Source organism: Engystomops pustulosus, chromosome 1, assembly GCF_040894005.1.
Source record: "Engystomops pustulosus chromosome 1, aEngPut4.maternal, whole genome shotgun sequence".
Taxonomy (NCBI): domain Eukaryota; kingdom Metazoa; phylum Chordata; class Amphibia; order Anura; family Leptodactylidae; genus Engystomops; species Engystomops pustulosus.
In genome coordinates this window covers 94,990,290-95,133,811 of record NC_092411.1, presented here as the reverse complement: position 1 = coordinate 95,133,811, position 143,522 = coordinate 94,990,290, and the positions used below count along the sequence as shown (strand labels likewise).

Here is a 143,522-nt window from a genome sequence, read left to right as displayed (position 1 = left end):
ATCTGGAGATGGGGGAGACACTTCAGAGGGCTGTATCTCTGGTTCTGTGACTCATAGAACCTCACTTCTTTTTTCCTATGAAAGAAGAGAGTCTCCTCTTTTATATGAATCTAAATTTGTTTTTCTGAAATGTAGGAAAACCGAGATATTTATATATAAATATGGCACCTGATATTCTCACTTTAAACCTGAATATCTCTGGATCCATAGCACCTAGAAACAAAATTCAAGATTCATTTGAAAGAAGAGATTCTCCCCTTTCTCCCTGGGGGCCCTGGGCAATTGCCACCTTTGCCTACCCATAGCGCCGGCCCTGCTGCAATAATATTATAGTATATGGTAGGAATGCTCAGCCTAGGGTTAAAGCACCATACAGGGTCTAAAAAATTGTAAAGAAATAAAATCACCCTCCTTTCCCTAGAATAGATATAAAAATAAACAGTAAAAATCAAACAGGTTTGATCAAATAGGTTTTGCCGTGTCCCAAAATGTCCAATCTATCAAAATATAAAAATGTTTATTCCCAGCGGTGAACCCCATAATAATGGAAACGCCACTTTTATGCCATTTTATCACATAAAAAATGTAGTAAAAAGTGATCAATAGCTTGCATAGAACTCAAAATGGTAGCAATAAAAATGTCCGCTCATCTCGCAAAAAATAGCTTTTTACACAGCTCTATACACCGAAGTATAAAAAAAATTCTTAGCGTCAACAGATAGCAAAAGTAATTTTTTCATTGTACACGTTTTCATTTTTTAAAATGTATTTAAACACACTTAAACCTGTATAAATTTGGTATCACAGTGATTGTACCGAACCAGAATGAAGAAGATGTAGCATTTGGAGAGCACAGTGAAGGTCGTAAATACTGAGCCCACAAGCAAATGTATTTTTTCTTCAATTTCACTACATTTGGATTTATTTCCAGCTTCACAGTACACGCCATGAAATAATGAATAACGTCACTGAGTACAATTTGGTTTGCATAAAATAACTACTCACACAGCTCTGTGAGTGGAAAAATACAAATATATAGATTTTCAAAGGAGGTGGTTGTGGGTTGGGGGGGGGTGGAGGGAGTGAAAAATGAACAAAATAAGGCTACAACACAAAGGGGGTTAAATAAAAAAATGTAGCTTTTTGTTCTTACATATGGGGATCGATAAATGTTCCATAGATTGTTGTACATGGAAAAAGTGTCTGAAGACATTCTTGATGAAATTTAGAGTTTGGCTGGTTATGTTGATGTTTGTGATGACGTGATTACAGCATATTAATAAATGTTGATTTTTTTTGTTGTCCAACAACAACCGTGAATTACTGTTCATTGAAAAATTAGACCCAGTGCTTCTTTAGGAGCAAAAATTAATATAAGACACTTATTTTTGGAAAAACATGGTATTACTAATGTTAAAAGACAAAACCCTTGTTAAATACTGGTAACTTATACATATGTGTTTAATACGCATTGCATTGTGTTAGTTTCAAAACACAATGCATATATATTAATATTTAGGTGTTCCTGTATGTAAGCATTGTTATCTATGTGACATACTGTAAGTGACTGGTATTTTTAGGGGTGTAGTGTGGAGATGTGCTGCTGGGAGCTTAAGACATCTGATGGTGAATTCAACAGGAAGCACATTCAACCATTGCCAGGAAAAGTGGTAATGAAGCAGTCTTCCTGGTGGAGCAGATCATCACCTGTAAAGTACTAGATGTCACTAATGTATGTGTCATTGACTGATACTAGTATGTGACACAGCATAAGTCATTATAGTACTGTTGTCAGCATTTTCGGAACAGGTTCAGAATAATTGTGAATTCAGTGAGATGAATATAGCAGGGAATTAGGGGTAGGATGCTGGAGAAGGGGCTGCGGCATCATCATCTAGGTTTTTGCCTAGCTCAAAGTCTAGAATTGGCCATGTTCTGACCACTGTAAGGAGACAAAAAAAAGCCACCTCTGATTGCTAAGGGCAACAGAAGCGTTTTTTCTTTCAATTCAAAACCAAACCCTTAAAATGCACAAATTATGAACAATAACCGGTACTCTTTGGTCATGTTCTCCTGTTGTCTGCCCGACATGGAGTATCCATGATTTTCAGTGCACGGCTAATCTATTAATCACAGGACGTAGCAATATGAGCTACTACACACAAGACAAATATATTGTGTCCCCCCCTCCCCTCTAATATTTGGTGTCATGATAGATTATCCACGTGTGGAAGCCACATGCAATCATCTGGTGTCCAGACAGTCTATAGCAGGGCGTTACTGGAAGGAAGTTTTCTAAGTGCAGGCTTCTGCTGTCACAAAGGATCTTTTCCATTCACACAGCCGATGAGAGGCTGCTTACCAGCTACTGTTATGGATACCAGACACTTGACCCAAAAACAATCGAGACTTTTCAAAACAGAAACATGGGAGTGACATATTTCATATGGATATGATAGAACTTAAACCAGCCGACAAGTCTGCATTTTCATGGTTTCTATAACACTTATCTAAACCTTCCCATTCTAAGGGATATTGAAAACCCTTAAGATGATTTTAACAAAAACCACAGGATACAGTCATATGAAAAAGTTTGGGCACCCCTATTAATCTTAATCATTTTAGTTGGTAAAGTTTGGGTTTTTTCAGTTTGACATATCTAATAACTGATGGACACAGTAATATTTCAGGATTGAAATGAGGTTTATTGTACTTGCATAAAATATGCAATATGCATTTAAACAAAATTTGACAGGTGCAAAAGTCTGGGTACCCTTATCATTTGCTTGATTTGAATAATCCTAACTACTTTTTACTGACTTACTGAAGCACTAAATTGGTTTGGTAACCTCATTGAGCTTTGAACTTCATAGCCAGGTGTATCCAATCATGAGAAAAGGTATTTAACCCCTTAAGGACGCAGCCATTTTACAGCTTAAGGCTCAGTCCCATTTTTTGGATTCTGACCAGCGTCTTTTTATATGGTTATAACTTTTGAACACTGTTACTTATCAAAGCGATTCTGAGATTGTTTTTTCCCCACATGTTGTACTTCATTTTAGTGGTAAATTTTGGCTGATAAGTTTTGCGTTTATTTACAAAAAAAAGAAAAAAAAATGAAGAATTTTTAGAAAAATTTGCCATTTTCGAAATTCAAAATCACCACGTTTTCAGGCAGATCGAATAACATTTCCCATTTGTCTACTTTACATTTTCATAATTTTTGAAATATTTGGATAATTTATTTTGACGTCAAGCGGCTTACAAATCGAATAGCGATTTTCCGTATTTTCAGAATTGACTATTTTGGGGATAAATACTGTTTGAAATTAAATTTTACATATTTAACATAAAAAAAACCCCTATATAATCTACCCATTTTCAAACCTGCACCCCTCAAACTATCAGAAACAGCATTTACAAAGATTGTTAACCCCTTGAGATCTTCATAGTAATTGAATCAAAATGGCGGTGAAATTTAGAATGGTCACATTTTGTCGGTTATACGTTCATTTAGCCCTAAAACACATTTCCAAAAGATAAAAAGTGAAAACCCACCATAAAATTTGTTCTACAATTTCTCCTGAGTGCAGCGACCCCCACATGTGGACATTACTTGTGTTATGGGGGCACAGCGAGGCGCAGAAGGGAAGGAGCACCCTGCAGCTGCCAGGATTTTAGTTTTTTCATTGCCCCCTTTTGAAGGCTATAAAATTTTCGTTTTTCCGTTATTGGGGCCATGTGATGGCATTTTTTTTGCGCAATGAGATGCTTTTTCCAGTGTTACCATTTTGGGGTTGGTATCCCCTATTGTTGAAAATTTTTTTTGAGGTCATGAGTAGAAAAGCATCAATTCTGTACTGGATTTTGTACTAATAATCCTGTTATCTTTATTCTATGGGTCGATACGATTACGGCGATACCAGACATGAATATTTTTTCTTATGTTTTACTAAATTTGCCAAATAAAACCCTAATGTGGGGGAAAATCTATCATTTTTGCATCGCTGTCTTCCAAGTGGCATAACATTGTTACGTTTTTGGCTACAGAGCTGGTTGATGGCTTGCTTTTTTGCGGGACATGTTGTTCTTTGCAACAATATCATTCTGGAGTACATATGTTTTGTTGATTACTTTTTACTGCATTTTTAGTGGGATATAATAGGTAAAAATCATAATTTTTGGCGGGTTTTTAACGTTTTTTTTTTACAGCGTTCATCATATGGGTTCAATAGTTATTTAGTTTTATTCTATGGATTGTTACGGACGCGGTGATACTATATATGTGGGGCTTTGTTTATGATTTAGACTTTTTTCAGCATTATATGTCTCTTTATATGTTTTGGGGCTTATGGGAATTTTTAGTGATTTATAAACTTCAGGAAATTCGGAGCGGTCGTCGTCATGGACACCAGCGCCTATCTGTCCGAAATTCGCAGACAGCTTTCTGACACCACGGTATATTCAAAAGTGTCCACAGACCCTAAATTCATGCTGTCTAGGAAAATCAAACATATTCTGGATAAAGCCAAATCTGATAACATCATTGACACTGATTTACATAAATTTTTGACAGTACAGCATCCTACCACCCCGGTACTGTATATACTGCCAAAAATACACAAGAACCTCACTGCTCCCCCTGGGAGACCGATAGTCTCCGGTAGTGGTTCCATTTTTTCTAACATTGCAACTTTTTTGGACAAAATACTACGAGAATTTTCCATCTCCGGTCCGTCATACATACAGGACACCACCGACTTTATCAATAAAATCACGGAGGTGAACCCATTAATCAAGGAGAACATAATTTTGGCGTCTTTTGACGTCGTCTCCTTGTATACATCTACTGACCATCAGAGGGGTATTGATGCAGTCAGACGCAAATTGGCGACTAGTGAGTACACACTATCTACTCAAACGTTTATTATCGATTTACTAGAGCTAATCTTGAGAAACAATTATTTTCTCTTCATTGATGATTTCTTTCTTCAATTAATGGGGGTAGCCATGGGTGCCAATATGGCACCCACATATGCAAATATTGTCATGGAGGTCCTGGAGGAGGACGCCGTCTATGCCTCCACTTACTTCAGGCACTGCCTGCGGTGGTGGAGGTACATAGACAACGTCTTCCTCCTATGGACTGGCACCGAACATGAGCTTCTTGAGTTCCACAAATATCTGAACACAATAGATGACACCATAAAGTTCACCCACGTACACTCCAAACAGGAAATACAATTTCTTGATGTCTTGGTCACAATCAAGAATTCCATCTTAGAAACGGACATTTACGTGAAACCCACAGGTAGAAACACTTTGCTCAAGTACCAAAGCCACCACCCACGGGCTATGGTGAAATCATTACCTTATAGCCAACTTTTGAGGGTAAAACGAATCACCAGTGACCCCAATAAGGTAAACAGAAATCTAATGAGAATGACTAACAAATTTCTACAACGTGGATATCCCCACCATATCATAGACAAAAATTTGAACAAAGTACATCATATAGACAGAGCCACAACTCTGACCCCGGCCAACAAAAAACCAAATTTTGCCCGCCTACCTTTTGTATCTACTTATAGCGAATATAGTACTCTATCTGCAACACGATACGCAGACACTGGTCCAAATTAGCAGGCAGCCCAATCCCTGTACCGGAATTCAAAAATCCCCCTCTCTTCTCTTACAGAAGAGCTCAATCCATCAAAGATCGTGTAGTAAAGGCTGACGTGGGTACTATGCGGCCTCACAGACAAACCGGCATATTTGGACATCTCAACAAAGGCTCATTCCCATGTCGGAATTGCATTAACTGTAAATTCATGAACAAGGGCGGAACATTCTTCCACAACAACACACAGTACCACATTAAACATTACCTGAATTGTGACAGCTGTTTTGTCATATACATGCTCATATGCCCTTGCGGATTGCTATACATTGGAGAGACCACTCTCGAATTCAAAACAAGACTAAACCAACATCGTTACACAATACGCAACAATAGATGCGACCTACCTGTATCCAAACATTTTTTCGAGATGGGCCATTCCGAGAGGGATCGTAGATTTCAGTTAATCGATCACGTACCCCCATTACGCAGAGGGGGCGATAGAGAAAAGATCCTAAAGACCAGGGAATTACGTTGGATCCACACATTAAACACCCTACGCCCCAATGGATTGAATGTCGATTTTAAATTAAGTGTTGTTTAATGCCAGCGTTGTTGTCCAGCCTTGCTTTGCCCTTTTATTGTTTTTCATGTGATATAAGTCTGTAATAACAAGAACCACCCAACGTTGATATACACAAATGTAACATTAAATCTAAAAAAACTTTTTTCTGTCTTTACAGATTACATGAGTACTTAGAAAGCCATAATGGGGTTTCCCTCACTGCCGTTTTCCACAATTTTTTGCTGTCACAAGACTGATCCACGATGTCTTCTTTCTTTTTGACCACTTGACTTGACCTTTGCAACCATCTTTTCTTTTGCACATTTTATTGTCCATTATGTACAGTGTGTTACAACTTCGGCCAGCAACAATTCACACTTTTGGGCTGGGAGCATAGCAACTACCTCATCAGATATCCCCTATGGGTCTCAAAGAGACTTGGGGGAATAAATACTCATTCCTTTTCCCCCAAATTTGGGGTTTTCTATATATTCACTTCTCCCCTAGTACAGCCCTCGATTTAAGCCTTATAGATATACCTACCGCTGTGCCAGTAACTCTATGTCTCGGACGAGGTGTCATCAGGGCAGATCTGACAGCGGGCTTGCAACGCGAACAGTCTCCCTGGCAACATGATCCTCCCAGACATGCGCATTAGAGCGCAATACCGCTTGCGTTCCACGGATGCGGGTCAAGCCGGCACACATTCTGGCGCGCCAAGCACAGCTTACCGGCTGAGGATCAACAGTCTTGTTTCAGCTAGTGGATGTGACGGTGAGTCACCCCAACCTGTTTTTAAGCTTTATCACATTCATTATTAGGCACAATCTGCATCCAGCACTTTACCAAACACATTGGTGTTGAATAATAGTCATCTAATTCGATGTTAATGCACTAGCACTTTAAGAATGTCTATTTTAATGAAATCAATGTCATTTTGTATCATTATTCACTGATTTTACTATTTTCATGACGCAATATGCTAATGACGGGGGTGGGAACTAACATGTCACGTGATCACTTGTGTTTGATATATATGTACGATGTTCACTCTTGTTATTCGGCTTGAGAAAGACTCCTAGTGAGTCGAAACGTTGCTGTATCTTTAAAAAGCATGGAATAAAGAAAACCACTTTTTTGCACGTTACAACCGGAGTGCTGCCTAATTTCTTGGAATATAGTGATTTATAAAGTTATTTTTTATTGAAAAACATTTTTTTTTTTACATTTTTTACTTGATCCACCATGGGATATGAACAAGCAATCATCTGATTGCTTGTTCATGATAATACTCTGCAATACTGACCGCGGCATTTAACGGGTTAAACGCCTGCGATCGGAGCCCACTCCGACCGTGGGTGTTAGCCGGGGATGTCAGCGGTAGATTACCGTTGAAATCCCGCGGCTAACGATGCCGGTTCGGCTGCTGTGCAGCGCTGAACCGGCATTGTCTCTACGCAGTAGCTGTACTGCACTGAATCTCCTCTGAGGAGGCATCATGAGCTCCTCAAAACAACTCTCAAACGATCTGAAAACAAAGATTGTTCAACATAGTTGTTCAGGGGAAGGATACAAAAAGTTGTCTCAGAGATTTAACCTGTTAGTTTCCACTGTGAGGGACATAATAACGAAATGGAAGACCACCAGGACAGTTCTTGTTAAGCCCAGAATTGGCAGGCCAAGAAAAAATTATTCTGTTACTAGCCATTTTTAAATAGGGTTCTCTAATAGAGAGGTCCTGTATTTCTCCTAATCTTCTGGCTGAAGTGATGGCCATCAAAAAAGTTACTTTTAAAGTAAGATCTTTAATGTTAGCCGATTCGAGTGGTGCAAAGGGGGCCCTGCTAGATAATTTAAAACTAAGGAGAGATCCCAGGTTGGAATTTTTAGTTTGAAATTAGGCATTAACCTGGAAGTATCTTTTACGAACCTCTTTATCCATCTGTGCTCTGCAAGAGGCATTTCAAAGAATGCTCCTGAAGCTGAGATCTGTTCCTTGAGAGTACTAGTTTTTAGGCCTTTTTCGAACCTAGCCTGTAGGAAATCAAGGATCTGAGAAATATTTCGAAATAATTGATTAGGGGTCTCTTCCACAAAAAGATACAAATCTTTTCCATATTTTTGAATATATCGCAAAGGTTACTGGTTTACGACTTGTGTAGAAATCACACTGACAACCCTCTTGATCTCAATAGTCCCCATTCAGTATCCAGGCCACAAGGTTTAGGGCTTGAGGTTCTGGATGATATATCGGCCCTTGATGAAGAATGTCCTTCCGGGGTGGAAGAAGTATTGATTCTGCTACCGCTAGATCTTTTAGAGCCGAAAACCAATTCTTTTTTGGCCAATTACAATCACCCTTGCTGATAAGACCTTTTTATCATCTTTAGAATTACCGGAATTGGGGGAAAAGCATACATTAATGGAGCAAGCCACTAGTGACTGAATGCATCCCTTTGGAAGACTGAATCTGCTATGTGGTACAGTCATGGCCAAAAGTTTTGAGAATGATACATCAGGTTTTATAATGGCAATTTGCATATACTCCAGAATGTTATAAAGAGTAATCAGCTTAACAGCAATTAATTGCAGAGTCAATATTTGCCTAGCACTTAACATTGTTTCAGTGATTGCTCCATTAACACAGGTGTGGGTGTTGATGAGGACAGGGCTGGAGATCAATCTGTCATGATTAAGTAAGAATCACACCACTGGATACTTTAAAAGGAGGCTGGTGCTTGCCATCATTGTTTCTCTTCTGTTAACCATGGTTATCTCTAAAGAAACACCTGCAGTCATCATTTCACTGCACAAAACTGGCCTAACAGGGAAGAGTATTGCAGCTAGAAAGATTGCACCTCAGTCAACAATCTATCGCATCATCAAGGAATTCAAGGGGAGAGGTTCCATTGTTGCCATAAAGGCTCCAGGGCGCCCAAGAAGGACCAGCAAGGACCGTCTCTTAAAAGTGTTTCAGCTTCAGGATCGGGCTACCAGCAGTGCAGAACTTGCTCAGGAATGGCAGCAGGCTGGTGTGAGTGCATCTGCATGCACTGTGAGGCAGAGACTCTTGGAGCAAGGCCTGGTGTCAAGGAGGGCAGCAAAGAAGCCACTTCTCTCCAGAAAAAACATCAGGGACAGACTGATACTCTACAAATGGTACAGGGAGTGGACTGCTGAGTACTGGGGTAAAGTCTTTTTCTCTGATGAACCCCCTTTACGATTGTTTGGAACATCTGGAAAACAGCTTGTTCGGAGAAAACAAGGTGAGCGATACCACCAGTCTTGTCTCATGCCAACTGTAAAGCATCCTGCAACCATTCATGTGTGGGGTTGCTTCTCAGCCAAGGGAATCGGCTCTCTCACAGTCTTGCCTAAAAACACATCCATGAATTAAGAATTGTACCAGGATGTCCTACAAGAGCAACTTCTCCCAACCGTCCAAGAGCAGTTTGGTGATCAACAATGCCTTTTCCAGCATGATGGAGCACCTTGCCATAAAGCAAAGGTGATAACTAAATGGCTTGGGGAACAAAACAGAGATTTTGGGTTCATGGCCTGGAAACTCCCCAGATTTTAATCCCATTGAGAACTTGTGGTCAATCATCAAGAGACGGGTGAACAAACAAAAACCAACAAATTGTGACAAAATGCAAGCATTGTTGCAAGAATGGGCTGCTATCAGTCAGGATTTAGTCCAGAAGTTGATTGAGAGCATGCCAGGGAGAATTGCAGAGGTCCTGAAGAAGAAGGGTCAACACTGCAAATATTGACTTGCTGCATTAACTCATTCTAACAGTCAATAAAAGCTTTTGTTACTCATAATATGATTGCACTTGTATTTCTGTATGTGATAAAAACATCTGACAAACACACATAAAAACAAGAGGGCAACAGATCATGTGAAAATATAATATGTGTCATTCTCAAAACTTTTGGCCATGACTGTAGTGAGAAGAAACGGTCTGTCTTGGCATTTTGTTTGGTAGCGAATAGATCTAACGTTGGGTTCCCCCATCTCCGTGTGATTTCAATATACACCTCGTGGTTCAGAAACCATTTGGCTTGGTCTAGAATGTCTGCCACTACATTCTGTTCTCCTTTCAGATGTATCGCTGTTAGTATGTTGTTCTCTGACCAGGAGAAGATCCTTTTGACAGATGTAACAGATCCTGACTGCAGGTGCCTTTTTGGTGACGGAGATAGGATACCGTAGTCACATTGTCCAAATAGATTTTTACATGAGAATTCTTTAGACATTGGGAGCTCCCTTTCAAGACTTCCAAAACAGCTCTCAATTCGATAATTTGAGGGACATTTTGAATTGTTAAGGGCCATAGGCCCTGAAGGCACTTCCCTTCCAGGTGTGCTCCCCATCTGGATAGACTTGCGTCCGTCTGTATGATTTTCACAGACCAAGGGAGACAGTGAGTCCCCTTTTTTAGATGCCCTTTCTCTGTCCACCATACTGGGGATGACTTGGATGGTGGGAGATGGATCGTTCAATCCAAAATGTAGAGGATACTTGTCCCAGGATGACAAAATCCAGCTCTGAAAGATTCTTGTGCTACTTTGAACCGAACTTCTACAAGCAGTCAGATGACCCAGAACCTTAATTGCTTTGCACAACGTACAACAGTGAGATCACAGAAAGGATATCATTTTTTTTGTATCAAGATATCCTTTTCTCTGCAGGAAGAAGACATCTCGAGACTTGAATTTAATAGAGTCCTCAGAAATACAGTGTCCCTGCTAGGAGTAAGTTTGTATTTCTCCCAGTTGATAGTCCATCCAAATTGTTATAGTGTTGTGATGGTCAAGTTTCTGTGTATTATCAACTCTTCTTCCGTCGTTCCAATAATTAACTAGTCGTCCAGATATGGGAAGATTTTAATTTTCTTCATTCTTAAATGGGCCACCACTTCTATTATTATTTTTGAGAAAGTCCTTGGGGCTGAAGAGACTCCAAATGGTAAGGCCCTGTACTGGAAACAGGTCATCACTCCTTCTGGAGCCCTCTCCGCCTGAGATATTTTCGGGACAATGGGTAAATTCGGCACAAGATATGCATCCTTTAGGTCTATTGTGCATAAGAATGCATGTTGAGGAATTAGGTTGGTGACCGAACTGATTTTCCCCATCTTGAACTTCCTGTATAGGATAAATTTGTTTAGAGTCTTCAGATTGAAAATTAGACGAAAGGAACCATTGTTTTTTTTTTGTTTTTTTTATTAGGAATAGAGGACAATGTTCCTCCAAAACTGAATTTTGCAGTACTGGTATTATCACACCCATGTCAGATTTTCATGACTTCTTGCCTAATTGTAGAGAGGTTAGGTCACTAAACTTTTGGGGAGGAAGAGCTGTTAGTTCCAAATTGTAGCAATTCTCCAGGATATTCAAGACCCAGGCTGTGTCGTTATTTGGGACCACTATTGGTAGAATCCCAGGAGTCTCCCCTTAAATTACTAAGGGATAGACCCCATAACCTTACACCCCACTGGGTCAGAAGTGGATACTAGGATCGGATCTGAACAACTGATGGCAATCTCAGAAGACCTCAGAGCCGCATACACAATCAGCGCTGGCATCCAGCTGTTGAAAAATCCTGGGAGACCTCAGATCAGTGTGCCATTTTCTAATATTGCACCGAGCACCAGTTTTCAAAAGCCGCTGTCGTCATTTCTGGCGGGCCACCGGAAGTTGTCATTCAGCTCCCAACTGTGGTCAGGAGCAGCAAGATAGCAATGCTGGGTGGCTTTGGCTTCCCGGAGCAGCAAACAGAGCTGGCTGGAGACTTGGAGGGACCCAGGAAGAGGATGCCCAACACAGATTGCTGCCCGGAGTCTCTGGGGATAAGGCATGCAACCCGCTCCACTACCTGCCATGTGTAGGAAGCCACTGGTATGTGGATGCAGGAGAGGGGGGCAATTTAATAAAAGAAAATTTAGTCAAGGTTCATCCTCCAAGTAGGGTCGTCAAGGGGGACGCTAGAGGAAAATGGGAATTATTCTCTCCATTAATTCGGTTTCCATTAGTCCACCATGACGGCCCCACTTGGAGGATGACCCCTTGACCTCTGTAGGGACAGGAAGCAGAGAAGTTAAATACCCCACCCCCTGCATCTACACTCCAGTGACTACAAAATAACTACACCGGCAGCGGATGCAACTCATTTATTGTATGTTAAGTCACACACAATTTTTCCGTAAAGTACAGTACATATGGGTGGGAATATACATGGGCCGTCACTTGGAGACATAACAGATTAATTTTTCAGGGAGGGACAACAGCTTGTAGAACTTTTCTGCCAAAAGCTAGTTCTTTTGTGTTCTGTAGGTCTATCCTATAGTGTTTTACAAACGTCATTTGACTAGACCATGTTGCTGTTAACTTGAGTGTCAATTCTTTAATATTATTTGAGTCTAATGGCTCAAATGGAGGACCGGTAAGATAATTTAAGACAATAGATACGTCCCATTTTGGGACAGCTATTCTTATGGTAGGTTTTAGTCTGGAAGTAGCTTTTATAAACCTCCTTACCCATTGGTGATCTGCCAGAGGACTATCGAAGAAGGCGCTTAACGCAGATATCTGGACTTTCAAAGAGCTGGTCTTCAGGCCTTTGTCGAACCCTGCTTGGAGGAAATCCAATACCTGGGAGATATTAGGAGAGTTCTGGTTAGGAATCTCAGGTCCACAGAATGACACAAACTTATTCCATATGCGGGAGTAAATAGCCTGAGTAACAGGTTTTCGACTCGCCTTTAAGGTAGATATGACCTTGTGGGACAAGCCTTTGAATTTTAGCAATTCCCCTTCAGGATCCATGCTGATAATTGAAGAGCCTGGGGATTTGGATGTAGAAGTGGTCCCTGGAATAGTAGGTCCGCACGAGGAGGGAGGTGAATAGGTTCTTCCAGAGATAGCCTCCTGAGTGATGGAAACCATATCTTCTTGGGCCAGAAGGGCACCACTAGAATTACTCATGCCTTCTCTCTTTGGATCTTCTGTACCACTTTTGGAATTAACGGTATTGGCGGAAAGGCATACATCAGTGTCGCATTCCAGGGATGTCTGAACGCATCTAGTTGGCTCATAGGTGTTGATCCGTCTAGCGAGAAGAAAAGTTTTGTCTTTGCATTTGTGCGGGTTGCAAATAGGTCTATTTCTGGAACACCCCATTTTTGGGTTAGCTGTTTGAAGACCTCGTTGTTCAGACACCATTCGTTCAGGTTGATGGTTTTCCTGCTTAGGTAGTCTGCTACTGTATTTTCTTCTCCTTTCAGGTGGACTGCGGATAGGGATAATACGTTCTGCTCTGCCCAACTGAAGATTTTTTCTGATAACAGAAGATCCATATTCTTTGTGCCCCCTTGGTGGCGTAGATACGCCACCGTGGTAACATTGAGTATATTCTTATATGGTGAGATTTCAATAAATCTCCGCTGACTTTCATGGCTTCCCACAACGCTCTCAACTCCCGGTAATTGGAAGAATGGTTTTGTATGGATAGAGGCCATTTTCCTTGAGCAAGGGATCCTTCAAAATATGCCCCCCATCCGGTCCGACTTGCATCCGTCTGGAGTGACCACAGGGGCCATGGGTGCCAAGCTATCCCTTTCTTCAGGTTCTCTTGATGCGTCCACCAAGCTAAGGCTCCCTTGATCTATGCAGGGATCTCTATCTTCCAATCTAGATGAGTCGGATTATTGTCCCACACTGATAGTAGCCAGTTCTGTAATCTGCGGGTATGAGATTGACTCCACTGTACTGCTTGGATACATGCTGTTAGCTGGCCTAATAACTTCATCACATCTCTTATGGAACAATTGGTCCTCTTCTGAAATGATTTCACTTCTTGACAAACTTTTGATACTTTTTCCTGAGGAAGGAAGGACATCTGGAGCGATGAATTCTGAGAAATTCCCAGGAACGTAATAACCCTGCTGGGATTCAGATCTGATTTTCCCCAATTTATGATCCAACCCAACTGTTTGAGGGTGGCAATTGTGAAATCTCTGTGATGTGTTAGCTCCTGTTCGGATCTTGCTACAATTAGTAGATCGTCCAGATACGGAATTATAATTATCCTTTTTGTTCTTAGGAATGCCACTATTTCGATGATAATCTTCGAAAACGTCCTTGGAGCCGAGGATATTCCGAAGGGAATCGCCTTGTACTGGAAATGACATGATCCCTTCTGGGTTGAGGACCGCAACCCTGAGAAATTTCTGGGATGCTAGATAATAGGCATCCTGTTAGTCGATTGTACACAAAGGCTTCTGGAGGAATTTGGGTGATAGCCGAGCTCACTGTCTCCATTCTGAATTTCCTGTATAGGATGTATTGATTCAGATCTTTCAGGTTGCATATCATTCTGAATGCACCGTTGTTTTTTTTTATTAGGAATAATGGGGAATAGGGAGCTTCCCATATTTGTGATTCTGGAACCGGAATGATGACATCCAGATTTAATAACTTTTGAATTTCCAACCACAACTGAAGAGCAAGCTCTGGAGATGGTTGCCTGGTGAGAAAGAATCTTTGGGGAGGAAGAGATGTAATTTCCAGCCTGTAACCGTCTTTCAACATTGTTAAAATCCATGGATTCTGCGTAATGTTCGTCAAATGCTGGTGAAATTTCAGGAGTCTTGCCCCCACTCTGGCGTCATTTTCTAAATGATGGGGTGGTGTTGCTGGAGCTAAGGAGGAAACCCCTTCCTCTACCCCCTTTGGGGTAGCTCCATTTCCCCTGCTTTCCTTTCCCTCTATAGGGGAATTTCTTCTCTTTTTGGTCCCGAAAGGGCTGCTTCTTCTGAGCCGCTTTTGCCTCAGGGAAGCCCTTCTACCTATCAGCTGCCTTTTCAAGAATGGTATCCAACTCATGCCCAAAGAGGTATTCCCCTTGGAATGGAAGGCCACAGTTTCGATTTTGACCTGAAGTCTCCTATCCACCCTCTTAACCATAGTGTTCTCCTTGCCGAATTGGAAAGTTGCGCTAAACCTTACACCCTCTGCTGAGGCGTCCGCGACAAAGGCTGCTGCTGATTTAAGTGCAGGTATTGTTTCTAAGAGAACCTCTCGGTGTACCATCCTTGATATGATTTTCTAGCTCGGATAGCCAGAAAAAAAAAGGGTACGAGACTGATGTAGTAGCAATATTTGATTTAAGATTCCACACAGCCGATTCCCATTTTATTTTCAGCAGGCTATCTGCTTTACGGTCCATGGGATCCTTGAGTTGAATAGAATCTTCAAAGGGAAGATCGGTCTTTTTCGCAATTTTCGTGACCTGGACATCTACCTTAGGAAAGGAATTCCAGATCTTTGATTCTTCTTCCTCGAAGGATAGACGGTTCTTAAATTCTCTTGATATAGATATTCTATTTTCTGGTTCTCTCCATTCCTCAAGGATTAGATCCTTCAGGGTCTTATTGATCGGAAAGATGCGTCTTTTTTGTCTTAAGAATCCCAAAGAGCTCATCCTGAATAGATGTTGGTTCTTCAACCTCTTCAATTTTTTGCGTGTCTCTCATAGCTTTCAATAAGGGATCTAAATCCTCAGACATAAACAGGTATTTAGATTCCATTTTAACTGCTGCTGTAGATGGGAATGAATCTAAATCTAAGGAGTCCTTGACCGAACCCTCTACTGACTCTATATAGGACTCCGATTGGTATTCTACTGTTTCTTTTGTACAGGTTCCTGAGGTAAGCTAGAGATGAAGCTAACACTGAACCTCCCCTTTTATAAAAAGTCCTTATTTCGTCCATAAAGGATGATTTTTCCTCCTTCAAGAGGTTATCAATGCACTCCTTGCAAACTACTTTCTTATAGTCGTTAGATAACTTGTAAAAGCACATGTTGCATCGGCGGGAGGCAACTTTTCTTTTCCCCGCATCTTTGGGAGGTAGATCCTTAGATTCTCTATGTTTCTTCTCTTTCGGTTCCTACCAAATAGAGAAGGAGAATAGTGTTTCTATCTAAGAATAGTAATACTAAATTTTTTAAATTTAAGCATAAAATAATTTGTGTATGTTAGGATATGACCCACAGTAACACTTAGATACCCCGAAACCACTCACAGGAGCTATAGGCGGGGATCTATAGACAGCATCCATGGCGCAAGATTCCACGTTGCCAATGGACGCACACACATATATTGGATAGCTGTTCATACTTGCCTTGAACACACAAGACCGTGAGGCAAGGCAATTTTTGCCCGATATGGTAATGCATGAAAAATATACAGCCCATATATAATACTGAGTCAATGTATATTATTGTTGTCAGGCCGCATTTACATTGAATAGATACCTTAGCTAGGCCGCAGAGGATTATGGCACACCGATACACTGGAGCATTAGACCTCAGATCATTGTGCGTCCCCGCCAACTTTTAATCTTACCTCTCCACATGCCTGCTTCCGGACTCCGCGACTGAAAACTTCACTTCCGGCGCGCCGCCGGAAGTAGTCACCAGCGGCTGCATCGGGTGTACTGCCGCCATTTTGTTGAAGTCCGGGTGTCGTAAACCTCACGGGGTCGCGGACAGAGCCAGCACTACCAGCCCCAGATGCCGGACAAGGAAGGGTCGTCTGCACCGATCGCTGTCCTGGACCGGAGGGGTAAGAGGAGGATCCTCGCGCCACACCTGCTCCCCTCTCACTGTCCCTCTTGGATGGAAAGAACGGAGGAGAGATTTCTTTACTCCCTGCCCTGTGTAGGAATAGGAAGACAGTGGAGTGTAGATGCAGGGGGTGGGGTATTTAACTTCTCTGCTTCCTGTCCCTACAGAGGTCAAGGGGTCATCCTCCAAGTGGGGCCGTCGTGGGGGATGCTAGAGGAAAACTTATTTTTCCATGTAAAGAGCTGCATAAGGGCTTGTTTTCTGCATAACAAATTGCACTTCATAGGTGACTAATATTCCATGCTATTTATTGAGAAGTGGGGAAAAAAAAACCCCAAAAAACATTTGCACCATTTTCTTTGGTTTTTATGGTTTTCAATGTGCACCCCAAATGACATGTCTACTTTATTCTTTGGGTCGGTGTGATCAAGGGATAGCAAATTTATATACGTTTAATATGTTCAATTACAAAAATTTGTATGCAATCTTCTGTTATGGGGTTAAACGCTGGGAATAACCATTATATTTTGATAGAGCGAACATTTTGGGAGCGGCGATACTTTATATAAACAGTAAAAAAAAATAATTCAAATCACTTCCCTAGGACTGATATTTATTATTTTAATTTTTCAGCCCCCCCAGGGTAATATATGGATCATACTACTGTATGGCAGTATATGGGGATTTTCCTTGTTCAATACAATGTGCAAATCTTAAGACCCGAGGCGCTCATGGAAAACGATCACCCCAACCCCCCCTCCAATTACCTCCCAAGGGTGGTGATCAAATCCAAGATGGGGGCACGAACACGTCGCCGGGATAGATTTACCTTTACATGGTTAACACCCACGATTGGTACCAGCACCGATTGCGGGTATTACCGGTGTGGGTGTTTGCTGTGAAACCCTTCTATACAACTGCACCAGACACGTGACAATAGTATGTCACATGTCAGTAAGGGGTTAATGATAGTGCGAATAACATGACCAAGTCTTTGCGGAAAGAACCTTTGCTTTCCCATCATTCCTACGATTGTCTAAATGGATGTCCGATAGGAAATACAAAGCATCATTTAGAGTGCATGAATGCTTATGCCATCGCCAAAAAGTTTCTCAACTTGGAGGTGCTTGTTTTGAGAAATACATAAAATGTCAACTAAGGCTCAGTAACCAGACAGTGTTAATTGTATCAAAATATTCCTTCTTAATTTAGTCTTTTAATCCATTCGTGTGTTGAATGAGCATTCCTGGAATCCTCTAGGATTAAAAGGATTAAGCTACTTTAGTTAATCACAGGTGATCATTAGAACAAAATGACTGGGGTTATTTCTAGCCATTCTTTACTACTACAAAGCGGTAAAGGACACTGCATTTAAGAGCAAACGTACCACTGTTCTGGATTATTTAACCACTATCGCTTTCAATGTTTGATGGTTTGTGCAACCAATTCCAGAAACCATAGAATAGACACTGGTTTACAGAGTTTTATTACTGTAATATGGGAGTCAACAACCAGTACAAGCCAAAGTATAAAATTCACAACATTCCCCATCCCATTAATTTCTGCAAAGAAAAAAAGCCAAAAGAGCAAACATTTATCAATCATACTTAAACCCTGATCTTTTCAAAGGCTTGAATAGGGAAATGAACCTGCAAATGGCCCACAAAAATGGGCCAAGTACACTAAAGTGGAGAAATCATATGGATATTATAGTCACAAGAAATTATATTATAACCATACACTCGCCAACCTTATTTCATCACAGTTGTACATGCCAACATATCCACTTCTGTAAAATATATATTTTACAGAAAAAACTGGAATTATGGAGTTTCAGGAAAAATATAAAATAAAAACAAAAACATTGGAACTACCATTAAACTTCCATTTTAATATCTCCACAAAGTGTGAATACTACAGACAAAGTATAGTCATAATGTAACAATGGAAGGACTCCATGCTAGCATTATAAATATGGAATTATAAATTTAAAACATTTCTGGCTTAAAAAATAAATCTGGTAGTAAAGGAGGCTTTAAACAGCTAGTATGGTCTGTCCCTGCGCTCCTGGCGATGATCACTCCTAGAAGAGAGAAGAGAAATAATATACCACTGTGTGATACAAATAGTGTATTTTTTAAATTTTTTTTTTTTTTAAATTAAAACTTACTTGTCTAGTTTGCCTGGACCACCACGTCTACCACCGCCTCCCCTTCCTCCCATAGGTTCCATAAGAGGTCCTGGAGGTCCTCCTCGTCTTCCTCCTCCAAAACCTCTGTCCATTCCACGACCTCTAAAACCTCCTCTGTCTCCTCCTCTACCACCTCTGAACATTCCTGGGCCACCACGGTCCATAAGTCCTCTGCCTCCCCTCATCCCTGGACCACCTCTGCCTCGCTCACCACCTTTAGATGTAAGGGCACAGGGGGAGAAGTGAAGAAATAATTACTAAAGCGTAGTTTGAAGTATTAAACACAGCAAAATTGTCCTATTCGGAACAAAGTAATTTTCCTGGAGAGGTTCTTCCCAATTCATTCTTAAAACTGACAATATAAAGAATACCAAAAGAAAAACAAAAAAAAAACATACACCTGTGCCTTCCACAAGCATGAGATTGATGGCAAGAGACAATATTTTACTTTTTAAAATTCATTGGCCAGGAAAATCAGCAAGAGTAAATGTATAAAACTTAAGCATTAGACCAAAATAAAATGTTAACATATTTGTATGGAAACCAATTGAAGCAGATGTGCAGCATTAACAGCCATTTCATAAACGTCATCAGCAAGTAAGATTCACTTCCAGCAGGAGGAAACCGGAAATGAGCCACGTTTCATGCAGTAACAAAAACAGATTAATTACCTGGTGGTGGGAATGGAGGAGGAATGAAGCCTTCAGGTTTGGGCGCTTTGCACTGGTTACACTCTGTTCGCCAAGCAAAATTCTGGTTTCCACATCCCCTAAATAGAGAATAACTTGTCAGTTAAAGGTCTTACACATGACATCTCACAAATGGTGCAGGTAAATTGTTTAATTTGTAATGTACTGGAGGAAATTTGTCCTATTTTCCCTCCTGTAAAAAGTGTGCACGCTTGTGTTGCGGGTGAGGGCCTCAATACTGGGGTTGCACGATGCATTGAAATCTCGGTACTTAACAATACCTTCAAAGCCAGAACTGTTCAATACCAAGCTGCTGTTACTTGCGGTACTGAATGCCTTCTACAGTCTCCTTGTATCTGTCTGCAGAGAAAACAGGCAGGGAATCCTTTGTGTAGGAGTGTCGGGTTAGCGGCAGAGCAGGGACCATGTTATCAGGGAAATATCAGAACTGTCCATATATGGTGTCTACATCTACAGGGCTTCCCCAGACCAGGGAATCCTTTTGAGAGGTGTTGGGTTAGCGGCAGAGCATGGACCACTTTATCAGGGAGACATCTCTCCATATATGGGTCTCTCCATCTCCCAGGGCTTCCCCAGACACAAGGTCTCTAATTCAATTACTGTTTTTTGGCTCTTCCTGAGATTTGATGTAACCAAAAAACAACCTGATGGTTTCTAATCTACATCTTGCCTTGCACAGTTGGTTGCCTGGCAACATTTGAAGAAATAACACGTGCATGTGCTGTATTTTTTTTGCAGAATCATTGACTTCTATGGATTGGTCGGCATGCGAGGATAGAATGCGGACATCAAAAGCACCCGTGTACATAAGCTCTAAATATACTATTTAGTCTACCATTTTATATTAACATTACCAGGATAGCCATTACAACACATATACTACAGTGTGGGGACACACTGGTGACCGTCACTGATCGCATGAGTTTCAATGGAAATGCGATCACACTGAGCGGAGGTCCCAGACGTTTGCATTGCATTTCTAAATGCAATGTAAACACCCCATGTGACCACACCCTAAACATTCAGATATTATTATATCAGATAGTATATCGGTATCAAGTATTGCAATACTTTTTTGGGTATCGAATCACACAATATTCTGGTACCGGTGAAACCCTACTCAATATTGGTCACGCATAACCTCCTTACCATTGAATTGTAGTAGTCACAAAACAGACTCACATCTGCATTACCTTGATAAATCTGGCATTAGTAGGAAGTGTAAAGTAGGCAAGAAAGTCACAGAAAAAGCAATGAAACCAACACCAAAACCGGTGCAAATACAAAGTTATTATCACCAGCACTATGAATTTCCAAAATTGTAAAGGTATTTAAACATTTAGTCATGCTTTACAGTAAGGACTTACGGATTTGGGCACTGCCAGTCTCCAGCTCTGTGCTGTACATTGGGGCCACCAACTGGACTACCCCTAGGCGCCCGAGGTCCTCTAGGCATGAATCCACCACGCTCACCGCCTCTGCCACCCATTCGTCCCATAGGACCTATAAGTGAAAAGGTTGATTAGACATTCAAACCAGAAGATTCTTTGATTCTAGCAAGTGTTTTTCAAAAAATATGCTATGAATTAAAAACTTACCACCTCTAAGGAGTGGGGGCTGACCTCTACCTTCACGAGGCAACAATCCACCTCTCATGTTACCAAGAAGGGACTTCTTGCGGGCCAACGACACTTTCAATTTGTTCCCTTGAAATTCTTTACCTTAAGTGGGGGAAGGGGGTAAAGAACAATTAGATCACACACAAGTTTTTAAGCAGTGTTTTATTGATCATTACTTTGGTAGATCTATACAAAGAACCAGCTTCAGATGGAGGGAGGCAATTGACTGCTGCATCTAAAAATTGTTTTTACAGCTGCCATCTTTATTTTTACACCCAACAACCAGACGCATGCAGGTTCAGCTCCTGAGCCCTAACTCATAACCAAACAAATTTGCCTCAAAGAAAAACAAGACAAAATAGTGTTTTAGATCAAACCAAAAACACCTTCCCAAAAGGCACCTACAGTTATGCCTTTAGCCTCATGCAGCCATCACTAGAGGCCATCACTAAAGCAGAAGTAGTGGCCTGACCCACGTGGCAGATGGCATGGAAAATGCTTTAACTGCCAAGAAGCTTATTTCACTGCTGGTCAATTGTTCTAGTAGACTGCAGCTGAAGTTTCTGCTGGCTACAAGGCAGAAAGAAACTCGACAAGCACATGTGTATTAAAGAAACAAACACTGTAGTGAAATACATTGTAGAAATTCTCTGTAAGTTGCCTTCATTCAGTAGTATCAGCATTGAGGTTTATGTGAGCATTAACACCTTCCCGCCGATGTCCTTTTTGAGTTTTAATTTTTCACTCTACACCTTCAAAAATCTAACTTTAAAAAAATTTTCCCATGTAAAGAACTGTGATGGCTTGTTTTCTGCGTTACAAATCACATTTTATAGTGATGGTATTTAATATTCCATGCCATGTACAGGAAGGTCCCCTAAATAAGAACACTCAATTTACATACGACCCGTAGTTAAACGGATCTCTGGATATTGGTAATTTATTGTACTTTAGTCCTAGGCTACAATGATCAGCTGTAACAGTTATCACAGGTGTCTAATGAAGCTTTATTAATATTGATTCCTACGACAACCCAACATTTTTAAAATCCAACTGTCACAGACAAAAAAAAAAAAAAAAAAAAAAAAAGGTCTGGCTGGGATTACAATGATAAAATATACAGTTCCGACTTGCATACAAATTCAACCTAAGAACAAACCTACAGAAACCTACACAATATACAATATCCAATGTGTAAGAAGAATATACCTCAGGAGTTTGATTGACAGTGCCTTTGATGTATTATATGTATAAACAGAGGAATACAGTATCATTTTATACATCAAAAATTAGTTGAGCACCAACCATCACAGAGCTCCACAGCAGTTTTCGCTGAAGGTGGATCCTCAAATGAAACCGTTCCATCACCCTTTGGTTTACCAGTCTCCTTATCTGTAAAGATGTTCACTAAAGGCTGTCCTGTTCTTTTGTTTATCTAGGAAAGGGGGAAAAAAAAATAAGAAATAAAGAATGAATGACACATTTTAAAGCTGAAACTATCAAAGATAGGGGACAATATCCAAATCTTAAATGCAGTGCCATAAAAATCCTGTGTAAAAAGTAATATTCCCTCACAAGGTATAGTCATGTTTAAGTGTCCATAAGGCAATTTTCCCCCCAGGAACTGTGTTTCCAATATCTTGTCTGAAGACTTTACAAGATGAAAAGCATTGTCTGAGCCTAGCCCAATAGCACTTGTGACTGAAAGGATTTCGTGGGAACAGCATTATGGAGACTGTACAACAGCGGAATCCTACACCATATGTTTGCATTCAACTAGTAAATGATCAGGTATGAACATGACTACGCACCTTTACATCACCACAGTGTTTGAAAAACTCCACCACCTCTTCAACCGTTACATCATCATTCAGACCCTGCAGATATATTGTGTTCTCTGGTTCCTCTTCAGGTTCCACTGGAGGCACTATTTATAAAAATCAGGGATTTAACCTCAGTAAAGCCACAGTTAGGGTTCTCAGAAAGGAGATTGTATGAGTAAATTTTTTCTTAAATATACTTACCAAAATCAAGCTCAGGGCCATCATCCAGGAGTCCTGGCAGATAAAAGTACAACGAGAAATCACTTAACAAGAATATGCTGTGTGTGTCGCACAAACATTCACATCAAAGCTACGAATACCAATGTAAGAAAGGGGCTTTTAGGGCACACAAATATTGGGGGGACCATAAGAACCAATTCTGGCAGATTGGTACTTTAATACTTTAGTTTTTATAGGGATGAAACCCTACAAACCATAAAAAGCTGAAATTACCACAACCCACTGCTAAAGCAGTATGGCAGCAGTAAGAGCCAGTATTTAAGTGTTAACAAGTGTTAATAATGCTTAAAACCAAGAATCTAAAAAGTTTGTGTGCCCAGGTGTTTGTGTAGCTTTCACACCCAATGATGTGCAGTCATTTTCAATATCCCCAGTGTTCAACACAATTCTGTATTCATTTGTGTGGCTTCCTGTTGTGTATCCACATAAACCATGTATACCCCTCAGTAATGCCGGCCAGAACCTTTTACACAGGAAATTTTACACCATGGTTTTAATGTGACCAAAATAAGCAAATTTAGCTTAGAAAAAAAATCTAAATTAAAAAAAGGGAAGGGACATTGTTCTGTGTTACACTACCCATTTGTAATACTCAAAAACTTACCACCAGGCTTACTGAAGCCAGCTCGCTCTCCACCGCTGCTGGGAGAATAAAGGTGAAGAAATGAAGGCCTTTTCCCTTTAAAGAGCCATAAAGCATTCTGGGCCTCGAATGGGGTTCAAGGGTACAGAGCCGGCAGTGGCTTAACATGTCCATACAAATCATCTTTCTCAGCGAAGCACTAATCTTCTAGGTACGTTTGTACAATTTCTTGTTACCATACTAAACACTGTATTCTTAAAACCTTAATGAATGTATTAAGCGTGCAATGCTCAAGAAACCAAAATTTACCAGCCTTAAACTGAAATATTCTAGAATAAAACAAAAAAAAAAAAAAAGATTACAGAAAGTTACTTGGACCCTCAAGAGAAGCAGTGTCCAAATTCCAGCTCTAGTATTTGGGCACTAGGGACCACTAGGGGAACACTACAGAAGCCTTCCTATAATATCACCTTACTCTGTCAAATGAAGAAAACCTTTACAATAAGCATCAATAATAAGCATTGCACCTTTAATACAATTAGCTTCCAGTTCATTATGTAATTTGACAGATCAATCTTTATTATAAAAGTGGATAAGAAAGTCTGCCCTTAAAAACCTTACAATAGTTTACATATTAACAGATGTGTACATATTTTAACCTTGTACCATACATCTGGTTACTCCACTTACTAAACAAGATTTAGATTCTAATATAATAACATGGTCAACTGGTTAAGCTATTGGACTTTTAAAATTAGACATTTCCTCTCCATTTAGACATCGAGTCCCACATTTCATTATGCTGCCGGCTGAGTGGGTACTTTTTAGAACTGAAGTGTATACAACGCTCTCACTTTGTAACCTGTGGCATATAAATTTGACAAAGCATGTTAAAATAAGGGATTTTCAAGTGCATCCAAGTAAAGCAATACATATCCAGACAAATCAGTAAAATACATAAAGGATTTTTTGGGGGCATAAACATGTTACCTACCTTGTGACGGCTCTGAAAAACCTGCTTAAATGCAAGATACACATCACCAATCTGCCTCTAAGAGTTGATACTACAGAAGTTACTGGACCTTAAAAGTTTAAACAATGTCCTGTAAACAATGTGGCCTACTCCAAAGCTCCAAACATGGAGCGCACCTTACTCAATAAGCAGGCTTTTCAGAGTTCTGATCTAAACATGTACATCATTACAGCCAATATAACAGACCGCAAAGAAAGAGAAGCAGCACTATGAAGCTGAAGAACAAACTTCTCTGCTGACTAAAGCCCATTGTCCACAAGAGTTCTTTCCAAGAAACTTGCTCTGACTTGCAGCATTTCCTGTACCGAACCTCAAATCACTGAAATGAACTCAGCATGTCCATTCAGTTCAGCGATTTGAGGTTTGGACCAGAAAATCACACAAGCGCACAGAGTTTATTGGACTTAACTTGCTCGGGTCAATGGGCTTAAAGCTGCACAAAACAATACAATGTACCCTTGTTTCCATATAATAAACTAGAATAACCAAAAAACAAAACAAAAAAAACAACAACATCCTATTAAGAGTGTAGAGCTTTGTGCAGACTTACATAAAATGAATGTGCATACTTACTCAAACCCTCTTCCTACTATTACTGGAGTATTAGGGGCATGAAAAGACTGAAGTGGGTGGCACCCAAACAAATTATAACCCAATTAGTGTCTGAAAACCCAGCCAGCTTTAATGGTCCTGCTTTGAAAAGGCAAAAATCAGAACCATTAATATTGTAGTAATGATCAAAAATCCATTATGCACTTTCACTCAATAGGTCTCTTCAGAACAGTACACTGGGCCCTAAGTTACTATATGAAAATGAAAAACATTCACTGAAAAAAAGATTCCAGTAGGTAAAAACAGTTGCAAATCTGGGACCAATGTTGGTTCTTACATTTGAATAAATAAAGCCAAAATAAAAAATGATATCAGTGGACTGCAGGTAAAGCCAGCAGATCACTCTTTACTCTCATTTGAAATCTCAAAAGATGGTCAAACTCTGGATGACAACCCAGCAAATGTACCACAAATAATTAAGGATTTTTGAACCCTTAGCTATAACTTCAGTAGCCAAGTTGTGTTTCAAGAGTACACCGTTAAGCAGAACTAAACCTTTGAAACTTTAAAATTTCAGAAATTAATAGTGCAATTGATAATGGTAAACTTTGAAGCTTTGTTTCCATAAAGTATACTGCCCTGTCCCATACATTTTCTCTTCTGCAGTAAGCAGTGCTTCTAAAAAGTCTCAGCAGATAGGTGAAAAAAGGAGGCTAAAGATGAATTCCTTGTATACCTAGAGAATATTTCACATCATACAGCTCTGTAAGGAGATGAGACAACCATCAGCTGTCAAACTACAGGACATTGCTGAAAGTATAGGAACATTTATCTTTCATAAATTACAATACAACGTTTATCATTATTTGCACTATTGATTTAACATTTGGTTAAAAGTTTAGTTATGCTTTAGGTACATTTCATTCCCTGTAGAAGGAAGGATTTTGTTAGCTCTTATCTGTTATCTATCTTCTTACCCCATGCCTCCACGGCCACCCCTACCACCACGGCCCATGCCACCTCGGTCAAACATGCCACGACCTCTGCCACGGGGCTCTGAGCCACCAGAATTGCGCCCTTCAGAGCCAGAAAAACTTTGGTGAGGCTCTTGGCCATATGGTCCTTTGCTGCTTGAGTGATCTTGACGGTAACTGCCTAATAGAAGGAAAAGAAAATGTAAGATAAGTTAAAAGAAGAAACACATAGCAGAGTTCTCTGCTGTCCCCCTGTGTCCCTAAACCTGCTGAGGCAGAATCCATCCAGCATTTTCACCACTAAACATCTCCCTCAAATAGCATAAGAAACATCCTATAAATATTACCCATTTTATGTTACAAATAAGCCTCCATAGTAATTTTCTAGTGAGCAGAGAACACTCATCCCCCAAAACAGGTCAGAGGCTGGAGGGAAGAACAATGGGTCAGACATGCCTCTATAATACTTAAAAACCAAGTTTCTCATACAATTTTGAAATCACACCAGAAAGTAAAGTTCCCACTTCCAGTCTTCCTTATCCCAAGCAAATAGTGATCCTTGAATACTTGTCATGCTAGTCTTAGGCCAACTTGTACTGAATTTTATAATAAGTTACAAATTTTATTCTATTAAAAACTTGTACTTACTCTGTTGGCCATAACCACTGCTCTGTTGGCCATACTGACTTGGTGGCTGGCTGCTATAGGTTGATGATGGAGGTGGGTAGCTTGTAGGGGGAGGTTGCTGCTGCTGCTGTTGTTGCTGCTGTTGATAGCTGCTTTGCTGACCATAGCCGCTCTGCTGTCCATAACTTCCTGGTTGGCTATAGTTACTCTGCTGAGTGTATGATCCCTGCTGTCCATAGCTACTTTGCTGAGTATAGGAACTGGGTTGGGAGTATGAGCTTGGCTCATAACTTGAAGGCTGGGATGCTGAGTAGCTATAAGAAAATTAAGATTAAAAAAAGAACATTCATAATCTTATGCCAAGACAAAAATGAGCAGATTAGCATACTATACATTTTACCAAACCTAAATTTAAGTTTAAATTCTCGATTGTGGAGCTGGTCATGTGACTTACTAGCCCTAATCTGACTGTGTGGTCACATGCTTAGCCAGAGTTTTAGCTTAGGTGTAAAGCAGCTGGGAATGGTGCTGGGAAAAAAAAAGAAAAAGAAAAGGAGGGCCGCAGGAATAACAGCTACTCATTGCACGTGGTTGGAGCAACAGGCAGCTTTGCTCTTGCTGCCTCACATCATGCAGTAGTTAGTGAATGATGTGAGGCAGCAAGCACGAAGCTGCCTTTTGCTCCAACCATGTGCATCCGTTAGTATCATAGAGAGTAATCAGAGCTGTGTGATAACGAGCCGTGCACCTGTGTGACCATGGTCAGATTTCTGTCCACTGGAAGCAAACATAGAATGTTCTATAGAAGTACAGCAAGCAGAGATCTAGAAAACCGTGAGGAATTGATACAGAAAGTATATTGGAAATTTGTATAACTTTTGATTAGTCAAACAATAGCAATTACTTGTTGAAATGGGAATACCCCTTTAAGTCTGTAACAGAATAGTGTCCCCTGCTTCCCAAGGCATGGAATATTAAATACTGTCATTTTGAAGTGCAATTTATAACGCAGAAAACAAGCCCTCATACAGATCTTTACATGGAATAAGAAAAAAGATTTTTGAAGGTGAGAAAAAAAACAACAAAAAAAACACGGAAACAAAAAAATGCCTTGGCTTAAAGGGGTTAATGAAATATGTGAACACAAAAGTCACCTGTGCTTTAAGCTTACATATGAAAAGACTAAATGTGGTGCATGAGTGTTACAGTGAGCAGAAAAGACCCAAGCACCCCCCCCCGCCCCAATCACCACAAATAGGTCAACTTGGACAGCCAAGATGCATAATAGACATTAAAATGTTACCTTGATGGTGGGTAAGATGGAGGAGCATTCACTTGCTGCATTGGGTAGCTTGATGGGACTTGAGGATAACTATAGCTACTCTGACTGTAGCCCAGGTTTGTCTGAGCATAAGAAACTGCACTTTGAGGAGGCTGACTGGTGTCAGCAGGTTTACTTCCATCTTGAGGTCTAGTGGACAAACAAAAAGATGGTATGGATTTCATTTGTAAGACCTTTGAAGTCTGATATATAGTTTATTCGATTAGCAGCAGACATTTCTCAGTTTTTGCACAAAGAGTATAAATACACACTTTAGATCTGCCTAGATATGCTTGCTAAAAAGGTGATACTGAAACTTTGGTTCTAATAAGTACCTGGCTGGAGCAGTAGTAGCAGGTTGTTGCCCATAGGTAGGGTATGTTGGTTGGGAACTGTAAGCAGATGGTGCTGCATACGAAGCTTGGGTAGTTGAAGTAGTAGCAGTGGTACTGTCATAGCCGGTTGTCCCATAGCCTTGTATTGGCTGAGTATAAGCCTGTGGTGCTGCTGGAGCAGTATAACCTAAGGACATAAGATACAAAGCCATGAAAGAAAAAAAATAATAATCCATAGTTTTATTTTTTCCTTTTTGGCTACAGGGGAAAATATAAAAAAAAATAACACCACAACAACAATCTATTCGACATGACCAAGTCGCACTGTGTAAATGAACAAGTTTTATAGCAACGTAGCAGCAGTTTTCTCAGTTATATAAACTGGACATTTCATCACAAAATCCACACTACTTTACCATTTTGATAGGAGCTTTAAACAAACCTTGAGCAAGAATCACAGCAAAAACTTACATTCTACTTAAAAAAAAAAACACAAAAGTCCATTGTACACACAAAATACGAAAGTCAGACATTTTAATCTATCCTGCAAAAGCCTAGATGCAATCATGTACACAAGACAACTGGCCATGAGGGACCAAGCAGTTTCACGTTTTCCTCTCTGCAATTACACAACTTCTATTTTACCATTAAAAAGCCATATTACTGTTTACAGAGGTCTTGTTTTCTTACTTCATCACACCCTGGTTTTATGGCTTTCAGTGTGTGGTCCAAAAAGATCCCTCTTATCCTTTGGATCAATATGATCACTGATAGAAGTAATGCTTGCCTATTAATGGCCTCTTATTGTAAAGGGGGAAGTGGTGGGAACAAAAACAATGGGTGAGATTTATCAGAAGTTACCAGCTCTGACCGATTTCCATGGGCAACTAGAACAGTTATGCTCTCAAACACTTCTGATAATTCTCTCCAAATATTTGCCCCCTCCAGCTTAATTCAATGGATGAAACAGACATCAATCTCTATGGCTTCATGGACACAGTAAAAACCATATTTGCAGTTTAGTTTTTTTTTTTGCAGACTTTAAACCAGTTCATTTTAATGCGTTTTCCAATGCTATTGGACAAAGATGGCTGCGTAGCAACACTAAATCAGGAGTCACAGTTATAAATAAACCTACAGCTCAGAGTACAGGCAGTCCCCAACTTACAGCCAACTCCTAGAGACACACACATCTGGATGCTGGCAGTTTACCATACTCCAGCTCCAGGCTGCAGTGGTCAACTTTATATAAAAAAAAACCCCTTTCGAATATATCTACAATGAAGCTTCATCATTCTTCTGTTTTCATGACAACACAAAAATGCAATTTGTCTGAAGTTTCACTTAAAAAATATGGCCGTTTAATCTGCATACAAGTTCAAATGCATGTACACTTATGGAATAAAAATATATAAAAATGTTTATTACACAATCACAAGTCACTGCTAGATGGAGAATGCTGGCAAGCATCTATCTTCGAAATAATGGCAAAGCAGAGAATGAAAGAGCAGGGGACATGTAAGTGTCAAGACTGAAGTTTTACTTTAGCAGAAAAAGGATGTGCTGCAAAAGTAAGGGCAGTAAAGTGTAGAATGAGCCATACAGGAATAAAAAGCTACATTTCCACTTTGACAGTCATTCACTTGTACAAAGTTTTAAAACAAACCTGTCACCAGGAATATGATTTTAGTTTGTTGACAGGTTCCGAAAGCCTATGCTATGCAGATTTTAGAAATGCCTGTGTCACCATTCTGAAGCGTTTCAGTAGCTTATACAAGTTTCATTCACATTACCCGATTCTATTCCAACAGAGTTAGGCAAGATCCAGGGAAAGGGCTGCTGCAGCCCATCCCCCTCCCTCCCCTGCCTGCTCAATGCACCTGACAGGAAACAGGGAACAGAACTGCATGAGCGTGGATGAGAGGAGACTAAAACCGGCACCACATGCTGCTGGCATGTAATATATGTAATAAAATACACCGAAAAAAAAATAAAAAAATGATATTGAGAATGCTGACAGTCATTTTTAAAATCAATATAGAACAGGCTATTGTAACCTGTCACCAGATAAAAAGGACATTCCTGGTGACAGGTGTATGTAGGAGCTATACACAAAGGCCCTTTTCTGTCATATGGTCACTAGATAAGTTTTCATTTTGTCAATTTTGATCCAATGCACACCAGTCAATTTGCACTGAAATTTGAGTGTAAAAGCCCACATATACTATAAGCCATGTTGCCCCGAATCTCAGCGCCTATCTATGAGAGAACACAATGACTGTTCCCTTGAGAAAGCAAAATATGCATTAAAAAATATAAAGCAGTTGAAATCAAAAAGTCAAGTCTTTAAGGGGAGCCCTAAATGATGCAAAATGTTACAAGCTAGATGATCTTTTTTGTTTTTTTAAATTTATGCATGCAAATTGCAAACCTGTGCTGGGCCCCTCTACTGCAGGCACAAAGCAAAAAAAAAAAAAAAAAAAAAAAAAAAAAAAAAAAAAGCATAAAGGACACATCAGACCAGTTTCAATAATAGCAATAGAACTTTATCAATTTAAAGAGGACCTGTCACTAGATTTTGACCACCCTGACTAACAATGCCTGCTGATAAAGGGTTACAAGTCCTCCCTATATCACCTAAAATTAGCTGCCAGTGGGGCACTGTAGCTTAAATATAGACTTTTTCTGATGTGCAAATTAGCTTTTTTAACTCATGTCTGGTATCTGCAACTCTTCTCTCAGGCTGGCAGTGAACCATGCCCCAATATTCTGACTGACATCTCCGTGTCACTGCTCTGCTTCCTTGTACTTAGGGACTGTCTGCAAATATTCAACTGCAGACAAAGCTCCTATTACAGATGGGAAATGTGTACTTTTTTTTACATTGTGCCTTGTATTACATTCATGACATGTGACCAGAGTGATATCATCGCACGTCCTTCAGCCTTCTAAGAATAGCAAACTGTACACCATATATGTGATCACAGGAAATTACAGAAGCCTCCATGGAGGATGGAAAGTAGTAGAAGTCTATGGAGGCTGCTGTGACTTCATGTGGTCAGATACATACATGGGGTAGTTTGCCATTGTTAAGAGGCTGAAGAACCTGAGGTATCACTGTGGTCACATGACATGACCTCTGACCGGTAAGGAGACATAAGTAGTAGATGGTAGGGGCAGGATGAGCAGGACACGCCACCCTCTGATGTCAGGGAATATAAGATAAAAGGTTATTTATGTGGATGCAAGAAAAACAATTTTTAGCTAAAAGAATGGTGTCAGTTAATAGTTCTATAGGAACCTGTCACTGGCTGCGTAAGTGCAAATGTAGCGACAGGTTCCCTTTAAGGGATTGTGAACAGGCCTGTGGCTGGTGTAGCAAATGTCTTATAGTTAAGCTTTACTTATGCAAGTATATGGAACAAGAGAACCATTTATTATGGTCATTGCCATGTGCTTGCAATAGATTTCTTATAGAGCAACAATACAAGGTGGAGGAAATACATTGGATGTCTGTTCTGGGAAAGGATGCATTCTGGTAGACCAAACTGCATTGTGCCTGATGCTTTTCCAAAAACAGACCAAGAAATTTTTCCTTTAAAGATTGGTATTCCTAAAAAGCTGTTATTTTGAAATATTTGTATTCCAATGTTTCAAGTTGGGAATAAAAAGATTTAAGCCATTGAGGCAGGCTTAAAACCTTTTTGAAGTTTTGTAATTTTTCATATGGCCCTTAAAAGGAACTTTAACAAGCTTTCTTATGGCCCTAGTTATAATGTCATAACATTATGCTGCTATAGAGGTATATGTACTTTAGACAGCAGTTCTGCAAACCCTGACAACAGGAAAAGCACACTTCTGCTGTAAGCTCAGGGAACATGTCACCTCATCTGTTAGATCTGTGCCGCTATCTAATCATAAAGGAAAAAACAGTGCATTGTGCTGTAAGGATACATTGAAAAATTATGGAATAATGAATGCAGTGGACCTTTTTATATGTTTGTAAACCATTTTAGCTTTGTGAAAATAAATTGTTAAACTAACGTGAATGAAAAGAGTCCTTACCAGCAGGAGGTTGCCCATAAGCAGTAGCATACACTGACTGGCCATATGTGGCAGTGGTTTGTGCCTGTGTGTAACTGGCATCACTAGGTTGTCCGTAGGTGGCATAACTCTGTTGGCCATAGCTAGCCTGTGGAAAATACATCAATTTAAGTGTTAATTTTAACCTCATTGAACACACACAAATACATAAATTGATTTTATTTTGTGGAAGAAAATGCATGTTAATATGAGTTTGCCCGCTTTGAAAGTTTTTCTTCAATGTTGGAAATGTAAGCACCTGTGTTAACATTTTCACAGCTTCATACACACTTAATGAAAAACAAAAGCCAGCAAAAACATGGTAACAAAACGAATGCCCAAATTGCTACTTGTGAACACAGAGCCGCCTTAATGTGACCGCTTGGAAAATTGCAGAAAAAAAAAAAAGTCTAAAATCTTGTTAAGTGAGGCAACTTTCAATGAAAGTGCATTAAGTTAATTATTGCCCTCTAACTTAGCACACAGAAACAGCTTAACACCAAAGACTAGTGGAGAAAGTATAGCAGTTCCTCAATGCACTAAGATGTATACTATATTTTCCAAGGAGTTTTTACTTGTTATAGAAAAAGTGTAAAGATAAGGACCAGATGGACTCCCTCAATTGTATTTAAACAACACTTAAAGCACTAAAATAGAAGTCTTTGCTGTTAAGGGAACCAGTCACCACATTTTCACAAAGACCGGTTTCCCATAGAGCCAGATTTCCCTTACATCCCCATAAACCAACTTTAGGGGGTGCGTGCCCTGCTCAGTCATATACTCCTCCGCATGTCCCATGCCTCTTCTCAGCACTTAATGTCATGTGACCAGTGTGATGTTGCAAATGCAACTGGGCAAAGGATGACATCAACCTCATGTATCTATCTGATCACATGAAATCACAGTATGCCTTCATGGAGGGGAGGATTAGAAGGTTGTCATATTACTTGATCCGATACAATCACTGGGTAGATGTTGCAAATGGGCAAAGGACCTTAGATGTCACCCTGGTCCCATCACATGAATAGGCCAATAATGTAACAGAGCCCTTTAAATTTTCCATATAGCAAGGGAAATGCTTTTTAATTGTTTGAGTGGTTTAATTCCAACGACAGGTTCTGTAAGCATTAAAGGAGTTGTCCGAGACAAAGTTGGCCGGGTGGGGGCTACTTAAAAAAAAAAAAAAAAAAAAAACAAAAACACACACATGAACTTGCCTCCCGACACCCTCCAAGTGTCCCGGTGCTATCGCTCCAGTCTGTGCTCCATGTAAACAAACGGCCACAGAAGCAGCAATGCATTCAGCTTCGGGCCAGACCTTACGCCCATCCATCCCACATGCTGTTTTTTTTTTTGGACTATAAGACACTTTTTAGCAAGAAAAAAATCTTGCTAAAAAGTGCCTGCGTCTTCTAGACCGAAGGATCCAGCAATGCCAGGCCCTCCTGACCGCTGTAATGGAGATCGGATGATGTCCTTCATCCGATCTCCCAGAGAGGAGACCTTCCCCACTGCTCTCCCCTCTCCAGGGTGTCCTACAGGACCTGCGGTGATGTCAGCATCATGTGACTGATCACATGCTTCTTACGGTATACAACGCTGTGAATAGGGACGGGTGCCATGTTTGTTTGTGTTTACATGGGGCATGGACCAGAGCGAAAGCAGCATGGGACACCCAGAGGGCGCAGGGAGGCAAGTAAGTGTTTGGTTTTTTTTTTGTTTTTTTTAAGAAGTTCCTGGCCACCTTAGTTTTTGTGAAAAGTCTCGGACAACCCCTTTAAAATGGACACAAAAGGGTTGATCCAGGAAAAGAAGTGGACAAAACTATGGCAGTGGATCAAAGTAGAGAGATTATACCTCAAAACTCTAACAAAGTTAGATGACCTAAAATAGATGACACTTGATGAAAGTGATCTTTTAATACTATGGGAAATAAATATGCAAATACATTGTCTCAAAGATAACAATAAAATTCATAGTAAAGTTTGCCACAAGTTGAATGAATCCCGTAAATTGATACCTGAGCTGTCTGTGTGTATCCTTGAGTTGGCTGGGCAGTATAGGCACCATAGCTGAAGAAAGAAAAAGAATATCAATATTGATAGCACCCCATATGGAAATGTAACCGAAAAAAATACCTTTCAGTAAACAAGCACTTACCTCTGCTGGGCACCAGCTTGGCTATAGGTGCTATAATCTACAAGACAAAAAAGTTGCAGTTTTTCACCAAATTTTAAACAAAAGCATTCTCAAGTAACTGAGTAACTATCTAGCGCTGAGGAAGCTTCCAGTTGCACTTCAATTGTCAAAGTTAAAAACTTAAATGAGCTCTCATTCCCCTTTGTATTGGCTTTTATGAATAACCATAAGACTTTTCAGCCGGAGTGATACCAATAAACACTTAATAGTGCAGTAATTGAAGCAGCCTTCGTTATTTTGGCAACAATTTGATAATATGTCCTTCAGTTGCTCTCCCCAAGCTTTGAATTGAGCTACTTCTGTCTGCAGATGTTTTGGTTGTGTTTCTTTTATACCTAAACAAATTATAACATTAGACCTTGAAATTCCTTTTGCTTTTGATAGGTCAAATAAAGTAACCTTCACAAAGGCCTTGACAAAACCCTTCAACTTGTGCCATGATGCCCCGACCAGACTTGCATCACCACTCCGCTTTGGAGTAGGGTTGCATGACGCATCAAGACCTGTCTATAGATGGCTGTCTATAAGGACGTATATGCGACATGTGTGGCACCGTACACAGGGAAAAGATAGAGCATTCTCTGTCTTTCCTTGTGTGTGCAGCAGTGCGCCGCTTTTCTCTATGGTGGGGTGGAAGGGTCACCTCCTCCTCCTCTCCAGCACAAAGCGGTATGCCACTGTGTAAATGTACCCTTATCCTGTTTTATAGACTCCTGGTAGCTATGTGCAGGGGAAGCCTCAAAGGATCATCAGGCAGGGAATCCTTTGAATAGTGTGTTGGGCCAGCAGCAGAGCAGGAACCACGTCATCAAGGAAACATCTGTCCACATATGGTCTTTCTACATCTCCCAGGGCTTCCCCTGACACAAGGGTTCTAAATTATTTTATGCTATTCAACCTCACAACCTCTACTCTCTACTATGCCAAAGAGATACAGAGCCTCTATACACTAGACCAGTGATGGCAAACCTTTTAGAGCTTCAGTGCCCAAACTTCAACCAAAAGTCACTTATTTATTGCAAAGTGCCAGCGCAACAATTTAAGCAGTAATGTATTTCTCCTTGTTCATTGACAACTTTCAATCCTTCAGCCTCCCAAGGAAACATACCCAGTTGAAAAGAGGAGGGCAAATTCATCCATCATTGTAGGAATATTCTGCAGGCAGATTCTTTGAGTTCTGTCTGGTGAACTTCATTCTGGGGTGATGACCTGGGTGCCCACAGAAAGGGCTCAGAGTGCCGCCTCTGGCACCCGTGCCATAGGTTTGCCACCACTGCACTAGACTATGGGCTTACTTGCTGTCAATGGGAGGATTTTATCTCACTAGAGCTTCCATAAAGTTGCACTGTGACAAGCTCAATGCACTGGTATATAGAGATGGATATTCTAAGACAGTGGTGGCGAACCTATGGCACGGGTGCCAGAGGCGGCACTCGGAGCCCTTTCTGTGGGCACTCAGGCCATCACCCCAGCACACCAGACAAGACTCAAAGAATCTTCCTGCAGTTCCAAGCAACTTAAAAGAAGCTGCTTTCAGTCATATTTTGACACTTACTTGGGACAGTAGAAAGAGGGAGAATTAGACAGAGTCGAATTATTTTAGGACCTCCTGCTGGCCCCACGATCCTGGGTACAGAGGGAAACTGGGAAGAAGCTGAAGCTAAAATGACGAAAATTTTCCATCTTTCAACTGTGTTGCTGTCCTCAGGAGGCCAATATGATTGAAAGTTGTTGAACAGGGAGCAGTTGTTGAACAGTTGTTGAACAGTAGCTGCTTTAATTTTTGGTTGGCACCTCACGATAAATAAGGGGGGTCTTGGGTTACAGTTTGGGCACTCGGCCTCTAAAAGTTTCGCCATGGGTGTTTTAAGAGATCTCTATACATCACTACTTTTTTAACAAATACAATTAAATAAAAATGTACAAGACTAAATTATACATTTTATATTAACATTATCAGGACAAGCTTCACAATACATATAATAAACTAATAGATCCCCGCAGATCGCAGGAACGAGGGGTCTGAACAACCCCTCGCTGCTCCTCAGACTAATGGAGCAGACAGCCGCGCATGACCTTTCTGCTTGATTAATCTATGGAGCTGACAAATTACCGAGCGCTGCGCTCAGCGATCGCTGCCAGCTCCATAGAGATTAATGGAGCAGGATAGTCATGCGCGGCTGTCGCCACACGCACCGCTTTGTCTGTGTTTGAAAACGCAAGCGCAGACAAAGTCGCGCCTACCGAGGCAGCCCACGGCCCGATCGCATCGGCATTTTATGGAAATGCCTGCGATCGGGAACAAGCTGCCGGTGTTTTGAATTAAATTAATGCAAAACACTGGCGGCTCGTTCCCGATCGCATGCGTTTCCATAGAAACGCCAATGCGGTCTGGCCTCGGCCCGCTCCGGAAGCGAAGCTTTGTCTGCGTTTTCAATAAACAAAAGCAATAAAACTGAGTAAAATTGGAAAGTAAAGGGTTAAAATGATTTTTATTGTGTTAACAAAATGTAGGGATTGAAATGCAAGAGTTCTTTTGTGGGAAAACCCCTTTAAGCCAGCATTCGAGCTCTGCGCAAAACCTCAACTATGCAAATACTCACATGGTTTTCGCACAAAACTACGCCAGCTACATCAGGAGGCCTAAGCCTCCAGTTTAGCAGCAGAATATAAAAGCGTGAACTGGGATTACATAAAAAAGTTAAAAAAAAAAAAACCATCTCATCACAATAGAACCATTTATGATGGATACAAACCCTCGGGAATTACATGGCAGCCATTCGTTTGAAGGTGTGGCTAGTACCATCAGGACAAAAGCTCCCCTGGAGGATCCCTTTAATGGTCTTACAGTTAAAAGTTGCTTTGTTGTAGACAGATGGAGTCACAAGCTATAGACAGAACAACCTTCCAATAATTGAAGAGGAATTACAGTGTAGTAAGTGGAGTGTGAAGGTGGTGGTCACTCATGTATACATATTGCTTACATATATAGATATATACACACACGCAAATACATACTGACTGATAACACAGAGCAATAGCCCACACTGCAGATGCACACAAGGGGCCTGTCCCGCAGTTCCTGGCACACACAGCAGACGTAAAAATACGACACGCAGCATCCACTCTTTAATCCCAGCCACAGCCTGCCTACAGGCGGAGATGCAACAGGTCGTGCTCCCAGGAGGGAACCTCGTGCATCTGGGATGGAAGCTACGTCCTATGTGACTGAGGCCTATGAGGTACGGGCAGCCTGAGAGTGCTCCTTTCCCAAAACCTCAGCCGGTCCAGCACTCCAGTAAACAGATACTAAAGGAGCAGGAAGGCGCCGCTATACACGGCCCTAGTCCGCCCGAGACATAATACAGTCACACTGGAAGCGCACAGTCCGTTACTCACCGGTGGAAGCCATTTTGTGTACTCTAACCACCTCAGCGTCCGTGTGGGGGGAGCGCGAGCCACGCATGCGCAGTACTGACCAAACTGGACCGTACCATTTATTGCCGGGGAAAGGGTATATCCGGGAACCAGGCTTTGCGTCATTTTCTAGTAAAATCTGTGTACCGGTTTAATAATACACTGTTCAGAATCTAAAGGCTAAACAGGAAGTTGGATAAGAACAGCACAAGTAGAATGCAGAAGGTAAGCCTCTATTGTTGCTAGCCACCCCTAGTGTTATGTAGTGGTGTGATCCTTTACGCAGCTCCTGTGGGGAGAAGGGAATAGAGACTGATCTAGAAAGTTGTGTCAGGCCCGGGTGGGGGTCAGTCATTGCTTGTGGCCCATTGTATACATTTTTGCTAATCGTGGGAGAAAACACCTTTATTCCCCTCCTGTTAGATTCTGTAAAATGGCGCGGATCTGTGTACAGTCTGTTCTTTGGAGTGTGTGACACCGGAACTGCATATGGCATGCTGAATTATCAATGATTGAAGCATGCACCATGTGTTACACTATAGCCAGCCAAAGTGGTTCACGGACTCTTAAAATAATAAAAAACTGCGCTGGCTTCCTCAGTGCCCTGGCCATGCTATGTAGGTGCCAGTAGAGGGGCATAAAAGATGCGGGGCACGGGCCCAAGTGCTTATGTACCAATTTTTCATAAGTGTCCACCCCTGTACATGACCCCCTCACATGTGCTTACACCACAAACAACTCTACTTATTTTCAGATAAAGAAAACACGGGCTAAATAATGTTCTCAAATGTAAGGGCTCATTCACATGGGCGTAATGGGGACCGATAGTGCGGGCGGAGATCGGACTCCATTGATACCCAGTCACGGTGCAGTGACCGTGCACGGAGAAATATAGGACATGTCCAATAGTTTGCCGTGTTAGGCCGCGGTCACACGTACCGCTAGGCGTCTGTTCATAACACTACGCTAGCACATAGGGGGAGGTCCTCGGCCCAAAGGCACATGCGTTTCCAGGGAAACACATGCGATTGATAAGCCGATTGCATGCGTTTCTCTTGAAACGCATGTGCGTACGGGCCGAGGACCGCCCCCCTGTGCGCTAGTGTCGCGTTATGAACGGACGCCTAGCGGTATGGGTGACTGCGGCCTTAAGGTGCAGGCTGATCACCACTCTATGGAGAGCACTTTGCATTTTGTTAAAGTATTGCATAAACATGTTTTTTAAACACAAAGGTTAACGGCAATGTAATTAGGCGAATCTCCACTCCTCAGGGCACATTCACACGATGCGTTGCATTGTGTGCTGCGTTTTTGATGCATTCCGCTGGCTTCAGCCTTGATCACATGCTAAGGTTACTTTGCGTTTCCACTGGAATCTTCTAAAACGCAATGTAACCTTAGCATGTAATCAAGGCTGAAGCCAGTGGAATGCGTCAAAAAGGCAACGGTCTACGCAACGCATCGTGTAAATGCGGCCTCAGGGCGCATCAAATTTTTTGATGGGTTTTTGACACATTCCGAAGGCTTCAACCTTGATCACATGTTGAAGTAACATTGCGTTTCCATTGCATTTACTAAAACACAATGTTACTTCAACATGTGATCAAGGTTGAAGCCTTGGATTGTGTCAAAAAACGCAACGCATCGTGCAAATGCACCCTCTGCTGTTGTATTGCATTTTAAAACGCAATATATACGCCCCGTGTGATCTAAGCCTTAGGGCGCGTTCCCACATTCCGCTAGCACCGCGTTCATAACGCGACGCTAGCACACAGGGGGCGGAGTTTGGGGCGATCGCATATGCGTTTCCAGAGAAACGCATGCGATCGGGTTATTAATCGCATGCTTTTCTCGGGAAACGCATATGCGATCGTCCCGAGCCCCGCCCACTGTGCACTAGCGTCGCGTTATGAACGCGACGATAGCGGAACGTGTGAACGCGCCCTCAGGTCTTTTGGACCCATTTTTAGGCCATTTTTTAAGCAGTCCGTTTAAAAAACGCATATGTTTTCGAAAAACGCATGTGTTTTTGAAAATGCATGCGTTTTTGACCAGTTTTAATTAAGATAATTGGTATAATGGCTGTGTTTTCAAAAACCGCATGCGTTTTTTAAGACTGCTTGAAAACGGCCCAAAAATGGGTTCAAAGCGCCATGTGTGTATCATAAACAAAGGTCTGGTATCATAAACAAAGGCATGTAACATGGCCATGCTGGGGTCCAATGCAAAATCAGACCTCCTTACTGTAATATGTTATGTAAATCACTAGTATCCTCATAAGGAGAAGATACCCCTTATGGAACCCCTAAAATTCTTGGCCCAAGTACAGAAAGAAAAATCTTCATTTGCATTTACATAAAAGTGAGCTAGTGCACCCTCTTTTACAGGGGGCAGATTACCGTTAAGCAAGGCTAAGGCCAGTGACACGCGTGGCTTTTTGGTTGCGTTTCTGCTGCGATTTTGAAGACATTGAAAACACAAAAACGCATGCGGTTTTTAACGGACTGCTTCAAAAAACGGACCAAAAACGGGTTCAAAACGCCATGTGTGGCATCACCCTGAGGGCGCTGTCCCACGTTGCGTTTGCAGACGCAGACCAAACCACGCCCACTGGGGCGGTCCGCGGTCCGATCGCATCGCCAATTTCCATAGAAACATAGAGAAACGCCGATGCGATTGGACCGCGGACCGCCCCGGTGGGCGCGGTTTGGTCTGCGTCTGCGTTTGCAAACGCAACGTGTGACAGCACCCTAAGGCCGGCGCCACACAGGGCGCTTTGTCTGCGCTTGCAAACGCAGACAAAGTCGCGCCCACCGGGGCGGGCCTCGGCCCGATCGCATCGGTGTTTCTATGGAAACGCCTGCGATCGGGAACGAGCCGCCGGTGTTTCGCGTTAAATTAACGCCGCATAGAAACGCTGATGCGATCGAGCCGAGGCCCGCCCCGCAGACAAAGCGCCCTGTGTGGCGCCGGCCTAAGGCTACATGCACGGCCATCCGTGGTCCATTTTTTGTGGCCAGTGTGTCGACCGAATGTGAAGTTTGCTCACATGCCGAACATAAAATATAGAATACTGTGGCCTGAGCTACAAAAACAGGCATGAGTATGATCTGTGGCTTGGGAAGTCGGCTTTGGAAACTATAGAAATGCACATTCCGGTGTGTGTTGTCTTTAATCAATGGTTAGCACACACAAAAAACGATTGTGTGCATGAGAGCTACTGGGTCATAAAACTAAAGCTAGAATCACAACATAACTGTACTGTCAGCTCTGCTACTTATCAGGGAAACAAGAACTCTGTGCGTCATATAGCAATATAGTGCACAGAGTTCAGTCGCCAGCATAGTGATCAGTCCCTAGTACTTCTCACGTCCATCATAACGGAAAAATGGGAAATCAGGATAGTTCCCATCTGCATTTTGGCTTCTGTTTTGCAGTTTCCTCAATTTTAAAAATGGATTGTAATTTAAACAGATGCCTGTGATGAACAAGTAGCAAAGTATCAGTTTATTTAAAAGGATTGGAGGCAGTATTGCACCTAAGCACACTTACACTCTGGTTTATGTCCCCTGAAACAGGATCTGTTCTTTCTTTATCTTATAATGGCCTCATTTTGGACAAAATTGTCTTTTAAACCCTTAACCACCAGGCCCTTTTTTGTTTTTGCATTTTCATTTTTCACTCCCCACCTTCAAAAATCTATAACTTTTTTATTTTTCCATGTAAAGAGCTGAGTATGGGCTTGTTTTCTGCATAACAAATTGCATTTTATAGTGAAGGTATTTAATATTCCATGCCGTGTACTGGGAAGCAGGAAAAATAATCCAAATGCAGCGAAATTGGAGAAAAAATGCATTTGTGCCATTTTCTTGTGGTCTTGGATTTTATGGCTTTCACTGTGCACCCCAATTTATACAGGTTTTATAATGTTTTCATACATTTACAAAAATTAAAATCTCCTGTACCAATAAAAAAATGTCTTCATTTGGCCGCATTCTGGCGCTAATAACTTTTTCATACTTCAGTGTACAGAGCTGTGGGTGGTGTCATTTTTTTGTGAGTTGAGATTACATTTTGAGGACTTTACAGCTTTTTGATCACTTTTTATTCTAATTTTTATGTGTTGCAAATCAGTGAAAAAGTGGCATTTTCTACTCTGGGCACTATTCCCCATTACAGGGTTACATGCCCAGTAAACCATTATTATATTTTCATAAATCCCTGCTCAGGTCCCACAGAGTTTACCATCTTTTAAGTGGTGCATGTAAGTTTATTAGCTTGCAACACAATATGAAAGTTAAATCCCGCGCTCAGTCCGAATCAGTCGGAACGTCTGATGGTAAGCCCCCAATTTGTGGCGCATTGGAAACCAGCACAGCTGCGCCAAAAAAAGATTGCGTGCGCCAAAATCCCAGCACAGACACCTGTTAAATACCTTTCCAAGCCGTGCAATCCCCGAAAAAAGGTGCAAAATCAGATGAAAGTGAGCAGCGGCAGCCTAAGGGTGATGCCACAAATGGCGTTTTGAACCAGTTTTTTGGTCCGTTTTTAAGAAGTTTGTTAAAAAACGCATGCGTTAAAAAATTATCAATTATCTTGATTGAAAATGTTTTTTAAAAAACTGATGTTTTTTAACGCATGCATTTTTAACGGACTGCTTAAAAACGTACCAAAACTGGTTCTAAACGAGTGGCATCACCCTCAGTAAATGAGCCCCAATAAGTGTGATTTTAAGAAACTCCTTTAATTGCAGATTATTATCAGTATAGGCTACATCTGTTTTAATTGCAAAAATAACTGGTCTGTCTTTCAGATATTCAAGGAGATTCACTACTCGTATAAAAATGCAAAGACTGTTGTTGAGAACAGGACCGACACTAGGATGTCTTTTGCTGATGCTCTCAATGGTGCTTGCAAGAATTATTCTGTCTTGCAGTGACTTGGTGTTGCAACTGGATTCTTTAGAAGATGTTTGGGATGGTGAGACAATTCTATGGCATAAAACAAAAGTATACAATGAAAGCACACATGAAGTTACTGTATTTCACCCTGCCAGTATCTAATAATTTTTAGGAGACTGCATTTGTGACCAATATTGCAGCCCCCATACAGCCCCACGATTTAGGTGCTGAGGTCAGGTCTGCAATCCCATAAGATTAAATGAAGTTGGAAGTATATCACCTGTTTTTGTTGTTTTTTGTCACTGCTGTCTAATGCGATCTATCTCAATATCCATCCTCAATATCTATCTATAATGGCCTGCTGGTCGGGCATTACAAACTTGAAAATGAGGAAAGTATATTTTCGTCTTTCTCTTACCCTTGTCCCCTTTTATGATTTAGCACTCTGAAGTGATTTGACAATATTGAAAATATAAGGACTGTCTGTTAAAGGGGATTTCCCTGGAAGACAAGGTCGGCCCTATCCACGTGATAGGGCCTAACTTGCTAATCAGTGGGATTATCAGTGCTGGGACCCCCACAAATTGCGAAAATGAAGGCCCGACCGTCCCCTCATCGCTCCATGAGAGTAATGATGACCATTCTCTCTGACGGAGAACAGTGAGCGCGGCACTCGGCAATTTCCGTCAGCTCCATAGAGATTAATGGATCAGCACGGTCATGCGCGCCTGTCTGCTCCATCACTCTCATGGAGCGACGAGGGGTCCATCGGACCTATTGTTTTCCTGATCTGCGGGGGTCTCAGCACTGAGCCCCCACTGATCAGCAAGTTAGGCCCTAGCAAGTTAGGCTTACATTTGTATTTATTTATTCTCGTGTTTAACCCCTTCACGCTCCGTGGCGGATATATCCGCCACGGAGCGCAGTGACTTAGCGCTCAGTGGCGGATATATCCGCCACGGCGCTTATGCCGGCTCGGCTCTGGATCAGAGCCGAACCGGCATCGGGAAACACGGGGTGCTGGCTGTAACTAATAGCCGGCACCTCAGTGTAACACCCGCGATCGGAGTTGTCTCCGATCGCGGGTGCTTAACCCGTTAAATGCCGCGGTCAGCGCGACTGCGGCATCTAACAAGCATCTGGGGGGTCTTTCCCCCACGATCGGCCCCCCCGAACCGTTTTCGGGGGGCGCCGATCATTGCCATAGCAACTCTGGGGTCCGATCTGGACCCCAGAGTTACTTGCAAAAATTGCCAGTAAGATGGCGTCTGTGACGTCATCTTACTGGCACAGTGCCAGCCTATGCAAGTGTATAGGCTGACACTGATAATACTCTGCAATACATGAGTATTGCAGAATACTATTATGAACAAGCAATCAGAGGATTGCTTGTTCATATCCCATGGTATAAAAGTGAAAAAGTAAAAAAAAAAAAGTTATTCAATAAAAAAATAAAGTCATAAATCACTAAAAATGCCCCAAACCCCCAAAACATATAAAGAGACATATAACTCAAAAAAAAGTCTAAATCATAACACAAACCCCACATATATAGTATCACCGCGTCCGTAACAACCCGTAGAATAAAAGTAAATCATTATTGAACCCCCACGATAAACGGCGTTAAAAAAAACTGTTATAAACCCTCCAAAAATTATGATTTTTACCTTTTCAATCCCACAAAAAATGCTATAAAATGCGATCAAAAAACCATATGTACTCAGACATGATACTGGTGCAAAGTACAACATGTCCCGCAAAAAACAAGCCATCAACCAGCTCCGTAGCCAAAAAAGTAACAATATTATGCCACTTGGAAGATGGCAATACATAAATGATAGATTTTTCCCCACATTAGGGTTTTGTTTGACAAATTTAGTAAAACGTAAGAAAATATATTCATGTCTGGTATCCCCGGAATCGTATCGACCCATAGAATAAAGATAACATGATTATTAGTCTATACGGTGAACACCAAAAAAAAAAAAGTAAAAAATCCAGTACAGAATTGATGCTTTTCTACTCCTGCCCTCAAAAAAAGTTCCTAAATTTTCAACAATAGGTGATACCAACCCCAAAATGGTAACAATGGAAAAAGCATCTCATCCCGCAAAAAAAATGCCGTCACATGGCCCCAATAACGAAAAAGCGAAAATTTTATAGCCTTCAAAAGGGGCCAATGAGGAAACTAAAATCCTGGCAGCTGCAGGGTGCTCCTTCCCTTCTGCTCCTCGCTGTGCGCCCATAAAACAAGTCACAGCCACATGTGGGGGGTCGCTGCACTCAGGAGAAATTGCAGAACAAATTGTATGGTGGGTTTTCTCTTTTTATATTTTGGAAATGTGTAAATTTTAGTGCTAAATGAACGTATAAGGGAACAATATGACCATTCTAAATTTCACCTCCATTTTGATTCAATTACTATGAAGATCTCAAGGGGTTAACAATCTTCGTAAAAGCTGTTTCTGATAGCTTGAGGGGTGCAGATTTGAAAATGGGTAGATTATATAGGGGGTTTTGATGCTAAATATGTAAAATTTCATTCAAACAGTATTTATCCCCAAAATAGTCAATTCTGAAAATCCGGAAAAGCGATATTCTATTTGTAAGCCGCGTGACATCAAAATAAATTATCCAGACATTTCAGAAATTATGAAAATGTAAAGTAGACAAATGGGAAATGTTATTCAGCAACTTATTTAGGTGGTAAATCTATCTGCCTGAAAACGCAATGATTTAGAATTTCGAAAATGGCAAATTTTTCAAAAAATTTATCATATTTTCTTTTTTTTGTAAATAAACGCAAAACTTATCTGCCAGAATTTACCACTAAAATGAAGTACAACATGTGGGGAAAAAACAATCTCAGAATCGCTTTGATAAGTAACAGTGTTCAAAAGTTATAACCATATAAAGCGACGCAGGTCAGAATCCAAAAAATGGGGCTGAGCCTTAAGCTACAAAATGGCTGCGTCCTTAAGGGGTTAAACTTTAGTGTTTCTCACTTTTTTTACTTTTACAAACTTGAACATGAACCAGTGATGCTCTGATCGCTGGTTCAAGTCCAATACACTGCTCTACAATACTTATGCATTGTAGAGCAGTTTAAACTGTCTGAGCCTGCAGACGCAAGACAGTTTACAGTCGGACCCAGAAGTGGGAAGGGTACTGACTGCGCAGAACATCGGGCAGCCCCGGTAAGCGGCGTGGGGGATCCACTCCATAGGGGGAACACCCATAGAAATTAACGGACTGATTAAAGGGCCAGCAGCATTTTAATTCTTCATTACAGTCTCTATGTCATCAGCATTTTTAAATGCAAAATTTTAAATGACAACTGATTACATATAAGCTTATATTTTAAGGACCCATTTGTAAATGAATTATGCTGATTCCTGGAATACCCCTTCAATAATACAAATAAATTTAAAAAATAGTCTCTAAATTCAGATACTGGATTATTCCATAGGTTAACAATGTAACATAAAAAATGCCAAAATTGTCATTATTTTGTCACCCATAAAAATATTACCCGTACACCACTCCATTTACTGAAGTATAACACATACAGGTGTTAAAATGGTATTATGGTATTACAGTTATTATTCTTTTTTAAAGACATTAAAATATAACAAAAACTCTATCCAGTGAGTTGTAAAAGGATACAATTTTCCCTTATTTTTAAATGATATACCGGTAGTTACAAACAAAATGAAAAACTGGAAAGTGTGGTGTGCATATGTATTCAGCCTTAACCATTTAGTTATTCTTTAAACCTACGGTAATACTGAATATTTATGTGTGTTTTTTTTTCAGGCCATCGGCTGTTCACCCATGTGCTATGTGCCACAGACATTCACCTGCTTCTTTTATCACTGTTTCTCTTTCCACTTTTGTTCTGGAGAATGGAGGAACATCTTGGCACCTTATACTTTCTGCAGTTGTCCTGTCTCTGCACACTGAGCTCTGCCATTCTTTATCTTCTTATTTCCTCTTTTCTGCCTCTGCCACCTGTCCCTGCTTCTGGATATCTTGCCACCCAGTTGGCACTATTGATAGCTAAGCACAAAGCTTTTATATGGAGACTTAGCAAAAAGTGGTCTTTCATGTTGCCATATGGGATTTTAATAATCACTCAGTTCATTTTTCCAGAATCTCCTCTTCTCTTTCATATCTGTGGAGTAATCAGTGGACTGGCCGGTATCCTTTCAAGTAAAACTCATAAAGAATTTGGACATTCTATTCTATGATCGTATATATTTAAAAGGGCAGTTACAGGCTAAACATTTTGGCAGGTACTTAGTTAATTATTCCAAGGGAATTTATTTTCTGTTAATATTTAATAATTTTTAATAATTTTTTTATATTCTGGTAGATGTACTGTACAAGGTTACAGTTTCAGCATCGGTGCAGCTCTAGAAAACTGCACAACCATTAGATCTTTTTTGCCAACTGAACTCTCAAGGATCTACTGCATAGCAATTGTTTTAGAAGGCCCAGCTTTTATCTTAAAAGTGGTACTTAATGGGGTTAGCGGCTTTACTTCATGTTTTTGTAATGCGTGTGTAATTGTGAGCGGAGGATATTAGGTAATTTACCAATATACATCTATTAAAAGTTCTGCATCACTTTCTTCAAATGTAAAGTGAAGCCACTTGATTCAGAAGTGTCATGTAATGTTTTACCTTAGAAGGTACTATTCCTGTACATAAAATAAAAAAGCTGACTAATAACGGAGAGTCATGTGATTTCTAACTGCCCATAAGCAATTTACTTTCCAGAACCTTAAGCGGAACTTGTCACCACATCTTCCCTTAGAGCCCTATTACTAACCAACACCCTTTTTGTTAGCTAAAATTTTTTCCCTTACATCCCCATAAATCAACTTCATCTTATATTACCTGGCATCAGAGGGGGCGTGTCCTGCTCTGCCAAAGGTCCTTTACCCAGTTACTTTTGCAATGTCTGCCCCATGAATGTATCTGATCACATGGCAGCATCATGGCATGATCACAGTTGCCTCTGTGAACTTCTACTCCTCCCTATTCTCCATGGAGGCTGCTGTGATTTCATGTTATCAGATACATACATGGGGTAGACTATGCAAATGTAACAGGACCTTATGCGACATCACCCTTGTCACATGACATAATGTAGCCAATGATGTAACAGAGCTCTCTCTCTCAATGTTGCACATAGCAGCTTCTTCTGTAGCTGTGAGACCTGTCAATCAGTAACAAGGAAGCAGGACAACACAGTAACCACTGAATATGCAGGGCCTCATTGGGACTCTATTGGGCTTACATCGAGTAACTTACAAACTGATTTCTTAACATTGCAGTCATGGGAAGGAACCATTTAGGGATAAGAGTAATGCTTGTTAATAATTGTTTTTAATGAAGTATCAATTTTGGGTGGGTTAATTTGTTCTCTTTAAGCTTGTTATACATGTATACTATAATAAGGTCCTAGAAGGGGGATTGGTTATTGGCCATTAGCCATTTTATTGGCAGGAATGTCTGGCTGATGAGGTAAAAGACATTTCTGAACGAGGGAGATTTACTTCACATTTTAGGATAGCATTACTGAACATTTAATAGATGTACAGGCAGTCCCCGGGTTACATACAAGATAGGGTCTGTAGGTTTGTTCTTAAGTTGAATTTGTATGTAAGTCGGAACTGTATATTTTATCATTGTAATCCCAGCAAGAACTTTTTTGGTCTCTGTGACAATTGGTTTTTAAAAATGTTGGGTTGTCATAAGAATAAATATTAACACTAAAGCTTAATTACAGACACCTGTGATAACTGTTACAGCTGATCATTGTGGCCTAGGACTAAAGTACAATAAATTACCAATATCCAGAGGTCCGTTTGTAACTAGGGGTCGTATGTAATGTGGGGAATTGCTCTGGTAGTTGACAGGTAGCAGTGCAGGAAGCAGTGACACACGCAGGTTTAAAAGTCCAACTTAAGTGTTTATTCACACTCGCAAAACAGAACACAAATTCAGCCTTGGCTTAGGCACATGCAAAAACATTATAAAAGTAATTCCTGCCCGGCTAGGAGCTGTCTAATACATTTTGAGGACCCTAGCTATCCGGGTACCAGGCTGCCTGGCACACGCTCTTGGCCAGCAGCAAGACAGGAGACCCTCAGTTACCTTTGCTGTGAGAATGCAATCTCACTTTCAGCTCTCCAGGTAGGGCCTCTCCTACTGCTTCTGGCCTGCAGACTAAATCAGGCCCTAACGAGGCCTGTGACCTGCACCTGTGGGCTATACAAAAGCCCAGGACCGAAGCCCGGGTGGAGTAGGAGTCCCACTACCAGCCTACCCCTACTCCATAATAAGCAGGCCCAGTACGGACATTACCAATGTGTCTGTGTTAGCTAGGCCAACACAGACAAAACAGACTATTCCTGCTTATCATGTCTGCATTAACCCTTGGGTTACTGCAGACAAACCCAGGGCTTTTACCACCAGCATTTCATCTGCCTGTAAGACAGATAGCGGTTTTCCCACACAACACCTCTCACTTTCTCATAGTAAGTTGAGTGTTCTTAAGTAGGGGACCGCCTGTATTGGTAAATTACCTAATATCCTGCACTCACAATAACTGTCCATGACTAAGAGGAGGCCTTGCACACATTACTAACCACTTTATGTAAGGTGGCCAACCCTGTTAAGTTTAAAGACCAACCAGATATGGAAATCAGCAGGACATGGTATAGAAGACACAGGCCTTTGTCCCCCAAAGTATGTCTCCTTCATGTGCCCCTGGCTGCTGTATTGTGTTCTGTGTGTTTTCTGTATTATAGGTCAGCTCTGGGGGTCTTCTTTATTATAGGTCAGCTCTAGAGGCCTCCGGTATTATACCTCTGCTTTTGGGGTGGTCTTCAGTATTACACATGAGCACTAGGGGATATATTATATTCTACTCCTGGGAACTTCACTATCACAAACATCTGCGCAGGGGGGGTGCTGTGATTGGTTGCCATGGGCAACTAGAAATATTCTGACTTTCAGACAGCTTGATAAATCTGCCCCAATGTCTTAATGGTGTGAAAAAAGAAGGACTCCTTCCCCAACCTTCAATTGCCACCATGGGGTATATTTGGTTGTCATGGCTGCTAGGGGCTCTAGAGAAGCCTCAAGGGTTGTCATGAGCAAATACCTATTAGGATGTGGAAAAAAGTACATGTTTGGTATCGCCACAACCTCAACATCCCTGAAAATAAAATTCAATCACAGTAAAAAAGAAAAAAAAAGAAAAAAAATGTGATTTACCCGGTGAACACATTTAAAACACAATTCTTAAAACACAAAAAAACAAGGGTGGAATTGCAGTTTTTGTGTCCTCCTATATTCTTTCGGTAGTTCCAGGCAGCCCCAGATGTGTTGCTTTTTAATAGCGCAGCATGTCCTGAGCTGTGGACTACAGTTGGAGGTCTTGAGTCCTAACTGATTAACCCTGTGATGAGACGATGGCCTGGATGCCTACAGGGTGCGGCCACACGTACTGTTTGCATTGCGTTTGTAAAGGCATTACCACACAACATGGGGCCACACCCATAAAGAGGACCACCTCTAGGTCATGTGCTGCTGCCCTTACCTAGACAGTACAGTAAGTACAGTTCTTTTATATGTACCTACCTCTTTTTCAAAAGCAATTCACAATTATCTCTACAGCTTTTAAGTTGTCTGAATGGACTATTCCCAATTACCAGTTAAGCAGGTACAGCTGCTCTCACATGTGGCCTTTACATTGCATTTTGAAACACAATGCGAAGGCTGTTTTGAGGTTTGCCTAACAGACACCAGGTAAAATGAATATATGGGAATATGAGGAAAACAATTTTTAGCTAAAAGAAGAGTGTCAGTTAGTTACTAGGGCTCTATGGGAACCTAAAACTAGCTGTATTTGTGAATAATGTGGTGACAGGTTCCCTTTAAGAAAATATTTAATGGGAGCAAATACAGAAGGTAAAAACCATCAGTCTCATTCATAGAAAGACCAGATTAGAAGCCAGTCCAGCTTTGGAACTGAATTTTTGGACATATAAAACCTGTACCAGAATAATGGGATGAAGAAAATATGGAAAAGACTTGGGACAGCTTATGATCCAAAGTAAACCTTATTCTATAAAGCATGTGAGGGACAGTGTGATGGAATGGGCATTGGATGGCACTTCATAGACTGACAATGAGCCAAAAAATATAGTGAAAGCAGCTGATCATGCAGAGCCATGAATTTTGTGTCACTGTCCAAATATTTCTGGACCTTAATTTATATACATATACACATTTTTTGTAGCAGTATTCTTTAAAGGAAACATAACATCAGGTATCTACCTATTAAAGTATATCTGATGGTAAGTTCCTACTAACATTCTAAACCCTAAACTATCTTTCCCTAATCCTATAATCCTTTCTAACCTAATCTACACTTTATATAACTAATATGCTAATTTTCTGCAGAGGCTACTGGGAAGCCTTAGCTCCCATAGCCCAGAGAGGCTACTCCACATCCCAGTAGACTCTGCTGCCAATTTGCATATTAGTTGAAGTTTAGATAAGGTTAGTAAGTATTATTGGGGAAAGATAGTTTAGGGCTTTCAATGTTAGTAGGAACCTACCATTGGATCTACCGTAGTAGGTAGATTCTGAATGGTAGGTTTCCTTTAATGTGAGTGAATCAACTATACTTGTTGAAGATCTTCCTTACAGATATCCTGCAGTTCGAGCTGGATTACTCCATCACTTTGAGCTGTCAGTTTTAAGAAGGCAAGCACTGGATAGTACCCACCTTTGCAGCTGCTTGGGGTCCTTTAACCTGGCACGGTTTATACCAGCTCAAGCGGAAAGTACTTTACTACATGACATCAATTCCACAGCACAAGAGCGGTAGGTAGCATTTTGGATAACTTTATATTAAACTAATCAAAGCTATTTATTTTTAAGCGAAAATACAAAATGAGACAAATAAACTTTTGCCAAAATGTGCCATAGGTTGACACAATTTGTCCCAAAAAATTTATATAAAAAGGGTTGTGGCCATATTTCAAAGAGGTGCTGAAATATGAGGGACTAAGTTGAATCATAAATGCTCCAAATTGTAGAGTAATTCTCTAGTATACACTAAGACAGTGATGGCGAACCTTTTAGAGATCGAGTGCCCAAAATGAGACCCAAAACACACTAGCTTTTCCCAAAGTGCCAACACGGCAATTTAGGCAGCAACAAACGTATTGTTACCAGAATCTTTGAGCCCCAATCCAACCCTGTCCACACCTTCTCACTCTTTGGACAGGACCAAGCAACACAGGATGGGTCACTTTAAAATAGAAGGGTACTACTTAGACTGCCTCAGACTGCAGGAAGGTGCCATGTCAGGCAAACTCTGTGCCTGGGAGACAGCCCGTGTGCCCACAGAGAGGTCTCTGAGTGCCATCTCTGGCACCAGTGCCATAGGTTCGCCACCACTGCACTAAGACAACTAAAAGTGTGTAAAAATAAAGTAGACTGGCTAATCCAATAACAAAGTTATCATTTGTCCCAATGTGATTTCCTGTTTTTGATTTGGTAACATTCCTTTTCTCCCTCAGACTTCCATTCACCTATATCGATGCATATGAGTCCGTTCTCTCAAGTGATTTCCCTATAGGAGGCGCAGCAATGCACAACTCAAATGTTACAAATCTTAGAGAGTCTCCTGTTTGGTTAGGAGATCCAATTTCCTTGGAAGATGAAATGTTGGAAGCAGGTATTCTTGCTTCTCTGAGGGAATATGAAGAACAGGAAAAGCGGAAGCAGGAGACAACCCTAAACAAATCCAGTGTGTCGGCACTTCGGTAAGATGTTGAGGCTGGACAGCCTCTACTGATTCCTAACATGTAAGGATTTTGTATTTCTCCATGTTGACCATGTTAACATTTTTCACTTACATATACTTTCCGCCAATTTGTTCAAGTTGTGAATGTTCGTATGAAAGGTTGTTCACCATAGAGGTCTTTAATATTTGGTTGCAAGTTGCAACACCATGTTCCTGCATCCATCAGCTTCCCAGCTTGGCAAAAAAGTGCAAAAATCCAGAATCGTTAGGTAGAGGCCGTGTGCTGTAACTATAGGGCTGACTCGGAGTGAAGCGGATGGGAGGTGGGTCTGCAGTTATAAAGAGCATAGAGATATCCATTTCTGAATCCGATGCACTGTTATTGCTCAAATAGATTGGTGCTCTTTACAACCCTTCACGGCCTTAATGATCAAATATTGACCAATAAAATTATAGGACAACCCCTTTAAACAGAAAATGTATAACTTGAGAATAGAATAAGTTGAATATAATTCCATTTTAAATGCCTTGCTCTTATGTTTTTTTCTTTTGTCTTCATTTATTAGACTTCAGCAACTGGAGCGCATGGGATTTCCCACGGGACATGCCGTAGTTGCATTAGCTGCCACAGGAAAAGTGGAAAGAGCTGTGTCTCTTCTTGTGGAAGGAGAAATTGGTGAAGAAGTTACTGTGGCTTATGAAAGCACGGCTTCTCGTGGACAGCTAAACTCAGTTGATACAGGGCACATAAATCCACCTAGAAGAACTTAAAATACTTCATAATTCACAATTGTCAGAAAATAGGAGACCTAAAATTTATGTTTTTTTTATTTCAGAAATAATTAGTGCAGATGATAATAGTAAACTTTGTAAAATACTTAATTAGTTAAAAATCTCCTCTATTCATTTTTTTGTGCTCTTTTCTTCTCCTTTGGTAATCACTGTTTCTGAAAGACTTGTCAAGTTCACTCAAATTAGAAGGATAAGGGCTAAAGATTAACTTACCGTATTTTTCTGATGATAAGGCGCACCAGTTTTTTGGTGGCTGCTTGGGTTAGAAGGTGGTCCGTGCCGGCAGCAGATGAGGAAGCCACGTGGTTCGCACTATGGTGCCTGTGGTTCGTGCCCGGCATGGTCTTCAGTTCCCGCTGGGGATTTGCTGTTCAGGGGCTGTCTCTGGGGACCCACGTAAGTAGAGCCCGATGCCCTCCTCTGACTTGCCTCCTCCAGTCACAGCTGAGTCCCCCTCTGGTACTGCCGGCCATGCAGGGTCGCAGCTGCAGCTCCAGTCTCTCCATGCTGATGCCCTGCTCCGACGCACAGAGGGGCAAGAAAATCATAGGATATTTTGTGCGCCTTATAGTCCAATAAAATATGGTATCTTTATTAACTTAAAGATAAGGGCTAAAGAGATAATTCATTAGAAACCTTATTATGAGTTGTCAGTGGGAGGGCAGATTCACAATGCCGTGATCGGGCAGTGAATCATGGACAAAACACACGGTGGGGCAGACTTATCAAAAGTGGCGGATGCTGGATGATAAATCTGGTGTAGTGAAAGACTATCTAGTCTTTGCACCTCCTAGTTAGCTTAGTCTACACCAGAAAACTGCCAGAAAATTATATTGCATTCCCATAATTTTTGGTACAATTGTGGACCATCTGTTGAGTTCTGGAGAGGAAGCTGATTTAGACTCAAAGCTAAAAGCAGGAAGAAAGACAGGGAAATAAAGAACATGGTAACATTTTCTTTAATAAAGTAAAGTACAAAGTTTATTATCTGCTTCATTGATTTTTTTTTTTTTTTAATTTTATGAAATGTAGTTACACTGTTGTCCCTTGAATACAGCCCTTTCCATAATACCTTGGGGACCTCCTTCATAAGTAATAAAGTGCTGTACTATTATGGCACTTGCATGGCGCTGGCCCACCTGTATATGTTAACCCATGACACTGTCAAATATAAGCTAACTGTTGTAATAACCTGAAAAGTGCCAGTATAGTGGAATTTCAATGAACTTTTTCTGTACATATTAAAGAAAATCCACCATTAAAATCCAGTATAGCAAAACAGGGATGCTTACTCATAGATCCTGGAACAATGACTGTGGTCACCTTCTTATATTTGTTATCCATGTGGCCTCCTTCCTTCTAAAATCAATGTTTAAAATTATTCTAATGAATCTGAAGGACTCTGGGGAAGTTGCCAGACTCACAAGGTGTTACAGTAAGCAGAACATCTCTCACCCAACCTTCTGCTCTCTTCTGGTGTCCCTGGTTTATCAGGATGATAGATTTCCTTATTTATCAAGGGATATAATGTGTACTACAAATTGCATAAATATTAGAAAGCTGACTTTAAATAGTGGTATGAACCAGTATCCAAATGGAGGTCACTTATAGGGAACTCCAGTGTTCAGGGACCTTAGGAGCTTTGAAAATTTGGTATAGCACCTGAAAACTATTTCAATAAAATCTAATGTTGCAAAGCTATGTAATGCCTTTTCCCTTCCAAGTCCCAATGTGTGTCCTTTACGAAATTTACAATCACATAAGACGCATTGCTATATTGAGAAGAAATTGTGTAATAAAGTGTGTATGGTGCATATCTTTGCCCCCTCGTGAAAAACAAACATTTATGCTTAATTGACAGTTACTTAGAAAAGAAAATTATTTCTTTTCATTTTGTGTCCCAAAAAGTTTGTGAAACATTGTAGGGTCAAAATTCTCAATAAACCCCTTGAGAATATATATGTTTAACGGGCAACATCTTACCATTTTGTTTTAAGTTCTATAAAAGGGTTAACAGGGTTCCTAAAAGTTTCTCTTTATAACTTGAGGGGTGAAGATTAGATGTGATTTCTGGCCACTTTACAAAAACTCTTCTAAATGCGCTATAAATGATACAAAATTTGATTTCTCTTCTACCATCCTCATAAAATAATAATAGGACATTTCCCTCATGACTACATGCACAATAATAGTACAGTGCAGTGTTGTAGAGGGAGGTATCAAGAGGGTTTAGAGGCAGGTGGTTGGTGTATCATGCAGCAGACATTGTTAACTTCCATAATGGGTGCTGGCAGGCAGTCATCAGGGGTGATCAGTTGATATGACAGCGAAACGCCTCAGAGGCTCCCAGAACTGTCATTCAGCTTGTGTTACAGAGAATCAGTATCTTTGCAATACAGTTGTATTGCAGTGTGTTGTATGAGTGGTCAAACACCTAGTGGGCCAAGAAAATTGTAAAAATAATTTGAAAATATTTAATTGGGGGGGGGGGCATAAAAATTATAATGATGCCCTTTTCCCACACATATAAATCAAAAGAACTATAAACACATTAGGGATCCCTTTACTATATATATATAAATAATCATTGTATATATTGAACTAAGTAACAGAAAAATAATTAAAATTTATGAAGAGGTTGAAAACATCACAGGTAAATATGGAAATATTAAGAAATTTTTCTTTTTTCGAAAGATTATAAAAATATTTTAAAAAGGTATTACAACTTAACAATAACCAAATAAATTTGGTATCTGATTTGGTTTATGATACCACTGGCCCAAAGAATAAAATTAATTTGCCATTTGGGCCGCCCAGTGACTGCCATACGAAGACGGAACAACTGCATTTTTTTGCCTGCCGGGCTGGATGACATATAGCAACTTAGAATCTCAGCATAGTAGATGGGGTTTAAACTAATGCCACCCACACAAACTTTGTAAAAACCATGAGCAAAACAGATAGATAATCCAGTACTTACCATGATCTTCCATTAAAAAGTTTGCATCCAACTTTATTTTAGGTTTCTATTCAGGTATGTTTATCACATTTTATGGATATATTTTGTTGGAAACAAGTTTTAAAGCCCTTTGTGCCCCAGGACGCACTATTACGTCCTGGTGCTGCAGGGAGTTTATGATGAGATCTCATGTGCTGAGTTCTCTACATACACTTCGAGTGTCAGCTGTATATTACTCTATTTGCCGTGGTATATTCTCCAATTGCCGTGGTTGAACTCGATGGCAGGTTATTAGGGATAAAAATGCTTTATATGGTGGCTGAGTGAGCAGCACTTCTGCCTTGCAGCACTGGGGTCCTGGGTTTAAGTCCCACCCAGGTCAACATCTGCAAAGACTTTGTATGTTCTCTCAGTGCTTGCGTGAGTTTCCTCCGGGTCCTCCGGTTTTCCTCCCACACTCCAAAACATACTGGTAGGTTGATTACATTGTGAGCCCCATGGGGACAGGGACCACTTTGGCAAGTTCTGTGTAGCGCAGCATAATCTGTAGGTGCTATATAAATAAAGAATTATTTATGCTGCAATACTGTAGCTTTGCAGTATGAAGTATGCACAATCAGATCCTGCAGGGTTAAAGTTCCCTAAAGGGTCTGAAATAAATTATTTTTTTTTTTAAACACATACATACAAAAATAAACAGTAAAAATCCTAAACACATTAGCTATTGCCTCATCCCAAAATGCCATTCTATCAAAATATAAGAAAGAGAACTCCCAACCATGAACACCGTAATTGAAAATAGCTCTCAAATGTCCAGATTACCATTTTACCCCATCCATGAATATTTGAATAAAAAAAAAAAAAATTATCAAACCATCAGATAAATCCCAAATTGATATACAATTAAAGTCAGTGAATGTTGCAAAAAAATACACCAAAGGTCCATACACCAAAGTGTGTAAAAGTTATTGGCCTCAGAGTTTGGCAAAATGTGCAAAATTTACAAAATTCTTTTAAATCTATTAAAACCTAATAAATGTGGTATCCCTCGTGCTGATCCACGATCGTACTGACCCAAAGAATAAAGTGTAATTGTTATTTGAAGTTAAAAACAGCCCACAAGAATATACAGCAAATGTGGGTTTTTTTGCAATGCACTTGGAATTTTTATTTCAAGTACATTGCATGAATAGTAAATGGTGCCACTAAAAAGTACAGTTTGTCCTGCACGTAAAGAATCCTTATACATCTGTAAATCGAGAAATTAAAAAGCTTTTGGAATGAGGGGAGTAAAAAACAGAAATGCAAAAGCGGAAAAGGTCTTGTAAGGGTTAATGGAAGATTGTGGTGAGCACTGGATTATTTATCTGTTTTCCTAATAATCACACGCATACAGAAAAAGTTGCCAACTGACATTTAATTTTAAAAAATTAACTTTTTTGATACGACTTGTTTTTTTTATTGTGGATTCAAATAGTACACAAAGAATGACATTAAAGGGAACCTGTCACCAGGAGACCCATTTTTAGCACTCCCCCAGTCAGAGCATAGTACATACACTGCCAAAGTGTTTTTGTATAAAAAAAATAGGTTTTACAGAAAAAAAAGATATGTTATATTGTACCTTTCATTAGCATCTGCTGTGTGACTAGGCCAGTGGCGGCGAACCTATGGCACTGGTGCCAGAGGTGGCACTCGGAGCCCTTTCTGTGGGCACTCAGGCCTTCACTCCAACACAGAGTTTGCCAGCTATGACTCAAGGCTTTCTCCTGTGATCCAATACAGCCTAGGACGTGCCATGCTCAGAGCTATTTGGCTGCCAGCACTACATGAGGAGCGAGAAGGTGTGGATAGAGATGGATTGTCATTGGAGCTCCTGCTCTGGGCCCCCTGATTCTTCCTCTTCAGGGGGCCCTGGAGGGAAGCTACAATCCAAATTTCTCCATCATCTTTCTATTGTATTGGTAAACTCAGGACACCAATACGATTAAAACCTGTGATACAGCAGGGATCAATAAGTTACTGCTTAAATTGTCATGTTGGCACTTTGTGACATATACGTGGGTTTTGGTTGTCACTTGGGCACTCTGTTTCCAAAAGGTTCGCCACCACTGGACTAGGCAGTTGCCTATTGGGAGGAGCTGGAAAGGAGCAGTTTCCCCCCCACCCTTGGGAAACACCTGACCTTTTCAAATATATGACTCCGCACACTCGGGATTGGCTGTAGAGGAGCAGGGGGGGTCGCTAAGCCAAGTGTTTTCATATATTGGAAAAGGTCATATGGAGCAGCAATTTCCCATGGGTGGGGGGTGGGGGACTGCTCCTTTCCAGCCCCACCCAATTGGCAACTGCCTAGTCACACAGCAGATGCTAATGAAAGGTACAATATAACATATCTTTTTTTCTGTAAAGCCAATTTTTAATGCAAAAACACTTTGGCAGTGTATGTACTATGCTCTGTGGGGACTGGGGGAGTGCTAAAAATGGGTCTCCTGGTGACAGGTTCCCTTTAAATACCCTATTGTCAACAAGATCACTCCAATCCATTTTAACTTGTTGCATTTTGTTAAAGCCCCTATTGTTACCCTGGTAGAGTGGGTTACTATATCCAACCTGGCTACAGGAATGGTCGCAGCCACCATTATACTCTGTTGTTACAAGCACCACTGGCTCACAACATGGAGTAAATGCGAGTTACCGTATTTTCAGCCGTATAAGACGACCCCAAACTTTTCCAGTTAAAATATAGAGTTTGGGATATACTCGCTGTATAAGACTACCCCTCTTCTAACGAACATATGTTTTTTTATTTTTACCATATTTAAATTTTAAATAATTAAACTGTTCTGCAAACTCAAATTCTTCATTTCGCCATCTTCTGGTGCTAATAACTTTGGTGTTTGGAGCTGTGTGACATGTCATTTTTTGTGACATGAGATGACATTTTCATTGATACCCTTTTGAGGACTGTATGGCCTTTTTGATCACTTTTTATTTTTATTAATTTTTTTATATGTTGCTAAATGGTGAAAAAGTTGTGTTTTGGACATTCAGGCGCTATTTTATGTTAAGGGTTCAACAGCAGAAATAACTTATTATATTTTGATAGATCTGTCAATTTGGGATAAGTAGATACCCTACATGTTAATGACTTTTTACTGTTTATTTTAATATCAATTCTAGGGAAAGGGGGGGCCATTTTAATTTTTAGTTTTTTTTTTTGCTTTATTTATTTTTTGTTATTATTTTCCAGACCCCCAAGGCACTTTAATCCTAGGTTGTCCGATTGATCAGACCATATATTGTCAAACTACATTATGGAAGTATATGGGGAAGTGCAGGGGGCAGCACATGTGTCATGACTGAATCAAGTGCTGCCCATCAACAGATACTGCAACATTGCTTCTTGTCCGTACTTGGGGGGCTCGGTTGCTGGTGGTGTGTGCGGCTGTGCTGTACATTGGTGCCCCTGGGGTGGATGCTAATGGCGCTGCTGGTGGGCACTGGGGAGCACTGGCGTCAAGGTCAGTAGGACGTCTTGTGAGCCCCTGGCCATTACAGGTTCCAGGCACTGAGGCAGCTGGAGGATGATGCAGGCCAGGTTACTAGAGGGTGCACTGCTAGGTTTTTACCTAAAAGGGTTAAGTCTAAAACATACTGGTAGGTTGATTAGATTGTGAGCCCCCATTGGAGACCGGGATCGATTTGGCAAGTTCTGTGTAGCGCTGCGTCCGTGTGCGCTATATAAATAGAGGAATTATTATTAGTGTGGGTGTTTGCTGCAGGGGTGGTGTATTGCCAAGTGTGTAAGACTACCCCCGAATTCTGAAAAAAATTTCCGGGGTTCAAATTTTTCTTATATGACAGAAAATACGGTAGTTATCATTCTGCTTTTTTATGCACCAGGTAACTTCTTCCGTGTAACTTAAAATTAGATCCTGTAAATTAGGATCTTACAAACTTTTCTAGTAGATACCTGCGTAAGTAACAATTTAATTTTAGGCAATAATTTAAGTACCATACCAATGGTTTTTATATTCACATAAAATATATTTTACAATAGCAATGGAACTAGAAACCATTTCATTTTGTTGTAATTTGCAACATGAAAAGAGCATTCTTTCCAGGTTTATACGGTAATTTTCCAAACCAGTATACTGACACAACCCGAAGACATACATGAATACCTCATGTGAATTCGTGCAGTAATACCTCTAACTCTGGACCTTGAACATGTCTCCAGAAAACCAACGCATGGAGTTGCTCTTTTCTCTTTAAAAGTATGAAAACAATGTACAAATATGAGCCACAGTGGATATAAAAACCTAGTAAGGTTGTCAATTGCATAATGAAATAATCAATAGTTCTCATCTTCTTCCTCATCATTTTGTGATTGTAGATTTCTGGAAAACAATGGACCATTACGCCTTCCCCGGTAGAATCCACTGGCGCCAGTCGGCGAGGGTTCTGTCCCAGACCCCGGGTCGTTTTCTAAAATTGCAAAAATAGCAGTGATCAAAGACAAGATGGGATACGCTAAAAAATATATATATATATATTCTTGTACTTTATAGTATATTTCCACATAATATGGAACTCCTGCACTTATCCAACAATGAGTGCCCATCATGTCAGCTTTATGAAAACCCGCTAAGGAATAAAAACACTTTCTATATCAATTTGGCTGAAGACTACAGTGTTTGCTTATTGTAAATTTTTAACTAACCAATGACAGATGAAGGGTAGAAAGTGTAATCTACTTGTCTAGACCCAATTTAAAGAAGTCGAGGAAACATTAGTGAATCAAGTCATATTTTCTTTGACGTCAATAAGGCTCATTTCACATCACCATTGGAGTAATACTAATGCTGAAGAAGACCTTTCACTTAGTATCAGTCACTAGTAACTGACTTCAGTGTACAGAAACTTACTACTCATGTATATCTGTAGCTTTAGACAGAAACAGAGGTCAATTAAATACGGATACAAACAAAAGATCTTCATATATGTGTATATATTTCTGTTGTGCTCATCCTGTAATGAAACAGGGCAGCATATTCTTTGATGGAGATGTAAATATAAATAAAAAGAAAAAAAAAAAACAATTTTGTAGATGATATGGAAAATGTTATATAAAGCGGAGTATGTATTGTATTGCAGTACATGAAATTTATCTAAAGGCAGGCTTTAATAGGTAATAATAGTGAGAAAGCTTGTTAGCTATTGGAAGGTTTTAAACTGAGAATAGGGCAACCTTCAGATAGAGTGAACTGATAATGTCATTGTGATTAAAAAATTAATGGATCAAGATCAGAGTTATCTTCCATTATGGACCGTATCCCCAGGTCTGTTCTATTTAAAACAATGGATCCCTGGCAACTAAAGCACCTGTACAGCTTTAGGGCCATTTTTTAATTACACAGAAGCCCTCTTCTATGGGTTAAAGGAAGCAACGTTAAATAGTTGAAGCCTTCTTCATGTAAATACAGTCATGAGAAAAGTCTACTGTCTTTTAATTAGGACTTATTCAGATGGGGTGTCCGCTGCGCATCCGCTAAAAATGCAGACATTTGATGTCAGTGATCAGTCTACATTATATCCGTTTGTTTTTTTTCACATCTGTATGCCATTCATTTTTAATACATCCGCAAAAAAAAAAAAAGGATGGTTTTCTAATGTATTTTTTGTCCAGTCCAGCTGGTTGCCTAGTAACATTGTGTGTCATCCTTTGAACAATAGGAATCAATGGGTCAGTAAGTCATCCGCAAAAAAATAAAAATAATCTACAGACCTCAAAAAGACCCAACTGAATGAGCCCTTACTGTATATGGATGAACATATATTTATTGTTGAAAACTGGTACTAAGTAGATGTTAAAGGGAACCTACCACCCCGATTCTACCTATAAAGGTAGAAGGGGTGGTAGGTGGATGAATGGGACGTGAGGATAGCCCTTTTTGGGCTAATCCTCACGTCCCGGCTATCTTTTTATAAAGTTTATTGCGGGCATATGCAAATTTATTTATGCGGCTACTGGGGCGTGGAGTAGCCGGACATGAGGCTACTAGTCGCGGCTACTCCACGCCCCAGTAGCCACATTACTCCGCCTACCATTTAATCTTCAGCGCGCAGCTCCTCATAGCTGCGCGCCCTCGTCTGAGTCCCCTGCGTTCTGCGCAGAACCCAGGCCTCTGGCTGCGCAGCTGTGGCTCCGGGGCCGGAGCTACTGCGCATGCGCAGTAGGCCGCAGATGCCGGGGGACTCGGACGAGGGCGCGCAGCTACGAGGAGCTGCGCGCCGAAGATTAAATGGTAGGCGGAGTAATGTGGCTACTGGGGCGTGGAGTAGCCGCGACTAGTAGCCTCATGTCCGGCTACTCCACGCCCCAGTAGCCGCATAAATAAATCCCCTTCTACCTTTATAGGTAGAATCGGGGTGGTAGGTTCCCTTTAAAATTGTGTAAAAACCCAACCTTGAGGTGAACAACACACAACAGATGAATGGTTATGTATTATAAACTATGCCAAAATATATTCATGTGTGTGTTAACATAACAGCCGATCTTAGAGAACCAATTGCTGCGATCTATAACTCTGAAGGATGATAAGGCCATTTCTGAACAATCTTGAGATTGTTCGAACTACTGTGAACATTCAAGTTCCTTTTTCCCACGGTCAGACCATGCAAAGTTCTTACCAAAAAACCCCTGGTCTACAGTTAGAAATTTTCAATGTTTAAGTTCATCACAGCACAGTTAGAAAAAGTCAGAAAAATGACTTCTTTGAAAGGGTTAACAAGTGAAAAAACATATTGCAGCATATCTTAAAGATAATCTACCACTGGGTTATAGCTGCATTCATAGTATCATAGTATATAGGGTCGGAAAAAGACGCAAGTCCATTAAGTGCAACCTTTAAGAATTAAATACATTTTTTATCCCCATAACCCGTGATATTATTTTCTCCAGAAAGGTATCCAGGCCTCTCTTGAACATGTACATAGAGTCCGTAAAGTTAAAGGTGGTAAAGTGGAGATAGAGAAGGGATGGTAGGGCGTAGTGCACCCCAATGGGAAATAAATCGAGAGAGTAAGGTTCTGCAGTGAACAGTTTTCTGCTTTACTGAGGAAATTCAGGTGTAAAGCAATACATGCAAATTCTCCAATCTGACTTCTCCAATCTCCTCCCTGACGGTAGAAGGGTTATATATTTCGCAAAAGCATGGTACACTGGTCACAGGCTAGCAGCCCAGGGTCTATGGTAGACAACGCTTTCTCAGCTTCTTATGTTTGTTGCTCAAGTAGACTGGCAGTCTTCTCAGTGTTTTGCAGTTAGGGAACAGAGCTTGGAGGAGGACTGGGATTGTTTTCTTTATATACTTTCTACCAGGGAAGGAGTGGTTACGTTTTAGCTCAAAAACATAGCCAAGCTTTCTTTCATAGACTTACATTGAGTCCCCATAATATTCTATGGCAGCAGTTCTACAGGGTAAACAACTTTCTAGACATTCTAGAGGTCAAGCCGTCTGCTTGTCTGGTAAACAAGTCTGTTTTTCTTCTCTGAATGTTCATTAACCCTTTCTACTAGTCTATACAGAAACAGTAATAATATACAGAATGTCTATACACTATAGATTAATGCAAGTTAACCTTTGATGTAAAATAAAGTAAGAAGTGCTGAGTTCACATAGGGGAATTATTCAAATGTCCAAAGTTCAATGCTCCTCTGTTACTACATTTTCACTTTAACTACAGAAGTTACAGAGGTCCTTACAGCTGTATTTACCCTAATGGGAGCTACCTACCATTAAGGGCGATTACAGCTATAAACCAGAGGTAGATTTCCTTTGAGCTTGCAATTGAATAAATCAAATAACTTTTGTCTTTAAAATGTCTCATCTGCCACTTATTTCCATTTTTCACTTCAAGTAGTGAACATCAGATTTATTATGTGACTCCAGATATGGTAGCCAATTTTATAAACTGCGACTTTTTAATTGGCAGATTTAGGTGTAAATTCACTCCAGGAGTAGATTTGTTGCCAAAAATAACAACATTTATCAAACTGTCTTAACTGAAAAAAATGTGATCTACAAAGAACAACAAGAGATCCTAAAAGAAAGTCCAAAACTGAAGAAGTTACCTGCCTTATTCTAAATGAGCCTCAATGCACTTTAGACAGACAAGACCACTGTTCGGATGTTTGGCATATAAGGGGTTGGTCAATTTTCAATAAATCTATTTTTATTAGAAATGTCTCTGCATGTATGTGTACATGTGCCTATGCCTCCTTTGAAAGTGTCAGCCTTTTCCTGAGGGAAGTATGAAGAATCGCACACAGCACAAAAGTAAGTAGCAGGAGTGCTGAATCACTTGATGAATATTCAAGGATTATCCACAAGGCAGTAAAGGCGCACGGGCAATTTATCTAAAAGGGGGCCAACCCCTTTAATGTTGCTTTTGAGAAAAATGTCTTAAAATTATACAAATAAGCCTCAGGGGCTTCTGGCCATCTCACAGTAGCCCTCCCTGGCTCCAGCAGGTGCTAATTATTCAAGCCTCCATTCAGCTTTTCTGCCTGCCTTATTCCTCCCCAAATGGAGAGGTGAACAATAAGCAGAAAACGGAGTCAGAAGGGGCTTCAATGATGTAGCCAGGAAACACTGAGGATCATTTGCATAAATGTAAAAGATGTTTTTCTCAAAAAATGAATTTATTAGAATCAAAAGAAGAACAGATCCTGTTGGCACACGCCAGCATGTTAGTGTGATTGGTTTAGAATCAATTTAACAATGTGGTAGATTTTTTTTTTAAACCGAATGGATAGCTAAATCTTGTCCAAAACTGGGTCATGCAACAGGACAGCATCTAATACTGAAGAGCTGAAAACAATCAAAGTGTTGCAATGGCCCAGTCACATTCGAGTCAACCCAACTATAATTTTGTGGTCGGACCAGAGAACTGGACATATAAAAAAAAACCACAAAACATACAAAAACAATTACTTCATGTTTTTTCTGATAAAGTTGGTTGTACAAACGATTGATGCGTTGTGATTAGTTTTTTTATACTCTTCTTATTCATTTTGGCATCAGTTTTGGTAAATAATAAAGTACCATGATGGAATCTTTGTGTGTTGTTCATCTGAAGTTGTTTCACCCAATTTTAAGACATTTTAAGGACCACTTTATGAGGTGTAGGAAAAAGAAAACAAAATTATAATACAGAATGTAAAAACAAATAAAATAAATAAAACGCAGTGTACTTTCCTTTCTTTCTCTTAGGACTGTGTTTTTTTTCCCTAACAAGTTTTACATTAGAGATAATCTGGTAGCAGGTCCTAAAAACATAGCAGAGGGTTCTTATAGAAGAAAGGTATATTGGCCTATTTTGGCTTTAAAATTCAGCAGAGAATTTCAAGTTCTACTTGAAAAGTTCTTTAGCTCTTTCCCATCTATTTCACAGTAGAACAGTTAAATTGAACTTCTAGAAATGTTAGCAAGAGAGTAATTTGAAATTTCAAAGACAAATTACTTTCTAATAAAAGACTGTGCTGTATGAAAAGCCGATCAACCATCGCAAAGGATCTGCTGAAAGTGACCCCTTAAACAAGAAAATGTATTCGACAAAGAATTTTGGGACTTAAGCTCCATTCACACAAAACGTCATAGAGGTCTATTATAAGAGGTCACGTTGCTGTGAGCACAACATCTGAGCTGTATATATCTCTATACATCCCTATATAGGTGGGAAGGGTCAACAGTGCACCACCCTCTTCCACACATCTGAAACCCAGCCGAAACTGAGTACATGTGAATGGAGCCTTAGAGAGTAATATATAAAATATTTCTGCACTATTTCTTTATCTACATTTATTGCTGTCCATTGTAACAAATTAATCTGTGTCAAAACAAGACAAAGGAGCATGCAGTTGTCTTTACTCACATGCCTCGTGCATTATTTCAGCACATGCACCAAGACTATACAGTACACATGCACATTGGGGGGGATCTACCTATATACATCACAAGGGCTGTAATGTCAGCTAGACTATGAAATGTTCGTTTTTCACGTCCTTCCAGAATTTGAGATAAAAAGTCCTAATCTAATAAGTATATAAGTTGCATATATAAGTTTTATAGATGCACCAGTTAGCAGCTAGAAATACTTGGTCCAGCTGCAGTTACAGCCCATGGATACAAGGGATGAACAGGGAATGTTTACAAGCATTCCATCAGCAGGGAGCAGTACATGGCTATTGTTACCTGGCCACATTATGTACTCAAGCAGAGTGACCCTTTTAACCAGCAGCTCCAGCTGTTCTTGAAGCTGGAGAAAGGAGGCTAAGCTGACCACCTGCCAGACCGAAAACAGAATGGGACAATAGACCAAGGTGATGGAGGTTAGAAGAAATATTGAGATGATGTGACTACAACTGTAAGATTCTGTGTAGGAAAATATATTAAGCAAGTGAAGGTTGGTGGATGACATTTTTAAATACATAAAATCATAGAATATTGGAAAAATGCATGGAAATGATATACAGGAAAATAAAAAAAAATCAATAAAAACAAATCAAGTAGAATAATATAGAGAATAAAAGAAAAAAAGTTATTACGAACAACTAAAACTATAATGATGGTTTGTATAATGGATAATATTCTCTGTAAAATCTGGACTCTGTACTGTAAATAGATAAAGAAAGTTCAACAGAGGGCACTATAAGAGAAAATCCCTAAACATCTAAAACTATGGAAGTGCAGTATATGCTTCCTAACAATTCAATATGTTTCTGTATTATAAAAAGTGATTTGCCAAACCAGGATCTGCCAAATGTAAGAATATCTGTTCTGGACAACATATTAGATGAAGCAACATACAAAATGGAAACAGATGCATTAATGTGACTGACAAAAGTGTTGTAGAAAGTTATACTAATGCCTATTCCGAGGATATGAATGATACAAAAACTGATAATGCTATTAATTAATATAACAAATCTCAATTTCATTACTCACAAAATGGAGATTAAATGGCCTCCACTGGAAACTACATCTCCCATGATCCTATAGTTCTCAGTAACAGCTTCTCCCTCTTATGCTCTGCTCCCAGTGATACTGTAACAGACTGTCTTGCTCTGTTACCATAGTAATGATGTGTGTAACTGCCATCACTGCACATAACCCCACAGAGATTATGTCTCCCCACAAAACTGGCCATACTGGATCCACTGCAACCAACCCACTACAGCCAAGCAAGTGGTGATCACATGACCTGCCCAGGCAGGTGCAAGTGTCTACTAACTAATTAATTATTAGCTTATATTTTAAGGAGCCATTTGTATATGAATTCTACTCATTCCTGGAATACCCCTTTAACTTTTTTTGGTTGGTTTCAGTTCAATTAGTGCTCAATTAGAGTGGCCTAAGCAGGGGAGATGAGTGCCAACTTACAATATAGACCCCATTCAGATCATAACAGATAGTTGCATTCCCTGAACACTGCATGAGACCCAGACTGGGATCATGGTCTCATATGATGCATAGAGTCAATGCCATCTCATGTGATTACAGCTCCCTAAAGTTATCATGTGTTGAGAACAGTGCATTGATATGACCATGATGTTGGGAATCAGGTTGTGGGTCAGTGGTCAATGGCACCTAAAGCATTGATCAGCACTCCTTCGAACTGGCCTATTACATAGTCTGATGCAAACTACATGTATATTTTAAGTAAGAAATGTTCACTAAGGCAATTGCTCAAGCCCTCATACGGTTTCATTGTTTGTTGGTAGCACACCTCTTGACAGCATTTCAGGCATATGCAAAACTTGAACGCTCTGTTAGTTGATTCACAATTACTGGAAATGAGTGCTCCTACAAACATTTTTTCACAATAATTATTGTGTAGTAGGGCCTTGCAGCACTGAGGACCTGGGTTCAAGTCCCATCCAGGTCAACATCTGCAAGAAGTTTGTACGTTCTCTCTGTGTTTGCATTGTTTTTCCTCCCACACTCCAAAACATACTGGTAGGTTGATTAGATTGTGAGCCCCATTGGGGACAGGGACTGATTTGGCAAACTCTGTGTAGCGCTGTGTAATCTATGTGCGCTATATAAATAAAGGAATTTTTATTATGATAGACTCTAGCCATTGTTATAAATCTATTAAGTCAGTTGTTGGACTTCAATAAAAGCTTTGGAGGTAGGCTGGGGAGGGCTATTAAAAAAAAATAAACCTAACCTTTTAAAGCGCTCCTGGTCTGGCTCACTACCACGCCCCTGTTTGTTTACAGGGGCATGGCACCTTTGCTCAGACCACTTCCGGTTGCCTGGCACACCCTCCGGTCCCCTGTCCCAGCGCAGTATCAGGCTGAGCCAACAAATTTTTAAATTCTAATTGTAGATTGACTTGGAGCTCGACATTTTTAATTTATTTCATGTGAACAGCCATAGACCAGCACACATGGAATTTTTGGCCCGTTTTTAAGCAGTCCGTCAAAAAATGCATGCGTTTTTGACCAGTTTCAATTAAGATAATTGGTCAAACCTGTCAAAAACGTACACGTTTTTTGACGGACTGCTTAAAAACGGGCCAAAAACGCCACGTGTGCCATCACCCTAAGGTTCTGTGCACGTGAACCATTCTCTGCTTTCTCTGGCCACAAACAATTAATGCTGGATTTTGATTCCTAAAAGGTTATTTGCATTTGAAAGGCACAATTCTTCTAACCTGGCTATGTTGGTGTGGGGACTGCAGATGCAGTTTGCAATCATACATCTGCCTTTGAAACACTCAGCACCACTCTTGTTCTTTGTCGTCCTAAAACAATTACTGTAAATGTTTGAAAACATAGCCTTTTGTATGCATCCTGCCTGTAACAGAACATGCAACTTCTGATCAATGTGGTGTCTGTTCATTGGTCCACAAAAGTAGAGCAAGTCTATGTCTACTGTTTTTATGAAGCAACAGTGCATGCAAAACTATTGGCTTTTAAGTGAATACATACTAAATCAGTAGGATAGTGCGCTGCCTCTACTGTCCAAGGGTAACATGGGCAGTGCACATCTGTATTAAACAGAAGAAATAAGCCCCAACTGTGAAACCCTCCTCTATAAACCTAGAACCTATATTCCGCTGCTGTTACTGTCATTTCCTCCCTCTTTTTCCCCCATGTCGTCACATACTCACCGTGAATTCCAATCATTGTCTCCAATATTAAAACTCTCTCTGCTAAAATCTTCAGAGCTTCTCTGATTTGCAGCATCCTTTCCCCCTGTACAAGCAAGAGACAGACACAGCTGTGAGGGATTAACCCCCTCCCACCCAGATGGATCAATTTCAACTTTTTTACTGGAGGGTGTGTTCACACGTTCAGTTTTTCAGATGCAGTTTTCAAAGCCAAAAGCAGGTGTGGATCATAATGAGTGAGAACATGTCATTAAGAGGTGCTACTCCTCTTCTTTTTTCACTACACTTCTGGTTTGGACATTGGAACTGCATCTGAAAACTGAACGTGTGAATGCACCCTTAGGGCGCTGTCCCACGTTGCGTTTGCAAACGCAGAAGCAGACAAAACCGTGCCCACCGGGGCGGTCCGCTCGCATCGGCGTTTCTATGGAAACGCCTGTGATCGGGAAAGAGCCATTAAAGAGCATTAATTTAACGCAAAACACTGGTGGCTCGTTCCCGATCGCAGGCGTTTCCATAGAAACGCTGATGCGATCGGACCGAGGACCCCGGTGGGCGCGGTTTTGTCTGCGTTTGAAAACGCAATGTGGGACAGCGCCCTTAGAGTGAAGACACACGTGGCGTTTTTAGGCCGTTTTTGGGCCGTTTTTACTAAGCGCGTTTTCAGATCGTAAAAAAAGCATGCGCTAAAAAACGCATCCGTGTTTTAAAACCGCATGCGTTTTTGTCCGTTTTTCCAAATTTGCGCAATTAAAAACGAACAAAAATGCATACTTTTTCAAAAAACGTATGCGTTTTTAAAAACCGGATGCGTTTTTTAGCGCATGCGGTTTTTTACGATCTGAAAATGCACTTAGTAAAAACGGCCCAAAAACGGCCTAAAAACGCTACGTGTGTCTTCACCCTTAGATTTTAAAGTGGCCATTTCTACTTGTCACTTTCTAAGGAAAAGTGTGAAGGTATCTCAGGTAATACATTACTTATTTGGGAGCCATCTATGTGGTGGCAGATATTCTATAATAATCTTTCTTATATTTAAATTATTTTCTGTCAGTATGCAAGTTTTAACGTTTCTGCAGTAGATGTTTGTTACACACAAATAAAAACTGCAATGGATCAGTGAAAAACTCATCCATTTCCTTAAATGGGAACTAGTGCCTGAAGATGGATAAAACTTGGACATGCCAAGATTTGCTCTGCCTGCAATTAGGGTCAGTGAAAATAGGGTCATTGCATGGGCATTCTAAGGTGAACTACTGGCATACAAGTGACTATTATACAATATACTGGGGCATTAAGGCCCTTGTGCCAGTTTTCTGTCTGACTTTGCACATTCTTTTTAGAGCAAACTGGTATTTAAAAAGTGCCTGTACCACAGTTGTGTCGCACACAATCCTTTTGTGGCGCAGCTGCACTGGGCATCATGTGACACAAATTAGGGGGCGATCCGATTCTCAGTCCGATTGTGTGCAAGATTTAATATGCAAAGTCCGACAAAATTGTGTTGCAAGCCCTTTGTTAAAGATGCACCAAAAAAAATAAATTGTTGCACCCTGTCGGAGCATTGCAGGGAGCACCATGAAAAATGTGCGCCAGAAATGTTGTGCTGTTTGCACTGTTCTTAGGCTGGCGCCACACGTAGCACTTTGTCTGCGCTTGCAAACGCAAACGCAGACAAAGTCGCTCCCACAGCAGACAAAGTGCTACGTGTGGCGCCAGCCTTAGTAAATGTGACCCACTATTCTTATTTGATGACCGCCTGCTGTGTGTCTGCTCCTGCACCCAAGATACCTGTCCTGCTATTTCTTAGAAAGGAGCAAGGTGAAAGTGCCACCAAATCACTAATGTGAACATGCTCTTTGGGATTAATACATTTTGCAGTTAACCATGCCAAGGAATAGTGAATCATGCAGGGTCATTATGCATTTGATGGAGAATAAAGAATTAATGAAATAATGTAATTAGCAATTAGTTTATGTGTACATATCTAAATATATCTCTATAAATATGTTATACATACTTATTTATACATTTATATTTAAACATACACACACATTATCTCCTAAACTGCATATAACTTGACTTTTCAGTCAGGTCCTAAACTCCCAACTCCTCCTAACCTCCCAACCGTCCCAGATCCATTGGAACAGTCCTGGATTTCGGGACATCAACAGTACTGGCGTCATCCAGACACTGACAGAGTTCTATACAGAGAAGCCGTGACACATATGGCGTTGTTGTTGCATTTTTTTTCATTGCTTTTTTTTTACCACATTTTTTGAGGTGTGTTTTAATTACGTTTTTGAAAACATGTGTTCTTGTGGTCTGTAATTGCAAGCACAAACAGCAGGGAGAACGGAATCACTGCGTATTACTACAACTACTACTACTAATAATAATTCTTTATTTATATAGCGCACACAGATTACAGAGACAAAGCTGCAAGCAATTAACGCCCATCAAGCTTTGCGTTTTTAAAAACGCAAGCATACATTTGAAAAATGCATGAGTTTTCAATGCATAGGAAATCGAACAGAAACGTGACAAAAACGCCATGTGTGTCACCGGCCTGATAATGTAGAGAGTACTCTGTTGCTGCAGTGTGCAGCATAGCCGGCAGATGTGATGGAATGGTGCAGTCACATGTACCGCTAGCGTTGCAGTTACAAATGCAGCACTAGCATACGGGAACTGGTCTTGGCATAAAACAATGCAAGACACCAAGTTCTGGTTACGATAGCTTACATTTGCATAGAAATGCATATGCAATAGAGCCCACCTCCGTACGCTAGCGCTGTATTTGTTAATGCAGCACTAGCTGTACATGTGACCCTCAAGCCTTTTAAATGCAATCCATGGCTCCAACTGTGATCACATGTTGATGTAACTGTCATTGCTGTGGTTGTCATAATATGAGGGGGGAGGTGTAGTAGAGGGCATAATGTGAAAGGGATCTACTGTGGGGGGCACAGTATGAGGGGGAGCTGCTTGGTGGGTTATATGAGGGGAAATTGCTGGGGGGTAATATGAGGGGGAGCTGCTGTGGGGAGCCTAATATGAGGGAGAACTGTGGGGGGAATACGTGTGGGGGGCTTATTATAAGAAGATGCTGGGGGGTTTATATGAGGGGAGGGTGCTGTGGGGGGCATAATATGATGGGAAGCTGCTTGGGGAAGGGAATAGTAAGAGAGGGAGCTGCTGAGGGGCACATTATAAGGGACATGAATATGAGGGGGCCACAATGTAAGTGGCAGCTGGGTAAGGCACACTATGACAGGGGGCTAGGATGGACGAAATTTACTGTGTGGGTGCAACAGCTGAAGAGAAATTTGCCTAATAAAATAGCTGTAAAAATTTGCGTTTACAAAGTGTAACTGTTAACGCATATGTCAACACATGTGTTAACACTTCCTAATACAACCTACCCCATTGGATGGGCCTGTAATATCAGCTTCTATAACTATGTAATAGTCTCTCAGTAAGCTTTTCTTTAATTCATTACATTTGGATCTACATTGTAGCACAAATCTAATTGTGTGCTGTCTCGTGCCACTGTTTTGCACAGCAATTAATGTTAGAAAAGAATAAACATAATTGGTACTTCCTAGCAAGCAGCTTATTAGTTACCCAATCATGAAATTACGTGCAGTCTATGGGTTAATTCTGATGCACATGCTGTTAACACCTAAATTGTATGCAAATATAAATACTATGTTCTTATCTCCAGCGCTCCAGAAGGGAAAGGGTTGAACGTATAGGGTAAAGGGTTAATTAGCAGGCTATGGGGTAAAGGGAATGGTTAAGACAAAGGAATCCCCACAGCTGTATCAGTCCTTATCAAGGGACCCATCACCCACGATTAAGATAAGCATTGTGGCACATAAGGGGTGTATGTAATGTGCATATATAACCAATTAGCATTAACTTGCCAAATTAGCAGAAATCTGTATCCTGCTGTTTTTCTTTGGTTATTGCATTACTATTTGTCTACTAGAGTGAACTATATTTATACTACCCCTATTTTTGTCGGTTTGCATTTAGTTTTCAAATGATTGGCTGAGCAGATAGAGGTGATTAGAAAAGGCACAAAAAGGTAAAAAGCATAAGATAGAGGTGTACTCCAAAACTAAATAGACCTACATAATAGGTGATTGGCCTACTACTATTATCTCGCTAGCTTCAAGAGCAGCTGTCATAGCTCAAGTGGTTGCTAAATCAAAATGTACATTAAAGAATAACTCAACCTCTGACAATAGAACAGATGAGAATAGTAAATTTTATAAAATAAAGTGTAAAAAGTGTAAAGCGTCTAGCGACTTAACACTTTACAGACAGTCCCTGGATAGTCTAATCTACTTACAGATCTGAATCACCAAGGGAAATATTTTCTAGTTATGGAAAGAGATAATCATTAGCCTCCTTACATACCTGAAGTGGAGGATATACTGCTCACTACAGGAGAAAGAAGAGCAGAAAATGGCCCAGAGCAGCTGCATTGTTTATTGAAGAATATTACAATATTTACTATTATCTCCTGAACTATACATCTTTAGAATTTTTGGTTATATTGGTTATACTTTAATGTAAAGCCTGGTTCAGACTGTAGGTGTAAATAAAGAATAAAACATTAAAGGGGTATTTGGGTACTTAAGCTGCTATGTATCCATTCAATGTTATTGGACTACTGGAGAGAGTGGTTGGCTTCTCTTAAGCATTCCCAGTCTTGTAACTATGTAATTACTGAATCCTACACCTGCCGACATCATGACTTCTGAGTTCTACTTCTTCTAGGTGCAAATCCCTCATCTTAGAGATTGTTCAAGACTATAAGCTCTTGTGAGAAGTGCCCTAATTCCTATCATCTGTTTGATCTGTAAAGCTCTGCGGAATATGATGGCACTATGTATGGATGTATTATATTATTATTGTGCCTGTTACTGCCCAGTAGATAAAATGAAGTGCAAGACACATTTATCTATAAAGTGAGTCTTGTGATCTACAGCCTACCTCGTGGTTCACCAATGGTGGTTAGGTGGTTTGAAAATGGAGTGAGGTAAAAGAGGCATGGGAAGAAAGCAATACTTACCGGCTCCCCTTTTTCCCCAGGTTCACCTTTCTGCCCAGGAAGTCCCTGTGAAGATGTAGAAAGGAAGAAAATCCAGTTTTATATGTATACTCTTCAACAGATATTTCGTATAAGAATATGAGTACATGTGGACATACATTTAAATGAAATGTGATTACACGTAATGTAAGAACATGAACATGTCATACGTTCATGGGTAACTCCAGCCAACCGGAGCAGAATCAAATAAAAATAAATTGTAGTTCCTTGCTATGGTCCATGTCACTCAGCAGTCACACAAGGGAGTAGAGTGATGTACAGGCAGTCCCCAGGTTACATACAAGATAGGGTCTGTAGGTTTGTTCTTAAGTTGAGTTTGTATGTAAGTCGGAACTGTATATTTTATCATTGTAATCCCAGCCAGAATTTTTTTGGTCTCTGTGACAATTGGATTTTAAAAATGTTGGGTTGTCATAAGAACCAGGAGTAACAATAAAGCTTCATTACAGACACCTGTGATAACTGTTACAGCTGATTATTGTAGCCTAGGACTAAAGTACAATAAATTGCCAACATCCAGAGGTCCGTTTGTAACTAGGGGTCGTATGTAAGTTGAGTGTTCTTAAGTAGGGGACCGCCTGTACAGCCTCCGTAAAGCATAAATCATTAGTAAAGTTACAATACTCTACTACTAAATCCACTTGATTTTAATTTTTTTTTTTTGGTGAGATGTCATTGTTGGTCAGTAAATGGTAAAGACACATGTTAGTAAAACTGTAATGATGCTTACCATTTCCCCTTTTGCCCCAGATTCCCCTGGCAGTCCAGGTGAACCCTACATAAAATGACAGATGTGTAAGTCATAGTCATCACCATGAAATTATGTTGCGTAGTAATTTTCTTTTTTACTCACGTTGTCTCCCTTTTCGCCTCTTGGACCATCTCTTCCAGGTGGCCCTGGTAACCCCTGTATAGCCACACAAATGGAGAAAATGCTAATCCATTAGATACCGTAGGTATTTTTTCACAAAACCAATTTATTTTTCCTTTTAATGCTAACATTTCTTTTAAACCCATAATTTTTCCTTATGTTGTTTGGAACCCCTATTGCAGTGGTGGCGAACCTATGGCACGGGTGCCAGAGGTGGCACTCAGAGTCCTCTCTGTGGACACCCAGGTCCTCAGCATAGAGTACATAAGACAGGAACATAAGACAGGACCCAGGGCCTCTTCCTGCAGTCCCAGGCCACACAGGACATTGTGCACTCAGTACTATTTTCCAGCAACACATCTTTGGCTGCCTGGGACTGCAGGAGGAGAAGATGTGGACAGAGCTGGATTATAATTTGAGCTCCTGCCATGGGCCCTACATTGTTCCTGTACAGGGAAACCTGGAGGGTAACTACAATAATAATCTGAATTTTTCCTCTTTCTACTGTATTGATGTCCTCAGGACGCCAATGCGATTGAAAGGTTTGACAAAGCAGTGAGCAATAAATTATTGCTAAAATTGCCATGTTGGCACTTTATAATAAATAAGTGAGTGTTTGTTGTCATTTGGGCACTCGCTCTCTAAAAGGTTCCCCATCACTGCCCTATTGCTTTTGAACAATTTATAACGATTGATTTATGCAGTATTTGGCAGCGTGTATGATTGTTTGTTACATTTTATTTATTCTTGTCTAGAAAAGTGGACAGAGCTTATCCCCCAAGCAGATTTTTAAAAAGGGGCAGATATTTATTAAAACTTGCTCACAACTGCACAAGCGCACAACATGCTGGATTTACTATGAGGTTCCACCCCTGCAATTCTTGTACTCCGGAATGAAATCTACAGCAAGCTGTAACCTTTGCCAGTATTCTGGAGGAGATTAGGATAAATTTGGCAGTCTAGCATAGACTAAATAACTGACCACTATCCTTTACAGATAGCCTACATATTCTATGAATCTTATCATCATTGTGAAGGAGTATTCCTCATACAGTGGTCTGTTGTTTGTGGGCTATCTGGGCATAAAAAGGATCAGCATAGGCAGTGGCTCACAGCACAGTGCATACAATGGTTTTGGGCATAAGTCACTAAACATACATGGGGTGGTGTGATAGCCACAAAAAAGATGGCTATCCAAAACAATGTTTGTGGGCAGTAATGGCAAACCTTTTAGAGAGTGAGTTCCCAAACTGTAACATTTATTTATTGCAAAGTGCAAATATGAGTGTTAAAGGAAATCTACCATTTGTTTTTATGCATTATGAACCAGCCACACTTTAAGAATACTGTAGCTACACTGATGCAGAAACATATCTTGTTTAATCCCTGAACTGAGTGGTTTTTCTGAAAAAACAATTATAAAATTATGATAATGAGGCTCTAGCATTCCTGTTTCTTCCTCGGCGCTCTCCTCACCCTAATTATGCACTGCTTCAGCCTTTTCTTGCCCAACATAAACTGGGAATATATCCTCACTGCATTGTCCCTGACAGGCAGAAGTAATCAATCACTGCACTATCCCCCAGCTTCTGTGTATGAGTCATCCAGCTCAGGTTGATTAGTCCTATCTGGACAGTTCAGATAGCCCATGTATACTTGGAAGTAATGTGTTTAAGTACTGCAGCCAGCCTGCATCCAGCTTTTCCAAGGTCCTGAATGTTATAATTGTTTTTTGAGCAAAATCTCTCAGCTCAGGGATTAAACAAGATATGTTTCTGCATCAGTGTCACTAGAGCATTTTCAAGCTATGTTTGCTTCACAATGCATAAAAACAAAGGGTAGATTTATTTTAAATAACAACTTATTGCTTCCTGCTTTTTCACAGCTATTAATCATTTTAGTGTCCTGAGGACACCAATCGAGTAGAAATTAAGATGAGAAATTAATAATATTATTGTAGCTTTTCTCCAGTGCCCCCTAAAGATGAAGAATTGCAGTCATTTTAGCATCCTGAGGACACCAATCGAGTAGAAATTAAGATGAGAAATTAATAATATTATTGTAGCTTTTCTCCAGTGCCCCCTAAAGATGAAGAATTGCAGGGCCCAGAGCAGGAACACCAATGATAATCAATCCCTTTCCAAACCTTCTCGCTTTTCTTGTAGTCACAGGCATCCAGGCAAGTGTTGCTTTAAAGTAGCACTGATTATGGCACGTCCTGTGTGGCACCCATGCCATAGGTTAGCTACCACTAGTGAGAGGGTATGATAGAGTTTCAAAAGATTGATAACTACAGATCAGCAAGTTATTCTCTATCTTCGTATAATGTAGAGAAAACTGGGGGCACTACTCGAGTTATAATGTCCCATACAGGCTATTTAGCCAATATTGTGGAGGAATGAATAGCTTGGGCGATAGATCGTGCTAATACATTGTGGTGCTCTAGCTCTCACAGTCCATAGAAACAACACAGTGAATTGTGTAGAGAAGAAAAAGAGCTGGCACTCACCATATAAAATTTCAGTCTTTATTCCAAAAACTTGCTGCAGGACTAAGCGCTCAGTTAGCGCGAAATGGGCCGTCGCCTCTAGTGGGCTCCTGCAGCAAATTTTAATGTCGTTTTGGAATAAAGACTGAAATTGTATATGGTGAGTGGCAGCTCTTTTTCTTCTCTACACAATTCACTGTATTCTCTATCTTCATGGTTAAACAAGAAGCAAATTTAGGCAGAACAATGTATGCTGACATTTGGAAACTAATATGGAAAATTTTTGCAGAACAGTGACCGTATTTCTTTTTAAGTTCCAAATCAAACGTTATCTTCAACCTACATGTTTTCCCATTGGTCCTGGTGGTCCAGATTGTCCCTGAGGTCCCGGTGGTCCTTTTAAATAAGCAAAATTTCTTTATTATTTGTAATCATTATCTGTAAACAATGTTAACAAAAAGGCTACTAGTACCTGACGGTCCTGGGGGCCCCCTTGGACCCTGAATGGGGGATTTTCCATTCTCCGTAAAATGATTAGAGTTAAACAGATCTAAAAACATAAATAAGCATAATTAGACATTTTAAAGAATATACATTAATCAGAATGTTATTATTTCAGGGAGTGTAGCTGAAAGAACAGCTCTGTTCACTTGAATGTAAGCTGAACTACAGTTCATTTCGGTGCTGCTGTTCGGCCAGTAGACAGGGACTCCTACCATCATATTTTACTATGATACGATGGGATCTGACCAGTACACAAGTCCATTTCCATGGGCAGAGCACATTTGTGTGTGCAGGGTGCCTTACTGTGAGAATTACTTGCATAATGTTGTGTCCACATTTTGTGATATGTTATACATTACAGAGTAAAAATTAGCATTTTTAAGTATAGGTTGCCATCTACAGGTAGAAATTTAGAAGACACATAAAATCAAATCCTATGCCTCTGGTGTTTTTGCCATTAAATGTCTGTGTCTTGTAATTTCTTGTTGTTATTCATGATGTTGTTATTCATATAATGATTAAATATGATTGGCGAAGCTATTTTAGGTTACCAGCTATTTTTACCTAACAACTACCTTGGAAGATTCTAATTTACCTGATGATATAAACAATGAATAAAGATGTTGCCACCCCCCCCCCCCCCCACCAGAAATAATAGGGCATCTCTGTGGGTCCCAAATAATATATTGCTCGTAAACTGACTTAATATAAGCACAACAAACGCCCAGGGGCCTTTAACACCTTTAATCCCGACATGCATGCAACGGATAAGCAGATGATGTGATGTGGGCTGCAGAACATTATACCACTTACCTCAGCTGCTGCAGAACATCATAACTGTAAATGTTAGTGTAGGACAGAATCCACTATGATCCACAACATGGGTGAACTCGTATATGGGCGTACCTACAGTAGTAGCAGCCATAGCAGTGTGAGGCTGGAATCTGGGGTATTGGGTGTATGCTGTATAAGTGTGTGGTGTGTGTATATAATCTGTGTGTGTGTATATGGTATTGTATGTATGTGTGTATTTACTGTATGTTTGTATGTATATGTGATGTGTATATGCTACATCGGTCTATATGTATGTGTGTACACACCCCTGTATATGTGAATATGCTGCATTTATAAATACGTGGTGTTTGTGTATACTGTATGTATGTTTATGCTGTATGTGTGTATGTCTATAAACTGTATATATAAGTCTATTAATGTGTGTATAATATGTATATCTTTTAAGGGGGAAGAGGGGCCAAATTCAGAAATCTGCTATAGGGCCTAGCCTCACCTAGTTATGCCCATACTCATGGAAAGATGGGTGCATGCATTGTAGAGATCCCATTTGCCAGAATCCAGTTCAAATTTGTAACAGAAAATAGCAACAGCACTTCAAGGTAATGCAATAATCAGTCATTTATTTTATTCGTCAGAGGTATTATGCAACGTTTGGACCACAAGAAAACGTTGCATCATAACTCTGATGAATAAAATAAAGGATTGTACAGGGACTACTGCACTATGTTGAATTCAGTATCCTCAGGTCACGATACTGCTGACCCTGCTTGCAAGGATTGCACCCCCTTGCCCTTCCCATAATCCATCCCTGGCTGTACAGAATTTCCGTGTGGTAAATCTGCAGTGTAATACAGTAGCAGTGTAGTGTATGGTATGTCTGAAAAGCCCATACACACATCAGGGAATACATCTGCAGTGGAAACTGCTTTCATTGAATTATTACTTTCACTGTGTGGAAATCAACCTTTGCATTGAGTTCTTCATCCACCCCTCACACCCCCATCCTGGCCAGCATGGAAAGGATTAGAAACTAGTCAGAATAAGGTCGCATTCACAGGTAGCATTTGTATTGGTCTTAGAAACACAATAAAAGCCCTGTCTGCCCCTACTTGGGTTATGCCACTGATGTGGAGGTTTTATAATTGTACAATTCTTTCATTCGGCTGTATTAAACATATCACACTCAGGTAAATGTAATAGTTACCTTGATCAATTAGTCTCTGCATTGCTGGAGCTAGAGGCCCTGATGGCCCAGGGGGACCTCTCTCTCCTGGAGCACCTGCTGGACCATCCTTTCCTGGGGGTCCTGGAGCACCAGGGGGGCCTAATACATTATAATAGAAAGATTGTTGAAAGCAGTTATTATATTATTTATACAATAAATATGTACAAACTTCTGAAAATAAAATTATACAGAAATTAAACACTTTAACAAAAAGGTAAAGATCAAAATATGTCAACCTTTAAATGAAAGATAAAAAGTGAAATTGTACACGAACCACCTGAACTATAACCCCTGCATATAACAGCAAACACCCACTGCTAATATCCGCGATCCATGCTAGCACCGATCGCAGGTATTAGCGTAACTCCTTGATTGCCACCGCAGGCATTTAAAAGACGCTTGGGAGCAACCAACTTTGTTGAGATTGTTGCTCCCCCGTGACATCATGAGGGAGCGGCAATTAGTTGCCATGATTCGTTACAACGTTTCAGTGGCACATTGGATAAGGTTTTGTATTGCAGTATACAGTTATTTTTACAGAGCATTCATTACAGACACTTACTTTAAAACAAAAATTGCATAAATAATTAGTACAATATAAGAAACTTTGCAATATACGTTATGAGAAAAAAGTGCTTCTCCTTCTCCCCTTTATTTACTATCCTCCATCCTTCCATCAATAGTAATCTGGTTTTCCCTCTGAAGCTACTGGTGCATTGCCAGCAAGACAGTCATTCAGAATCTCACTGTGATGTTACATTACATAGAAACTTTCACACAAAGGTATGACAATGATTGTATGCTACTTGTACCGTACCGTTTTCTTATGGGTAGCATATGGCCACATTAATTTCCATGGGCAATAAGGCCATTTACATAGCTGTATTGTCCAGCGTACCCTATTATAAGCAGGATGTAAAAGAACAGAGCATGTCTTATTTTCTCAAGTATTTCCATTCACTTAATAGAAGTCTATGGACACATTTAAAATATGCATTTCATATGGTTATGCACCATATGCTGCTGTATATACGTGTAGGATTCAGGGATTTTGGGGTTGAGCAAGTTAGTAAAATCATTTGCCAAACCACAGTATTTTTCAAGTATATGGAACGGATATGGTGACATGCGGTCAAAAATACGGTAAAAAAATGTCATGTATATACAGCCAAATACGCCAGTGAAATACATGACTGAGAAAAAAGCATACATTCATGTGAAAGTTGCCTAAGCTAGTAAGAATGTGTCTTGAATTGTACTGAAGAAATGGAATTCATTGTTATTGCCACCCTTTGCCCTTTGTTTCCAAAGACATGGAGAACAAGCCATAATAGAGTCCTAATGCTGAATGCTTCATAGATGTCTATTCTGTAGGGTCACTGCAAACAGCTATATCCATTGTTGTCTGTCAGTGCCAGGGACAGTAGGTTTATAGAGTAATGGGAAAATGTTTTAGTAGGACTTCAGATGACTAAGGAATATTGAAAATGAAGTTCCTTTCTACCACAGGGACATAGCCATGCTGACTATACTGCTTTTTCGTACACTATTCACTAATCCTTAATTCAGCAAGAATTTTATTGCAGTGTTATATTTACTCCACTGTTATAAAGTTTTTTTTTCTTTGTTCTGCATACATCCTTTTATTTACTTCTTCTTTGTACATTAAACTGCAGATATTCTCTGATCTGTTTTGCTGATGAAGGGTCTGTGTTCACTGCCAAATGTAATCCCAGGAAAAAGCTCTGTCTTGTACTATGTTTTCATAAGTGATTTTTTTTTGTTTTTTTCTACAGTAATACTAATGTGTGTGAGCAGTGCCACTCTGGGTCATCTGCTAAGAGCATCTGCTGAGTTTTATGTTCCTATACTTGCCAACATTTAAATATAATCCTTGTCCCCAGAAGGACTTGTGAAAGCCTCTAAAACACCTAGGACGTCCTCCAGGAGAGTACTTTTGCGCAGGATTTGTGTAAGCCCCATATTCTCCATCAAGAAAAAGAACTGTTGGCAAGTATGCATCCTCATCATATGCATCTGTGCCCTATCCGAACTTCCCTATATTCAAAAAACTGCCCTACCTCTCAACCCTATATACAGAGATTGTTTATCTTACTATAGCCCTATGTTTTTCCTAGGGAAATAAGTGACCCTGAAAAAAAATATAAAAGTGGCCACATGGTGAGCAGTAGGTGGGGTCAGTTCAAGTAGGAAAGGAAACTGGGCCTATATGAAAACAGGAATACCATATAACTAATAAAACGTTGCTCATATGTAGACTATAAATACTGTAATATTTCTCCTACAATAAAACTACTTAAAGGGCACCTACCACCACGATTCTACCTATAAAGGTAGAATGGGTGGTAGGTGGTTAAACAGGACGTGAGGATAGCCCTTTTTGGGCTATACAAATTTTTTTAAGCGGCTACTGGGGCGTAGAGTAGCCGGACATGAAGCTACTAGTCGCGGCTACTCCACGCCCCAGTAACCTCTTTTCGCCGCCTACCATGTAATCTTCGGCGCGCAGCTCCTCGCAGCTGCGTACCCTTGTCCGAATACCTTGCGTTCTGCGCAGAACGCCGCAGATGCCGGGGGACTCGGACGAGGGCGTGCAGCTACGAGGAGCTGCGCGCCGAAGATTACATGGTAGGCGGAGGAACGAGGCTACTGGGGCGTGGAGTAGCCGCGACTAGTAGCCTCATGTCCGGCTACTCCACGCCCCAGTAGCCACTTAAAAAATTAGCATATACCTGCATTAAAGTTTACTAAAGGATAGCCGGGACGTGAGGGTTAGCCCAAAAAGGGCTATCCTCACGTCCCATTTAACCACCTACCACCCGTCCTTTATAGGTAGAATCGTGGTGGTAGGTGCCTTTACATACTGCTCCTATTTACAAGAATAAAACTACTATAATGTTGCTCCAATGTGCATAAGTATAACTGCTATAATATTGCTCCTATGTACAAAAATAAAACCACTATAATACTTGTCAACACCCGTCCAGCAAACGCACAACCACAACCAGGCTTGGCGCTAGCTGTCAGACTGGGTAAGTGGTGGCGAACTCACCCTGCGACGTCCCTGCGGGCTAAAGCCCTGCCTAAAGCAGATAAACCGCCCTGATAAGGGCGAACCCACTATCAGGAACCTAACTGACGGTCCCTGAATGACCCTACAACAGGACAGGGGACACTTACTTCGTCTGGCAGCTGCTGGATGGTGGAGTGGACAGGTAACGGAAATACAGGTATAGACCAGTGTTCACACTGGTACACAGAGACCGACACAGGACTGAACAGGAATCCTGAATACAGGAATAGACCAGTGTTCACACTGGTGCACAGAACACAAACACAGGACTGAGACAGGGACAGATATATACAGGTCTTCAGGCAGATAATCACAGGTCAGATCCAGATACAGGTACAGGTACAAGACAGGATAAACAGAGACAGGTAAAACTGAACTAGAAACACAGGGAAGACAAGACTCAAATTAACCAGCAAGTCTGATGGATACAGGTACAGACGGGATATACAGAGACAGGTAAAACTGAGCTTGATACACAGATAGGACAAGACTAAAAATAACCAGCAAGGTCTCATGGGAGCAGGCAGGTATATATTCAGTTCCCGTACATGCCTCCAGCAGTACATTGGGGGAACTGTCCATCAGCCTAGTAACCCTTGCTGGGAAGGACTAAAATGCATGGAGCCGGGTGTGGCTCAGTTAATCCAAACATAAGAATTAAACCACAGTTCACACACAAATAAACTCCATGTATTCCGCCAACTGCGGATAGAGCGACGTTCAGGCACAGACATTACAATACTGCTCCCAATGTACAAAAATTAATCTACTGTAATATTTCTCCTGTGCACAGGAGTAAAAATACTATAAATACTGTCCCTGTTTACAAGAATACAGCTAGTCTCTTATGTACAAGAATATTACAATACTACTGCCTTCTATTTACGACTATCTACTACAAAACTGCCCCTAATTTTTACAAGAATACAACTATTATATTATTGTCCTCTATAATACTTCCTCATATGCACAATGATATAAGTACTATCAAACTGCCCTCAATTTATGAGTGTGTAACTACTATAAAACTGATACCTATGGATAAAAATGCATATTAGAGACCCAGGTAGGTGAGGGTAAGGAATATGGGAACTAGTGTCCAAAGACAAGTACAGGCAGTACTTGTAACCTGGGGGGTTACGTACAAGATAGGGTCCGGAGGTTTGTTCTTAAGTTGAATTTGTATGTAAGTCGAAACTGTATATTTTATAATTGTAGATCCAGACAAAAAAAAATTTGGCCCCAGTGACAATTGGAGTGTAAACATTTTTTGCTGTAATGGGACCAAGGATTATCAATAAAGCTTCATTACAGACACTTTACAGCTAATTATTGCAGTCTGGGACTATAGTAAAGCAGGTCAGAGCGGTCTGTCCTTAACTATGGGTTGTCTGTAAGTCGGGTGTCCTTAAGTAGGGGACCGCCTGTGCAATTATTTAACAAAAAATCCATGAAAAGATATCTTTGTGGAGGTAAATAAAAAAATAAAATGACAAGGTAAGCAGAGTTTTCTTTGAGAACAAATAGTGAACGGTTTAAACCAATAAAGCTGGAACACGAAACATACTGCCAGCTTTGCAGGCAAAAATTACATGTACACAAATAGAACATCATGTAAACAAAATTAACTTTAACTTTGAGATGTGACATTTTCACTGATATAATCCGATATATATAAAGTTTTTTTTGTTAAGTTTTTATGCAATTTGTCAGAATGGATCACCAAAGATGCCACATTGTACATTAAAATCAGGTATGAATAGGATTGGTGCCAAGTATGAATGCTGCAACACATAACACACAAACATCAATAATGTTTATATTTTACAGAGTAGATGAGATTATACTGTGACAACCATAGAGCAAGTTTCTCCTCTGGTAGTAGTAAGAAAGGCTTAAAAAGAACCTGTGGGTGGAGTGAGGAGGAAGGTTGATTTCTCCTTAAACAGCTAGTATCTATCTCAACCGCCCCCTCCTTCCTGAGGGGGTAAATAAGTAGTAAATCAGTATCAGAGCTGAGTCACACACACCCACTGACTCCTCACGTCTCCTTAGAAAATCTCTTCAGCCAGGTTAGCAGTGTCAGGATTGGTTAGGAGGCGGTTTGCTTGACTGTATACTGCAGCTCCCCGCCTCCATGACTGTATAGTGCAGCTCCCCGCCTCCATGACTGTATAGTGCAGCTTCCCACCTCCATGACTGGATCAAAAAACATCAATAACTTTTTTTTTTTTTAGATGAATGGTGGCTCTAATTCCATGGATAGAGGCATCAGTGGGATATGGTTATTATTGACCAGTCCGCTCCAATCTACCATCAAATTCAAGCATGATAAACCAGGGACACTTAGATCTAGTAAGTGCTCACTGCACAAGTACAGAGTACATGTTGATTTTAGAAGGAAGGAGGCCATGCATAACAAATATAAGAAGACTACCACAGTTCTGGATCTATTATGCTTTTGATGATAGATTTCCTTTAAGGTTTGAGGTACATACCCCTTTAGCTTTGTTTGCCTACTGCCATTGCTCATGATATTCAGATGAAGTTGCTTCATTTTGCATTATACAGTCATTTAGCTTTGTTCATATAAATCCAGAAAATCTATTTATCTGATTAATTAGTCATTTGTGTTTTTTTTACCAGAGTTCAGCCTTTCTCTGGACATTCAGGATGGAATTCTGCCAAAGACAAACTGGATCTATATCCACTTTACACATTTACATTCTGGTCACGTAATCTGCCACATCATGCACAAACATATATAGAAAATATAGAGTACAGAGTAATATAAGTAATGCATTTACAGAAAGATAAAAGTGTAGGCAGATATAAAGGCAGCATAAATAGTAGTAACTTATGAGATAAACATTAGAGAGACTCTAACAGGAAAAGACTACTACTATCCCACCTGGAGGGCCAGCTGGACCTTTTGTGCCTGGAGACCATGGGCTTCCTGGAGTGCCCACTGGACCTACAGCACCTTTCCTGGTATTTATACCTAAATAAAAAACAAACAAATAATTTTTATTTCATTCATTTCTATATTTCCACATACACATACACACACATGATCCGAAACAAGATTCAAAAGGTCCACTCAGAATATAACGGTTGTACTGTTCACTTGAAACGTCAATATATGGGCGAGTTAATCCACCAGTTTTTACTTTTCAAAGTTGGAATGATGGGTTTTTCCAATGTAGTCATATTGATAACCCAGTTATAAGTTATCGTTATCAGATCAGTGGAAACTAACACTTGAGGCCACCATTAACTGCTAGTGGCAGTTCCTGCACCGTATTAACAAGAGAAAACAGAGCTGGAAAACCAGCGTTATTCTTTGTGCAGTGACAGCCCTCGATAGGTCTCAACATGTGGGTGTAACATAAAAAAGTGTTTCAGTTTACTGATCCCACAGTGACAACATCTCCAGGCAAGACTATTGCAGACATGGGCGCCGGTCTATTCTTTTTTTATGTTCCGACCCATGTCTAGCTGTTTTGAATATTTTTGTATTGCCTTGGAAAACCCTCTGTTTGATCAACACCACTTTTTGGTATGGTCATGGCCGTATTTACAGCTAAGGCTACGTTCAGAGGGACGTGGCTCCCCAGGCTGGAACCTGGGGCATCCCACACAGCTAAGAGGAGTGGTGAGTGCTCTTCACCCCTGCCCTCTCCATAGAAAGAAGAGCGGACACACCACACATCCACCCAAATATCACAGTGTGCTCACTGCACCGTGATTGGATGCCATAGACCTCAATGGGGGCCATGATTAAATTTTGTGGTCAGATCCCGGCCCTCATTACAGTCATGTGAATAAGCCATTGCCTTAGGGACTAAGGCTGAACACCTCCCTAAAGGCTCCTTTATCATGATTTGCTAATTAAACTAAGTATCTATCTTGACATTTGCTCAGTATTATCCAGTATAAAACTATCTCTAAGTATAAAAGTAATTTTCATTCATTCTAATCTTGTATATTTCACCCCAGCCTTAACGACTTTTACCGTGCATGCTCCTTTTCCTATAGAATTTGACCCCCTTTTACCATACTCCAAAATACTATATCTAATTGTGCCACTACTTCTATGAACTATTACCACTTGTGTTCCCGCTCCTATATACTATGACTTTCTATTACCTTTCCCACACCTATACACTCACCGGCCACTTTATTAGGTACACCTGTCCAACTGCTCGTTAACACTTAATTTCTAATCAGCCAATCACATGGCGGCAACTCAGTGCATTTAGGCATGTAGACATGGTCAAGACAATCTCCTGCAGTTCAAACCGAGCATCAGTATGGGGAAGAAAGGTGATTTGAGTGCCTTTGAACGTGGCATGGTTGTTGGTGCCAGAAGGGCTGGTCGGAGTATTTCAGAAACTGCTGATCTACTGGGATTTTCACGCACAACCATCTCTAGGGTTTACAGAGAATGGTCCGAAAAAGAAAAAACATCCAGTGAGCGGCAGTTCTGTGGGCGTAAATGCCTTGTTGATGCAAGAGGTCAGAGGAGAATGGGCAGACTGGTTCGAGCTGATAGAAAGGCAACAGTGACTCAAATCGCCACCCGTTACAACCAAGGTAGGCAGAAGAGCATCTCTGACCGCACAGTACGTCGAACTTTGAGGCAGATGGGCTACAGCAGCAGAAGACCACACCGGGTGCCACTCCTTTCAGCTAAGAACAGGAAACTAAGGCTACAATTTGCACAAGCTCATCGAAATTGGACAGTAGAAGATTGGCAAAACGTTGCCTGGTCTGATGAGTCTCGATTTCTGCTGCGACATTCGGATGGTAGGGTCAGAATTTGGCGTCAACAACATGAAAGCATGGATCCATCCTGGCTTGTATCAACGGTTCAGGCTGGTGGTGGTGGTGTCATGGTGTGGGGAATATTTTCTTGGCACTCTTTGGGCCCCTTGGTACCAATTGAGCATCGTTGCAACGCCACAGCCTACCTGAGTATTGTTGCTGACCATGTCCATCCCTTTATGACCACAATGTACCCAACATCTGATGGCTACTTTCAGCAGGATAATGCGCCATGTCATAAAGCTGGAATCATCTCAGACTGGTTTCTTGAACATGACAATGAGTTCACTGTACTCAAATGGCCTCCACAGTCACCAGATCTCAATCCAATAGAGCAGTGGTGGCGAACCTATGGCACGGGTGCCAGAGGTGGCACTCTGAGCCCTTTCTGCGGGTACTCAGGCCATTGTCCAAGGACAAAGTTCACCAAACACTGAATCTTCAACTTAAGAGATGCTGCGCTCGGCGCTATTTTAAAGCGATACTTTATTGGCTGTTTGTAACTGCGTGGAAAGTAAGAAGGTGTTGACAGAACTTCATTATCTTTGGAGGTTCTCCTAGTGGACCCACCTTTCTTCCTGTACAGAGGCCCTGGGGAGAAGCTACAATGATAGTCTGAATTTGCCTTCCTTCTAACAACTATATTGGTGGCCTCAGGCGGCCGATACAATTGAAAGATGTGGAAGAAGGGAGCAGTAAGTTAATGTATAAAATTCCATGCTGGCACTTCACGGTAAATAAGTGGATTATGGTTGTAGTTTGGGCACTCGGTCTGTAAAAGGTTCGCCATCACTGCAATAGAGCATCTTTGGGATGTGGTGGAACGGGATATTCGCATCATGGATGTGCAGCTGACAAATCTGCGGCAACTGTGTGATGCCATCATGTCAATATGGACCAAAATCTCTGAGGAATGCTTCCAGCACCTTGTTGAATCTATGCCACGAAGAATTGAGGCAGTTCTGAAGGCAAAAGGGGGTCCAACCCGTTACTAGCATGGTGTACCTAATAAAGTGACCGGTGAGTGTATATTATAAAACCACAATTTAACACTCCTACAGTGTATACTCTGGTCGACCTCTCCGATAGTTTATGACACATCAGTCTGGCAGCAATATGGCCAAGGATGAAAACATCATTTTATTAAAATGAAAAAGAAAAACATTCCTGTTCCTTAGGATGACTACTCTGTACCCGGATGTCCTAGGTAAAGCCCCTTAAATACCTAATGGCAAATACAGCCCCAAGTAAGGTAGGTCATTTTTCTTGCTTACCTTCCTGGGCTAAAAATGAACCCTTCTCTTGACGCAACATAGACCCTGCAAACGGAAGATACAGATACTAGTGATGCAAATTACCATAGAACCGGAGAGTGTAGAGATTGTTTCAACTCAAAGAGAAGCATTTAAGGAACATTACAAATCATCGTGAAGTCAAATGCACACAGCTCAGTAGGTGACATTTCTAAAAGGTTAATTAATTAGATTTATGGTATGGAAGTGAAGACACAGGATGTAGAACAACCTCTCCTGTTGCTGGTTCCTTCCTATATCCTGTGAGACATACAGTATTCATCAAAACAGTGGAATGCGGACATGTGTCATATGAGTAGAAAAGACTACTTCATCAGTGCACAGGAGGATAGGGAGTATTAAGCTACAGACATGGTTGAGGTTGCCTAACTTCTGCGTCTTAAAGGGGTGTCCTGTTCTGAAAAACACAGCCTAACAGCCCAACAAAAAGACAAGCTGGGACCAGCAATAAACCATTTGGACAGAAATGGCTGAAACTTTGATAGGTTCATAGTTTTTCAATTGGTGCTTAAAGTGTAAGCATCATTTCAGATAATTTTTGATATTGTGTGAAGGGGAGTGTTAAGAACATATTTCTATTGAACTTCATTAATGAATTCTGCTTAGTTTGTAAAGAAACAGACTGCAAACTGCAAACCTTAGTTACATTGTTACTTCTATGTTGCTGTGGCAGATCTGTCTACTGGATTGAAGACAGGTCTCTCTCTCCTATTAGTTAAACAATTGTTAATGTTAACTATTTCTTCTCTTTCCCTGGCTGTAGTATGCTATGAGTATTGTTTTTAAAAATCAAGCTGAAAGTGAAGGGGTTAATCCTCCCATCTCAAAGCATTTTTCCTAAACACAGGGAGATTAGATGTGAGCTCATGCAGCCTCCATAGACAGACACTGTTATATGCTGGAATACAGATCTCTATGAGAGGGAGGAGCTTGATTTATTTTTACAAACTAAGCAGTATGTGCATGTAGTATATTTGAAAAATGTTCACATCCTCCCAGCACAATATATTAAAAAAATTATCTCAAATGACAGTTACTCTCTAAATGTACTTACAAGTTCTGTAATAGCTGTTTTTATTTCTTTAGGGGCATTTTTTAAAAATATTGTGATTGTCAATACTTTTAGCATATGGTAAAGTTGGAAAAGTAATCAATTGTGTTTTAATAGCTTTGTTGTATTTTAAAACTATTTCAATCAAGTAGCAAAATACAGGATAAAAAGCAAACCTTAGGCTATATTCACATCTTGTTTTTTGTATACACTCCTCTTAAAAGCTCCTGCCATAAACACTGAGCACATAGACAGACACATACTGGCATATAAAGATGCAGTAAGCTATAGTACTATAATAATGTTTATATAGCGCCATCATATTCCATAGCGCTTGACAAATCATAGGGGACATGTACAAATATAATACTACATTACAGTGTACAAACATTCATATGGAACAATAGGAGTGAGGGCCTGCTCGCAAGAAGTTAGAGTCTATGAGAATAAGGGGGGGGGGGGGGACACAAGAGGTATAAGAGCTTGTATAATGGTCCAGCCATTCTTTATAAAGGAACAGAATAAAGGGATTTAATGGCTGCTTGTACCAGCCATCAACCGCCATCTTATATACAGAGTCCAAGGTGAATGGGACTGCAAAGAAGCCTGAAGCTTGGTGCCTGCTGGTTGCCGGATATCAGACGGGAGATAGGACATAGGATGGATTAGTAAAGAAAGAGTTGAAATTTCATGCAGTTAGTGAGTTAGCTTGTCTAATGAGATGGGTTTTAAGAGTATGTTTGAAACTTTGTAGGTTAGGTATTTGTCTGATAGTCCTGGAAAGCGCATTAAAGAGAATTAAACAAAAATCAAAGCAAAATTTAGATGTTGGCACAAGAAACACAGTATCATTCAATCCTACCCTTCATGCCCACCTCCCCAGGACTACCACGCGCTTGTATGCTTCCCAAAAGCCCAGATGCTTCAGGTGGTGATTCACCGCCTTGTTCCTTGATATCAGATGCCAAGATGATTGCAACCTATTAAAGAAAATAATTTGTGAATATGAGTAAGACACATTATAGGTATGAAAACGCACTGTATAAATCCTTTTAAGTGAAATTACCTTTGCTTCCAGGGAGCTGAGTCGCTCACTGAGCTCTGGAATCTTACTGCAGTTTAAGCATCCTAGTCAGAGAAAACAGAAGGTAAAAGATATAGCCAACACATATTTTAAAGTAAAAGTACAAAACTCTACTTTTTCTCTGCTATCATGTTACCACAGTGTCTCAATGTCGGCCTGCAAGACACTGATTATGGGATCAAGCAAACAGCATATGAAATGAACAGTTCAAGAGATATGAATGAACAGTAAAAATAATTAAAAAAATATATATATCAATATTAGTGATAGCTGAAATAAAAAAATAAGTGATATGGTTTTAGGCATTGAAGAATGAGGTTTTTACTGAGCGTGAGCAATTCTATCCCCATACATTCTGCTGCTCAACTCAAGCCCCACTAAGCCTGGAGAGGACACAAAACATGAGCTTTTCTGTCTTAAATAATGGAATACTTCATTAAAGTATTCAAGAGATTTTTACAGGGATTTTTATTATGTACTGAGCAACATGCTGGATTATGAATCTGGGAGTTTTCCCGCTGCAGCTGCTGCTCACCTTGTCTGCATGGAAGTGAATGATCTCACAGCAGCTACACAGCAAGAAGCTTGCTGCCTAGCCTGGATGACATACAGATAATATATTTTCATGTAGGAAGTACACAAATAAAAACTATGATCCAACAAGTAAAAATATTAAATATGAAAGCCCAGTAACTGTAGAGCAGTAGAGTTTGCAGTCATCTAAATTCAGTGCAGTCTTTTAAGTGCAGATCTGAATTATACCAGAATGTAATATTCTAGAATATGATCCTGCCTCATTCATTATCTTCAACCTCTGCCATCACTTCCACTTGATCTTGTCACAAGGGGCAGATTAAGACTGCCATGGGCCCTTGGCTGTATGAATATTATTGCCCCTACAAGTCTGGAATTCACTTCCTACATATGGTGCTAGGATCAAGTTTCTGGGGGAACTGATGATGGTTCTCTTCTGCCTGCTTTTAATCTGCAGTTTCAGCACCATTGGAGGACCTTCAAAGGTCCTGAAATTGCTGTTTTGTAAGTGTATGTTGAGTGCAGGAACAGTTGTATGAGAATTATATGGGTGAAGGTCCTTCTGAGTATAAAATTAGGTGGGTGGCTTGGGGCCATGAGCCCCTTAGAAGGCTTGGACCCCTGGCTACCACCCAAACCACCTAAATTATAATCCACTACTGCTCATCACCTTCCATTCTCTCAGCCTCAGGTATGTCTGCATTATGTGGCACCACAGATCCCAGGAATGTTTTGCAATTGTGTATTCATCTTCACCTTTCTCACTTAAGTTTATTGGTACATGTGAATGTATACCTAATTCCCTGCTGTTCTCTAAAAGCTGTTTTCTTCCATCTCTTTCCTCCACCAGTGTTTCACACCTAATAGTAGTCACTAATTATTCTTGAGTGTATAAATTTAGAAATTGCAGATCTTAGGTGCACACATGAGCTATATCAGAATTAAACCAAGATTTAACCAGGGTTTAACCAAACACACTATGGGGCACATTTACTTACCCGGTCCTGTCGCCATCCAGCGGTGAAGGATTCGGATCTTCCGGTGATTCACTAAGGTAGTGCGCCCGATGTCCACCAGGTGTCGCTGCTGCGCTGAAGTCCGTTGGAGTCCACGATCCATTGCTGGGTGCAGGTAAGCGCGTATCAAGCGACACTTTTTTTAAAAAAAAATACGGCGGTTTTTCCGAAACCGGCGGGTTTTCTTACGGCCACACCCCACGATTTCCGTCGCGTGCAACAATCCGAATGCGTGCGCCAAAAACCCGGGGCAATTCAGGGAAAATTGGCGCAAAATGGTAATATTGGGGTAACCCGACGGAAAAACGCGATTCGGACCCTTAGTAAATGACCTCCTATATGTAAGTTTATCCCAACTAGACCAACCTTGACTTGCTGTGAGTCTGTGGGGATTTGAAACATATCAAATGGTTGTTTTTTGTCTTTCCTATGTTGCCCAACTGTAATTTTTAGCTGAAGATAAAATAAAGCATTGAATTGTGTCTGCATTTGTGGAGATGGTGTTGGTTTATTTCCCTGCACTTAGAAACTCTGAAATTGTATCACGTATACAGCGAGCTGAAGGACCCTGCACCAATAGGTGAGCTGGATTGTGTTTTCAAGTTCCCCGTAAATTAATTTTAACATAGTAAAAAAATTAGCCACCCAAATTACAAATACCTTATTAAAGATCATCATTTGACTAATTCAGGCATGCCTTTAATATTACATTCCTTGCTCTGTTAACCCCCAAAGCACTTCAGAATGATTTGCATATTTTTTTAAAAGCACATTTTTGGTGTATAACAAACAGGGAGAGGAATATTGAAGGCATGCCTGGATTGGTCAGATGATGATCTTACAAAAAGGTATTTGTAGTTAAGGTGTTTAATTTTTTATGATGAAGTAGATTCCCTTTAATGTGATTTATGAAATGTTCATTCAACCAGGAGATGACATATAAATAATGTGCATGTACAGTAAAGTAATGGGTTTATGTTTTTTATTTTACAGACTTTGTGGTCTGAGCTATTTAAAGCTATTTAAACCCCATTTAAACCCTGCAGGGTCTGACTACTCGTACAATATACTGCAATACAATTGTATTGTACTGCTAATATACTGTTTGGGTAGAGGATATCAGCTGCATGGAAAAGTCTGATGGTCTCACATGGCAGCTTGGGCAGCTTGGGGCTAATAAAGTACTCCAGGTCCATCTGTAGTGTATGCCTACAAAGCTGTATCAGGCCACATGAACACGATCATCGGGGGGACGCAAGCTTGCAACCGTACATACGCCCCACAGCGCCCAAGCCCTCCTCCCCTTATGTGCTATGGCAGGCACATGTTCGTGTGCATGCAGCCTCAGAGGCATGGCTTAAAAGAAAGCCTAAGGCCTCATGCACACGACCGTATATGCGGCTGGAATACGGCCCCCCTGATTCCAATAGGCAATATGGCCATCCATGTACATTGTACACAATAAAAACCCCTAGGGTTCAAAAACCTATAGAGCCTACAAAATACTACATAAAAACAAATATTTAAAAAATTCTTGATCTATCAATATATAAAAATAATTGGATATACATAGAAATAGTTTTTTTAAAAAAAGATAAGAATTTTAATGAGGATTTTAATGAGGTATTCAAACATTACAAAGCTTTATAAAATTGGTATAATTATGATTAATTAAATTAAGGTGTGGCATAATTAGGACCACACAGAGCCATAAAAACAAAGCTTGAGATAAAATGTTGCAACTATGTTTTTTCATTTTGCAGCTTCTGACTACGTGGAATATTCAATGGTGGCACTAGGAAGAACAATTTGGCCCACAGAAAACAAGCCCTCAAACAGCTCTGTAACAAAAAATAATGAAAATGTTTCAGCTTTTGGAGTAAGATGGAAACAGAAAAAATTAAATGGGTCTTTAACTAAAAAGCCAACCACCCAATGACTTTGGAAGGTTACGCAGAGCCCTACTGCATAGATTGGAGGAGCAGGACAGGGGTCTCTGTCTGTCTGAGACAGACAAAATCATTAAAAGAAGGTAGAAGCAGTTAATACGGCTTTTGCCTGCATCTCATAGTACACAATCATGAATTGTCTGCTTAGAGAGCCTGCCCAACTTCTGGAATTTTACACTGACGGTGTGATAAGAGCTAAAACAGCAAGAAAACTGTGTAAAAAAGTAAGGGGTTAAAATTATCTTTATTGTGTAAACATAGCTAGGGGATGGGAAAACCCCTTTAAACTGTTGATGTGAGCTGCAACCAGGGGAAAACAATCACAATTATTGACATTTCACAAGTAACTTCAATTATTTGAGAAATTTTATGTAAAAAAAACTGCCATACAAATCCTGATAAATCTCCTCTTTTGTTGGGCCCAGTGAGCACTTGATACATACTGTCCTAATTATTAAACTGTAAAATAGTATCTGCACTAATAAGAATATTTTATATAATACTGTCTTTTTGGCAGGTTAACATCTTCATAGCACACTATCCATCACCAAGAATATGTATATTACACTACTAGAAATGTTTAATAGAAGTGCACAAGCTAGGACTGCATACATAAACATTTGTATAGATTTTGGTTTTTCTGCAAAAAGCTACCAAAACTTAATTTCCTCTTCCAACAAAAACATATGTTTTATTTTTTCTTTTTCAATAACTTTATGGCTCACATGTGCTGTGAACAGGGCCTTGAAGGCAATGAAGGATTCCAATGTATGCCATATGTGTGTAGAGAATGTGTTCTTGCTTGCTCAATCCGTACATAATTACAGTGCTCCATCATATTATAACAGATGTTTTTAATTCAATCTTTCTCGTCCTCCTTCCCTCCTTTCTCATACCCCTCCCTTCTCTCTCATAAGATCGCTACTCCAAGACTGCCTTGCCATCCATTCTGTCTGTAGTCATTTCTCATCCCTGACCTATTCTCCTATTCTGTCCTTGCTTTCCAGCTCGTTCAGTTTTACTAATCTTGTTTTCCTCAGTTCATTTATCACTCCTTTGCTGTTATTCACTTCTGTATTGCTTTGCATTTTGCACAATATATACCTTATATAGACACCATTCTCTACAAGATCGGTGAATTATTGTGTCCTTTATGGGAATCTTCCCATTACTAATGTGCCAGTGTTCTATATCTTTCATTCTCCCTTTGCCTTTCTATAATCATCTCATTTCCTGGCCACATTTCAGTGGTTGCTCTGGCAACAAGTGGATTGTACTGTGCAGCACCGGCCCTCCCCACTCCAGCCCCTAGAAGGTTATGGGTAAGAGCCAAAACCAAGACCTAATATACATTGTGATGTCATCAAACCTCAGAGCTAGGAGCCTTACAGAGCCACCTAAACCTTTTTATGGCACAGATGTTGCCTTTGCTCACAAGCAATAGACGATCCTCAAATCAGAGAGTTTAACTAATAAGTGGCATTTTGTATGTAACTCTGAATGGTTAAGTTTCCCTGAAGCTGCTGATTCTCTCACAGCTGCCCACCCTGCCCCAGCTGGCTTGGCAGAGTTTGTGAACTCTGCTTTTAACCCCATCTGACCTCAGGAACAGTCTGCAAAACAGGAAGGTTAAAAGCAGGACAGGCGACTGTGGCCCACAATAAGCATCAGTAGATGATATACCATAGGCATAATGTCATACGTACAATGCTAAAATCCCATAAAGGTTGTGAGCCAACTAGGCTGATATGCATTCTTACTTAGATAAGCTTATGGTTAAGCTTTCCTGTTTATGTTCCTCCTTCACTTTTGCCGGTTTATATGCAACATATGAGAACCGTTTATTTTATAATTCAAGCACCATGGAATTAATGGTGCTCTATTAATAAATCACAATAAAACCCTGCCTATAAGAATCCTGTGGTTGTATCTATTTCTGGAGTCAACCGGCGCCAACATTTGTGTTCAGTTTCATACTATGTTCTGTTACTGTTCTGAATTTAGTGGAAACACTAGTGATGATCAGCAATGGAATTCAAAAGATTACAACATGCAGATTTACACCACATAGTGGCTTTTTTATTGCTATATTCCACTATCCCAAAAAAGGATTCTTCCCAATACCAGCCCATTCCATCTCTTAGGGTGAGGTCGCACTGTCGCACGTAGCGTTTGCAATGTGTTTTTAAACCTACATATCAGGCACACGATCTTAGTGAATCCCAGCAGACCTGAATCCCCGTCGGACAAAGCGCGGCAGGATCGCGACTGGACAGGGTAAGTAAATGTGCCCCATTGCAGAAAGGCATTCGTTTTTAAAACACATGCTTTTTTTACATGTTACCATGCATCTGTCTGGTTTGATGGTTTTTCTTCATTGCTGGAAGTGTAAGCAGCTGTTTTAATATTTTCCCAGCTGCTTACGCTTCCAGCAAAGAAGGAAAATGCATTCAAACCAGCCAAATGCATGGTAACATGAAACACGCATGAGTTTCTGCAAGTGCCAAGTCTAGTAGAGATGGGAGCACTTACATCAAGGTTTCCCACTTAGATGGAATTCAGCTGGGCTGGTAAGTACGGTATTTTCTTTACTCATAGACTGATATTCTTCCGTTTACCAGCCCTGTTATAGAATGGTATTTAATAAGTACTCGACTACTTGATTAAGGGGTCTCTATTGTGGTATTTTTGATTCCTACCTCCTGTTTTGGCTAGTATTTTCAAGTTCTAATGGTGACAGCCCTTCTTATATCTCTTGTTTCTTGACAACGCTGTCAATTTAAAACATTAACCTTAATATGCATCTTTTTTTTTTCATTTAAAAATGTTTCCATTTACTACAGTTACTTAACAAATTACCTTATTATTCATTTACCTGAGAAACTAGACCCTTCCCTAGCCGGCAGTTTTCGAATGACAGTACTGCTGCGGGGAGAATCCTGTACTTCAGAGAAGGATGTAGGACCTACAAGACAGAAATAATAATAATATATTTTCTGTATGGCTGTACCTCCCATATACAAAGTAGAGATTATAGATTTACTTTGTTGTGTATGAAATCCTTAGTATGTCTGTACGCACAGGTTTAACCTCCTGTTTAAAGAGGTTTGAGAGTGGTTTCTCCTTGCTGTGCGCCTCTTACAGAGCCGCAATGTCTTGTTAATAATTGAAACTACCACTTAATACATTTAGAGCATTCCAACAAGCTTATAAACACTAAAATATTTGAAAATTATATTAAATACTTAGTATGGGGGTGGTTTCATACAGTTACTGCCTAGTAATAGTTTACATGCCTGTGGTTGTAAATTATGCAAGAATGTATAGGAGTAGGAAGCAGACAGTAGTGGGCCCAGAGAAAAGATCACAAGTGGTCAGTCAGTAATCATAAAGAGAAGCTTGTGGCCATCAAAAACTATATTGTGCCAAGTTCCCTAGAAAGCAAAAATGATAAGTCACTGATAAATCACTGTGTTCTGTGTTGAAATCTGTATTTCATCCACAGGAACACAGAACCTTTGTAAAGTCTATGAAAGAGCTGTGATACTAAAAGTCAAACATAAAGAAGAGTCAGTGGAGACATGGGTTCCCATAACAACAATAAAATTGAATTTCCATCATGGTGCCTGTATTTTGCATTATTTTTACCACCAATGAGTCAATTCCACACAGGTAGGGAATGTACAATTTCTTCTTCTCCAACAAGAAGTAAATGGAAGAAAGAGGTGCTTGAAGGACCTTCAAGCAGATGCTGCTTTAGTGAATATACCCTTTGTAGACCTTAAAATTTGGAGTTATGGTTATGTACCAACTTTTATCCACGGGATTGGGAATAATATTCAGATCGGCAATAATCAAATCAATAAAAATTTGATTCCACATTAACATAAACAAGCACATAAGATATTTCAATTACAGTAATTTTACCGTGATGATGATATATAAGTCAAGCCTTGAAGAAACAAGAGGAACTCACATCTTGTTCTGAATTCTGTAGAAGATTTATGAATTAGACTAGACGTACCAAATAATAAGTCCTTATTACTGATTATAATAATATATCAGAATGCCTTATATCTAGAAAGATTCTCATTATTATGGAAACTGAGGCCATGGGTGTAAGAACAGGGTAGTACCCTTAGCAGCTTCTACGGGGCCTAAAGTGTCACCCGACCTGTCACACTAAAGAATGGAGTAGGTGCGCTGTTATATGCATATTATGCTGAACATTGTCATATCATATCATAATATGTATATAACAGTACACATCTTCCAGATTACACGGCAGAGCTGGACGCACAGATGAGAATGTCGGGGAAGGAGACAGCAGAACGGCAGGACTAGGAATCTCTCAACGCTTCCTGCCATTTACTTCTCCCATATGGTTTGCAGCTCCCAGACTGCATGAAATCATATCTATGGCCTCTAACAAACCCCATGGATAAGAAGACTGGCTGAGGGGACATTCCCACGGCCTAGTGCTTACCCAGACCGGATTCCGGGCAAGCACAGGCCTGGAGGGTGATGGGTGAGTGGTTGTCAACCCTCCTTTCTCCATTGGCAGAAGAGCGGGCCGAGGCAGTCATGGTACGGTGAAGCACTGTATACTGACCATGCCGTGACCCGGAGACAGTGCCGGCGCCAGCATTGAACATACCTGAGCAACTGCTGGGGCCCAGATCTGCTGGGGGGGCCCACATAAGGCTGTACATAATGAATCCAAGAGAGTGAGGGGGGCTGTATCTAATGAATCCATAGGGTGTGAGGGGGGCTTATATAAAATAACAATGAGGGGGCTGTTTATAAAATAACCATGACGGGGCTAATTGGTAAGATAATCTAAGAATTATTTTAGAGGACAGGACACTTAGGAGACTGGAGCCATAGAATGGGGGCTGTGATCTGGTCGCAAATCATGCACCCAGATCACGGCCCCAGATCGCTGTATGTTTGTGTGTATATGCAATATATATATCCATGCTGTATGCCTGTGTATATATGCAGTATATGTATGTTTATGCTGTTTGTATTGTATGTTTGTGAGTATATACTGTATTTGTTTATACAGGGCTGGATTAAGGGTGGTAGAGATCCTGGGGCACAAACTTGTGGGGGGCTCCCCACAATTTTTTTTATTAAAAGTAAATGTTGCCAGTAAAAAATATTTACAGCCCAGAGTGATACATTTATACACTCACCGGCCACTTTATTAGGTACACCTGTCCAACTGCTCGTTAACACTTAATTTCTAATCAGCCAATCACATGGCGGAAACTCAGTGCCTTTAGGCATGTAGACATGGTCAAGACAATCTCCTGCAGTTCAAACCGAGCATCAGTATGGGGAAGAAAGGTGATCTGAGTGTCTTTGAACGTGGCATGGTTGTTGGTGCCAGAAGGGCTGGTCTGAGTATTTCAGAAACTGCTGATCTACTGGGATTTTCACGCACAACCATCTCTAGGGTTTACAGAGAAGTCTGAAAAAGAAAAAACATCCAGTGAGTGGCAGTTCTGTGGGCAGAAATGCCTTGTTGATGCCAGAGGACAGAGGAGAATGGGCAGATTGGTTCGAGCTGATAGAAAGGCAACGGTGACTCAAAGCGCCACCCGTTACAACCAAGGTAGACAGAAGAGCATCTCTGAACGCACAATAAGTCGAACTTTGAGGCAGATGGGCTACAGCAGCAGAAGACCACACCGGGTGCCACTCCTTTCAGCTAAGAACAGGAAACGGAGGCTACAATTTGCACAAGCTCATCGAAATTGGACAGTAGAAGATTGGAAAAACGTTGCCTGGTCTGATGAGTCTCGATTTCTGCTGCGACATTCGGATGGTAGGGTCAGAATTTGGCGTCAACAACATGAAAGCATGGATCCATCCTGCCTTGTATCAACGGTTCAGGCTGGTGGTGGTGGTGTCATGGTGTGGGGAATATTTTCTTGGCACTCTTTGGGCCCCTTGGTACCAATTGAGCATCATTGCAACGCCACAGCCTACCTGAGTATTGTTGCTGACCATGTCCATCCCTTTATGACCACAATGTACCCAACATCTGATGGCTACTTTCAGCAGGATAATGCGCTATGTCATAAAGCTGGAATCATCTCAGACTGGTTTCTTGAACATGACAATGAGTTCACTGTACTCAAATGGCCTCCACAGTCACCAGATCTCAATCCAATAGAGCATCTTTGGGATGTGGTGGAACAGGAGATTCGCATCATGGATGTGCAGCCGACAAATCTGCGGCAACTGTGTGATGCCATCATGTCAATATGGACCAAAATCTCTGAGGAATGCTTCCAGCACCTTGATGAATCTATGCCACAAAGAATTGAGGCATAGAAAAGGGGGTCCAACCTGTTACTAGCATGGTGTACCTAATAAAGTGGCCGGTGAGTGTATATATATATATATATATATATATATATATATATATATATATATATACATATATATATTTATTTATACGGCTCCTCTAATATCCAGTCCCCCTATAATAATAACTATCCAGCCCCTCTATAATAAATATACCCAGCCCCCCTTTAATAACAATATCCAGTCCCCAATAACTATATACATTCCACTTCAATAACTATATACAGCTCCTTATAATAACTATATTCAGCCCTTCTATGATAACTATATCAGCCCTTGGTAAAATAATAACATAATAAAACCTTTCTCCATTCCCCCGATGCTCTGCTAAAGACGGAAGTCTTTTGGGTACGTATTCTTTTGGGTACCACTTGGGGAGCAGGCTATAAATACTGTCAGTGATTTGGGCGGCCATGCGGACTCCTGAATCGCCTACGTTTGGTAGGGGCCTCCATGGCGTGTGCCCCTGGAGCCCACCCTATTATCCGGCCCTGTGTGTATATACTGTATGTATGTGTGTATATGCTTATGTATTTAGAAGCAATATGTGTGTTATAGCATGTTTGTTTATGCTGTATGTATGTGTAGATATGGTGTATTTATACTGGATGCATATATACTATATGGGAGAGATTTATTGGGACCAGCTCTTTGTCATACATGTCCTGAAATAATCGCAATTACTGGCAAAACACTTATAATTGCGATTATTTTCCCCTTTATTCCAAGTGTGTGTGGAGGGGGCCTGAAGGTGGTGCAACCGGTGGCTTTCATTTTTGCACAAAGTTTAGGGGAAAGTGGTTTTAAATAGAGAACAATTTTTAAAGGGCTGATTCTAGCAATGTGGTAACCCATAGACATTGAAATGAGGCACAGTGAGGTGAGTATAAATTATTTTTTATTTTTATACACCTTGGACCCATAGTAAAAACATTTAAAAGAGTATTTTTGGGGAAAGTGCAATGAAATTCAAAGGTTATTTTTTGTGTAGAATACAAGTTGAGATGTAGTTTTCCTGTGGTATATTACTACTAATTAACTTGGTATGATGTTAAAAGTACTGTATTTTTCGGACTATAAGGCGCACCGGATTATAAGGCGCACCATCAATAAATTCCTGCTAAAACATCTAGGTTCATATATAAGGCATACCGGATTATAAGGCACACCTGATTATAAGGATGAATGACCAGCAGGTGGCAGACCTGTACACAGTTCGAGGCAGCTGTTGTCTGTAAGTACGGTTCATATTTAAGGCGCACTGGACTATAAGGCGCACCATTGATTTCTGAGAAAATCAAAGGATTTTTTGTGCGCCCTATAGTCCGAAAAATACGGTAATTATAATAATGATGCATTATTATTTATTATGCTGGGGCTTCATATAATGTGAAGTGTATTTCTATAAACATTTCAAAACAATCACAATGCAATCTTCCTTTTAAGGACCTATCCTATTAAGGACACTAAATGAAAGCTGTCTATGATAGGTGGCTATTGGCAACATTACATGTGTTTTTCTATAATGTCTATTGTAATAATTATTCATTTCCTCCAATTACACTAATCAGATGTTGCTGATACACCTACTCAAAAATAAAATGTATATAATTGTAACACAACAAGTCAATAAAATAAAGAAATGATCAAAAAATCTGTTGACAGATATATAAATATGTGAAGACAAGCGTTAAGACTAGACCACAAGGGGATGGGAAGAAAACTTGTTAGTGCATACCAAGTGCAATTCCACATACATTACATGTAGACCCTTAGTGTTACTGAGAGACAGGTACAAATCTTTACCTAATCCCTGAGAAACGCACACAATCCTTAGTAATCTTCTACTATATGGCATAATCCTTTGCAGGAGATTTGATGCTGTTCCATATGCATATATGGGTTGACCCCCTTCGTGCTAGACTCATGTGGAAGGCGGTACTCTACAGCAAACTGAATGGTTTATGTTAGTCACATGTTTTCCATTTTCTGCATTGGTGTTTCCCATTAGAATTTCCTAGCCCTAAAGCCTGTTAAGCCGGCTGTAAAACATGATGTAAAGAAACACATATTGCAATGGGTTACTTTGAGTATAATTTGTATAAAACCATAGCAGTAGTAGACATGTGGTTGAAATATAGCAACTGGCATGTGAGCAAAGCATGTTCTCTCAAACAGCAAATAGATATTAGGGATTTCTGTTCATGCAGTTACATAATATGTAAATGTGGCTTTAGGTACTTGCTGAAAGTCTGCAGTAATGATATGGGGTGATTTGCTGGCAATGCTGTAGAATAATGTTATGGGGGGACTCGGGTAACCCTGTAGATGGTGGCACATTTCTGATAATTTATCTGTGGACACATATAACATTATAATCATGGTGTGCTCTGCAGGCACTATAAAGGTACAGATACTAATAATGATGCATTCCATTATATCTGGAATTATATATTAATATAACTATATCACTAGTGGCACTAGATGATGCTTGTGATCCCTATTGATAAACCTCTTAATAACACATAATATATAGTGTTGTTAATTCTGTATGGCGAGGGCTCATGAAATGAGCATCCCATATAGGGCAGATGTCTACTACATTAAACATCACCCCCCCCCCCATTCCCCGTTAATTTTAGCGTAAGGTGGCAGTGGATAACCTGACCGCAACAGTGATACAGTTGTTTACTTTTAGGACGCTCCCAGCCCTATCATGACAAGTTTTCTATCACAACCTGCCGGAGCAATATGATGCGCTACATTGGTATTGCAGTATATTGCATGACTGATAATACCCTGTAGGGTTCAGACACCTCAAGGGGCTTAGAAAATAGAAAATAAATTTTAAAAATCCATGGAAATGTTACCTTTCACTGACCCCCCCTTTCTCAAGTACGCATCACATACGCATATATAATTAAACGAAAACATAAACACTTTGGGGGATTTAACATACACTGATGCAATGTGTGTTAACATATGATTAAAACCTGCCCCTCCCACTATGCCAGTTGGGCAGGTCCTGCCTGCATAGAAGTGCACTGTAGCCTTCACGGACACAGGTTACTGCTAGTATGCAGGCGGGGGCAGGACTGCCCAGCATGGGCCCTGCCCAGCAAGGAGCTAGCCTAAGGTGGAAAATAATCACAATTCCTGTTGGTTTGCAAGAAAACAGACATACAAGCCTTGATGAATTCCCCCCATTAGATTTGTCCAAAATACAAAAATAATTATCTAATACAGTTTAAAATTGTGTCCGAATCACTACTTTTCTCCATTTTGTAACCCATATAAATGTTTTTAAAAAGTGATCAATTAGTCCTACAGCTCCATAAACAATGAAATCATCAGCTTATCTAGCAAAAACTATCCCTTTACACAATTCTTTATGAATAATATAAAGAAAAGTTATCGGTCTCAGAATGTGGCATTGCAAAGTTGTAAAAATAAAAAATAGGGCATTCCCTTTATTCCACTGCATTCACAATTTTCACAGTCTTCCAGTGATCCAGTCCTATATTAAGGGAACCTGTCACCAGAAACCTCATTTACACTAAAGACAGGTTACAGTAGCCTATTACAGCTGCATTACAAATATGTCTTTCTGCTTTCTCTAAGCATTTGCATTACAATATAATTAACTTACCTTGCACCCTAACAAAATCCTCTGTGTAGTCCCAGGGGTTGGGCTTCAGTTTGGATGCATTTAAAAAAAAAACAACATGTGGCTTGCCTGTGCTGCAGACATCTCAGCTCTCACCTTCCTGCTCATGTATAGCTCCTCCCTCTCTCACTGATGTCAGCTCGCAAGGCTGTGACCTCTGTGAAGAAGAAGGAGGGAGGAGCTGTGCAGGAGCACAAAGGTGGGGGCCAAGAGCTGAGCAGTCTGCAGCACAGACAAGTCACGTGTTGTTTTTTGAAATCTATGCAAACCAAAGCGCAACCCCTAGACTACACAGAGGATTCTGTAAGGGTGCAGCTGTAATGGACTTTTGCAACCTGTCTGTCAGGCTCCAGGGGTAGTGGACGATGATAACATAAGCCGACACCTGGGTACCTGGTTTTCACCAGAGCCAGGCGCTGCAGTGTGTTACCACCAGGTCGTTCCAATCGGGAAAAGGCAGGAGGTCAGGACGGGCAGCACGGGATCATAGTCGGGGACGTAGCAATAGGTCAAGGCAGACTGGGGTCACAACGGGAATTCAGAACACAAGCACATGGCATCAGGAACAAAGCTTTGTCAAAGGCACAAAGATCCGGCGGGGTGTGCAGGGAGAGGCTGGGTTATAAGGGAATCTGGGAATGGCCAGCACTAATCAATAGTGAGCTGGCCCTTTGAATCTACAGGAGCCGGCACGTGCGCGCACTAGGAGACTGGGGCGCGCGCACAAGACCGCCGGAATAGGAATGGGGACAGGTAGGTGGCGCAGGTGCCGTGCGCCGAAGCACGGGGAGGGGCACAGGTGAGCCCCCGGCCAGAGACATGGGTTGCATGAGCACCCGTGACACTGTCTTTAGTGAAAATGAGGTCCCTGATGACAGGTTCCTTTTAAAATGTGCCAGTAGGGGTTACAATATGTCCAGCCTATATATAGCTCTATGAATGGGAAAAAAAATATGTTTTTGGAAGGCATGGCATAAATAAGGGCCGCTTCATTAAAATGTTAAATCATAAAACACTATAGTGGATTTTAAGTTTTTTCCTTTTTATAAACCCCCACTACTGAATATAAAAAGCCCTCTTATGTCTCTGCATAGCTGAAATTGACTGTTGTAAGTGGACAATTGCTTGTTGACACCGAGTTGATAATTTAGTAATATAGAATAAATAGAATTCTGAATATGAAAATTCAGGACAAAGTAATAAGCAGAAATCCACATCTGTGAACTATTATTTTGCAGGGCTTTAGTCCTGACCTTCTGAAAGACATGGAATGACCCAGAATTTATACTGAAAATATACTGTACATACTTAATCTTTTTGCTATGTACTGTGTGTATAGTTGGGTGTACATAACTTTGTTAGGGTTTATTTATATACTATTTCTATAAATGAGCAGTGGAAGTTCCTGTTTGTAATTTATCATGCCATCTTTCCTGTACCCTTCACACGCTGTTCCCCTCAGGAGATGCTAATATTGTAAACTGTGCTATGTTAAGAAACTGTGGGAGATCCAGCAAAAGGGACACAGGTCACAGAGACCAAAATAATCTTAGATTTGCTGTAGATTTACATCTTCCTTCTGTCACAGCCAGGAAGAAACACAGCTGTTTTGCAAAACTGAATTATACCAATAAATTGCACAACACACTAGATTGTAAGCTCTTTTTCTACCTCTGTAAAACTCTTAATAACAGATGGAAAACTTTATCAGCCTTAAAGTATAAGTATCAGCCTTATAATTTTCTAAATTCTGAATGCAGTTGCATGTTAACATCATCATTTATTTCCAAAATATTTCCTATCTCCTGACATATCTGTTAAATCATTGTCATTCCCATTATATAGAAATTCTGGATCTGTTATTCCTTCTACAAAAGTTTGAATTGACAACTGGGTGTTACGTATTTGGGTTGTGTCTTTGTATACTTTCGTACTATCCAGTCTCACTATACAATACACTATCCCTTGGAAATGAAGCTTATAAGGAGATTGTACCAATGTCATCAGGAGCGTAACTAGGAGAAGCTGGGTCCCATAGCAAACTTCAGAATGGGGCCCCCTTGCAAAAATACACATATCTGTACAATCATGCATGTTTATACAATCATACACATGTATACACTCAAACACTTATATACAGACACATACTGTTGTACACTAATACAGACACATTTATATATTCTTACAGACATACATATATTTATACACTAATTCCCACATTTAAATGCTCATGTGCTCACATTTATGAGCTAATTATGTACATTTATATACCGCATATACTCGTGTATAAGCTTATATATATACCGTATATTCTCGAGTTTTTCAGCACAAAAATATGCTGAAAAACGTCCCCTCGGCTTATGCACGAGTCTACTACAAAAAAAAATGACCACTTAAAAAAATAAACTTAAATACTCACCCTCCGATGTCGGCGCGGCTTACCGATGTCCCCGATATCAGCGTGTTCCATCTTCTTTCTTCTCTGCGGCTCTTCTTCTTTCTTCTTTCTTCCAGCATGGACGCGGCCATGTTTTCTTTGTGGCCGCGCATACTATGACGTCAGCAGCGGCCGCATCATAGTATGCGCATGCTAGAAGAAAACATGGCCGCGTCCATGCCGGAAGAGAGAAGAGGAGCCACGGAGAAGAAAGAAGACGGGACGCGCTGACATCGGGGACATCGGTAAGCCGCGCCGACATCGGAGGGTGAGTATTTAAGTTTATTTTTTAAGGGCCGTGGGGGCAGGCTGCTGTATACTACTAGGGGCTTGCTGTATAGTACTAGGGGCTTGCTATATACTACTAGGGGCTGCTGTATACTACTAGGGGCTTGCTGTATACTACTAGGGGCTTGCTGTATACTACTAGGGGCTTGCTGTATTCCCACCCTCGGCTTATACTCGAGTCAGTAGTTTTTCCCAGTTTATGGTGGTAAAATTAGGGGTCTCTGCTTATACTCGGGTTGGCTTATACTTGAATATATACGGTACATACATTTATATACATACAGTTTACCATATATACACGTCTGCAGTATTAACACAGCACATACATACATAAAGCAAATACATAACATACACCATACATACACACATAAAGCTTATATAAACACACATACAGCATATACACACATACATAAAGTACCATATACAGACATACAGCATACATACAAACCCATACAGCACATACATACACATATAGAGCATATACACATCACATATACACATACATACATTTACACACTCATACATACATAGTGGGAGATTTATCATGCGTCTCTGTATGATAGAGGTCACGTCCACCGCTGTCTGCTCCACCTGGCAAGGCTACGCCAGGTCAGAAACTGGCGTAGATGCAGAAACTGGCGTGCAAGCGCTGATAAATCTCCCCTACTCACTGAAGTAGACTGCAGGAAGTAGAGGTGAGATATTTCTAGCCCTGCCTTCAGGTCTTCCCTCCCCCCAAATTTCTTATCTGATGTGAACATGTTATATAAATGCTGTACAATGTGCAGAATAATATTTACATAATGGCGTATATGCAACATTATTTAGTAATGGAAGGACAAGCAACATTTCGGAAAGTCAAATATGTTACCCTCATCACAGCTCGGCCCTCTATATCCTGGGCAGCATCTCCACTCCAGTGTTGTCACTGTCTTATAGCTGAGTCTGTAGGTTGGTCGGACAACTGTCCTGTAACTAGAAATCAGATGGTATATTAATGAGACAGAATAGCAGTAAGCTTACACAGAGATGTTCAATAGAAGACAAAACACAAAGACATAGGGGCACATTTACTAAGGCCCTTGCACCAGTTTTCTGTCAGACTTTGCACGTTCTTCCTAGTGCAAACTGCTTGCATAGGTATTTAAGAAGTGTCTTAGACACTTTTGTGTCGCACGTGACTCTTTTATGGCGCAGCTGCACTAGGCATCATGCAACAAAAATTAGGAGGCGTTCCGGAGCTTAGTCTGACCATGCACCAGGTTTATCATACAGATTCAGACAAAAGTGTGTTGCAAATCCTATGTTAAAGGTGCTCTTCACAAAAAAGTTGGTGAACTGTGTCAGGGCCTGTGCAAGGAACACCATATTCACGATTTCTGGCGCCCCCGTTCTTCATGAATCTGGCACATCCAGCATTATACACGGGCAAAAACACTTTAAGTGCAATTTGCACTACTCTTAGCAAATGTGCCCCATATGCTTTTCCACAGAACATACCCTGTATTCTTTTGTTGAAACAAAAAAGTTCCTGTACCTTTGGGAACTCCTAAAAGCGTTTTTATTGGAACGTCATCTGCGTCCTTCGTCATGACTATAGAGTCAAACTTGTCAAAACACGGTAACTCTTTTTGCCAGTAATTTTGTTTTACTGATGTTCCAATAAAGACAAAAGTTTTAGGAGATCCCAAAGGCTGGGACTTTTTTATTTTTTCCTTTTGACCTGTTTGCTTGTCCAGCATTTGTTCCATACTACTCTGTACCCTCGGCTTCTAGGGGAGCACTCCTCAAATATAGCTAGCCACAGGGCTGCCTGTTTTTTCTCTGTATTCTTACCTTCCTCCGGAGCAGCCTGTTCCCCAATGACAGTTTTGGTACACCCTCTGCAGGAAAGTGCCATTTTGAACTTGGCAAGACACAGTGCGAGAGATGGGTACAGAGCACCAATTTCTGCAATAAACAAAAACAACACGATTGCAAAGTCAACAGTGCTATAAAAATCTATTAGGTAGTTGTTACAGTGATTCTCATCCTTAGTGAAGAGCATATATGTCACTCATCTGAATGTCTTTCCTTATGTTATCTTTGCTGCCCTGCAGGTTGGGTGAGAGTGTTAGTTCCTGTTGACTCATAATGGTTGTAAGAAACCCTGATTGTCACAGTTCCCAGAACCCTGTGTCAGTATTATCTGCAGGTCCGGCATTTTTTTCATTAATAAAATAAGTAATACTATTTAAAACTGTTATTTGTGATCTGTTCACTGTTTACTGAGCACACAGCTCTACTCAGCACAGTGGCTGGTCTTCACATTGTGGTTCAGTTCCATTCTCTTAATTGGGATTGAACTACAGACAGGACATGGACATAGCATCACTGGACTGTAAAGCAGTATGGCAGAAAACCTGCTTACATGGAGAGAAAATTCCTCCCATTGTGCTGTATATAGTATACATGAAATGGCTAGGAAAGGAGGGAGGAGCTGGGTGTATTTCAAAGATCTTTTGTGACCTTCTGCAAGGTATTTAAGACCAAATTATCACTCTGATTACACCAGTTTTAGGGCTTATAGGCACATACCTATAACAGTATTTCCCATGATTTTTGGTCCATATCCATGTGAAATCCATATCAGTAGTTTCTAGCGTCAAAAACTCAGCAGTCAAGAGAGGAAGGTGCCAACATCATCAGAGATCAAGCTAAAGCTCAAATTTACATAGGTGAGTGCAGTTATACATTGGACAGAGTTGTGACCACTGTATCTCCAAAAGTTTAGTTACACTTTAAATGATGGATACTTTTTAAAAATAGGAATCAGTGTATTTGTAAAAGTAAAAAAAAGTACCGTAAGTAAGTTAACATTTAACATTTCTTCATCTCCAAAGTGACTGGTAACCGACAAGTGTAATAGTACCACTTAGAGTGTGTTTTACAACCATTAAACTTCTTTGCTTTGTATGAGAAGTGTAACCACTGTAAGAAAGTGAGAGGTGTAATTTGGGAAAACCCGCTATCTGCCCTACAAGCAGATGAAATGCAGGTGGTAAAAGCCCTGGGTTTGTCTGCAGTAACCCAAGGGTTAATGCAGACATGATAAGCAGGAATAGTCTGTTTGGTCTATTTTGGCCTAGCTAACATGGACACATTTGTAATGTCCGTACTGGGCTGCTTATTATGGAGTAGGGGTAGGCTGGTAGTGGGACTCCTACTCCACCCGGGCTTCAGTCCTGGGATTTTGTACAGCCCACAGGTGTGGGTCACAGGCCTCGTTAGGGCCTGATTTAATCTGCAGGCCAGAAGCAGTAGGGGAGGCACTACCTGGAGAGCTGAAAGCGAGATTGCATTCTGACAGCAAAGGTAACTGAGGGCCTCCTGTCTTGCTGCTGGACAAGAGCGGGTGCCAGGCAGCCTGGTACCCGGATAGCTAGGGTCCGTCAAATGTATTAGACAGCGCCTAGCCGAGCAGGAATTACTTTTGTAAAGTTTTTGTATGTGCCTAAGCCGAGGCTGAATTTGTGTTCTGTTTTGCAAGTGTGAATAAAACACTTAAGTTGGACTTTAAACCGGCGTGTGTCGCTGCTTCCTGCACTGCTACCAGTCAACTACCAGAGCAATTCCCCACACCACCAACAGTTATTATGCCACAATTGTCAAATCTTTTATTTAAACATTATGGTCTTCAACTTTTTGTTTTATAAAATGGAAGCCCCCAAGCATTACCATAAAAGACCCCTTAACTCAGTGATGGCAAACCTTTTAGAGACCGAGTGCCCAAACTACGACCGACAAAGACCCACTTATTTACTGCAAAAGTGCCAACACAGAAATTTCATTTGTGATTTATACTCTCTTCCCTGTCACAGTTTTCATTAATACCAGCACCCTGAGGAGAGCAATGAAGCAGAAAATAGTCCCAGGTAGCGCTGTCACTTTAAAATGGCTCTGTGCACAGCAAGTCCTGGGCAGTCAGGGACTGCAGGAAGATACCTGGAGTCATCTCTGGTGATGGCCTGAGTGCCCGCAGAAAGGGCTCCGAGTGCCACCTCTGGCACCAGTGCCATAGGTTAGCCATCACTGCCCTAACTGATAGTATGAAAGTCTATATGTTGCCATATAACACTACAAATCCCCATCAGTAGCCACTTAAATGTTTGTCTACTCATTACATCTGACAACTGTAAGATATAAAGAATAGTAATAGTACTATATTAGTAGTTCGATGCAAATCAATAAAAGATCCTACTTTTTCTTGCACATTATACATGCGTATATCCTTATATTCCACATTAGAAAAACCATAGAGTAGAAATGTAATTATATTCACAGATAAGCATACACTGTAAATGCACATTCACATGAGCTACAATTTTTATTGCTCTAGGGAAGTGAAGCTCCTTTCATAGGGCTGAGGGAGTGTCAAAGATAGATTGAGACTGCTCCAGGGGTAAACAAAAAGCTTTCCCATAAACTTTATGCCAAAGACCCCTGCAGATATGTATGTGTTTAGAGGTGTGTGTAGGTGGAGGCGAGGTGTGAGATCCCAAAACAGGCAGGTATGAAATGAGCATACAAAGCATCTTCTGTAACAAAGTTACCAAGTTGTGCAAAAGTGATCAATTTCAGCTAATCATATTCTTATATTATATTCTCTTAAATTCTGAAAATAAAATATAAAGTTCTGTTGTATATTCTATACAAAGTAGTATGTTTGGTGCATCATATCATAATGATGGTAGAATTTTTCTATTGATAAAGGTGACATGTAAATTGTTATATCTAATATTGTTATATATAATGTTTATAACTAATACTCCTTGTTTAAAGGAAGTCTACCAGCTCCACAAAATATGTTATCTCGGTGCACCAGAACTGATCCCACAATCCATGTAGAAGGTTTATTTTAAGGGTATATTTATTCACTGGAAAATGTTCTAATAATAAGATAAAAGATCTGCAATAGACCAAAGAATAAACATTGTAGCTGGTTTGTTGCAGAAATTGTATATCCAATGGGACTTCAATAACGCTAAGAGAACTGTAATTTGGGGCAGCAATGTCTGCAAGAAATCTGCTGTCTATGAACTAACTCTAGAACTATCCTTTGATATGAGAGATAATTAGCAGTGTATATTATGAAATATTTTATAACATAAAGAGTAAAATAAAATAAATGTATAGCAGAGATGACTGTGAGAGATTAAACAGAAAAGATAATAAATGGAATTATTGGAAAATAAGATAACAGTTCAGAACTAGGAAGTATGGTATATAACCCACGTCATTAAATTGGTGTAATTGCAGTAAAAAAAACCACATTGTAAGTGGCTTCGTTTATACCAATTAAAATAAAACCACATAATTAAAAAACAAAAAACTCTGAATCTGCATGGCAGATATTACATCAAAGATGTAATTGTATAGAGATGGTATCATATGTAAAGTGGGTAGTTCATGTTATGTTGAGGTGCACTTATTGGAGCGTCATAAGTTCTGTAGAGTCAAAAAAATCCATAAGGAAAAATGGTGGGATTACAGTGCAATGTTCGCTGAGGGGCCTGTGCTGTTGACAATTTGTTTATCTCTGCTTTTCCTTTGTTGATTTTCCCCATATAAATTGTTAGTGTTTCCTTTCCAGCATCCCTAGGTCACGATCACTCCACCAGAAACCTCTGTGTCCAGCCACAATGGATAAAACAATGGGGCACATTTACTTACCCGGCCCATTCGCGATCCAGCGGCGCGTTCTCTGCACAGGATTCGGGTCCGGCTGGGATTTAAGATGGTAGTTCCTCCGCCGTCCACCAGGTGGCGCTGCAGCGCCGAAAATAATCTTAACGCCCCGGAATGCACCATCCCATAGAAGGTGAAGGTGAGCGCTCCCCAAGCGACACATTTTCGGCATTTAAATGCGGCGGTTTTTCCGAATACGTCGGGTTTTCGTTCGGCCACGCCCCCCGATTTCTGTCGCGCGCATGCCGGCCCCGATGCGCCACAATCCGATCGCGTGCGCCAAAAACCCGGGGCAATTCATGTACAAGCGGCGCAAATCGGAAATATTCGGGTAACACGTCGGGAAAACGCGAATCGGGCCCTTAGTAAATGACCCCCAATGTGTCCCACAGGGCAATGACATTCATGTAAAACTGAAGTGCAAGGGAATTTCTGCTCTAAGACGGAGTGGGTCATTTCACAAATTACACCCTATTAAACTGGATTGTAAATAGCATAATGGGCAATTCTATAAAAAGTTGCTGACTAGTCAACCCTGAATGACCCTTAGAAATCATCTCAGCTGGCACATAACAGACACAAGGAGCTCTATCTACAGCTGAACTAACTACCATGACATTAGCCAACTTGCCTTCTGTTACTTGAAAAGCATGGGGTGATCACTTTGGCAATGAAATGGTTACAACGTCAGAGCTTGTCAGCTACCAGAGGCCCTTTATTGTCTGTACATATAGCAATTTCTTAATCCTAAAATAACCTTTAAAAATAACTTCATCTGTTAACTTCCAGCAGCCAGCGGGGTGGGCAAGCAGAAACACATTTTTTCATAGTAAGAAGAAAAAAAAAGAAAAAGAAATGAAAACCATTCCATCAATGAGATGGCTGTCTAGCCCATGTTTGTATCTACAGGCTCATCATAGTTTGCAAGCTTATACGCCAAACCTAAATTCTGACATTTTTTTTTTCCTTTTTGTGATAAAAGCTAAAACACAAATGGTAGATCTGGTTCCTTAGGAAACAACTTTATTTTGGGCATACTTAAGAAACACCTGAAGTATTCACACCTGTGTTATAAATTCCAGACAAACCTACATAAATGAAAAAGATGTAAAAAAAAACATGACTTTACATGTTTGTAAGTCAGACTGCTTAAAACATAAAATAACTTTCATTTCTATCATGTTAAATCTGATGAATTAATCTTTATGGCTGTGCAGCACTGATTTCTGATCTCAACAACCACAACAAAAATTTTGGTTACCTTTTAGGACTTGTGATTGACTCTCTGGTTTTGACTTGCAGTGCAGGTGAAAATCGGTATTGAGCACCGGATGTCCATGTGCAATAACTTTTGTCCAGCAGGGCACAGAGGCAAAGCAGAACGTGCCAACAGGAACAGCAGGGCACTGACAATTGCATGATTCATCCACTCAAAGAATCGCACTTTGTGTTCCACAAGGCCAGATTTGTCAGTTTAGAAATACTTCTTACTGAAAAGTTACCTACTCCATATATACAGGTAACAGGTAGCATGTGTCCAAATGCTGAGTAGGGAAATTGTCTGGTGATCCTCGATAAACCCACCTCAAAGTCACTAAGGACAAATCCGGCCTTCAGACAGCCCCCAAATGAGAAGTCTCACCCCCCCTTAACTCCTGCTTTTCATAGAATGTGCCCCCCACGCTGCAGGGAGAAGGGGAAAAAAAAGTCTGTGCAGACTCTGCCTACTTTCCATGAACCGGCTTAGAAATCCTAAACAATTGAGTTTTTAAATCACTGGGATAGCATCTCCCCCCTCCCTAACATCACACACTCTCCTCCTTCCTTACCTACCCTCTCTTCCTTCCCCTCCTCTGTTCACTTCCTAGCTGCTGCACTCTATCTTCCTCCCTCTTTCTCTTGCTCTTTTTCTCCTTCGGTCTCCTACCCCTCTCTCCTTTCCTCCACCCCCTGCACTTTTTTATTCCTCGCTCAGACATGGAGACAATTCATGTCTTTTGTGTGCTGTTTTAAAATTCACAGACTCAGCTTGTCTCTACGTCCTATTTCTACTTTTAACTTTTTCATCCTTTTTTATTTATCCTACCAACTTTTTTCTGCTTTTCCTGACCTCCCCTCGCTGTATATTTAACTCCAGGACTAGGGATTAGATTGTTCAGGAAACAGATCAATGCAGAAGAAAAAAATATGTTTTTGAACTCTATACAGGTTTTAACATAGAATATACAATTCAAGAAAGGGAATGCATGGCACAAATGCGGGAACAGAGCTTCAAACATACAAAAAAGACAGTCAATCCAAATCAATATAATCTGCTATAATGTGAAAGCGGTATATACAGTTTGCATACACTGCATCTCTTTTAGACTTGACTCACCCTAGGGCTCTATTATAAAAAGTCAGAACTACTGTAGCTATGCTCTGTTCAGCAGAAAAAGCTGTGTTGAAACTTGATTTAAAAAAAAAAATTACTTACTAAAACATAAACATGTTTAATGTGAAATAAATAAAATTAAATAATAAATAAAACATTAAACAAACATGATGGGAGCTTCTTAATTTATGTGTCATATTTTTCCAAGATTTTTACTGTTGGGCTACATGTGCACTAACGTATGTTTTCTTGAACCTAAACCTATGTTCTGTTTGCGGTTTGTGTACTGGAACGTGAGATCCATTCATGGGCTGATGAAGGTAGACTGGATGAGCCGTAAACATGGGCAGGAATAGAACCGGCTGAGAGTTTTAGGGCAAAAGGCTCAAACACGGGGCTGAGGAAAATACTGCCATATGTCCATTGAAATACATGGATATATTGAAGCAACAGATAATTCAGGGTCCAGAGCAATGTTTGTTTGCGGGATGACAAACTGATGAATTAATCTGGACAAAAGGAAAAATATCTAATTAATACTTCCTTCCCTGCTCTTTCTATGATAACGAAGAATTACATCCTTCTTTCAATGACTCAGTAGAGATATAGGGGCACATTTACTTACCCCTTCTGCGGAGTTCACCGAAGATGGTGGGGTGCATGTAAGTGGAGTGTGACACAATTTGAAAGTTTAATACTGTGTTCAGTCCAAATCAGTTGAATCCGATGGCACGCCCCCCAATTAGTGTTGCATGGAAGCCAGCGCAGCTGTGACAAAAACTGATCGCGTGCGACACAATACCTGTCCAAGCCGGGCAATCCCCGAAAAAGGCGAACAGTCCTACCAAAAGTGCGATCTGCGACTCTTAGTAAATGAGCCCCATAGTTTTCAGGCACAAAGTAGACCTACCGACTAGACTCCTAAGCATACAAAGAGCATTGATTGAAATAGATGAAAAGTTATTAAGAATCTTTTACCACAAAAAATACATATTCATTTTAAAGAGGTAACCTTATGGTATACAATGATGGCTTTTTGTCAATGGATATAGATCCCCGCTGTTCACTAAAATGAACTGGCTAGAAGAAGCTGTGCTACTCTGACACTGACTGGCTTTTGGAGAGGAGGGGAGTTTCTTCGGACTATAGAGCTGAAAGAATCAGTGAGGGTCACAGTTGTTATACCCTGCTGACTTGATACTGACACACAATGGCCCTCCATTAAGGCTACTAGAAATCAAAGAGACACCCACTTGGCAGCCATACACCAGAGATCACATATTCATGATGTCTGATTGACTTGTCATAAAGGTTTTTTGAAAACATTTATTAAGAACATTAGACATATATACATCAAGTCTAAAATGGTATTACAACATTAAAGTAACATTTGGCTGCAGTTACCATTCAATTGCATTTTGTTAGCTAAAAGTGTGAAATTGAAAGATTTAAAAAAATATATATATAAAGGATTTTCCCTGGACTGTCCCTTTCTCATGTCATGTGGAAATTTCATCTCCCAAGCTCCGGGGAATCTTATCGTCACCCGCGCTGCAGTATCTACCCACTTGATAAAGGAGTCATATTAGACTCCGAAACGCGCTGTGTTCCTAAGATACCGAATAAAAATACTCCCCTTTATTGGATTCATCTTGTGCATTTGACGTATCTGTGTGCGCCGACTTAAGACAAGTACCCTTCCTATTCTACTGATCTCCCAAGCTTAGTATCTCACTTATTGAGGACTACAAGAACCAAGCAAGGCTCTCTGCTCCCAAGAATCGTAGTCAGCGAATGTGATGTGATTTTAACCATATTCACAGCCTGCATTGGGGACATGAAGTCCTAGTCTGTCTGCTGCAGAATACTGGGACTGACTGATTACTTGCTGCCAAACCTCGCCAGGTGCTCCCTAATCTATAAAATTGGAACATGATACATGATTTAGTAAAAAGTTTTTCTGTTTTCAGTGACTGTAAGGAACAGATTGTTTCCTTAATATATGTCACCCTTCTGAGTCATAACTGCATTTTGAGTTTTACTACAATCTGGCATTTCTATCTAGGTGCATTATTTTTTTTTAAGATTAATGGGGCTAAATGGTCAGCATAGATTTAAGCTCTAACCAATGCAAGTTTTGTGGTGTAGTTTATAGAAAATTTGACTGGTTAAAGCTTCCTCACCATACCGTACTTTTTTTTCCAAAGTGGTGCACACTAAACCTTTTTTGTGCCTTGTACACAAAAAAACCTTGTGAACAAGGCATGGTACATCAGTCCCAAGTTATTTAGTAGGCAGTGACAGTAGAGTATTATTGAACGCTATTGAAATTACAACCATAATTAAGGTTTTTCTATGTCTGTAATCTTTTAGGTCATGTTATGAAATACAATTCAAACACATCTTGGGGGGAAACCTCCGAACAGAGAGTAATAGTGGTAGTAGTATTACTTGCTCCTTCCTGATGCTTCAGCAACTGAGGGTTTGACATAAGCTAGAAAACACCTAATTCCTCAGCATCATCAGTGATAAAAAGCTTACTGTCATCAGTTTCTTTTGTGGCCCCATTGACTTCTATTGCCTTCCATGATCAATGCCAGGGTAAAAAAAACGAAAGTATAAGACCCTAGGAGTGTTACCCATATTAAACTTACTCTGATTATTATTATTACCCTTATTTCTTCTCTGCTGCAAGGGATTAGTGTCTAGTTGATAGCAGCTTCACTCTGTGGTGATGCCTCCTGTTATTGTAAGCCGGTCTGTACAGCTACGTTATAGACTCCGATATGGTAGTAAAATTGGAATACCTAGGTTCAGGACCACTTTAATGTGTTACCCCATGTGTCTTGCCTGCAGTAAAGCATGGTGGTGGGAGTATCATGTTTTGGGGTTGTAAAAGTGCTGCCGAATGTGTATAGCTACAGTTAATTGAGGGTACCTTAAATGCTAACATGTACTATTAAATACTGAAGCAGAGCATGAGTACCTTTGTAAACTGTGATGCAGGGCGATATTCCTTCATGATAACGACCCCAAACACACCAACAAGACCACTGACTTGATAAAGAAACTATGGGTAATGGTACTAGACCTTAATCCTACTCTAGATCTCTGCATCCACCAGTTCCATTATGTATTCATGGAGGATTGGGAGAGAATTTCATGACAAGCTGTAAAGCTTTTGTGATCTTCATGGCCAAGAGAGTTAAAGAGGTTGGCCACTCTTTTATATAAGTTGCCCATGTGCCTTTACTGCCTTGGGGATAATCCCTAAATGTTCATCAAGTGATTCAGCACTCCTACTACTTACTTTTGTGCTGTGAGCAGGAGTTATCACTCATTCTGCTCTCTCCCCTCTTCTCCCTTCTGAAAGGTACTGTGGGTGATGCGATATGGATGGCCCAGAGCAGAGAGAGAGGGGAAGTTGTGTATATATGTATAGGTCAGCATGGTTAGAACAGGGAAAAGATGAAGCTCTCAAAGGAGGAAAAGACACAGGCACATACACATTCAGAGATATGTCTAATGGAAGAGATTTATAGAAAAGTGGTCAATCCCCTTAAGGCAGTGGTAGAAAATAATGGGGAGCATGTAAAATGTTGACACTTTGTATACATTTTGACCATATTCCCTTAGGGATGTACTCACTTTTGTTGCAAGGGGTTTAGACACTAATGGATGTGTGTCAAGTTATTTCGAGGGCCTACCAAATTTACACTGTTATACAGGCTGTACACTGACTACCTTAAATTGTATCAAAAAGTTATATCTTTATTGGTGTTGCATGAAAAGATGTAATGAAATACTTTCAAAAATGTGAGGGGTGTATCTTAGTATAAGATGCTTTTCTACTGATACAGAGTTCCAACCCCCATGTTTTGTTTCCTCCGACCAGTGTGTGCCTTCACTGTGGTCAGGAAGAAAGAGTTTTCCTTACGGAAAATTGGACAATTATTGCCACCTTGTAGGCGTGTTGTGATGACACTTCACTCAATTTCTCCAGCTTTATCTGAATAATGTAAGTCAGGAAGACAAGCTAGAGGGTGTCATTTACCCCATGGGGGCAGCAAGTAACTGACACTTTTGCAGACCTGACAGCTTTGACTGTTTTCGCATTTCCTCCACTTTTTAAAGAGACTCAAAGGGCCATAAAATACATATACAATATGCCAGTTATGGAGTAACGGTACATCCCAGCCCAAGGCCAAATACTTATCTGGGATCAGGGCATTGAAGTGAACGCATACCTGGGTCTCAGCTTGTTCTAGTGGCATTTCAAATAAAGATATACAGAAGTCTCATTGGGAGCATGGTCCTGTGTCATCATATTCCAGAGATTCCTCCAGATTTGATGAGACCAGAACCCTGATCTTATGACTTCCTAGAGAAGCTAAACTTCATCCAAGTTCCTGGATTCATCCGAGTTCCTGAAATTCCTAGGACATTTTATAGAGCCCTCCTATGGGTCTGAAAGGGTGGGTCTACACCAAATATAATTAGGGCACTTCTTGCCTTTTGCCTGGGGGAACTTTTTACCATCACCTCAAGAACAGGAAGGATCTCTTCAAGTGTGGACTAATCTATTTTACCAATTAGTCTGTCTAGCACAAGGTTACTACCTCATGAATTGCTTATACCTGTACAGTACTTGTACTCTGTCAAGTGTATATATATCTCTGTTGTATATATTGTTTTCTCAAGTGTACCTCTAGGGCAATTACATTTATATTTTAACCTGCATTATTCTTATTTCTTGATCCATGAATCCTCACTTTCGTGTCTCAGTTACATATACGCTACCAGATTGACTGTGACCCCATATAATCTCTTGGACTGGGTTTATATCAAATACCAGTTGGTGGCAATCTACTGTATGAAAGGTCTCTGTTTCACTAGGCTGGAGTAAGGGACTTTCAGCAGTTCAGAGTTGGAACTAATGTTGTGCCATACAGGAGGTTGTGTAAACAACTCTATCTCACTTCCTGCACTTTTCAGAACTGTGCATTCAGGGAGTGTGTATAAAAAACAATAATTAATTGACCTATTGTAAAACATCACACATGTGGAGACTTAAAGCCATTAATGCTCCACTAGGGGGTCCTGAGAAATTTTCCAGGATCGGACAAGGAAAACTATGCCACTTTTTGCTAACTTGAAAGGCAGCCCCCTTAACATCAAGCATGACTTTCACAAAGTCTTATGACATGATGTGGGATTGAAGCCGAAACAGTATATCTATTCCAGAAGGAACAGATTCCTAACTGTAGGCAGCACAGTTTCAACCTGGTTGGGTCTCCTCAGTACAGTGTAGGCAACTGGTTTGGCTGAGTGAGAGGCTATTGACTAGGGTCAGGAAGTAAGAGTCAGGAAGTCAGGAAGTAAGAGTTTGCCTTATGGAGACTTTACCAATTAAGGACGCCTTGTAGGCGTGTGGAGACTTATAGCCATTCATGCTCTCCTAGGGGATTCTGGGAAATATGCAAATAGGTTTTCCAGGATGGGACAAAGAAAACAATGCCTCTTTTTGCTACCTTGAAAGGCAGACCCCTTAATATCAACAATAACTTTCAAGAAGCCTAATGAAATGTTGTGAACCATATGCTGCAATATATATGTGTAGTATCCCGGGTTTTTGGGGTTGAGCAAGTTAGTAACATCATTTGCCAGCCCACTGTTTTTTATATGGATATGCAATGTATACAGTAACATAAATGCACATACAGTAAAAAAAATGTCATGTATATGCAGTCAAATACGGCGTTGAAATATATGATTGAAAAAAAGCATACGTTCGGCTAAAAAGGGCCTTATAGATTGCTCAATTCCTTCTGAAGTCCATTCTGAGAGATAAAGCTAATTTTCGTTATTAAAAACATATTTGAAAAATATATCAAACCTACCATAGAGTTACAGAAACCTGTAGAATACTGGAGCCTACTTCATGGTTTTGATTGAAGTCTATGTGAGTTGGATAACATGGTAAAACATCTCCACTTTGATGGAACATCCTCGTCCCTCTTCCCATCCCTCATCCTGACTTTTCACTTTTTATTTGGGATTTGCAATTATACTAATAATCCCAGGGAAGAACCAGGGATGGGATGTTTTGCCTACTTTGCTGTTGTTTTTTTGGAAAATACCTTGGGCCATATCTATTTTTCTGTCTGCACCAGTTTTCTGTTCTACTTTGCACTGAAAGAATGGGGGACATTTACAATGGCGTTTCCGCCAGTTTTATGTTCTGCTCTTTGACCTATTTATTAGCTGGTGGTGGCAGAAAAAATGACTTTTTTCGCCTGCTCTGACTCTTCTCTGAAAAGGGGCTTGGCTTTAATATGTGTCAGCCATTTTTGGGCGCTGTAAACTGGTGGAAAGTAGACCAAAAGAAATTTGGTCTAGCAGGGACACAAAACCGTGCTATTGCACTCACATTAGGATGTTTCCTGACTTGGTACAGATTTTGGTCCCGGGGACAGAAAATGGTCTTGGCGCCAGAAATGTATCTGCACAGCTCCACAATAATAAATGTGCATCTTCTTTCTGAGAGCAGGTCGGTAACAAAGCCAATGCAGTCACCGACACTTTATGTAAATGTCCCCCAATGTCTTTGGAGCTTGCATATGTATTTAAGAAGTGTCTGCACCAGTTTTGTGTCGCAGCGCACTGTTTGAACAAAAAAAGAAAAATGTGCATCCAAAGGGGTGTGGTAGTGCTTAGTCGGAGTTTGCAACACATGTAATATAGCGACTCGTCAGAATTGTGTTGGATGCTGCTTGTTAAATTTGCACCTAAAAAAGTACATACTTCCTGAGCAGTGCAGGGTGTGCCAGATAATTGAAGACGGTGCACCAATATTCAATAATCTGACATACTCTGCACAGTCGCAAGGCATACTGCACATTGCGCAGTTTTCACTACTTTGTGGTGCAATCCTCCATACATCTAGCACTCCTGAAACCAGTCAATCCCTAGTTATCTTGTTTTCATCTCACTTTCCTTCACACTTTGTACTACAACTAATTATAAGTGCAGACTGATAAATTACTTGTATGTACATTATACCATTACGGGAACACATTAGGGCACATTTACTTACCCGGTCCATTCACAATGCAGCCGCGGGTTGTCCGACACTGATTCGGGTCTTCCAGCGATTCACTAAGGTAGTGCGCCCGATGTCCACTAGGTGTTACTGCTGCGCTGAAGTCCATCGGAGTTCACCAAGCTATGCTGGTTGCAGGTAAGTGTGTGTCGAGCAACACATTTAAAAAAAAAAAAATATGGCGGTTTTTCCAAATCCGTTGGGTTTTCCGATGGCCACGCACCCTGATTTCCGACACGTGCATGCCGGCGCCGATGCGCCACAACACGGAGCAAATCAGTAATTTTCGGGCAACCCGATGAAAAAACGTGATTTGGGCCCTTAGTAAATACCCCCATTGTGGTCAGATGTGGTGTGACCCAGATATATAGATTACCCCACATGTTATATGCCCCCATTCTCGATGGAAATACTGCAGACTATTAGTAAATTCCCCCAAATTCCACAAGAGAAACCCCCTTCCTCTGTACCACCCATTTTAAAATCTAAAGAAAATATAAAAGGAAAAATGAACTAAAAAAAAAATGAATACAGCAATATTGTTCTCTTTTTTTGAATTTACATTGTGACTAGTTGTGATTTTTCTAATACACTTGGCTCTTGGTTTACTTTGCTTAAATGTCAGGCACCATCTTGATAGAAGTCACTTATTATGTGTCCAGGTAAGTGATAAATTCCATCATGTTGGATTTTGGTGAAATTCCTATTAATTATATTATAAATTGTGAGAAAAAAACACTTGTAAGATCATGAAAATCTATGTTTGTGCTGCCACCCACTGGCAGTATTGTATGAATTCCACCTGCCATTTAAAAACTGTACCATACTAGTTAGATGCATCCTACCATACAGAGCCAGTTTTAGACAAAGTTTTGGACTTAAGTTTAGACTAAAAGTGGGGCCCCAAAATAATACTAGTTTATGAAGAGTCACATTCAATAAGAGGCTCCTTCACAATAATAACACTTAGTTTAATTGTAGTTTACAAACAGCAGTATTGGAAGGCAATCTGTAATATGGGGCTGTTGGAGAATAATATAGGCCTCATCATAGAGATGTGTCCTTGTGGGGGAGACCTGTCCGGACGATTGTGGGTAATTTTTAACCATTTAGTCACATCATACACGAAGTTTAAATATTCACCAGCAATGAATAAACAGCACATAATGATATCCCACCCTTATAAATATAGACCAAAAATGTATTTACTACACACATCAATATATACCAGCATTAAATATACTGTACATCTGGGCTGCACTCATCAATTACATCACTTAAAGTAAGACATCACTTACTGTTAGGCTGCAGCTGTCTCTTTCTATGTTGGTGTTGGTCCAGTCCATCCTGCTCTTCTTCCTGTAGTCTCCTACTTTGCTAATCCTTCTTCATCAGGTAGAGAACGTCATGGAAACTTTTCCAGGCTGTGACTCATCTTTGCAGAATTTTCCACCCGGGTGTTTGTGGCTTCTGGAGAACATCTCCACGCTCTGCCCCTAAAAAAATCACAGTCAATATAGCATCCCCTTGATAACAGCTAAGTGCCCCCCGCATATACAGATAATACACTGCGACCCATCAATATGCTATAATACATACTACCATATCATTTCCCCCTCATTAATCCGGTAGCCCCAGCACACTTCCCCAGTATATACACTCACCAGCCACTTTATTAGGTACACCATGCTAGTAACGGGTTGGACCCCCTTTTGCCTTCAGAACTTCCTCAATTCTTCGTGGCATAGATTCAACAAGGTGCTGGAAGCATATTGTCCATATTGACATGATGGCATCACACAGTTGCCGCAGATTTGTCGGCTGCACATCCATGATGCGAATTTCCCGTTCCACCACATCCCAAAGATGCTGTATTGGATTGAGATCTGGTGACTGTGGAGGCCATTTGAGTACAGTGAACTCATTGTCATGTTCAAGAAACCAGTCTGAGATGATTCCAGCTTTATGACATGGCGCATTATCCTGCTGAAAGTAGCCATCAGATGTTGGGTACATTGTGGTCAGAAAGGGATGGACATGGTCAGCAACAATACTCAGGTAGGCTGTGGCGTTGCAACGATGCTCAATTGGTACCAAGGGGCCCAAAGAGTGCCAAGAAAATATTCCCCACACCATGACACCACCACCACCAGCCTGAACCGTTGATACAAGGCAGGATGGATCCATGCTTTCATGTTGTTGACGCCAAATTCTGACCCTACCATCCGAATGTCGCAGCAGAAATCGAGACTCATCAGACCAGGCAACGTTTTTCCAATCTACTACTGTCCAATTTCGATGAGCTTGTGCAAATTGTAGCCTCAGTTTCCTGTTCTTAGCTGAAAGGAGTGGCACCCGGTGTGGTCTTCTGCTGCTGTAGCCCATCTGCCTCAAAGTTCGACGTACTGTGCGTTCAGAGATGCTCTTCTGCCTACCTTGGTTGTAACTGGTGGCGATTTGAGTCACTGTTGCCTTTCTATCAGCTCGAACCAGTCTGCTTTTCTCCTCTGACCTCTGGCATCAACAAGGCATTTCCGCCCACAGAACTGCCGCTCACTGGATGTTTCTCTGTAAACCCTAGAGATGGTTGTGCGTAAAAATCCCAGTAGATCAGCAGTTTCTGAAATACTCAGACCAGCCCTTCTGGCACCAACAACCATGCCACGTTCAAAGGCACTCAAATCACCTTTCTTCCCCATACTGATGCTCAGTTTGAACTGCAGGAAATTATCTTGACCATGTCTACATGCCTAAATGCACTGAGTTGACGCCATGTAATTGGCTGATTAGAAATTAAGTGTTAACGAGCAGTTGGACAGGTGTACCTAATAAAGTGGCCAGTGAGTGTATATTATGTAGAATTAATATAACTACCGATAATGACTTGTGTTTTGATGAAATAAAAGATATAAACTTAGGATACGTGTGGGATATAAAATGGGTTAATGAGTAATTGCCAGCAACGCCCCGGAAGAAGCCATGGTAGCGAAACCCTGGATGGGGCAATTAAGCAAGACTGGCGTTTTTGATTGTGGATTTTACATGCGCATTTTTACCTATGTTTGTGAGTATGGTTTTATCGAATAAACGGTAACTTGTTTAAACATATTACAATATCGTTGCATAAATCTTTTCCGGTAACCCGCAACAATTGTGGTGGGTTTGAGGGATGAAGAAACGCAACGGAGCAGTCTGAATAGCGGCCTATTCTCATCAGAAAATCTTTTACTGTGGAAACACACCTTAAAGAATTTTTAAGATTGGAAAGAAAGAAAAGGATTTGACAACTACAGACAACAATATGGATACCAAAGGAGCTCCGGTCAGATTATTTTACCTGCAGTATATAGCATGCCCACCCTGTAGTATACAGCCAGCCCCCCCTCTAGTATATATCCAGCCTGCCCACATGTAGTATACAGCCAGCCTGGCCCCCTGTAGTATATAGCCGGCCGCTCCCCTTTAGTATATAGCCAGTCTTCCCCCATTAGTATTTAGCCAGCTCCCTGTAGTATACAGCCAGCCTGCCCCCCAATGTATACAGCCAGCCCGCTCCTTCCTGTAGTATATAACCCCCCCATTGTATACAGCCAGCCTGCCCCTCACTGTAGTATATAGCCTGCCCTCCCATTGTGTACAGCCAGCCTGCCCCTCCCTGTAGTATATAGCCTGGCCCCCATAGTATATAGCCAGCCTGCCCCCTGTAGTATATAGCCAATCTGCCCAGCCTGTAGTATACAGCCAGCCTGCTCTCCATTATATAGCCAGCCTGCCCCCTGTAGTATATAGACAGCCTGCCCCCCTTTAGTATATAGCCAGCCTGCCCCCCATAGTATATACCCAGCCTGCTCCCCCTGTAATATATAGCTAGCATGCCCCCATTATATAGCCAGCCTACCCACCTGCAGTATATAGCCAACCTTCCCCCATTAGTATTTAGCCAGACCCCTGTAGTATACAGCCAGCCTGCCCCCCTTTGTATACAGCCAGCCCGCTCCTTCCTGTAGCATATAACCCCCCCCCCCATTGTATACAGCCAGCCTGCCCCTCACTGTAGTATATAGCCTGCCCTCCTGTTGTGTACAGCCAGCCTGCCCCTCCCTGTAGTATATAGCCTGGCCCCATAGTATATAGCCAGCCTGCCCCCTGTAGTATATAGCCAACCTGCCCAGCCTGTAGTATACAGACAGAGGTTCCTTTTAGTATGGTAAAACAATCTGTAATATGCAAGAATTTTATAGGAGATAGATGATAGGGAGGTTGATAGGAGATTGATGGGCAGCATAGTGGTTCAGTGGATAGCACTGAAGCCTTGCAGCGCTGGGGACAAGGGTTCAAGTCACAGGTCAACATCTGCAAAGAGTTTGTATGTTCTCTCTGTGTTTGCGTGGGTTTTCTCCAGGTCTTCCAGTGTCTTCCTCCCACACTCCAAAACATACTGGTAGGTTGATTACATTGTGAGCCCCATTGGGAACAGGGACCGATCTGGGAACCTCTGTGGAGTGTTGCGTAATCTGTGTGTGCTATATAGCAATTATTATTATGATGGAAGATAAATATGAAATTGAACATAAATACAACATGAATGCATTGTGAAAACTTGTGAAAAGTAAAATTCTAAAATACTAATAGTTCACAGAACAATACTAAGGCACTGATAGTTTGTGAAAACGATTTAGATGCAACATTGCCCTTCCATTCCTGGTGACAGGTTAATTTTAAGAGACTTTCAATGATCTGAATGGCCTTACTGTAACACTCGTATGCTTAGCTAGCCATATTTTCCACCAGTGGAATCAGCTGATCACCAGAGATGACATATTCTGGATTGGGTTATCTCTAATAATACTCCTTTTAAACTGCACTGATATGGTTAACTAAAATTGAGATATTTAACATTATGGGGCTTATTTACAAAGGGTCGCGCTACTCACTTTCGTCGGACTTTGTGCTGTTTTCGGGGTTTGACAGGTATTTAACCGGTGTCTGCGCTAAGATTGTGTCGCACGCAATCGGTTTCTGTCACACCTGTGCTGGCTTCCATGTGACACAGATTAGGGGCCGGGCCATCAGACAATCCGACTGATTCAGACTGAGCACGGGATTTAACTTTCAAGTTGTGTAGCAAGACAATGCACTTACATGCACCAGGAATAAGAAGGAGAACTCCGTTGGACCTGACCGGGGAAGCAACAAATGCAGGATATCGGGTGCAAGATCATAGTGAATCGCGGCACAGTGCATTATCGTCGGACAATGCACTTTCTGTGAACTCCAAGGACCGGGTAAGTAAATGTGCCCCTATATTTTTCCTGCATGGTTTGTATAATTTGGAGGTCCTGAAGACACAGGAGCGCCAAATCAATAGCAGGGGTTTCACTCCTGGTTCCCTTACAGTTCTGCAGGAGCCATAGCACCCAAAAAAACTATATACAAAGTCAGAATTTAAGGCTGTTTTCACTCAATAGATTTGTCCTTTACCAATAGAAAAATCTCATTTTAAATATCAATGAGAGAGCACAATTTCTTTTCTCGGTGGGCCAATCAGAATATGTCAATTTCGTACATGGTTCTGATTTTCTAATGGATTATCTGTGTTAAATACTGCAGAATTCTGTTGCAGACAGCTTAATACACCTCCCCCAGTGTGTCAACAGTAAACAGTGTAGCTCTTTCCATGTAAGCAATAATGGAACCCACACTGTTGGGGAGAACTGATCCTTTTGACCATCAGTTTTAAAGGTGGATAGCCCATGTAATGTTTTATGGCATCTGAAATACAAATTCATTTCTAATGTCATCTGAACAACAAGTCCATGTCTAATGTAATATTTCAAGCCCTTCAAACTTGAGTATGTACAATGATGGCCGTGTGACAGTTTTAGGCTTTTAAAAGTTGTTTACCTGCAAAATGTATCCTCCATGTAATCATTTGAGTCTTACATGGCCTTGTTGTAAAAAAGTAAATAAAACATCATTGAACTATTAACCTAAAGTTTACTTTACAGAAAACCAAAGCACTTCATTCCATGGAATGTTCTGATTTCCCCAGAGAAAGTTAGCAGCCCAAAACACAGAACTGGTTATCTAAGGATGGTTCATTGAGAGATTGTTTGTGTTACTTATCGGCCATGTAAACAAGCAAACTTTCTGTAGCAATTAACACAGCACTGTCAGGGGTGAGAGACTTTCTAAAATTATTTATTCCAGATTTTTTTCTTATAATATGCTTCAAGGGGTATTCCAGGAATCAGCATAATTCATATAGAAATTGGTCCTTAAACTATAAGCTAATATGTAATTAGTTGTTATTTAAAATTTTCTCCTCTTGGCAGAAAAATGCTGCTGACATACACTGTAATGAAGAATTCAAATTCTACCAGCCCTTTAATAAGTCCGTTGATTTTCTCCGGACACATAATCCAAAAGACAGAAGATAGCCGCTGGTCACATGTCCACATCACATGTTCTGCACCTGCCTGGGCAGGTTTGGCTGTAGTCGGTTGGTTGTGATGTAATGTGCAGTGAGGGCAGTTACAAATTACATTGCATTACTATGGTAACAGAGCAGGGCAGTCTGTCTGATCATCACAGCATGAGAGGGAGGAGCTGTTAATGAGAACTAAAAGATCATGGGACTTGTAGTTTCCAGTGGTGGCCATCTTGGTGATAACTCTTTAAGCCCATAACATTTTGTGAATCATAAAATCAAACTATTTAAACTCCATTTTGTGACATTGAGTCTTATTATATTCATTTATTTGTAGCAGGGCCGCATCTGCCATGAGGTGAGATGAAAAGCATTTTGCGGCTCTAATGTGGATGATTCGGGTGCCCGTTGAGAGCCCGAATCATCCACTTGATTAATAAATCGCGCCTGTCTCTTTAAGACACAGGCGCGATTTATATGCGGAGCGACACAGCGCCTATCCGGCAACTGGCGTCGCTCCGTTCTCCAAAGGGACACAGGCGGCGGATGATGACGTCACGCCGCCTGTGTCACTCAGCGGAGCCGCGGAGAGACGATGATGGAAAAGCTGCAGGAAGACTGGAGCCGCGCGCCGTGGGAGCACCTGCCTAGAGGTAAGTATAAGTTTTATTATTTTTCATGGACAATTATTATTTAAAATTTGGCTAATAACGCTATTTCTATAACGGGGTAGATGTGGGGGCTTCTATATACATGTATATGCGGCCAGAATCGTTCTTTTATACAGGGAGGAGCTGTTTACATTGATATTGGGCAGGTTTATACTGGGGGGTCTGTATACTTTTATATGGGGGCAGATTCTGATTATATAGAGGGGCTGTATACTTTTATATGGGGCAGATTGTGATTATATAGGGGGGAGCTGTATACTTTTATATGGGGGCAGATTTTGATTATATAGGGGAGAGCTGTATATATTTATATGGAGGTAGATTGTGTTTATAGGGGGGCTGTATATATTTATATGGGGCACATTTTGATTGTACAGGGGGAGTTGTATACATTTATATGGAGGCAGATTGTGATTATACAGGGGGGAGCTGTATATATTCATATGGGGGCAGATTGTGATTATACAGGGGGAGCTGTATATATTCATATGGAGGGAGATTGTGATTATACAGGGGGGAGTTGTATATATTTATATGGGGGCAGATTCTGACTACACAGGGGGGAGCTGTATATATTTATATGGGGGCAGATTCTGATTATACAGGGGGAGCTGTATATATTTATATAGGGGCAGTTTGTGATTATACAGGGGGGAGCTGTATATATTTATATATGTGTGGCTGTATAAAACTGGGGGACTTCTAAATATAATAAAACTAGGGTGGGGAAATCTACCGTATATATCGGGCATGTAAATAATTAAACCAGGGGTTTTACTATATGGGAGGCTGTATATAGTCAAACTGAGTGGGATCTAAATATGGGGGCAAGATATTAATTAAATTGGGAAGAAATATATGGGAACTGTATATTTAATTGGGGGGGGGGTGAATAACGAGGCCTTTAAATATATGAGAGGTGGGCTTTATAAAAATAAATTATTATTATATATACAGTATATATTCATTAATTAGGGGGTGCTACATATTTACATTGGTCAGGGGGCACTGTATATAAAATCATATGTAACATAACAGGGTGGGATATATTAGTTATAAGATACAACAGATTACTTTGCATCATGTAGACCAAATGTTGGGGGGGTCTGTATTAATAAATTAGGGGTGTTGTATATTGATTGGTGCTGTGCATGCTATAATTCCACTAGAAATATATATGTATATAATGAAGGGATGTTTTATATGTGGGGAGAGTGCGGTCAGTTGTGTTGTGAGGGGTATATACTTCATACTGTAAGTGACTGTGGTATTTTTAGGGACTCTGGGTGGAGATGCTGCACGGAGCTGAAGATATCTGGCTGTGAATTCAGCAGTGATACTTCATGGATTGGAGAACCCGGAATAAAGTCCTCCTGATGGAAGAGATTGTCATCTATAAGGTACTAGATGCCACTAATGACTCCCAGATCCTGTAGTCAGTCACACAGTGTCAGGGAGCTGCCTGTGGGGATGTTAATTGTTAGTAAAGTTTTTAGCATTTACTGAACAGGGAGTGGGGGGGGGGCGGCGCTAGCATTTTAATATTCAGGAAATAGTGATTTCATTTATAAACCTAAAACAGCTTAGATGGGAGAAATTATTTCCTTACTGATTTCCTCTTAATATCTTATTATGGATACAATATATATATATATATATATATATATATATACAACATCTACACTGGAGATCAAAATTAGAGAACAACAAACAACTTCCTAAATGTCAAGACCATTGTGTAGTTCTGTGCAAAATATATATTAACATGAGTAAAATAGCAGTATTTTAACCTTATTTTATAAATTACCATATATACTCGAGTATAAGCCTAGTTTTTCAGCAAATAAAATGTGCTGAAAACCCAAACTCGGCTTATACTTGAGTAAAAAATATAGGTTTTACCGGGTTTTTGTGGTAAAATTAGGGGCCTCGGCTTATACTTGGGTCAGCTTATACTCGAGTATATACGGTATATATGTTCTAAACCACCAAATTAAAATGTTAATGAGTTAATTGTAAAAGAATACTGATTAAACTTTGAAAACACTTTCAGATACCTGCAAGTTATTGGTGTTAATCTGCAGTTGTAATTGCTTGCCAGTTCCACACTGTCCAGGGTAAGAATCTCTCTCATCATACAACACCTCGATGTTTTAGAGCATTTGGACTGAAAGTCATCTCTGCAGTGATCAAATCTCTCATTAGCAGAAAGAATCAAAAGGCCAGACTAACCCTTGCTGAGGAGCATGTTGTGTGGACATTGAAGAAGTGGGTCCACATTTCAGTTTAGTGATGAATGCACATTTAATTTATTTGGATCTGATGGGAAACATTGGGGGTCATTTACTAAGGGTCCGATTCGCGTTTTCCCGACGTGTTACCCGAATATTTCCGATTTGCGCCGATTTTCCCTGAATTGCCCCGGGATTTTGGCGCATGAGATCGGATTGTGGCGCATCGGCGCCGGCATGCACGCGACGGAAATCGGGGGGGTGTGGCTGAGCGAAAACCCGACGGATTCGGAAAAACCGCTGCATTTAAAAAAAGAAATGTGTCGCTTGAGACGCGCTTACCTTCACTTGGTCCGGCCCAGTGAACTCCAGCGCGTTCAGATGCTTTTCAGCGCAGCAGCGCCACCTGGTGGACAGCGGAGGAACAGCCTTGATGAATCCCGGCCGGACCCGAATCCAGCGCAGAGAACGCGCCGCTGGATCGCGAACGGACCGGGTAAGTAAATCTGCCCCATTATGTTCATTGACAAACGAACGTTGGGGAAAAACTGTGTAAGAAAGTCAGTGAAAGTGGTGGAGGAAGTGTCATGGTTTGGGGGACTGTTTTCTGCACCAGGATTTAGATCTCTTATACAGCGACATGGCAGAGTGAATGCAAGTGTGTATCAGAACCTTCTTCAACAACATGTGGTTCCTTCCTTGTCTTCTTCACCCAACCAGCAATTTTCATGCAGGACAATGCCCCCTGTCACACAGCAGTTCCTTGAAACTAAAAACATTGAAACAATGAAATGGCCAGCCCAGAGTCCTGACTTAAACCAATAGAAAAACTCTGGAAAATCCTTGGTGACAAAAATATGGCCAAGAAACCCACAACAGTCACAGAACTGTGGAAGAGACTGGAAAAATTGTGGAAAAATCACACCGCAGAAGTGGTAAATGCAAACACCACATGAATGGGAAGCAAATACTGAGTAAGCGTAAATGCGATGCAAACACAGCAGAAGCAGATTAAAAGGGCACATAAACACTATGCAAACGCCATGTAAAATGAAAATATGACACAAATTCAATGGAAACGCTACCTTAACACAAAAGTAAATGTAAACACCATGTAAATTGCAAACGCAATCAAAACACCATGTAAACACAACCGCCAGTGAAACGGCATGCAAGTTCCATGTCAACGCAAATGCCACATACCCACAAATAAAAGGCAAAAGTAAATGAGATGTTAGCGCAAACACCTTGTAAACGTCATGTTTACATAAATGTAATGTAGATACATTTAAATCACGTTTTATGTTTACATCACTTTTGCAGTAACATTCAGTTTGCATTTACATTGCATTTGTGATAACATCGGATTTGGTTTCACAATTCATTTGCGATGTAAAGGGAATGTACACCCAATGTGAATGCAATTCCGTAACATTGTGATTATGTAAACGTAATGTAAACAGAATATTAGTGGATTGTGCATGAACGCAGCCTTTAGATGAACATAGAAAAAAAATCAGAGCTCACTACATTTTATAGTCGCTTCTCTGACTTTGCCTGTCACTGATTGGACTGTATGAGAGAAGATTAGCATAACACACTCCTCCAGCCACAGCTCCTCCTCTCTGACCAAACACAGATTACAATGGTCGGATACTGGGACTGATATCTCCGGAAATGTGGGGGCTAGAAAGAAAATTTTAAGTTCTCTTGAATGCGTGTAACCACCCCTACAGAATGGTATAATAATCTTCACATATGTTAGGTGGTTAAAGGTCCCTTTTCAATAAAGTCTGTCAGAAAACTGGCACATACTTTTTATTTGTTGATTAAAATATTTCTGAAATCCTGTTTCTTGAAGAGCCAGAGCTTTCACTTCCAGTAAAATTTGTGGATAAGCAGAACTGGTTTCACACACAGCATTTTTGGTAAAACTTCACAGCAATCTTTGAAGCAGCTATTTGAGACAAAGCCAGTAATGGATCTGGGAGATAAGTATCATTCATTCCTTCAATTTCCAATTCCCTTGGAATCCCCTTCTGGCTTTAGCTTGAGAAAACAGCATGAAAAAAGTGCACAGGGGGAGATTCATTATGCTATCTCCAGAAGTTTTCTGGCAGAAAAGAAACACAAATCTCCGCCTCTGTGCCGATTTTCCACTCTGGGGCGTGTCAGGCAGCGGGGCAGGTGGAGGCCGGTTGCGAGAGTGAGCACTTGTCCCGCCAGACTTACTATAGTCTCCACCAGAAAACCTGAGTAGACTTCAGCAAAATCTCAACCAGTTTAGACCTAGTTTGGAAGTCCAAGTCCAAGTTCCTCCCAGTGTGCGAAATTATACTGATACTAAAATGTGAAGCCTGAATCGTATTAGAAGATAAGGAATTTATGGGGGTAATAGAAGGGTTAATAATACTTACCTCTTATCCAGTCCATGACTGTGCCTCCTATTTGTACCACTTTCTGTTTGTAGCTTGCAGCGGAGATACTACATACACTGTAAGTGACCATTGCTGCCTATCACTGGCCTTGGCAGCGTAGGCTGACTAAGCATTCATTTAATATTAATTCCTTTATTTATATAACGCAACACAGAGCTTACCAAATCGGTCCCTGTCCCCAATGGGGGTTACAATCTAATCAACCTACCAGTATGTTTTGGGAGGAAACTGGAGGACTTGGAGGAAACCCACACATTTGATGGTCAAGTAATAATGCCTGGGATGCCAGGAATAATCCACATGGAATAGCTGGTTTCCAATCAGCATTTCAATACTAATCCAGTGGTAAAATACAATGGAATGAGTCCCTAAACCAAGTAAATAATTACAGATACACCTTAAAAGAATATAACAATTTACCTTCAGTCCTCCCCTATATATTCAATATCCTACTGGCCATCACAGGAGGTGGGGGGTGTCTACTGCCCACCACTCCGAGTACATAGCACCATATACTGAGTCCTGATGCTCCAGATCACAATATTCCAGCTTCCACTGGCTTTCTGCTTCCATGTCATCCACTACTAGGTCACATCTAATGGCTGCAGTGCCTCCCTGCCTCTCAGTGTGTCACAGCAGGGAAGCCATGGGGATGGCAATGCAGCCTGTAGATTTATGAATCTATCCAGACCCCCTAACATATCAGGGACCCCATAACCCTCCCTCCTGTCAGTGGAGTAGCTGCAGAGGCTGGAGCTTTATTGTACAGGTTGTAGTATGAGGAGGGGGATGGAAGGGAGAGGGGCTGAGGAGAGTGACACTTCCCCATAGAGGAAGCAGCAGCAGAAGAAGGAGCGATCATGTCTGGTGCCTGCACCCAGTCTCACCAGTAGCCGGATCCTGCGCTGTCATCTACATCCCTGCAGGCTGGGGGGCTGTACATGTCTATTCTCTGGGGTCACTGACTCCTCTCACCCCACCCTCTGGGAGACATTATCCTGCTTCCACCTGAAGACTGTGCGCAGATCCTGCAAGGGAACCCTCAACTGCAACCTCTTCACACTTGTCGACAAGCAGCATCCATAGCCGCATACACAGAGCCATCATCTGACAGCACACCTAGCCCAGCAGCCCTGGGGGAACACACTGCCCCCACCATGAGAACATCACAAAAGGGAGATCAGAAGATGGGCTGCTGACAGGAGAGCACCGTGAGTACACCTATGGTTAGTGCTGTGCATATAGGAAATATATATTATATCTATAGATGGGGATTTCAGGGGTCCCTCTTGCATACATGGTGGCAGAGCTGATGTATTGGTAGGATACTACCAGTTTATGGTGATTCTGCTCATTATACATCTGAGTCTGCATAGAGACAATGATCCTAAAAACATGACATGGAAAGAAGCATAGCATTGTGAGCATGGAGAGAAGCATTACTGTCAGGGACTATGTGTTTAGTATGCCAGGACTGTACACAGCATAGCACTGTGACAATGCATAGACAACAAATACACCAAATCATTTTGACAATCCTTTTTTTATATATCTTTTGCAGATGCCAACCACATCTAGTAAATGCTTATGGACACATGGCCTCACAAGCTGACAACTGACCACCAAGACCTGGGACTGGTTCTTCAGGCTTTGGAGGCAAAGCTACAATGTGCATCTTCATTATCCTTAGTATTTCTGTTACGATACAGTTTCTTGGGGCAACAACTTATATGAAAGGGACGGAAATGCTGCCATAATATCCTGGTTAAATATTATATCCTCCAAAGTTCTGCTGCAGTCTGTCATACTGCTTATTCCACTAGTCCACTATTCCCACCTGATACCGAGGTGCCTGTATTTTTCTTTTTTTTGCCATGTCACGTCCAGGTATCCTTCAATCAGTAAGTGGTCAAAATTTTGGAGGTCAAGGGGCTCCCCCAAGAGTTGTAGTCTGGGAATGGTTGAATGAGCATGGACGTTGGAGACCATATACTGCAACTGTATGTCATCATATTGAGAATGCTTTACGAGAAGATGGAAGGGGACGAGTGGCATTAGGGCAGGTGGACACACAGCTAGCACCATATGTCATTGATCTCCAGACTATGCACCAGTACCGCCAGGACACAGGTAATACTTGTCATATCTTATAAAAGACCAGTCTACAAAATGCTTGAAATATATTTATATTTTTATTATTGTCTTTAAATCATGAGAACATTTATTTATTGTGAAAACTATAAATATTATTGCTAATGTGACAAAAATAACAATGTATATTTTGAGAATCGCCAAAAATACAGTCTACAGTTAGCAATGCGTGCCAGTTAACAAAAATTATCAGTCCAATTGACTTTAAAGGGAACCTTGCTTGCTTGCTCACACCTCCTTTCCCTACGTCATCCGGCTGTCGGATGAATTATAACACATATGCCTACGGCTACCATGAGCGGGCACAGGAAGCTAAGTAGTAAAGCCGCAGGCCGTAGGCGTCGTATGCGCCGTAGGCATTTGTGTTATAATTCAGCCGACATCCAAGTGACGTAGGGAAAGGAGGTGTGAGCAAGCCGCGGGACTCGAACATATGTATCCGCCCACCTCGACTCGCTAGATTCTCTGCCCGGTTACTAGGCAGAGAATAAATGTAAATTTTTCCTTTTCCTTTTATTAGCGGAAGAAAGGTTGCCCTTATGCTATAAGGCAGTGATGGCGAACCTTTTAGAGAACAAGTGCCCAAACTACAACCAAAATCCACTTATTTACCGTGAAGTGCCAACATGGCATTTTAAGCAGTAACTTACTTCTACCTGTTCTTCCACATATTTCAATCATATCAGCCCGAGGTCACTGATACAGTTGAAAGAAGGAGGGCAAATTCAGACTCTCATTGTGGCTTCTCTCCAGGGTCTCTCTATAGAGTTAGAATTGAAGGTCTAGCAGTAGGATCTCCAAAGATAATGCAGCCCTGTCCACACCTTCTCACTTTTCCCACAGTTCCAAACAGCCAATGAAGTGTCGCTTTAAAATATCGCTGAGTGCAGCATCTCTTAAGTTGCCTGGGACTGCAGGAAGATTTGGTGTTCCTGACTGGTGAACTCTGTCCTGGGGTGACAACCTGAGTGCCCACAGAAATGGCTCTGAGTGCCACCTCTGGCACCCGTGCCATAGGTTCACCGCCACTGCTATAAGGGCTCTATGGGAACCTGTCCGCAACTTAATTTTTTCAAACAGCAGTGACAGGTTTCCTTTAAGTAAAACGTTGCAAATGCTCAACCACTATGATGCCATACTGTCCTGGCACTAGAACAAATTAGGGACATGTGACCACTTTGTTTTTATATTTGGGACCCACAGCAATCACATATTTATCACCTACTCATTGAGGTTATAGTTTGTGACACCATAACCAGGAGAACATCGAGCAAGTGCAAGTGTTCTTTAAATGTGTTTCTTTAATGGAACAAGAGGATCCACAGCAGATACCCAGGGTTCATGTGCAGTGTATGTGCTGCTGGGGAATTACAAGTATCGCCCCCATTCAGTGGGGCGAATATGCAGAATTGTTGGGTGGGATCCTTAGAAATAATCCGCAACTCTTTGACTCATTTTCCTGTTCTGTAGTCAAAAGGTGTCTAAAAGTTACACTGGAACATCAACATAAATTTGTAAAGTTTATCAATGGTTGATCAGTTGGAATCTGACCACTGCTTCCCAAAATACTCAGCACAGAGCCCCTACAGGAGCCACATTGTACAGCAGTGGTAACAATTACAATGGCTTGTTCTGCAGCTGGTCTCACTTAGGTGAATGAGGCAACCTGCAGTACCAGGCATCGCCACTGTATGCAAAAGTCTCTTTGCCTGTGTAAAGAGAGCAACGTGTTCATAAAATGTCACATCCTCTTTATTATCATTGTAGATATTTCACGGTGTCCTGGAGGTACAACCTCGTCTGATAGAATATTGATGACTACTGTAGCTGGGACATCAGTATTTTATTCCCAGAGAATTCCCTTTAAATAATTGTATTGCCTTTTTTCCAACCCGCTGCTGCTCAGTAATCATCTCAATCTTATGTTTTCATTCTCTCTTGTATGGAGTAATTTAGGATGTTTTGTTACTTGTCTGAGAATGAATCAAACACTGACATTTTCTATCTGGTTAGAGTAAACGCATATTAACAAAGTCGGCATGTTTGCACGCAGATGTTTTCAAAAGCAAGAAATATTTGCACTGAAATAATCGCAAATTATTGCGGCTTTGCCACCTCCATGCCACCTTCCTGCCCTGTGCCTACCCGCTTTTTGAAAGTTTTATGCCAAACTATGCCAGATCAGGCCTGGTGTAGATTTGACCAGTGGCGTGGCCGTCCAAAGGATACATCAGTAGATCTACACCTCTTCATATATATCCGCTGCTATGGGGAGGCATGGCTTTTATCATACACAGCTGCACGACATTTAATAAATTCTCCCCATGGTTACTATCATGAACTGGAATTCTGGAAGTACCAAAGAAGGGTACTGGGTATTGCTATGCAAATGAATATTGTAAAATGGAGGCTTGCCTGAACAGTTTGGATTCTGCACCTAGTTATTGGCCCACATTTACTAAGGTGCTTGCGCCAGTTTTCAGGTGGACTTTGCACGTTCTTTTCAGTGCCACATTTGTGTTGTACATTTTGTGGTGAAGCAGCACTTGTCTTCATGCAATACTAATTACTGCACTGAAAGGGAATGTTCCAGGGCACAGTCGAGCCGTGTGCTACATTTATCATGTAAAGTCCAACAGAAATGTGTCGCATTCCCCATGAACAGTTAGAGATCACTAATAATTGTATATTGGTAAATATCTTGCCCCTCACACTTACTCACTCATATTAAAAACACATGAGGTAAAGTGATCAACCCCTTTAAAGTCTAAGTTATCATTGTTTCCATCATTATACCATATTCATTTCTTTAGATGTTCATGCTGTGGGAATGAATCTGCTCCAGACCAGGACCACCCACTTGACATTATGTACACTAATTAGCATATTAGTTGCTGAAACTGAAAGCTCTGATTGCTCTGAAAAATATTTATACACCAGGATCAGAGAAGTCCATATCAAAGGGTGCGAAGAATTGGTGGACTTGGAGATGAATGGTCCTATTTAAGAATGAAACTTGTGTAAAGATGTATATTAATAAGTGGCTGGCTTCATGTGTTTGCAAATTTATTGTTAATGTTCTTGAATATGTTCATTCTGTAAATGTTTTTCATTACTGACTTGATATCAGATGTAGGCATTGCACTTATTACACAGAATGTAACACAGCAGCTCTATTATACTTACATGCAGCTGAGTTATCCTCTGTGCCTCACTTCTTTCAGCCTAACCATTTAGGTGGATAGCCATGCCCTAGCAAATTTTGGTCATTATCTATGTGTAATTGTGAGACTTTCATCAGAAAAGGGTCATTTCTTTATCATGCGCCAGTGTGTGCTACATCATATGATATACAGTAGCTCTGTAACACAATACAGTCACTGAACCACAAAGGCCTCCTGAAGCCAGTTCTCCTTCCCAGGGACTCTTTAAGTTGGATGGCCCTTAGGGACAGATTCATCTGGTACAAAACACACCTCCCAACAGGATTATTAATTATCTGCTTGTTGTTGTGACCGCAGACCTGCAGAGTCAGAGGAGAGGGAGGGAGCGCTTGGCAAGGAACGGGAAACTGACTTTTATACCCGTGTCATGTTACAGCAAATGTTTCTTCCGCAGGAAGAAAATATATTTTCTTATCGTGGTATCTAAATATTTTTTATTGCACACTTTTCCCACATATGAACGTCGTGTTTCCCTATGAAAGGTAACATTTCTTGCATTTACATCACATTTGAGCAGTATGTAGGAAGTAAATCAATAAATCAATACACAATGTTGAAGGCTCAAATTGTTCATTTTGGCCTTCTGCTGACACATGCTTGCCAAGAGCTGTAAAATAACCCCCTTTAAAGTTGGAAGCAAAATAATTCTGCCATAACCTGAATAGCTTCATCAAGGTGTCTATTTAGTATAGTGTTAAAGGGAACCTGTCAGCTGGAATTGTCCTAATAAACCACTCTGTTTGTTGTGAAGCAGCTTAACATTTATCTGCCTTGTGATATTATCCAAAAAAGTAACTTTGAAGTGAGATGTAAACTGGTTGTATGAAGTCACCGAGTACGCGCAGCCGCCAGCTCTGTATAGTCTATGCAGAGTGCGGATGAGTGCATGCAGCTACCAGGAGTTGCGCGCTGAAGATCTTGTAGTAGGAGGATTCAAAGAGGCTACTTGGGCATGGAGTAGTCGTGCCATGTAGCCTCAGCTCTGGCTACTCCACGCACCAGTAGTCCCTTTCAGATATTTGCATATTAGGTTATAAAAGATATATAAAGTTACAGGCCACTCAAGGATTAGCGCTGGGCCACACTGGGCCATGAAAGAAACATGATATGAAAGGCGGCAATCACTTTAAAACACACACTGGCTGTTAACATATTTTTGTAGTAGGATGAAACAAAATAAACCTGCCCAAATATAAAATGTTATTGTATCAAAGCCAAGATCATTTCAACATGATTTATATGAATCAGTATTGCAGGAAAATATAAAATACATGCATAAAATATTCAGGTATGTTGACCCCTAGCAATTACGAGAACAGGGTCTCACCAATGCTGTGGATGGGGAATAAGTGTCTATATTGGAATAACCGAGATGTTAGTATTTCTTTATAAATTTTTATATGACCCAACTGCTGCTTTGGAGTGAGAGCTATAGAACAGAGTCACCACTATTTTTGTGTGAAATGTATTGGAGACATCATATAAAGTAGTCTATGAAAGTATTATTCCTCTTGTACACATTGGGGCTCATTTACTGAGGGTCCACAGACCGCATTTTCGTCGGGTTTCCCGAACATTTCCGATTTGCGCCACATTTAACAGGAGTTTTTGGCGCACACGATCGGATTTTGGCACAATCGGGCGGACTTTCATGCAACACAAATCGGGGTTGTGGCCGTCGGACAACTCGATGGATTCGGACTACGCGCGGGATTTAAAATTCAAATTGTGCACTTACAAGCAGTGGGAAGAAGAAGGTGAACTCCAGTGGACTTTAGGGGGGAAGCGTCAGATGCAGGGGATCGCGACAGGACCGGGTAAGTAAATTTGTCCCATTGTGCTATTTCATACAAAATTTGTCAAAAGGCTAAGCGCATTCAAAGTGGTTTTCCCATGAAAAAAAGTTCTTAAATCTCAATCCCCTACTGATGTTTACACTATAAAGATCATTTTAACTCACTTACTTTACAATTTAACTCAGTTTTATTGTTGTTCCTATAACTCAGTGATGGTCAGTGTAAGAATTCAGAGTGTGGGCGGCGGCTCTCTAAGCAGACACATTATGATTCCTGGATATAGCACACAATGACAAACTGTCAGCACTGCTACATCTCTGGTACACACACACAATCAGCTCTGCTACAACTTCTTCCCATGCTATATAAATCTTATCTGTCTGTAGCTTGTAGATTTAGTCTCCTCCACTAAGTGCTCATTAGTGATGGGTTGTTCGCAAATGACTGGCAGGAAGAGCCAGCTCTTTTGTGTGATGACTGGAGTCGGCTCTCCTCAGTGAGCCAATAGCTCACTTCACCCCGCCCCTATGGTG

At 40.7% G+C, this 143,522-nt stretch overlaps 4 protein-coding genes across 12 annotated transcripts in view; 2 read left to right on the top strand and 2 right to left on the bottom strand.

Annotated features, from left to right (window-relative positions):
- Positions 1-18,287: 18,287 nt before the first annotated feature.
- EWSR1 (EWS RNA binding protein 1) lies at positions 18,288-38,619 on the bottom strand. 4 transcript variants are annotated; one of them, XM_072148372.1, is made up of 18 exons: positions 38,508-38,619; positions 35,070-35,106; positions 34,930-34,981; positions 32,892-33,018; positions 31,258-31,275; positions 28,827-29,013; positions 28,474-28,641; positions 27,192-27,484; positions 26,547-26,724; positions 24,006-24,043; positions 23,363-23,395; positions 23,150-23,265; positions 22,644-22,773; positions 21,318-21,440; positions 21,087-21,222; positions 19,681-19,778; positions 18,989-19,223; positions 18,288-18,901 (listed from the first exon to the last, which is right to left on the bottom strand). In XM_072148372.1, the coding sequence occupies exons 1-18, from the start codon at positions 38,572-38,574 to the stop codon at positions 18,862-18,864; spliced, it is 2,076 nt and encodes a 691-aa protein (XP_072004473.1). In that variant the 5' UTR covers positions 38,575-38,619; the 3' UTR covers positions 18,288-18,861. The 4 variants fall into 4 exon arrangements, with proteins under 4 accessions (XP_072004473.1, XP_072004484.1, XP_072004494.1 ...); XM_072148383.1 differs by having other exon boundaries at positions 24,006-24,040; XM_072148393.1 differs by lacking the exon at positions 31,258-31,275.
- RHBDD3 (rhomboid domain containing 3) lies at positions 38,240-54,859 on the top strand. 3 transcript variants are annotated; one of them, XM_072148410.1, is made up of 6 exons: positions 38,240-38,750; positions 43,339-43,505; positions 47,243-47,626; positions 52,167-52,332; positions 53,034-53,279; positions 53,827-54,859. In XM_072148410.1, the coding sequence occupies exons 2-6, from the start codon at positions 43,370-43,372 to the stop codon at positions 54,029-54,031; spliced, it is 1,137 nt and encodes a 378-aa protein (XP_072004511.1). In that variant the 5' UTR covers positions 38,240-38,750; positions 43,339-43,369; the 3' UTR covers positions 54,032-54,859. The 3 variants fall into 3 exon arrangements, with proteins under 3 accessions (XP_072004511.1, XP_072004520.1, XP_072004530.1); XM_072148419.1 differs by lacking the exon at positions 38,240-38,750 and adding an exon at positions 38,843-39,142; XM_072148429.1 differs by lacking the exons at positions 38,240-38,750; positions 43,339-43,505 and adding an exon at positions 46,551-46,623.
- Positions 54,860-61,228: 6,369 nt separating this feature from the next.
- Positions 61,229-116,485, bottom strand: EMID1 (EMI domain containing 1). Of its 3 annotated transcripts, XM_072148360.1 has the most exons (17): positions 115,834-116,485; positions 110,682-110,795; positions 109,717-109,820; positions 98,951-99,040; positions 92,559-92,620; positions 92,355-92,472; positions 90,403-90,447; positions 87,213-87,302; positions 81,187-81,306; positions 79,156-79,233; positions 79,027-79,079; positions 76,178-76,231; positions 76,055-76,099; positions 75,286-75,330; positions 70,200-70,284; positions 67,274-67,364; positions 61,378-61,502 (listed from the first exon to the last, which is right to left on the bottom strand). In XM_072148360.1, the coding sequence occupies exons 1-16, from the start codon at positions 115,989-115,991 to the stop codon at positions 67,309-67,311; spliced, it is 1,317 nt and encodes a 438-aa protein (XP_072004461.1). In that variant the 5' UTR covers positions 115,992-116,485; the 3' UTR covers positions 61,378-61,502; positions 67,274-67,308. The 3 variants fall into 3 exon arrangements, with proteins under 3 accessions (XP_072004444.1, XP_072004452.1, XP_072004461.1); XM_072148343.1 differs by lacking the exon at positions 70,200-70,284 and having other exon boundaries at positions 61,229-61,502; XM_072148351.1 differs by lacking the exon at positions 67,274-67,364 and having other exon boundaries at positions 61,229-61,502; positions 115,834-116,484.
- Positions 116,486-136,399: 19,914 nt separating this feature from the next.
- The window catches only part of DTX1 (deltex E3 ubiquitin ligase 1), a 30,840-nt gene continuing 23,717 nt past the window's right edge, over positions 136,400-143,522 (top strand). The window contains exons 1-2 of one of the 2 annotated variants that reach the window (XM_072148323.1): positions 136,400-137,029; positions 137,380-137,948. In XM_072148323.1, the coding sequence (XP_072004424.1) occupies positions 137,693-137,948 (256 nt within the window). In that variant the 5' untranslated portion in view covers positions 136,400-137,029; positions 137,380-137,692. Of the gene's footprint in view, positions 137,045-137,379; positions 137,949-143,522 lie in introns of both variants that reach the window. The other variant, XM_072148331.1, reaches the window with a different exon arrangement.

Bases quoted from the DNA above. Each gene is read 5' to 3' on its own strand.
- EWSR1 (XM_072148372.1), bottom strand. From the start codon at position 38,574: ATGCGTGGCTCGCGCTCCCCCCACACGGACGCTGAGGTGGTTAGAGTA. The intron at 24,044-26,546 runs GTAAGAAGATAG...TTATTCTCCCAG, and splicing joins GGTGGCCGTGGAGGCATGGG to CAGCGGTGGAGAGCGAGCTG. The intron at 18,902-18,988 runs GTAAGTTTTAAT...TCTCTCTTCTAG, and splicing joins GGTCCAGGCAAACTAGACAA to GAGTGATCATCGCCAGGAGC.
- RHBDD3 (XM_072148410.1), top strand. From the start codon at position 43,370: ATGCAAAGACTGTTGTTGAGAACAGGACCGACACTAGGATGTCTTTTG. The intron at 43,506-47,242 runs GTGAGACAATTC...TTTTTTTTTCAG, and splicing joins TTTAGAAGATGTTTGGGATG to GCCATCGGCTGTTCACCCAT. The intron at 47,627-52,166 runs GTATCCTTTCAA...GATATCCTGCAG, and splicing joins AGTAATCAGTGGACTGGCCG to TTCGAGCTGGATTACTCCAT.
- EMID1 (XM_072148343.1), bottom strand. From the start codon at position 115,991: ATGCAATTGTCAGTGCCCTGCTGTTCCTGTTGGCACGTTCTGCTTTGC. The intron at 109,821-110,681 runs GTAAGAATACAG...TCTGATTTCTAG, and splicing joins ACAGGCTGCTCCGGAGGAAG to TTACAGGACAGTTGTCCGAC. The intron at 76,232-79,026 runs GTAGGTTGAAGA...GTGGCTATACAG, and splicing joins CAGGACCAATGGGAAAACAT to GGGTTACCAGGGCCACCTGG.